Source organism: Anarhichas minor, unplaced genomic scaffold (assembly GCF_050575085.1).
Source record: "Anarhichas minor isolate MPS153535 unplaced genomic scaffold, ASM5057508v1 ptg000063l, whole genome shotgun sequence".
Lineage (NCBI taxonomy): Eukaryota > Metazoa > Chordata > Actinopteri > Perciformes > Anarhichadidae > Anarhichas > Anarhichas minor.
The window spans coordinates 1,111,141-1,255,319 of record NW_027466509.1 but is presented as its reverse complement, the minus strand read 5'-3'; the positions used below and the strand labels follow the sequence as shown (position 1 = coordinate 1,255,319).

The 144,179-nt window shown below is 43.1% G+C and overlaps 5 protein-coding genes across 5 annotated transcripts in view; 3 read left to right on the top strand and 2 right to left on the bottom strand.

Annotated features, from left to right (window-relative positions):
- Nucleotides 1-15,235, bottom strand: part of niban2b (niban apoptosis regulator 2b) — a 31,890-nt gene extending 16,655 nt beyond the window's left edge. The window contains exons 1-5 of the mRNA XM_076078154.1: nucleotides 15,089-15,235; nucleotides 2,360-2,490; nucleotides 1,779-1,904; nucleotides 1,582-1,687; nucleotides 1,090-1,257 (exon numbers count right to left, since the gene is read on the bottom strand). Coding sequence (XP_075934269.1) covers nucleotides 1,090-1,257; nucleotides 1,582-1,687; nucleotides 1,779-1,904; nucleotides 2,360-2,490; nucleotides 15,089-15,143 — 586 coding nt within the window. The 5' untranslated portion in view covers nucleotides 15,144-15,235. The remainder of the gene's footprint in view (nucleotides 1-1,089; nucleotides 1,258-1,581; nucleotides 1,688-1,778; nucleotides 1,905-2,359; nucleotides 2,491-15,088) is intronic.
- Nucleotides 15,236-17,967: 2,732 nt separating this feature from the next.
- LOC142933881 (syntaxin-binding protein 1-like) lies at nucleotides 17,968-45,087 on the top strand. Its single transcript, XM_076078160.1, has 19 exons — nucleotides 17,968-18,004; nucleotides 26,945-26,994; nucleotides 27,128-27,209; nucleotides 30,435-30,511; nucleotides 31,075-31,153; nucleotides 31,939-32,042; nucleotides 32,976-33,124; nucleotides 34,924-35,008; nucleotides 35,518-35,648; nucleotides 35,985-36,092; nucleotides 36,270-36,330; nucleotides 37,491-37,556; nucleotides 37,768-37,848; nucleotides 38,744-38,882; nucleotides 39,113-39,222; nucleotides 40,201-40,302; nucleotides 41,597-41,682; nucleotides 44,165-44,319; nucleotides 44,969-45,087. Exons 1-19 carry the CDS (start codon nucleotides 17,968-17,970, stop codon nucleotides 45,085-45,087), a joined length of 1,821 nt encoding a protein of 606 aa, XP_075934275.1.
- A 17,367-nt stretch (nucleotides 45,088-62,454) lies between these two features.
- Nucleotides 62,455-82,776, top strand: LOC142933849 (Golgi-associated plant pathogenesis-related protein 1-like). The gene is made up of 6 exons (XM_076078107.1): nucleotides 62,455-62,534; nucleotides 78,389-78,414; nucleotides 78,574-78,783; nucleotides 79,034-79,111; nucleotides 79,319-79,468; nucleotides 82,625-82,776. The coding sequence occupies exons 1-6, from the start codon at nucleotides 62,455-62,457 to the stop codon at nucleotides 82,774-82,776; spliced, it is 696 nt and encodes a 231-aa protein (XP_075934222.1).
- Nucleotides 82,777-91,397: 8,621 nt separating this feature from the next.
- On the top strand, nucleotides 91,398-93,956 carry tubb2b (tubulin, beta 2b). Its single transcript, XM_076078155.1, has 4 exons — nucleotides 91,398-91,549; nucleotides 92,341-92,449; nucleotides 92,545-92,655; nucleotides 92,767-93,956. The coding sequence occupies exons 1-4, from the start codon at nucleotides 91,493-91,495 to the stop codon at nucleotides 93,825-93,827; spliced, it is 1,338 nt and encodes a 445-aa protein (XP_075934270.1). The 5' UTR covers nucleotides 91,398-91,492; the 3' UTR covers nucleotides 93,828-93,956.
- Nucleotides 93,957-94,120: 164 nt separating this feature from the next.
- On the bottom strand, nucleotides 94,121-96,150 carry bcl2l16 (BCL2 like 16). The gene is made up of 2 exons (XM_076078156.1): nucleotides 95,588-96,150; nucleotides 94,121-94,639 (listed from the first exon to the last, which is right to left on the bottom strand). The coding sequence occupies exons 1-2, from the start codon at nucleotides 96,068-96,070 to the stop codon at nucleotides 94,511-94,513; spliced, it is 612 nt and encodes a 203-aa protein (XP_075934271.1). The 5' UTR covers nucleotides 96,071-96,150; the 3' UTR covers nucleotides 94,121-94,510.
- Nucleotides 96,151-144,179: the final 48,029 nt, after the last annotated feature.

Genomic DNA, 144,179 nt, shown 5'->3' with positions numbered 1-144,179 from the left:
ACACTCTGAATCAGATCAGTAATTTAGTCAATGCTGCAGTCCAACATACCAGTCAGACGGTGAGACGGTGGGCATTTGGCTGGCTGTTAGCGCTAGCTGCGCACCCAGCTGAAATATTCCAGCGTCTCTCTGTCAGACAGCAGCGGTGGAAGAGGCTTCCTGCTCTCGGACCAGCCAGCTGACTCTGGAAGCAGGTGGACTGCAAAGCCGTCGTCAAGGGGGGGGGGGGCATGTCATCACCAGCAGGAAGTCAGTAGTGGACTTCTACAGGAAGTCAGAGGCCGGAGGCTCCGGCAGAGGTGTCGCAACATTGTTCTCCAGCTCCTTCTCATTGCAGCGAAGCACCGCTCAGGCAACAACTCCATCACAGGAGGAAGCAGATCAGTGGCAAACAGGGAGGTAAAGAGCGTGTGCTTATAAACTGTGGAGTCCGCACGTGTTCGGGTTGGCACGTCCTGATTTGCTGGCTAAGTTTATGCAAATTTGTAGTGGCCAAATGCATGTTCGTATTGGATGAGAGTAAGACTCAGAGTCCAGTAGAGGGGGGAGCCTGTGAGATCTACAACTTAAAGGTTTTTCACTTCTTTCATTTCTATCCTGTCAAAAGAACCCAGAGCTCTCATCAACATCAAGCAACCGCTTTTGAGCTAAATACAGAACCCTGAAGGCACCGATCCAGGATGAGGGCATTCTGGCTTTCACTGCGTCTCCCTTTCTTCTGTGTAGAATGTAGAGAGAGCAAACTGCCAGATATGATTGAGCCACATATTATTCTAGCGGGCACTTGTGGGAAGGATTTGAGCCACTCCCTTTAGCTTGTAGTCCTGGGCAGCAACAGACTAAATCAAAGGACTCAAGTGAATATTTGTCCCATAAACCTGCCCAAGGACATCAAGGACAGGTTCTGTATTACCGTGCATTCTAAATGGGTCTTGGTGCCTAGTATATCATCCAACTGATTCGAAGCATTAGTTTAATTCACAAGATAAGAACATGATCTAAAGTGTTGAGAGAATGATGTTCATCAGTGCAGTTAGAAGCATGTGTTTCTGCATTAACTTGTGTTGATCCTTAGTTGACAGGACTCACCGTCGTTGGCGTGTCTGACACAGTCCTGGAGGACAGCGTGCCACTTCTGCTGCTCCTTCTCCGTCACCACACAGAAGTAGTAGTGATGGGCGTAAGGGTGCCAGAGAATCAGAGGGAACTGGGTGGCACACTTAAGGAAAGGTGAACTTCCCTCCTTAGCTTCCATTCCTGGAAAAATGTACAAACAAACTGAGCAACTAGTTTGAACTTTCTGCACCATGCAGCACATAGCTCCTTTAATGAATGCAGAGTCTTTGCATACATTTAAGACGTTAATGTTGTCTTCAGCGATCAAGCACCAATCACACCCACTGAACATTTATTAATACGTGGCTGGTTGGAGAGTGTATCCACCCTGATAAGAATGAAGTTATTGATAATAAAAAATAAATTCAAACAAAAACAATTTGAAACCAAAAGTAATATTTACTAAAAAAGTTCTTGAAAGAATTATCAGCATGAAATGCTGCAGCTTCAGCATCTTCTCCTCACCAGGTAGGATGTTGCTGAACAGATCCAGGTATTGCTCCATAGACGTCAGCACTTTGTAGCCGGCACAGCTGATGCTTCCTTTAGGATGGAGGCGCCTGTCATGGGACTAGTAGTTACGACAGGGAGCCACATCGACGCGTTAGACAGTGAATCAAACTAGCATCATCCAAAACCAGCCATGTGTTTGTGCCCCTCACCGCTTTGCTGTCGTAGTAGTTGATGTTGTAGGAATCTGGAATGAAGAGGAAGCGGTTCCTCCATTTCTTGTTCTCCAGATACTGAAAGAGTGAGCCAGAGAAGATGGATTTGTTCTCCAGAGGAATCTGTGAGAGACGACACACATCAAGTCAAAACTAATACGCTACAAAGGCAAGAATACAAATCCTGACCGTACGCTGCACAGACGGGAGAATGAAGAGATGTTTTTATTATTAGGGGAGCAGGGGAAGTCAGACTGTGTTTACAATAAATAAAACACCGCATCTCCAATGAACCCATTAGTGGCCGTTTCTTAAATCACCCGACATTGTTGTCCTTAAAACTTACTGTGGCATAATTTAGACTTAAAAAGTGGACTTGTATCAAAGTTTAGAGTTAATGTAAATATTTTCATTTTTGTCATGAACGTTTAATCTACTTTTTTTATTTCCTCCCAGCAGGACTGGGCTTCATCACTGTTGTGTTCAGCTGCGTCTTTAAAACTGGTCCAGAGGTTCTACTACGGAGTTGATGCAGTGGGTGGAATCTGTGTCGAGAGTCTCGGAGGAGGATACGTTACCTTGCGGTGCAGTAGCTGGGGTTGTGGGCCACCTCCTCCTTCTATGTCAAAGCGAACTTTATTGAAAAGAGCCACTGCATACTGCTGCTCATACAGACGTCCAAACCTGCCCATCACCTCCCTGGTCCGAGCTAAAACACACAAACAAACGCATACACCGTCAGGACGGAAGTGCCACTGAAGAGCTGCTCTGTTACGGTCGGAAGCATCTTTCATATTTACACAATGAACGTGAATTGACATTTTGTTTCAGACGGTCAACATTCTTCAACAAACAAATGCAGTGACTCAAGAAGCCACACACACACACACACACACACACAGTGACTCAAGAAGCCACACACACACACACACACACACACACACACACACACACACACAGTGACTCAAGAAGCCACACACACACACACACACACACACACAGTGACTCAAGAAGCCACACACACACAGTGACTCTTTTATCCCTTTTTGACGTTCTAAATAAAGAGATGAAGGCGATTCCAGATATAAATCCACTGATAACATGTGTGCTTAAGATGCATCACTGTGGGGTTGAAATGAATTTTAGCTAAGACGGTTCAAATCATACAAGCTAACCATCAAGACATACAAATGAATGTCAATGTAAAACATGACATGCATGATATACCCAGCTGATGGGAACAAATGTGCAAAAACATTAAGGAAACAACTAAGAAACTATTGAAAAGAATACACATGGAACAATGTGATTCCATATTTTAGGACATGCAAAATTTTAAGTAAGTACAAATAAAATGCAACTTTAAGATGCTGGAGAGACTGCAGTGAGCAGATGACAACCACAGTCATATATTTTGGTCACGTGAAGGGGCTTCTGGGAAAATTCTATCAGAACTATCACATATTTGGGGTATTTCTCTAAATACAAACCCACTACTTCAGAAACAAGAAGAATTATCCTCACTTATTACTATTCATGAAGGTAGAAATAATTACAAACATATTACAAAGAACTGGTTAGAAGATGAGGGAATTAAAGGATTTTGTAAATTATAATATATGGAATGCAAAACAAACTACTACATTCAAACAGATTCAGAAATCAATTCTATAGGAAAACAAGACATGCTCTGTAAGTATCATTTCTAAAAATGCAACAAAAAAAAGTTAGTGTTAATGTTGTCTAAACAGGAGAAGCTGCACATTATGTCTAACAGTCTAAAATTGGAAATGATTGACAAGTACACCAAATTATGAATCTGAGCACACACTTAATGCTAGCTTTTGGCATTTGAAAAATGCGTGCGTCTGTAGCACTCTATACGCTTCTGTGTTTCAAGATGCGTCAGTGTTGCATTTCAAATCAGTACCAAAACCGTATTCACGTTCGATACCAAGACCTACTCCTGAGTATGGTATCAATTGTGAACAGCAAATTCCATCCCAACAGCAATCTGTTGTACTGTGCCTCAAACATTAGTTCCCATTCAATTAACCCAACGTTTTGGTTGGGAGACGCTGGTCAACCTCCTCATACAAAGGTTTGTATTATATCTTACTTAAAGTTTTCGTCATTTCTTGTGCGTATTCCTGGACAAGCCAGCAACACGTTTCAATTTCCACTCATTGCATGCATACAATCTTTTTCTGTCTTCACAGGAAACCACTCCGTTAGGGTCGAGGGCAACAAAGCTACCCCATTAGGTTTAGGCTCCAACACCACTTAGCAGGTCTCCTGGCTGAAAGATCTGTTTGTTGTAATTCAAGGTGATGGCAATGAGATGAACCTACAGTATTACATTGTTAAAATACCCAAGGTCCATTGCTTCCATGTTTAGGAGCATTCAGGATATCATTAAGACACACATTTCAGAAAGCTGAAATTTAAAGTGGTATTTGGGCCAGCAACTCTATTCTCTGGGGTCACATTCCACAGAATGTTTTTTTTTTTTTTTTTCATCAAGTCAGATTTAGAGGTTAAAGCATAGAGAGCTGTATGAGCTGCTGCTACGAGTCTGGCTGACTCTGCTGTGCTGCAGCCAGCTACCAGACTAATTGTCCAGGGGGCCTCTACAGTGCTTAGGCCAGATATTACTACTGCGTTTGTCGTCCATCGATGTGGTAATCGTATTTAAGCAAACGTACCATACATGGCAGCTCATCTTATCACTGACCTCAGTTTCAGCATGTCTTGGTCATAGAGAAATGAGCAGAGACCAGACTGCTGTTTAATAGACCCACAAGAGAACCTCCCCCCTCTCCTTTCTCCACAGTGCCTTAACAACAACATTCCACTTAGATAGACCCATAGGCTGACTCATAAATCTAGACTGTTCACTTCAGAGCTGAAGCAAGAGTGGCGACTGTGTAAGGATCTAGAGCACCAAATGAATGCAAATTCAGCTGGATTCAAACGTGTTTACTGTGGGAATTAGAGGCAGGCATCATTTCACTTTTTCAGAGTGAACATTAGACAACAGGGAAACTTCAATGCGCTGCTCCAGGATGCTTTCTGGCTCACAAAGGTGGACCACCACATCAGTATGTGATCCTAACCGGCCCTGAGGACATGAAGTAGCCCACATACAATATACTGAAAGTAATTAAACAGAGGTCATATGAACATCCGAAAAGTAAGTTGCTCATATTTACATACTCGGGCCTCTTTCTACTAAATCACAGGAAACATAGTTGTGAAACACTGACTAATAGAAATGAACTTTGTGGATGTATCGTCAAAATGTTATGAAGTGTTGTGAGCTTAAAGCCACTCTAATAAATGCTATTATATTGACAACGGATGTAGTAGTACAAACTATGACAAGATTAATTGCCCAGAGTGTCAGGCTAAGTTTAAAAATGCACAATGAATTGGGAAAAAGACAGACAGAAACATCATTGTGTCCATGGGGAAATTTGACTCGGAACCTACATAGCTATACCCGTTAACACATATGTGCACACAACACAAGCAAACTACAATATGCGTACTACAAATATAAAACATGCACACCTCCTTGGTTTACGCTACGGAATAAAAATCCAACAGGAAGTTCAAAGGAGTTCTTAAACCGATTAAATTTCCACCGCTGAGCTTCATATCGTCTTCCTGATGGTAGCAGCTCATACTGAGTACAGAGCATATGGGATGGATGACAGAGGATGCTTTACCTGTTTAAGTACACACTGGCCAAAGAGAGACTGACGATGATCTTTTTGTTTGTGTGCACCAATCAACAAACTCCCTTCTCAATGATAGAGGTTTGTATCATCGTGCTTATAAAATAAACGGCTTTAGATCCGAGAGTTCCTGGACGTCCACTCATAGCATACAGTGTAAAAAGGACTGGTGAGCTCACACAGCCTTGTGGAGCTCCAGTACTGATAGCTTTTAGCGGAGACAGTCTATTGTTGGCCCCAACCTTCTGAGTTCTGAAAGAAATGAGTGATACCACTTGGTAGCTGTAGAGTTGACATCCATCCACAGGGAAGATAGGCCCAATCTCAATCTCCACACTCACAGAATTTGAGAGTGCGTGAGAGTTTAGTTCTGTCCCACTGTCAAATCGAGTGTTTGAGGACTCTCTCGCAGGCATTTTGAGCCCTTTATGAACATTTTCCGTAAGTTCACAATTCTGAAGACTTTGCCCGAGGGAATTACCCACAATTCATAGCAATATGACATTAAAACACTGAGTTACCAGTGGAAGCATGGAGACGCAAGAAGAAAAAAAAGTAAACAAAGAGGACGGCATATTACATTTACTCAGAAAAATTAGGGATTAAAAATGGAACATAAAAACACGTGAAATCAAAGGAATGGAAGCAGAGTCCAAAAAAACATGCTAGCAGGGCCACTTTTAGCACATCATACTACCTCAACAAATTGTTGAAAATAGCATGATTATATTTTTTAATATATTGAATTAGAGCAGCCTTCAATATTTGTCTCCAGCATATCTTAACCATGTCATATGCTGCTTCAGATTCAACGATATGACAATTTCATGCCATGATACTCCTTGCCGTAATAATTGCACAATAATCATTAAATATGCTTAAAACTCCTTAAAAGGCAGCAGAACATACGTAAACACTTAACGTTACAATCTGTAAGGAAACAAAGTGAAAAAATAAATGAATAAAACTGGTAAAATAAGGTAATGACAAATCATAAGGTCTCCCTGAATAAAAGGACAAATAAATAAACATTGTGCGAGTCTCTTACATCGTTTCTATTTTTTCAGGAAAATATTCACATTTATCCCGATGATAGAAATTCACCACCATCAACTTATTGTGAGCGCTTTTTGAGATAAGTGATAAAATGATCCCTATTGGTACAGCTATATTGCAATAATATTAAGAAGCCAACTGCTATGTTGACTTTTTTTTTTTGGAAGCGCTCCATATTTACCTTAAATTACAAGGCGCTGAGCCTCTATTCTGAGCTGAATGTTAGCTCTTGGGTAAAAGGCTGCACTTGTCACTGCCACCTTTTTACCCAGCTGTCCAATGATAATGGAAGAGGGGGCGATGAATACCACAAAGACTAACAGTGCCTCTTTCGGCTAGCACAGTCACTCGGCGTATTGAGGAAATAGCAGAGGACATTGAGACACAATTGTTGGCGAGGATTAAGAAGTCACCGTGGTACGCAGTCCAGGTTGATGAGTCTACTGATATTGAAAACAAGGCAATACTACTTGTTTATGTGCGATATCTTTATCAGGAGGATGTGCATGAGGATATGGTATGTGCACTATTGTTGCCAACCAACACCACAGCTGCAGAACAGTCTCTGAACGATTACATATCAGGAAAACTGAATTGGTCCTTTTGTGTCGGTGTATGCACGGACGGAGCTGCTGCCATGACTGGACGGCTTTCTGGTTTAACTGCTCGGATTAAGGAGGTTGCCCCTGAATGAGAGTCTATGCACTGTGTCACTCACAGGGAACTGCTGGCAAGCCGAAAAATGTCACCTGAACTGAACAGCGTATTGAATGATGTGGTTAAAGTTATTATCCATGTCAAAGCACATGCCCTCAACCCCCGTCTGAGCTGCTTTGTGAGGAGATGGAACAAAGCACAAACGCCTTCTCTAATACACAGAAATAAGATGGCTATCCAGAGGGAGATTGACCCAACAAAGTGGGAACTGCATCGATTGAAGCCACATGCAGTTTGAAAATCCAGCCGTGAACTGTGTCCAGTTCTGGAAGCTGTCCTCGGTAAAATGTAGTGAACACAACTGTAAGTTGGTGTTTTACTGATATGGAACCGTGTTGAAAATGAAGTTTAGCCGCTTGTCCATACAAAGAACATTTCTTCTAGCAGAGCAGAACACAGCGTCTTGTCGACATGACGGCCGCAAACCAAACTCTTCAGACTGAGCTCCAGCTCCCGTCTCTCGAGCTTCGTTTGAGGGCGTGCCAGACTAGCCGGTATTATACAAAAGTATTCCATTGTGACTCACAATGTTACGGAAGTAAAGAGAAAATTCAATGGAGCCGTTTCAGGCAGCTCAGGAGCAGTGTTTGTGAGCGGGAGAGTAACCCCCCGTGGGCGGGAACTTATAACTCTGCGGACCTTTTATACGTAAAAACATATATGAAACACACTAAAGGAAAAAGCATAATAGGGGCTCTTTAAGCTAGCAACATTACTTTGAGGTAGAAAGCTAGGTTTCATGAAGCAATCTCTCCTCCAAGTTGTACCTTTACTTTGGGTTTCATTGTGAAGTAACCTCTCCAGAAACATTCTGTGGGTGTTTGTTGAAGTTTACCCTTTGAGATAATTTCCTATTGAAACAAGCCCGTCTGTGCTGAGCAGGGTGCGTTTAGATGGCGAGCGTGCCACACCTCACCAGGCCACAGAGGGCAGGCTGGATGGCCAGCTAACACTTCTTCCAAAGCTTGAACATTTACCAGAGGCAGGGAAAACACATCGCTTTATGCATTTGTATGAAGCTTGGGGTCCCAGGTTAGATTTTTACAAAAAAAACCTCATCACATTGCTCAGAGCAGTAGTTCCCAACCCATTCTAACAGCGAGTTGACAATAGATAGGTGTGGCCCATTCATCAGCTGGTCATAAATCATCGTCTGAAAACAACGTCCTGAGTGATGAAGCGATCTATGAACATGATTACCTCAACTCTGATAAGGAATAATGTCCCTCTGATCACTGGCACGGTGGTTTATCGCCTTCTTAGTGCATCAAGAATGGACACAATGAATAAATGGGTGTGTGCGTTTGTGTGGATGGCATATTGCTAGATCCAGGCCCTTCCCATAAAGCCAGCAAGGCACTGGGCTCGTCCTGGCAGCAGAGACAGTTTGGCGCTGACTGTGCAGCTCAAGGCCTGGAGGAGGTTTCTATCCAGCCACACTTTTTCATGCATTCCTCAGATTCCACATCTGATACATGTGTGCGCCTCACTGTGAACACAAAAGACATTAACAAAAACCATGCTCAGCTTAAAAAAAAAAAAAAAAAATGGCTTTCTACCTCCAGTTCTTGAGAGGGGGTTAGCTGCATGTGTTCTAAAACTTTATTCAGAGTTTAAGGATAGAAGGTGAATGCAACACAGAAAGTCCAATGGATATGCGTGGTCTTTGAAGGGCAACAGGCCATCAGTTGTAGTGGGATGAAGTTATTATTTCCTTATGCGATATGAAAATGTTAAAATAAAGATTTTCTTCCAGAAAGTACATAGATCTGGGCAGATGACGATTAATTGGTTGATTAATCCCCTGGGCCCCAAGCCAAAATAGAGCCTTCACTTTGCATCAAGTATCCTGTTGTGTTTCCACTCCCATCAGGCAACCTTGTAATCTTTTGCCAAGAAGCCTTTTATTATACTAATAATTAAATTTCCACACAGTTCACATGAATGTCAGAGACCAGAGGGCCGGGTATCAAACCTTCAAGTATAGAAAAGTATCGAGTATGAAAATTGAACATCAAATTTTGTGCTACATTTTTAAACATTTATTTGTTCTTTGATGGGCTGGTTTCTGATTTTAAAATGTTTTTGCAATATTATACTAAAAAAACGCAACACCTCACGATTGAGATATTTGGCTTCTTTTGCTCAATGAAATGAGACAAAAAAAAAAGAAAACAAAAAAAAGTATATAGCCAAGACAATACATAAACAGAACAGTAATTAAAGCTGCAAGCAGCATTGATCGGGCCCTCGCACCTTTGTTCACGTCGAGGGTACTGGCACATCTGTGACCATCAGACACTGCGTGCACGAGTTACATGGCATTTCCTGCATGGACCAACGGCTTAACCAGGTCTTAAACCTTAAATGTTTTGAGTGTTGCTCCGAATATAAATGTAAGCCCGTAAAGATCGACAAAAAGCTGAATGTGAATGGTCTTTAGTATTTGTAACATAACAGACTGTCAAAGTAAATGCAGGTCTCAAAACAGACTGTTTGTGCAGGCAGCTCTGACAATCACTGCCGAGTGAATCAAAGCAGGAAGAATCGAGGAGAAACGGCAGAATGTATAGTTCCATGTGGAAAAAAGCATCCCTCCTCCTCTGTTGCTCTCCCTAAGGTATCTTCCTGTTTTCTCCCCATTAAAAAAGTTTGTTTTTTTCCTGTTCTGATGTGAGGGTCCTGGGACAGAGGCTGTTGTATATGTACAGATTGTTAAGCCCTCTGAGGGAAATTTGTGATTTTGAGCTGTACAAAATAAATTGAACTATAAAAACAGGCAAAAACAATTCACTGTACCATTAATGAAAACTCCACTTACAAGCGTGATTTGAAAACTATGGTCATTACATTTTTGATCTCCAAACATCTTACTTTGCACAATTAGATCTGAGAAGTCTATTTTTCTGGTGGTGTGCCCACAAACTCTTTTAATAAGTTCAGTGTTTGGGCCGCTGTATTTATAGAATCCTGCTTACGGCCACGGTTGCCAGTAGGTGGCGCTATGACTATGAGTTAATATTGACATGCAGAAGTCCTCAAGACATGACTCATCAAGCATGTCAAGTTTTGGACAGTTTTGACAAAGTACAGTTTAGTTACAACAGCTTGATGCATGATGGTGAATCATATAAAATGGCCGCCACACCACGTCAATGCTGTTTCATGAAACATTGAGCTTTTGATGAGTTCGCTGAGGTCTCTAGATTGAATTGCCCAAATTTGAAGTTGATCTGATGAATTCCCTAGGAGGAGTTCATTAAAGTACAGCGCCTGGAAATGGCAAAAAAAAAAATACACAAAAAAACATGCAGACTTCAGACTGGGTTTAGAGCATGAACCCAAATAACTTTTTTAAGTCTACATGTAATATATGTGCCTACCAAATTGTGTACATCTAGGCGAAACATACTGCGAGGGCTGTTTCATCTCAATTATGGAGGGGCGCGATTGAGCCGACTTGTGACTCTGAAGCGTTAAAATCAGATCAGATAACTACATTTAGGACTTTAAACATGTCTGCCAAATTTGGAGCAGTTTTAGCCCCTCAAAAACACCTTTTTTATGGTGAAAAATGCGTTGCAAGGTCAAAAACTTTGTGGGCTGGCATTACGAAATTTTATGTGGATCTGATTTACCTACTAAGAGAAACGAGCCAAAATATAGAGACCAGCTTCCCGTTACCAGTAGGTGGCGCTATGACTATGATTCATAATTGGCCTGTAGATGTCTTCAGGCCTGGAGTCTCATCAAACATGTGAAATTTAGAAAAGATCTGATGATGTGGAATCGAGTTACAGCGGTTTATTCGTTCACGGTGAAGGATTGAAATTTGCCGCCACCCGTAAACTAATTATTATAATCTTCACAATGAAGCATTATTATGTCTTAAGGCTTTTTTGACTACATTTGAGATGGATTCGATTAAACTGATAGGATGATGTAAAAGTACACAACCTATGACTTCCTGTTGCCACTAGGTGGCGCTATTACTGTGATTCTAAATTGTCACGTAAATGTCTTCAGGGTCAGGATGTTATGACATGACAAATTTGAAGCAGATTAGACAATGTACGGCTGAGTTACAACTTCCCGTTTCATGGCGAATTATGTTTTTTTTGCCTCCACGCCACGGATACATAGTTTGATAACTTTTTGATCTTTTCATAACTTTCACTGCCAAGGTCTCAAGATCATAATGGCCAAATTTGAAGTCAATCAGGTTAAATCGCTGGGAGGAGTTTGTTATTAAAGTACAGCTCCTTGAAATGGTCAAAAAATGTCATAAAACTCCAAATGGGCAACTTCCTGTTGGATTTAGGGCACACCTCCAAGTGGATTTTTGTACGTCCCATCATGTTACATATACCTACAAAATGGCATACAGCTAGCCGAAACCTAATGTGGGGGCACGTCAAAAGGGGGCGCTATGGAGCAAATTTCTCATACCGGAGCTCGACACCCATTGCAGACGGCCATTTTCACCACGACTGACGTGCCAAATTTCAAGAGTTGACCAGTAGCCCAAGCACCTCGTTTTTGCACTCAAATACATACAATAAGAATAATAATAATAATAATAATAAGATTAATAATAAAAGATAAAACAATAGGTCCTCCGCACCGACTTAGTCTGTGCTCGGGCCCCAACAGTGAATACAGGCCAGTTAACAACATGTAGTCAGTGGATAGGAGAGCATGCGTGCGTGCGTGCGTGAGAGAGCTATGTGAAAGGATAGGAAAGTAAGTAAGTAAGTAAGTAATAAATAAGCAAGTAATTTATTATAAAACATCAATAAACAAGTGCTGTATTTCAAATGATTGACGGGCTGAATCACGGTGATCCCAATACGACTGGAAAGGGATTTACAAAACTCAAAGCACCTGGCTCTGAACAGAAAACATGGCGGACCATTTACCAAAAGGAGCAAGTGTTGCCTTACGTGTTAAAATGTAATTAAATGTTGGTGCGCTATGTGGCATTTGTAACACAATACAGAGGCCAGCCAACATTTCTAGCTGACCAACTACTTAAAACGACCGTGTAATGATCTCTATTTAAGCTTTGGTTAGGCTAACAGGAGCTAACTTGGCTCAATTTACTTATATGGTAAGTAGCTAGGCGGCTAGCGATCTAGCTGGCTTTATAGATGTATACAATGGTCTGTGGTTAAAGTTTTGAAGGGGAGTTAATTGGAATCATGCCATACATTTTACTCGTGAACCAAACACCAAGTCGTTCATAGTGTTTGAATCTATGATTGTGCTGCACTGGAGCCAACGCCAGCTTGCTATCCAGCTAGCTAGCGCAATACATCATATGCCTGTGAACGCAGCGGACATGTGCAAAGACTGCTCCAATACTTTGGAAATGTGATGTTACATACAATTATTACTCCGTTCATTCAGAAGTGGACAGTTTGTGGTTTGAGTTTCTTTAGGCTACATTGTTGTCATTTGTATGTTTTTGCATTTATAAAAACTATTCTGCCTCGGAGGTTACTAAGAGGGTCACAAAGACAACCTAACCTCCCACCTTCTACCTGTAGAGTTCACTCTCCCTCACGGTCCCCACTGTTACAAACCATCACTAGCCAACCAGACCCTAACAGCAAGGCAACATACAAAGCATGGAATAATATAAGCATGTAAATGATATCTTTTAGCATGTTTACGATGCACATTCCATTCTAACTCCACGGCAGCCGAAGCTGCCCGTGATTCAGCAGCAAGAGACACGGCTGAGAACACAGCTGCTGGAGAAGAAGTTTGCTTCGGATTGATGATGTACAGGCTCATTTCTGTTGAACTTGATACAATAGCTTTGTTACAGGCCACATTGTGAAATGTTTTTGTTAGTAGACAACTACGTACTTCTTTGTTGGTGGTGTTGCTTTATTAAACAATGAAAACCTCGCTTGGACCCCTCATTGTTGTCTCTGCTGTGCAAGCCTCAAACAAAAACACACGTTGGATGTTTTGGTACAAATAATGTAGTTACAATATTTAATTGAAACTAGACTTTGGAAACGGGTTGCCTGTATTTGTTACTTGTATTTTAAGCAGTTTTCAGGAACAAATGTGGCCCAACCATTGTGCATTGATAACCATTTATCCAATTACACTAAAACTAGCTAAACCAGAACTAAAACACTTTCACATTTGACAGATTATAAATGAATTTAAGATGTAATGAACATCTTGAGTAATACTATTTGGGAGAAGTGAGGCCGAGGCTATTTGTCAATCTACATCAAATCCACCTCTGAGGTCCAAAGGATCCTGAATCTTGGCTTCAAACTGATCCAGATCTCTGCCCTATGTTTTTGAATGCCCTCATGGAGCACTTGATTGGAGTGAAGGTAGGGTTGGATCACCAAATCTGAATCCAGACCTTTAGGATCAGGATTCTTTGGATCTGCTTTAAAATACCCAATGTTCAGATCAGACCAGAGTTTAATCCAACCCGACCAATATAATCCTTTAGGGTGATTTTGAAATACCGGCCCCAGGGGATCACCAAAGTCTGTACAAAAGTCCATGGCAATCCATCCGGTATTTATCATTCAGTCTGCACATCATTCAGTCTCCGACATATCAGAGGCTAGACCACGGCCTTTCATACCCAGTGAGCTGAGGAGGAGCATTTCATGTTCTCTTCGACACAAATTGAACTTTACCTTACATGCTCTCGTCAACTCTGCTCAAAATCTGACTTTACTTACAAATGAAGACGTTGCAACAGGCCAAAAAAACAACAACAAGGAAACATGCTCATAAGAGCTGAAACAGATAAGGGCGCAGCCTCCATCTTCTCTGGGTTCTTAGTTTGAGGAGTGAAAGAGTGAAGATGGTGAGAGACTGCCAGTCACTGTGTCTGCTTTGCAAATACTTACATTTATATAAAGCGACAGTTCAACAACTCAAGATACACGATCAGAGGGTTGGGCAATGTCAGCAATGTTCCTGTATTTAAAGCGAGATCAAAGTCCAAATGGCCGTGACAATGAAGTGAGCCTGGGTCACAAAGGTGTGATGAGGTCACAGGCAGGGTGGGGCTGGTGGATGCAGCTCCACCTGACAACCATTGCCTTCTTTATATCGCCTCTCTCTCACAGACAAGTCACACACAAAGAAATCTAAATTAATCAATCTATTCAATTTTCAATAGAAAATGTATCCACATCTATTTTGGTAATGAATTACTGGTTTTAAGTCACTTTCTAAGAAGAAGTGGTTCCATGTCTTCAATGTTCCGCTTTTCTTAGGCAATAAAAAGGGAATTCCTGAGCTGTGGCTGACATACACTGTCGGTCAAGTAAGCTGTTGTTTTTCTGAAACTAATTTAAATGCAGTTAACGTTTAATAATATAAAGTTACACTACACGGATTTGTAAAAGTCAGATATGTTTTAGATGTGATGGGCGCACATCTGACCATCAGGAGGCCAAGAAATACACCAGAACAGAAAAGCTCCAGTAAAGAGCTAAAGAGAAGCTCGAGGACACACACCAGTTCAAAAGGAGCAGCAAACTTTCCAAAAGATGTCATAGAATAAACAAGGAGATATCTCTAATCCAAGTGAAGAGGTCCACGTCTCTTCACATGTATCCGAGAGTGTGACCGTTTAGAGACACACATCCTCGGTACCTCGCGTGCATAGCGCCCGCAGATCAAGCAGCAGAGGGACGCTAACATCTGGGAGAACGGCTCTCTGTCTCACACCAGGTCGGACCTTCAGATGGCCTTTGAACTGCGCACGTACCAATCAGAGCTCCACAAGACGCTGCTTACCTGAGATCATCTCCTGCTTGGCTTCATCCAGGTGACTGGAAATCACGTCCCCCATGGCGGACGAATCTCAAAATCCAAGATGAATTCCGCTGGTCTTCAACAAGTGCGTAAGACAAACGCAGGGTAAACCGCCCAGAGTCCCGTAGAGTCCTGAAGAAGAGACGCGCAAACAGTCCACAAGGAACGTAGAAGGAAGTTAAGAACGTTAGCCGAGCAGGAAAGTGACGGAGAGACACGCCCTCTTTTAAAGGAGGCTCGAGGAGGAAGACTCCCACCTTCCAGCGGCGGTGCGTTCACGTCACGTGGGGAAAATGAGGTCATGAGTCTAAATTACTTAAAAGTCACCTAGTAACAATTGAAACAACTGGATTCAGAATATGAAACACCTTGCTATGTATGAATTATGCAGTTGGCCCCACTTTGAGGTGATGCATGTCTCTAATGTAAAAAAAGTTATGACGAACAGTTAATTTCACAAGGACAATGCCATCGTAATGATTGGTTAAAGTACCCTCTTAATTTATTTCACTGTAGTAATGTCGTACTTTTACTTTGGAAAATGTCAGAATTTATCTAATTCTTGGTATTGTATCTATATGTATTTTTGTAATTATTAATTACATTTATTTCCAGCAACCAAAGATCAAAGATATTTTCCCCACAATTTTGTGATATTTCATTTTGTATTTATTAGGGACACAGGCCACATGCTTGGATTTAATCACATTTCCATGTATGTATTTTGTATGTCCCTCAATAACACCTTATTTTGAAAACTGGACGTCGTTACACGTGCGTCTTTCCGCTACCTTCACAAAGTCCATCGCTGTCAGCTCACCCGGGCCGTTTGAATACATTCACCGTCCAATGGTTTGACCGAAACATGTTAATTAAAGTCAGAAGTCTGTTATTCACGTTCCAACGGAGGTGATTTTCTTGTAGCATAAGCACACCAGTGCGCAATTACCTGCCTAATGGTTTTTACAGAAAACGTGTTTTATATGGATTTCCATGAGATTTAAGATACATTTGTATTGTTCTCTTGGACATGCAGTCAAATCAAGAACACGTGACCTATACCTGAACCTGGAGGTGATCTGTGTCTGTCTGTGATGGGAACTGGGACTGAGGACACTTGTACTGGAATGATCACAGTTTAAGGACACTGCAACATGGTGACACTCTCTATATTTACTTCTTGAGGTAACAGGTTTCCATGGATCATGGATCGTGGTCCTGCCTCCTGCCATTGTCCTGCTGACACCCACTCTTCTCTCTCTCCTTCTGTATGAATTCATGCTCATTACTGACTTTGCTTCTTCCTCGGAGTCTTTGTGCTTTCTCTCCTCACAGGTTTCATGGACCGTGGTTATATCTGGACTGTAGTCCTGCCTCCTGCCGTGACCCCAGAGGGTACCGGGACAGAGGATGCAGCATGTGTACAGATTTTAAAGTCCTCTGAGGCAAATTTGTGGTTTTGGGCTATACACAATATATTGAATTGATTTGAACAGACATTGTCTATTATCCACATGCACATTTTTGCTGATTTATTTGCCAAATCATTCAGTGATCTAGGTGACAGCAAGCAAGTAATGTAATTTACTTACTGGTGAACTTGACAGAGTATAAAATGTATATATTCTTTTGTGATCACACTTGAGAGATACAGACTGAATCTATTGTCTGGTGTATATGTGGCATTGCATCACAAATAAGCAGGTGCATGTTCACTTCTTTACCTACCTGAAGAAGACCATCTATGGTTGAGATGATTCCAGTCATATCCACATCAAATATGGAAGCTGGTACAAAACATGGCTCAGAGAAATTGTGTGCACACACATTTGCGATGGTGTTTTTCCTCCTAAAGAGTGAGAGCTCTTAGCTCTTGTCCTCCTCTGTGCTGATGTGCTGCTTACTTCTGCTCTGCTGCCCTCTCATGGAGGCCAAACCCAACAGTAACTAAAGTCTTAAGCGCTCTCCTACTCTCATATCTCTGTGGACACCAAGTCTTCTTCTGTAAATTCCAAAATAGCATCGTTTCATGTCTGTCATTTCATTGACATCACATTGACTGTTACTCCAGGATTGTATGGTCACATCGAATCAGCCTTTAAGTGATCATTTCCCTTTGAATAAAAAATGTTGTTGAACTTTTGATGTTAAAAGGTTTTATTATGGTTTCTTGTCAGCCGGTTCGGTAGCAAGCACTGATTGTATACCAGTACAACCAGTGTGAGCGGTGTTGGCATGGTGTTTACATACAGATGTGTGTATAGTGGTCACTCAGTCTCTGCTCCAGGGTCCTTGCGGTTTCACTGATGTAGTGTTCCCTCCAGGTCTCACATATGATGCATGACAATATACACCACTACAGTCTCCCTGCAGGCATGCTCCTTTACTCCTGATGTAGCAGCAGAGAGCTTGAGGTGTTGTTTGCAGTCAGTGCTGACTTCCTGTTGAATGAAGTCAAGACGAGCAGTCAGTTGATGACTGGAGAAAGCTCAAAGATGAGATGTACAAAGACCATCCTCGAGCAGAGACAAGGAGCTCCCTTTGATATGTGACCACATGTTTCATACTTAGGTCAAGTCAAACATACACAGTGGACCTTGAGTTGAGATTATTTAGGTCCACACAAACTGATCCCAAGGTCAAGAATACGTTTCCACATAAACTCCTCGTTGAAACACGCAGTGCTCTATTTAATAATGATTACTTATGTTACAAATGGCCCTGCACTACTTTCCTTCTAAAGGCTTTTATTTTGGATTAATTGGAACGGAAGTGTGTTACTTATTCTTACGTACTTCACTGTAATTCCTCCGCTGATCTGTTTTCTGTGCAGCGAGGTGGACATCACCAGAGGGCTCATCATGGCACCACTTGGACTAAAAGCTATTGTTGGAGAAAGTAAGTGTATTTTATGTATTAGAATACTTGTACTTCCGGTATACTAAGGTGTTAAAAAATAATCCCCGTTTGATTAATGAGCATTATTCCAAAATCATGTAAAGTATTGTTGAGGCATGGAGGGCTATCCCTTCACCAAACCTGAGGTATGAGCGCTGCTTGCGTTATGTAACCGTTCTGGTTATTGACTGTAACATGGGTCAGTGCAGATCTTGGTGACAGTGTTTTTTTATTATCATCATTTTGGGAACTTTGGTGCGTAAAACACGCACAGATCCATCCGAGCCATGCGGCTCGCCAAATGGTAGTTTCTCCAGATTGTAGTGTCAGTGATATGAATTATAAATATGAATATGTCCGGTGGTGTTGTCGTTAGACGAAGTTTCTATCCTTCATGGCCGTGTATAGTATGAGGGCACGGAGCCCTGCTGCTTTGGTGTAAATCCTGCCTCGCTAATCTGTGTCTGTGCGGATTAAGAATTTGACATAATTTTCAGAGGAGAGGTGCACGAGGACAGAATCAACTCCAAAAGCAACTCTAACAAGTAAACACGTGTGTTTCTACTGTCTGCAGCATCTCAACATCAGCATAGAGCAGTCCATTATCAAACATCATGCAGTCTTTATTATAATGTAGAGAGAGATTAAATGCGTCAGCTCACTTTGCTCTCACGCAGACCTCTCCGCACACTCAAACAAATCCAATAGAATTTAATGACGATTTTTCTTTCCAGGCAATAACAAATCACGAGAGTGAAAAGTGTCAGGAAATATTCATGGCTGCAGTTTTACATTTTAGTTTCATTGTTTGATTAGATAGTGCCTATTTCCAATAAGACACTCTTTTAGGTTGGTTAACTATTGGCCTCCTCATCACTGACATCTTCATCAGAGAAGGAACAAAGAAGACACAAACAAGGAAAGCAACAGTCAAAGAAAATCAAAGAAATAAGTTAATAATGGAGCATGCAGCACACCACCTGCTGCTCTGTGTGGCTAATGAGATTTTGCAGACGAGGAAACATCTTGGATACCTTTATTTTGTTCAGATTTAAATCAACTTTATTATCCCACATGGGGAGATTATTTTAGTCCAGTGCTCCAGACACGAGGACACCATGAAGTCCATAATAAACACAATTAAAAACATTAGAATAACATAAACAATAAGCCCACAACACACTCAAAAATAAAGCACATTTGATCATGTCTTTGTGGTAGGCTATTTGTCCTCCAGTGTGATTGGACGGCTTGATAAAAGTGACAATGACGAGGAAAGTTTTTCACCCAAAAGTGACAATTTTTTAGCTCATGGTGACTTGAAAAATGTGAAACGTGCTCAATGCAGAATAGAAGCTCAGCACCTTGTCATGTTGCTGGTATTTGCTGCATAGTGTAAAAATGCAGCGCACCCATTGCAAATAAAGAAATACACTGGACTCAAGAGAGAATGCTTTGGTGGACACAAGGCCAGGAGAACTGCACATACCTTCTGTTATTCTGTTATCAAAGGAGAAGACCAGGAGAACACTGCACACAAGATATGGTAACAGGCTAACTACCGATGACTACACGGCTCTGTATTAAACACGTTCTCATTCCCAACTTGTCAAATACCAACGCTTGGTCTGTGGCCCAAGTCTTCAAACTGTGACACGTGGTGGGGACATCAGATGGGTAGACTGTCAGGATTACTGCATTGTCTCCACCTGCAACTTCCCTGACATTCTGAATGAGGAACGCTGTGAGGGGCAAGAGTCGGCTCTCTCCATAGCGGGTTCTTTTTCTGGCTCTACCTCCTAAAAGACTAAAAGACAGACACGTCATGGTGAGGAGAGACAAACTGACAGCGACAACGTACATCAACCATCAGGGCTGCGTGTGCTCAGCCCGGCTGCTGGAAACAACCAGGAGCCTTCTGCTGTGGTCTCACAGCCACTTTCTCTCCATCAGAGCGGTGTACATCATTCTGGTGGCACCACAACACACAACCGCATCATGGTTGCCAAAGCTGGTGCAGCTGCTAGCAGGAAAGCTGGGGCAGCTTCCATGGTGCAGAGATGCACTGTCACAGCTGGACATCCCCTCCCTCCTCCTCCTGGAGACAGGCCAGGCCTCTCGTGTTAACCTTCAAACATTGGTGAATAACGATTTGGCCCTCTCTACAGTGGAAGGGAATGCTAAAGCCATTTCCTCCTGCCACACAGGCTGTAGAGAGAGATTGCTATTTGAGCATCCTTTGGTCATCAGAATGAGGCAGGGGAAGTGTCTCACCGACTCTGGCCTGTGTGCGCTCTGTCTCAGTATGCTGTATACACGGTACACAAAAGAAGGACACAGCAGCTGTTCATAAGAGAGGTTCACTCGCAAGGTGTGTCTCTGTCAGAACAGCGTTTAGCTCACTGGCTGTGTGAGCTCCTAATGACAGTGGCAGTCATCTGCACAGACGCATCCTGTTGCAAGTGAGGACTTTAGGGAGGCCCGCTGGCACCAGGGCGCAAAAAAAGCATCAAATCTTTATGACTGTGCATGTGCGCTGATGAACCCAATAGCAACAGTTTAAAGCGCTAGATAGATATCGATAGTTACTTTATTAATCCTGCAAGGAGAATGTTTTTCACTACAGCAGCTATTAGGCTAAAACAAAAATAACAGAGTAAAAAATATTAGGTATAAAATGCAAATATCAAATGCACAATATATAGGATAAAATAGAATAATATTAAATGAACGAACTAAACAATAGTGCAAGATTGAACAAAACAAACCAACAACAACAGTGTTATAGTCTTGTGATTGATGTGACCAGAGGTGATTTATTATAGAGTCTTATAACAGCAATGTTCTCCTGTATCTGGATCAGTCTGTCCCTGCAGTAGGTGGTGGAGAGGGTGGTCCGGGTTATCCAATATGGATAATAGTTTCTTCAGTGTCCTCCTCTCCACCACCTTCTCCAGACTGTCCAGTTTGCAGCCAATGATGGAGCCGGCCTTCTTAACCAGTTTGTTAAGTCTGTTGGTGTCTCCGGGCAGCGTTGAGTCCAGTTCAGTCTGTTGTTGATGGAGACACCCAGGAACTTGTACTCCTCCACCATGTCCACGTCCTCTCCCAGAACTCTCAGCGGTTGTGGAGCCGTCGTCTTCCTCCTGAAGTCGACCACCATCTCTCTGGTCTTGGCCACGTTCAGATGCAGGTGATTTCTACTGGCCCACTCCACAAAGTCATCCACTACTGCCCTGTAGTCCTCCTCCTGTCCGTCCCTTATACACCCGACCACTGCAGAGTCCTCAGACAACTTCTGCAGATGGCATGACCCCGAGTTGTACTGGAAGTCAGTGGTGTACAAGGTGAACAGGAAGGGAGACAGAACAGTTCCCTGTGGGGCTCCAGTACCACTGACCAGAGGTTAAGTTGTATGTAAGTAGCTGCACCAGGGCCAGCCCTGATCTCCCTGATCTCCCTGGGGCCCCAAGCTAACTTCTGCCAAGGAGCCCTCTCACCTGAACCATTAGCCATGGCAACCATTTGCTGTTGCCACACACCTGTGTGCTGCCACTACAATCCTCCTCCTTTAAAACAGCTGTCGGTCTAAGAATACGTAGATCTACGCAGGACAGAGCAGAACATTTATTAAATATAATATTTCCTACAGAGTATTAAGATTAGTGCATTTTAGCATAAACAATTAATAATAGATTGTCGAAAATATAAAACGTAGATAATAACAACTTTGTGTTCGCTGGATGAACTAAGTCTGAGCTTGTACAAAAAATATGTAAAGTATAAATAATAATATTATTTATAATTATTTAAAAGCTGCATTGGGCCCATTCAAACTGACTCCCCCAACTCTTATACATTACACTGTTTATAACAGGCTTTGGATGAACAGCTACTTGATGGTTATTCTTACTGAGAGATTTGCATGGATTCATATTAACCTCCAGTATATCTGATCAACATTTTACATGTTAAACTTCCCATCTCGCATCAGTCCAGAGTGGTAACTATACCTGGACTGAGAGATGAGATAATCGTTGTCTTGTTTTAAATGATGTGTTCCTTTAAGGAGGGTCACCTCTACCAGATACTTTCTGCACTGGTCAGTTATCTTCTCTGAGCTGCAGTTAATAAACACCGTTGGCCATTGCCATTCATCAAATGTATGAAATAGTATTTCACTTTGTCAGACAAAAAGTCACAGAAGAGCCTTGGAAGTGACTGAGGGGCAAGCAAGAAAGAGCAGACCAAGAGATGCTCTGACAGCGAGCACAGCGACTCACCGTCACTGTTCTCTGACTTCAAACCTGGAGAGGAGAGAACACAAGTTGACCTGATTGCTGTAACCGTGATTCACTCTCACGGTGTTTCTTTTCTTTTTTCACAAAACCCTGTTGTAAACATTGACACCTGCTTTGACACATGGGAAAGGCGGGGGCCTACACTACCTGCGTATCGGGTCGCCTGGTCTGTGTCGAGCTCTCTTGTGGGATATTTTAGGCTCTTGTGAGTGCCATCGGGTCGCCATCGGGCCCTAAGCAGCTGCTTAGTTTGCTTATGCTCTGTATGAATGTGATTATTGAAATAAAGTTTAACACCGTCTGCTGTTGGTGCTGTCAGGTTGAGTACAGTGTGTGCCTGTGTGGTACAATACCAGGTATTCCAGAGAACATATTGAAGATGCTGTGTGTTTGTTCAGACCCTGTTTGAAAAGATTGAATACAGTCTCTTCATACAGAGTGGACACAGTAGAGCTTGTTTCAGGGTCGGGGAGGTTACAGCCAGTCAGACAGTGTTTTAACTAAAGTTTCAATGAACAGTACAATCTCCTCTTCTATCATGTCACTGATCTGATCGTAGAGGAGCTGCTCTCCTACATAGTTACAGCTCGTGATCGTGATGAAACACAAAACTCTGAACCTGGATCAGACAGATCTATCTGCCACAGCAGCCTCTTGTTGTTCATCCTGCCTGTGAAGCTTGTTGTCGGGTGGCTTCCCATTCTCCCACTAACACCTCCACTTAATCCTGTTGACCAATTGGATAAACAGGAGCATTCACACGTATTGTCATCACCAGCTTCCCTCAGTCACGCGGGTCCTCCTGACTGGAGAAGGTGGCATTTGAAATATCTGATTCACCTTTATGGAAATATGTTTTTATAAATCGTATAAACTTGTTTTTTAAATCCGTGACATTAGAGATATATCTCATTTAAAAATATTGAGATCAGCCACGAAGCATCTTACTGCTATCATGTGGCCAAAATGTCATGATAACGTGCTCATGACACTTTAGGAGCAGCTCTTCTAGTGAGATGTCACCGTGGCTCTCGATTGATCCGCGACATATTGACTCATTTTTGTAGGATGTGTGCTGTGTACTCATCTGTGTGTGTGTGTGTGTGTGTGTGTGTGTGTGTGTGTGTGTGTGTGAGTCAGTGACGCTGCTTCCCTGTGACGTCACATCCGCTCACACAGAATCGGCTCAGAGGTAGCGGTGGGGAGCAGTGGAGGGGTAAGAGGATTGGGAGGATTGGCAGATTAGAGGCAGTGATTGCAGTGGGCTGGTCCCTCCTTCATGTTCAGTGGGACAGACGGGACAGATGCTTAAACCCCAGGGACATCAACACTAATGCTGGATTCTGTCTTCAGCTTGACTGACATACCTCCTTATGATATTCTGTCTCTAATAAATTCAACCCTATTATTGATGATATGTCAGTGCATATGTATGGTTTAGTTGCTCTGGTGTTGTTCCTCTGTCCCTCTGTTTCCCTGCTGTCTGATTACGCTGCAGCTGCGTAGGCGAACGCTGTCTGTGCTGGAAGAGGATTTGCACAATCAGGGTTGCACGAGATTGTGTGTGTTTGTCATTTTTTGCACGTGTGTTCAGTATGTTACAGTTGTTATGGTCAAGGCTGTCACAAAAGGAGCTCAGTAATTAGGTGTTTGTCGTGAACTCCTCCAGTTGGAGTGAGATGATAGTTTGCACGTACGAGCAAACAGATATTTCAGAAATTAGTTTTTTATGATGCAAATCCTCCTGCCACATTATGTAAAGAAAATGCTTAAATATTAAGCAAAACGGCCGTTTAATTATTACAGTTTTCTAGCACATACACAGTGCATAGTTTGGATGAAAGGGACTCACTGATTGTCTTTGCTTTGGGGATCTCTGGGTGAATCTGGCAGCGCTAGAGTCAACATTATAACAGACAACATCAGCACAAAGTGTCGCTTACTAATCTCTCTTTAGTGGAATTGATAAAGTTGTTTGGAATTTGAATCAGAATCACATTCAACAATCCCACAGTTGTACATTCTGTTACAAAAGCAGTCAGTACGTTTACATGAAGTGAGAACTCCTGTAATAATTCTGCTGACACAATTTATTTTGACAGTCAGGTAAAGGGGTTTGTAGATTTGCTTAAAGAGGTAGTTCATGTTTTGTATGAGCGATGTGCTCCAGTCGACTGCATTCAGCACAAACAGAGAGAAGCATCAGCACGGGAGCTAAGCTACGTAGCGCTGTGGGTTAGAGCAGCAACAAACAGTGTTCTACCAGCTACCAATAATCAATGAATATCAGTTCATATGTATGCTCGCTGTATTTACAATATCTTCTGAAGGGGAACTGAAGTGCATCTCCAAACTGGGGGCGTGCTGACCACCATGTAGTGTAGGTAATACACTGACTGTACATCATACAAGCCCACTTAAAAACACCCAACTATCCCTTTAATGTACTAGCAGCAGACGCTACGGCGTTACTCTATATGAATCTGTGTGGAATAGCTCATTCAGAAGCAGAGAAGCTCATTTAAAGTCAGGATTGAATAATGAATCGTGGTATCAAAAAGCAAGAGACTGCAGATAGAACACACATATCTCTGCTGCTGGTGGCCACAGGTATTCATGTGAACAATAACTTGCTAAATGTAAACGATGTGAACATGATGTGTTTACAGTACGGAGGTGCATGTATCACAGTGTTCTCTCCCCACTGTGCACCCTGAGCTTCGGTCGAGCCCTGAAGAGAAACTCAGACTCGCAGCAAAAAAGTATTAGAACTGAAACAAAAAGAATCAACAAGAAAACTACTAAACAATACAAATAGATTGATCAGATGGGAATGGGTGCAATTCAGTTCAGGACGTTGGGCGTGGTCACTTGGGCATGCAAAACCTTTTGTTTGGATCAAGTAAGGCAGAGTGATCCGAGGGTATTTCCCTCCCTAGTCTCCCTAGTCTGCCTAGTCTGCCTAGTCTGCCTAGTCTTCCTAGTCTCCCTAGTCTCCCTAGTCTGCCTAGTCTGCCTAGTCTCCCTAGTCTGCCTAGTCTCCCTAGTCTCCCTAGTCTGCCTAGTCTCCCTAGTCTCCCTAGTCTGCCGAGTCTCCCTAGTCTCCCTAGTCTGCCTAGTCTCCCTAGTCTGCCTAGTAACCTGCTGTAATGTTTTTGCTCTCTGGCTGGATGTTCACTGGATCCAGAGACTTCAGCTTTTGTCGCCTAATCCTAACATTTGTTTGAAATCTGTGCTGAGCAGGGGTGTTTCTAGGATTCAAAGAAGGGGGGGCTTAGCCCCAAGGGGAGGGGCATGTTTGTGCACGTAGTGTGCGGCAATTTTTTTTGGGGCCCATTTGGGGCCGTGGATATCCATTGTTTCAGACAGTTCATAGATTTGTTCAATCAGAAAGAGTGTGATTTTGCTCTGTAGTTTTGCTTGCATTCAGTATATGATAACACAAGAGACAGAATTTCAGGGTCATAGTGAAATTTGACAACACAAATATGAACTTTTCTCAAATAAAGAGAGTAATAATTTTCCTGCTTGTAAAGGAAAGACGGATAAACTAGCTTTCATATCCGCGTCACTCCCAAATCCTAATTCTTAAAGGGACCGCACACAATGGATGGAGAACGGACCTGACAGTGTCAACCTTTGAGTTGTTTACTTGTTTTATTATGAGCAGAAGGGAATAAGATTTTGATCAACATTTACATCTATCTTGTTGTCCGTGTAGTTTTTACATACCAGTGATATTTTATGCTCATTTGGACACTATCACTGAGATAAAGATGAACTAGTTCAGTGTCAAATATACCATTCAATGGAGGAAAACACATTTCAAGTACATCTTAATTATCGAATGATAAATATTGTATGATGGGCTGAAATGGAAGGCACCCAATGCATTCACTATAATCAAGTCAAACTAGGATTGCAATGTACAGAGAAAAACACTATAGGACTAGATCCAGGACAGCATTAGAGGCAGATAAAAACAATACACACAAATACATTCAAATTATTTCAAAATTAGAATCCAATGCACAGGAGATTTCAGACAATTTAAAGTACCACTGATCAACCATGTACCTAAAGGTGCAATACTCTCAATCCCATTCACATGCCTCTGCTATAAAGTGTGATTCATGGTCTATTCTGCCCACAAATGTCTCCAGATCACTTGTAATCATTTGCTTTGAGCTAAACTCCTTGGCTATAATCCTGGCTGTCGTTGACGAGAGACCTTACTTGGCAGAGTGAGAAAGCCAGCACAGCAGCCTCCCCAAGGTCCTAGTGCCCGGGAATATTTTGTTAAGAATGACATCACCAAAGTAAAAATAAAAATATATATATATATATATATTTTTTTTTTTTTAAAGCCAATAATGCCAAATTATTTGGGGGGGCTGAAGAACATTTTAGGGGGGCTTCGCCTAACGACGTCCCTGGTGCTGAGCGACCAGAAGAGAAGTGAAGCTGAGCGAAACAACATTTGTGTCCATGTACACACATTGTGTGACTATTTGCTTTTGATGGTGAATCCATCCTGGGTCTGATTACATTATACTGTTAAGAATGACTGTGTCATGTGAAACCCAGGTTACAGGTGTATGTCTAAATCAAACTGAAATAACTTTGTCCTTCTCTACAGAGATAATGAACAATGTCATCAAGAAAGCAAGAGAAAAAGGGAAATGGAAGGTAAGGGTCCTGTTATTCTGATCAAGTTTGGCATCACTCCCCTTTGATCTTGACATTGGATATGAATAAAACCACTTAAGATGTCAACATCACATCCTCATGAAGGCCCCTGCTGTGTGTAATTATGTTACAGGTGCTGGTGGTGGACAAGCTGAGCATGAGGATGATCTCGTCCTGCTGTAAGATGACAGATATCATGTCAGAGGGAATCACCAGTAAGTACCACACAGGTCACTGAAGTAGAATTGTGTTGCAGCTGTGACATCAGTTCAGTCAAATGTAGTGCAAGTAACGACCACAAGCATAGAGGATTCATCTCTAGACTGTTCAGTTGAAGTATTTATGGATATTCATGTTTTGTTGAAACAGTGGATCACATTAGATCACATGTATGTATCTATATAGTGTTATAACTGTTATGTTGTTCATTCTGTACACATGACATCTATCACACTTCATCCTGATGGAGGATCCTCCTCTGTTGCTCTCTGAGGTCTCTTCCTCTGTTCTCCCCGTTAATTAAAGGGTTTTTTGGGGAGTTCTTCCTGTTCTGATGTGAGGGTCAAAGGTCAGAGGATGTCGTATGTGTACAGATTGTAAAGCCCTCTGAGGCAAATGTGTGATTTTGGGCTAAACAACAATAAATTGAATTGAACCTCTGACCCATGCGTGTGCATGTTAATGAGATGAGGGAGAGAGGACGCAGATAGTGAGGTGGTGAATAGAAGCCAGAACAAGAAATGAAATGTTCATTCAGCCATTTCCCTTCACATCACACGTTTCTTATAGATCCACTTCATCCTAAACTTTGGAACCAGCAGTGTTATTAGTGCTAGTTTCAATGAGCCATAACTATTCCATAAGCACCTTTCAGTTCTCAAAGATATAGAGCAGCTCAAATATCAAATCAAATCCATCTCAACATCTCATCAGCGCTGTCTGCAGACCAGAGCACAGAGTAGAGCGCCTGACGACCAACACTGTGGAGCAGCTGATGAAATTATCATCAGAGCGTCAGTATCTTTCAATAATATCTTAATATATATGTAAATGAAAACTATCATTTTGCAATAAGTCAGTCTGATGACTGTAAACTCATACGTATTGCAGTGACACTTGTAATGATGGATGCCCTGGCTCTGTTTATGGGAGAACAAGGAGGCACGGTTGTTCAGGGACCAGCTCACCCACAAGCACCTCCATTTCTGTATCACAAACATTCCTTTTCTTCGCCTTCCTCTCGGAGCTTTCTGTGATTCACCATAAAGCGCCATTGATCCGCAGGCTCCTTTACGCATCGACGTTCTGAGGGAGCTATGCGTTGAGCATGTATGGTTGAATGTGTGCATGCAGAGAGCGATATATGAGGCCGATCAACTGCAAAAGCTGTGTTTCAACCAGCAGAGAGCAGTCTCTATGCATGTTCATAACACAATAAAGAATCAAACACGTTGCACTAAAATGTCAAGATGAGGACCTGAATCCATCAACACCACTAAATACTCATTTACAGGAGGGTTCCTCTGAACAGGGGTTTGTGGGTTTAGTTACTCTTGTAACATTCCATCTAATATTATATGGAAACCAAATTCAGCAAATTTACACAACAAGTCTGCAGCACACAGTTGGTACAGTTCCCCTGTAGGTGGCAATAACAGACGTTGCTGTTGAGCAGCTCCTGAGAGCAGCAGCTAACAGCTCTCACACACATGTTCTGTAGAGAATGCACATTCTAGTTCAGAGCTGTAACCTAACACACATCCAGTACCCGGTCACTAAAATCTAATCCACACCTTTCAGCCAATCAGAATTGATAGATCCCAGAGGCCATGGTGTGAATAGTCACTCCTAACAAAGCATAAAGCCCGTTTCACCAAATGTTGAAATGTTCCTTTAAAGCAGGATCATTATTTCAACCAGAAAGAAACATCTGGGTCAGAGCACTGGCACCAACTCTAACACTCAACAAAGATGGTATTAGGTTTGACTCAGAGAAGTCTTTTGCCTTTTTAACATCATACCAGACCTTAAGTCTCCATCTGTTCTATGGACCAGACTGGCATCAAGCACCAATCACCAAGGCTGCGACTCCTTCTGGGGGAAGGAGTGGTAGGCGACTGTGATGTAAGGAGAGAAATAGGAAAATGCTAAAGAGACCGTTTCACTGAGATTTGAGGCACATTAGATACGTGAGTATTTACTGACAGTGTGGTAAATCTATCAATCAATCAATCAATCAATCAATCAATCAATCAACATGTATTTACTGACAGTGTGGTAAACGGCTAAATCAATCAATCAACATGTATTTATAGCACATTTTAAAATACAACACAGGTTGCCCAAAGTGCTGCACATACAGTAGATAAGCAGTCATACAATCAAAGACTGGATTAATAACAGCAAGCGATCACAAATCACACAAAGTGCCAAGTTAAGTGATGCTTGTGACATCACAGTAATACAGTGTAGAAGCATCAAACTATTGTCTCACAGTAAATCTCAGCCAAACAGCTCTTAACTGCTTTGTTATTTACAGACAACTTAGCCCAATGGAATGTGGTGAGTCAATCAAATAGATGTAGATGTCCGGTTAATATCCGGCCATCGTGGTTGAGCTGTCTGGAGGTGAGCAGACTGAAGGGGCGTGACGGTACACCGACCAACCTTAAGTTAACGAGGTATCCCGACTGCTCAGGTTCAGTAATAATGATTAAGATTAGTCTACAACACAAACGTTGGTAACACTTCCTATGACTCCCATGTCTATGACACATTATAAACATACTTTACAATAGCATATATTAGCATATAGCACTCTATAGTTCTACAGGTAAAGTAGAATTGTTTCAGGTATCATCTATAGTTTGAGTCGATTTAGTGTTTAGAGTTTTTGGGGAAAAATGTGTTTATTAAGTTCATCAAAAAGTTGTGTCAGAGTGAAATACTCAGTTTCTGTTATGACACATTAAAAAAACACATTCACTTCAATCAGTTTGTGTTGATAGATTTAACCTCTTAAGATCCAGCTGCAGCTGCTGGGTTAGAGGTGACCTTTATTATAAAAGCATTATAATGTTTTACAGCGAGAGGAACTATATACATCACATCACATGATATTATATATGTGTATATATATATATATAATATATATATACACAACTAACATACTGCCCTGACTATTACTGGCACCAATTTAGACAAAAGGTCAAAACAATTTTTCAAATGACGCTCAACAAAGACATATTTCAAAGCTTGATGTTACATTTGACAGACAGCTCAGCAGCCTTTAAATGTTTCAGTGTTTTAAAATAAGTGTTGGAAGTCGAGGACGGTCCCCGTCCTCTGTGCAGGGTTCTGCAGCGCAGAGAGGGAAAGCTTAGTTCAAGTGTAATCAAGCTAAAAGCTGAGTTTGATTGTTGTTTTCCTGTTCTCTCCAGTTGTAGAAGACATAACCAAGCGCCGTGAGCCTCTGCCCAGCATGGAGGCCATCTACCTGATCACACCCTCAGATGAGGTCAGTGGTACAGCTGCTCTACAGGCAGTTAGGGTTCTATGGAGCAGCACACACGGTCTCTCATTGACTCTTCATCCCACAGTAGCAGTCATTTGAATACCTATAAATGCAGCTCCAGTGGGTGTTATTATTAGTTTGGTCATAAAAATTGCAATATCTGTATTGCTCTTTTTCAGGAGCACACTGATCAGATCACATCACCTTCAGTAACACAATCACACCTGAAGCTGTACACTCACAGTGTGATGTGCTGCCCACGAAGCAGCTGCACTGCAGCAGTTGGGCTTAAGGGCCTTGCTCAAGGGCAGCTCAGTGGTGGTAATAAGGGAGGAGCAAGCGTTGCTTTTCACTTTCCCACCAAGATGGTCCCGGGGAACCGACGCCCCTCTAGTCACCAGCTTGCTCCTCTGTCCTTCAGGCCACCACCGCCACGCTGTTCTTTTAATAGTCATCTTGTGGGTTTTGTTCAATATTTTGTTGAACAATGTTTTGAACAGAATGAAGAATTGTTCTTCCCTTTTACATCACTTCATGAGCTGAAACATTTTCCTTTGCTGTCTCAGTCTGTTGAGGCTCTGATTGATGACTTCAGAGACCCGCAGTGTCCGAGGTACCGCGGAGCTCACGTCTTCTTCACCGACAGTGAGTAAATCCATTCTGCCATCAATAATAACTGAAATAACTACGGTACACCTTTATCCCCGTACAATAAGTAAACTGCTAAATCATAATCTGATATTTTGCCATAAAAGTAAACATTGATCAGTTGCTCTTCCTGTTAGAACTTCCACGAATCTTAGAACAGCCACAGATGTCTGCTTCTCTTTGTTGACTGATGGACACAGCAGCAATGTGTGGCTGCAGGGTCACTGGATTAGACATCAGCCTACAAAACCTATGGATCCTATGAATTAGACCTAATCTGAAAGGGACCCAACAACAGTCAGACCTGATCTGAATTAACAATGTGGTGGACAAGAACAGACCTAATGCTGACCTGAGAGCAGCGTTCATCTCTACCAATCAACCAGCAGCCTTGAAGAGAACTTGTGTGCTCTGCTGTAGGATCCTCAAACATCTCTGGTGTTGCTGGATCTGACTGTTCCCGTAAAGCAACTCAATATGTTCTTTTAAACCTCACGTCACACTTTGTAGGCTTCTGTTTAAAAGTCTGTCTACCAGGTCAAGCTGGAATGACTGATGACATCATCAGGGCTGTGTTTTTGTCATTAACACCAGACATTATACAACAAGTTGTGTAGTACTCCCTGTGAGTATTACACTGACCTTTATGTTTAAACAACCTTATCTTATCTATCAACAAGAGGTCCATTCTATATTTTCTGATTTGATTGACGTAACGTTGACATTATTCTGTGCAGCTGCTTCCTCACTAAGCCACCGTGTTATTCTGTGATTCTCACCAGCGATCCCGGAAATGTTGTTTGGACTTTTGACCAAATCTCGCGCCTCCAAAGCCATGAAGGCCTTGACTGAGATCCACATCGCCTTTCTGCCCTATGAATCTCAGGTAAGACATCATGAAGACTGGGATCAGATCACGTTAGCTGCTCATCACTGTCGACCACAGGGTTGGGGTCGGCGTTAGTGTGTAGAGCCTGCAGAGAAACATGCCTCTCTCTTGAGTGGAGTTTGTTTTCATTGTAAGATGATAATGTAATATCTCATATTAACCAAATATGACTTTTTAGAGCTGATTAAGTAAGGTCATGTAAGGGAATGCATTATGTCTCTGGCACAGGATTCTGATGGCTTGGTGTGTGTATTCTTTGTTTTACTGCACATCAGTCTACGGAGAAACTGTGCTGAAGAGGATCAGACCAACAGTGTTCGAGTTGGATCAGCTTGAGCCTTAAATCCTCTGCTGTTGTCCTGCAGTTTTAATCCGGAGAGGGAGGGACGCATCATCCCAGCCCTGCCCGGCTCTCATCCCTTTATTGCATTTGCTGACAGAACCAATGTTTATTCTCTGCAACCAATGAGAGCACAGATAAGATGTAGGACAGAATAAAGCACAGGGATGTTATCTAGTGATGTCGTCAGTAACAGATGGGTGTATGCGTCTGTGTGTTTGAGTCAGTGTGTGTGTGGGAAAGAGTTTAATTAGTGTCATTGACACTACTCTTAGACAGAAGCTTCTGCTGGACTATCTGTTTGTATTTATTATTTTACCATTTTCAATCCCAAATATTGTATTTACTCAATAAGTATCACTCAAGCAAATCTTTTATAACATCATTTAGATCATCATAGATCACCAAAGCTCTTCATCAAAGCTGTGTATAATAAAGTATAATAATGCATACCTGTGTCAAATACAAGCTATTCTTGCTTTGGGTCACTTTGGGTTCAGGTCTCCCCGTTGATCAACAGCGTAGCACTAATCAATTTAAAGCTGAGATTGTCTCTCATGTTGTGTCTCTGTCGTGTCTTCTGTATCCAGGTCTTCTCCCTGGACAAAGATGATGCCTTCCAGGACTTCTACAGCCCCTTCAAGGCTGACGTGAAGAACAACATGCTGGAGCGTTGTGCTGAGCAGCTCGCCACCCTCTGTGCCACACTCGCAGAGTATCCTGGAGTCCGATACAGAGTGTGAGAGCAGCAAGCAATCCTTTTCAACACTCCTCTTTGTTCACTCCAATGCCCGAACATTGAGCATTGGTGTGATGAAGGCTACGTTTAAGTTTTGACCAGACTGCTAGCCGTGTTGACGCGTGTCTGGGGAATATTACACTCCAAAGCAAACATATTCATTTGCTGCATTAGCTGCATCATACATGACATGCAGCTTCCTCTGTTTGATTTTGGTTCCTCTGCCACATTGTGTCTGAAATGAGACGATAAATCCAACTGGATGTTCACACTGTGGCTGTTGTTCCAGTAGCTCAGTACTATACATTCTCAAGAGTGGCTTAATAACTCATCCTCCACTGCTCTTCATTTCTATTTGAACATGTTGTCTGGTTGATATAAACTCACAGCATCTTCCATGCTTACCTCATGATTAAGATAATCTGATGTGCATTTCTCTTTTACTATAGCACTAATGCCATCAGTATAGATCCAGAGTCATGTCATACTCACTCACCAGTTTCTACTCTCTGACAAATATACTATGTTCATTCACTAATTATTTCCATTCGCTTCCATAACTACAATAAAACTAAACACTCTGGGCAGCAGTTTGAAGCATAATCACTATAATCTCCTGATGGATCCTTAATTACAATAAGCTACTGGAAATAACTGTTGAATGAAAAGAGTTTGTCTGTTAGAGAAGACAAGCGGAGAGCAGCAGAGAGGTGAGCGTGAGTCACTCTGCTGCTGTGGAAATACTGAACTTACCATGTGAGCCACAAGAGTGCAGGTAACTCCACCCCACTTCAATAGTGTTGCCTTTCTGAGTGACAGCCGAATTTGTTTGTGCTTGGGTATCATACTACACATAGCACCTACACACATATTCAACTCACTCAGGTCGATGTCAGAGTACGTTTCCACTCTGACAGTCACTGGGTGATCTATATTTGATCAAATGACAGTAGCATCGTGAAATTGCCCTGTATGCTTGAAACTGTGGTAAGGACCCAGGAGCAGTACGACAGACACACTGGAGAGTACAGATGGATAATCCCACACGGTGGAACGACAAGCCGTTAAGGGAGAAGGCAGACAGAACTCAGAGGAAACAGCGGCAGGATCTCGTGGTCGGGGACAGAAGACTGAGTGAATTACCGGGGCAGAGGCAAGGCGGATAAGTCCAAAACAGGCAGGGTCGGTAACGGGGAATCAGTCAGAGCTGGGGGAGCCAGTGTAGAGAACGGAGAAGGGAAGTTGTGTGGGAGAACTTGGGGCGATTGAACACCAGGCGAGCTGCAGCTTTCTGGACAAGCTCCAGAGGTCTGATGGCCGACGCCGGGGCTCCAGCAAGTAGAGAGTTGCAGTAGTCCAGGCGGGAGATGACAAGAGCCTGGATTAGCACCTGCACCGTCTCATCAGTGAGGAAGTGAATCCTCCTGATGTTGTAGAGCAGGAATCTGCAGGAGCGTGTAACCGATGCAATGTTTGCTGAGAACGACAGTTGGTCGTCCAGGGTCACACCCAGATTCCTCGCAGTCCGAGTTGGCGTCACCACGGTATCGTCAATGGTGATGGACAGGTCTCGGTGCGGGCAACCCTTCCCCGGGAGGAACAGTAGCGAGATGTTTACCACTGGACATTTATACTCAACATCTACATAAGCACATGTTTAAATGAGTTTCTAAAGTTTAAATACAGTTTGCTCACCTTGTTGTTCTAGTCATACAGATTATTATGGAAATTATGATCAATCGACGTATCATCAGCATGTTCACGTTTGATGCTAAATTGATGAATGTCTATTGTTTCAGGGAATACAAAGACTGTGCAGTTCTGGCCCAAATGCTACAGGAGAAGCTAGACGGCTACAAGGCGGATGACCCCACCATGGGAGAGGTAGGAAGACAAGTTACTAATGAGAGGAACCGTTCGTATGCGAATATTTATCGACATTCATAGTATTATCTGATAAACATCACCCAAGCACAATCTGGCAAAACAAGCAGATTACATTGATCCATACCCAGAAATATTCAACTCTGGCTGTCGGGTAATAAAACTGTAAAATCATGCTGCAACTGACTTTTGTGGAGTTTGAGGTTTTGAGAGGATTATATGCTCCTTTATTGGTTTAGAGACTCTTTCAAAAGGACCAATAACTAGTCATTGGGTTAAAACTAAGGCAGCTTTCATTGTTCATAATAACTGGAATTTTGGAGATTGTATGTATTCATTCAGCAGCTGCAATGATGCATTTTCAAAAGATGGGAAGGCAAACGGTCTGTGGTTAGCAAACTGACCAGACTTCAGTTGATCAAAACCTGTGTAATTCATGCAATATTAAATGAGCTGCATGTACACAGTATGGGTAGTGTTTGTATTTGTTTCTGTTCTGTTGTATCCAGGGTCCAGACAAGTCTCGTACTCAGCTGCTCATCCTGGATCGTGGCTTTGATCCCGTGTCACCTGTCCTGCACGAGCTCACGCTGCAGGCCATGGCCTACGACCTGCTGGGCATCCAGAAGGACGTCTACAGGTAAAGACGTTACAGAGAAGGCCTGAGAGCTGCTGGGAGTCACTGAGCTCAGGTTGCTACTGTCATCATTGTGACTTTAACTTAGTTTGAGTTATATATTTCAGTGGTGTCAGTGGTCTCCGCCTCCAACATCTCATTCAATGAAAAATGCTCTATTAATAATTCAAACCATGTATTTGTAAATAAAAAAAGGCCAATATGGTAAAACAATGCCCTACAAAGGATAAGCAAAACAGAGATGGCTGCCCTGCACAACATCGATATGATAACATGTTTCAGTGTTGATCTGCACATCTTTGTATTTAAACCCTCTATGGCCCTTTCTCTTCCTGTCAGCTTTGAGACCAGCGGGATGGGAGAGACGAGAACGAAGGAAGTGGTGCTGGATGAGGATGATGACCTGTGGCTGACTCTGAGACACAAACACATCGCAGAGGTGTCAACGTGGGTCACTTTACTCACACATACACACTCATGGCATGGATAAACAACCACACAAACCTACAGCTCTGTCACAAAGCTGACAATGAGCATCCCCATATGTCTCCATGCATGTTCTATGCAACCGCGAGACAACAATTCTGGTTCCTGATTCTCCTTCTGTCTCTTCCGTCTGCACAGGGCTGTTACTCGTTCTCTGAAAGACTTCTCTGCCAGCAAAAAGATGAACACTGGAGAAAAGGTAGAGGACCCACTGTATCACTCTGGTTTACAGAGCATTCACTCGAGTCAATGCAAAGACGCCAATGGACGTGAATGGACGTACGTTATTCGCACCGCCCAATGCAACGCAGAAAAGCTAAATTAGCGTCATTGACATTTTTTTTTCAACTTGGGCGGTAAATTCTCATGACGCTGTGTCAGCGTTAAGATGCTCCTCCCGTCATCACTGACATCCTGCCGTTGTTGAATCAGGAAAAAATATTGTAGCCGTAGGTGTTCACCCAGAGCTCTACGATACCTCATATTAGTAGAGACCGGACAAACTATGTGTATAAACCAGATGGTACAAACAATGAAAACAACACTTAGATGACGTTATGTTGAGTGTTGATGGAGCTGCTACAATCTTAGCTTAGCTTAGCACCAATCGATCCGAGCTTAATTGAGAAAACAAGTATTTCAAAAGTTATTTGCTTGGAAGGAATGTGTTCAAATTTGACTAAAAACATTTACTACAACTAAAGGAATAACTGATTAGAAAAGTCAAGGTCACTTTGACCTCACAACCCATGTTTTTGGCCCTAATTTCAATGTTAATAATCACAAATCTCACACAAATGTCTAATAGGTTAAAATGATGAAGTGATGACATCTTGGACACTCATGGAAGTAAAGTGCAGCGTCATTGTTTGACTGTTAAACCCGTGAGGCAGTAACTGTAATCTGTGAATGTGTTGAGATCAAGGGCTCAAGAACTCAAGACATACACGACACACTTATTTCCTCTTCAGACATGCATCTACTGTGTCCTAACTAAATGAAGAACATGCGGCATGATGGATTTAATTCAACTGTCCCCGTCACTATAGTGCATCACTTTGGATATAACTATTTGTAGCTGTGTCTTTGCTACTCGCAGGTCCTCCTCAGCACAAACACAGCCTTAAACAGGTAACGTTCACACAAACCTATCTCATTGGTTGCCTCACACACTGAATCAACACCAACGCAAAATGTTGTGCACTCTCCCACGCTGCCCGGCTCCTCCGAGCGTGTGCAGTCCAGCGTACACCAAACGAAAATCACCGGCGGGCTTGTGTCCCGGTCTCTCTGTCCTCGTCTGTGTGAGTTCATCCCTCCCACCGTCACTAAAGTATATCACTCATCTGCGTCTTTCAGACCACCATGAAGGAACTGGCTCAGATGCTGAAGAAGATGCCTCAGTATCAGAAAGAGCTCAGCAAGGTAAGCTCTGACGTGTCACTGTGCATCTAAAGAGTCACAGCATGTCATGTTACTGTATTCAGTAGAGTTGGTTGAGTGTGTTCATCCAAAGCACCGAGAGCATTTCAAACGAAACTGGCCAACCAGTGCAGAGTTGGTGTATCACTCATTGAGTACAAAGGCCAAGTTAAAGAGAGTTACCGACAGCATCTCTCCTCTCTGACTTATTCAGTATTCAACCCACCTCCACCTGGCTGAAGACTGCATGAACCGCTACCAGGGCACCGTGGACAAGCTGTGTCGTGTAGAGCAGGTAAGTCACACAGAAGCCTTTGTTATGTGGTTAGAACTTAGACTGAGTTATAATGTGGAAAGTGAAAGAATCAAATCAATGTGACATTCCAGCATGATCAGCTAAAGGCAGCATTTATGTATGGCTGAAGTGGGGAATGTGCTAACCGAGCTTCAGTCAGCCGGTATGTTTCAGACTTGGAAGAGTTGTAAAAAGATGTGGAGGGAGAAACCCTGCGTGAGGTGAAAGGGAGCGGTGCATGCCAGGGTTCTAAACAACAGGAAGTTCATTATGGAAGCTAACTTTACAGAGCTAATAGTTTGATGCCATATTAATGCTCTGAATAACAAGAAGAGAATCATTAAGAAACTTTAACTCATCATAACTCAACTCGGAACACACAGACAGGTTCCAAAAGGGAACTGCTAATAGATAATAGTTATCATGTTTTTAAAGAAATGTAAACAGATACAGTCTGAAAAACAAGACAGACATCTTTAGTCTAAAGATTGGACACAGCTAGCCTTAGTCCGTCAAAAGAGTTCATAAATATAGCTGCTAGCACATCTTAACTAATCAACACACGGTATCTTGTTTGTTTGCACAAACCAAGATGTAAATGCATTAATCTGCAGTTTAAGGGTGCGTTACAGGCTGGAACTTTGTCTTAACAAACTATTTTATCCTCGGCCTGTATAGAATACTGAAGTAGTTAAAGTGGAGAGATGAATTCAGGGCTTTGTTGCTGGGATGTGACAGCTTCCTGCTCACCCCACTGGAGGTACTTGCAGCCACATACAGGCTCTTCTCTAACTTCTAAGCTCGATGTTTACACAGAATCTGTGTGTTGTTCAAATGGTACTGATGTGGAATTCATCTTGAGCTTTGCTCTCCTCTGCCCTCCGTTGTTCTTAAGGATCTTGCAATGGGCATAGATGCAGAGGGAGAGAAGATCAAGGATCCCATGAGACTCATTGTACCCATTCTGCTGGATGCCAACGTCAGTGTGTCTGACAAGATTCGCATTATCCTGCTCTACATCTTCCTTAAGAACGGTCAGACTTCCGCTGTCCTGCATTATTGTGACAAAAGCAGAAAAGCACGCTCAGAATCTTAAATATGTATGCATTCATATTGTTTCTTGTTTCTTTAGTTCTGATCTATTCTCTGTTTTGTGGTTGCATGCATCTTACCATGTTTGTCAGTGTGCATGCTCTCATGCATGTGTGTAGACACTGGAGACCTATATGCTGCATGTGTTTGTGTGTCTGTGTGTGTGCGTCAGGTGTGACTGAGGAGAATCTGTGTAAGCTCCTCCAGCATGCTAGCATCCCACCAGAGGACAGTGACATCATTTCCAACATGGCCCACATGGGCCTTCCCATTGTTTCTGAGGTGAGCTATCCTGCCCCGAGACCTTAATGTCTCGTCATGAAGCACACGAAGACGATGTCTTTCTAAACCTAACGGAGTAGTTTGTTGCCTATAGGTTGTTTCCTGTGAAAAGTGACTTTATAAATGTAATGAAAGGAAATTGAAATGTGTTGCTGGACATTTGTAGGAAAACACATGAGAAATGAGGAGTAACTCTGAGTAAGATATCATACCAACTGTTGTATGAGGAACATGGCACCCAGTGCACCAGTGTGGCTCATTGGTTGTGTTTTTAGTAGTTTTTGGACAACAATGGACCTCATGGCACAAAGGAAGAAGATCTATGATAAACACACAATACTTGTATGATGTAAAGATGAGATTTGACGAGCAGTTTCTGTCATTATATGCGATAGTTCGCCAATAATGTTACATGAAAATGTAACATTATGTGGGCCTAAGATGCTCAGTGGACCGCCCACACTTTGTGTCACTGTGGATCACTCGCTGTGGTGGGCCCATATGGGTTTCCTATGGGCCCACCTGAATGTAAGCTGCATGGAGAGAAAGCGAAGAGGACATGTTTGCTGGGAACAGTAAAGCCTTAGTGGATCCCTGTCAGCATGTTTGATGAGATGGTTACAAATGTGTAGGCATCACCGAAACTGATGACAGGTGACGATCTATCAGCAGCCCGGACTGAAACATGCACCGTGTAAAGAACTAGTTCTTAAAAAGACTTTCATTTACTACTTATTCACACTGTTTATAAATAACTACAACAATCAGAACCTGTTAGTGTGAACAGATATAAGGTGCATGCACAGAAATATACATGTGGCTGAAAACAAGGACAGCAAAGCTCAACGAGGTAAAGGTAAACATGTGACTACTATGCCCCGAATGTAGGAGGTTGATGAGTATCTACAGTTTATACAGCAATGCTTATGATGTGTGAATGGTGAAGGCCAATGAGTAATCAGCATTGTTGCATCACAGGTCACTGTCAAAAAAGCCAAGAAGCCAGATCGCAAGGAGCGCGTCAGTGAGCAGACCTACCAGCTGTCCAGGTGGACTCCGCTCATGAAGGACCTCATCGAGGTACGTGTCCTGCTGTCAGCTTACCAGACATCATGCACCGTGACTACAAACCTATAGCAGGGATTAGGTCTGATGTACACTTTCTTACCTTGTATGCCTCTTAAAGTACAAAGAGTTCTACTCTCACCTTCTTTATTTAGTTTATTTAAACTTCCACCTTCTGACCGTAATGAAGCTCAGAGAGAGTTCACTCAGGAAGACTTTCTTTATACGTCATCAGTCAACACGTCTCTCTCTCACTCCTCCCGCATCTTCTTACCTTCATAACTTTGTTCTGCTTTGCATGTTTCCTTCTGATTCTTCTTCATCAGCTGATTATTGGCGTTCACTGTTTTAGTTGAACCAACCAGATCTCGCCATAATCTCCATCAGTCCATCATGTCGCTGCTGTCAAACTTGAGATCTGTTCTCCTCTCTGTTGCTGTCAGCTGTCATCTTAGGAGAACTCGTTGCATCCTCCTCCACCTCACTCACCTGCACTCATCATTCATTCAGTGCCAGGTTGAGCTCAGCATTCTCTCTCTCTCTCATCATCACCACCGGTGTCTAGACTCCACACAGGGGTTTACAGTTATACTTACGGATTCATCATCCCCTTAAATATATATTACGATGGAGTCCAATCACTAAACACGATCCACGTTTCTCATCCTTTTGTGCACACGTCAATTAAAACATTTGTTCACTCAAAATGATGTCTCTGCTGATTGAATTACAGTTTAGCTTCCAGCTTTTAAAGCAATGTATAAATTCTTCCAGTTCTACATTTTAGCAATTTAGCCGGTTGAAAAGATGCTGAACAGGTCTTAGACGTGCAGACAGAATATCACCCAGTTTTTAACCATAAATCAACGTTGAGATCCTGGTTGGTGCTCACTGGGCATCTGGAGCGCGTATGTACTGTATATCATTTTTAGACCCAAGTAATAATCACAGCCGCAATTACATATAGTATTTTGACAAACTCTGTTACTGTAATATAAATGCGGTCCTAAGCTACGTCCTTGTCTTGTATAATAGATTACTAAAGATGTAAAGGCATCAGGAGAGAGCTCATTGCCAGCTGTAGGCTCTGGATTCTCCTCTGGATTCTTCATGTCCGTGTCTGTGAAAGAGCAGATCCTGTAGTGATGGTTAACATGTTGCCCAGAACAATGAGTTGAACAGGAGCCTCGTGAATATTTCATTAGACAGCGCCCCCTCTCATCTTAATCCCGTAGTATTTTGAGTGAGAACTAACATGGGTCAGTCTGTTTTTAGTGCAAACTATTATAACTTATATGTTTTCCCACAGGATGCCATTGAGGACAAGCTTGACGCTAAGCAATACCCGTACATCTCCCAGAGACAAGCATCTGCCAAAGCCAGCGCTCCATCAAGGTGTGTTGTGTTTTAATACTACGAGTACACTTCAGGTAACAAGTCTGTCTGCCCCTCATCCCTGTCAGCCTGTCTCACTGAAAAATTCTCCACAATCACCCCCTCCCTTAGCCCCTCCCCCTCAGACCTGGTCAACCTCTACAATAACACACTATCCTCCTGCCTTGATCAGCTTGCCCCTTTCAAAACCAGAACTGTCTCATTCACCCACACTGCTCCCTGGTTCACCCCTGAACTCCGCCTCATGAAATCCCGGAAACGCAGACTAGAGCGACTCTCCAAAAAAACCGGCCTCACAGTTCACACCCTGGCGTACAAAGAACACATACAGCAATACAAACTGGCTCTAAACTCTGCTCGCTCCACCTACTACTCTGGCATCATCCGCTCTGGTTCCACCAACCCAAAGGTCCTCTTCTCCACAATAAACAAACTCCTCAAACCTATGGACAATCTCTCCCACTCCTCCACAGCAGAGAAATGCAACTCCTTCCTGACGTTCTACAAAGCTAAAATTGACACCATCTACAACCAACTGGCCACTTCCAGCCCCGCTTTGTCCAACCCTGTATCTGCAAATCCTCCACTAACTGACCGGTCACTCTTCCGATTCTCTCTCATCTCCCCCTCGGATCTCAATAAATCACTCTCTGAAGCATGAAGACTCCGACCTGTGACCTCGACCCTATCCCTTCCACTTTAGTTATGGCCTGTCTCCCGGCCCTCCGCCCGCACCTCCTCTCTGTCATCAACTCCTCCCTGTCTACTGGCTCCGTCCCTCCCACCCTCAAACTCGCCTCAGTCACACCCATCCTCAAAAAACCTGGCCTTGACCCCGACATTCACAACAATTACAGACCCATCTCCAATCTCCCTTTTCTGTCTAAAATACTGGAACGCACTGTTGCCCATCAACTGACAACTCACCTGGACTCAAACCAACTGTATGAACCATTTCAATCCGGATTCAGATCTCATCACAGCACAGAAACTGCCCTCATCAAAGTCACCAACGACCTCCTCCTCTCCTCTGATGAACACTCCCTCAACATCCTGATACTGCTCGACCTCAGCGCAGCCTTCGACACCATCAACCACTCCATCCTCCTTTCCCATCTCGAGTCCTCCCTCCACATCACTGGCACAGCCCTCTCCTGGTTTAAATCATACCTCTCTGACCGTGAACAGTTCATCAGCATCAACAAATTCAAGTCTGACACAGCCCCAGTCTCTCAAGGTGTCCCCCAAGGTTCAGTACTCGGTCCCCTCCTCTTCATCCTCTACCTGCTCCCCCTTGGCGACATCATACGCCACCATGGTCTCCAGTTCCACTGCTACGCTGAAGACACCCAGCTCTACATCTCCACCAAGTCCATCACCCCAACCATCCACTCCACCATCACCAACTGCCTAACAGATATAAAAACCTGGATGCAAGCAAACTTCCTCAAACTCAACACAGACAAATCTGAAGTCCTCGTCATCGGCCCCAAATCATTAAACAAATCCCTCCACAACTTCTCCCTCTGCATCGATGGCACCACTGTTCCTGCCTCCACACATGTCCGTAACCTTGGGATCATTTTCGATCAAACTCTCTCCTATGAACGACGCATCAATCACATCAGAAAAACTGCCTTCTTCCATCTCAAAAACATCGCCCGTCTCCGCCCCTCCCTCTCCTCCGCAGCCGCTGAAACACTCATCCACGCCTTCATCACCTCTCGACTGGACTACTGCAACAGCATCCTGTACGGCTCACCCACCAAAATCATCAATAAACTACAATACATCCAGAACTCAGCTGCCCGTCTGCTCTCCCACTCCACCAGAGACCACATCACCCCAGTCCTTCAAAACCTCCACTGGCTCCCCATACAGCAAAGAATCCAGTTCAAGATCCTCCTCATCACTTACAAAGCCCTCCACAACCTTGCCCCTTCATACCTTTTAGACCTCCTGCACCGTCACATCCCAACCGCAACCTCAGATCCGCCGACGCCAACCTCCTTACCCCCCCTACTCTGTCCAAGCATCGGACCTGGGGGGACAGGGCCTCCCTCTGGAACTCCCTGCCCCAACATTCTCCGTCACTCGCCACCTTCAAAACTGCACTTAAAACTCACCTATTCAAATATGCTTTTCACCTCTAAAGTCAGTCATGTATGTTTTCTTTCTCTTCGTGTTTATTTATTTTTTTCTTACTGTTATGTTGTAGATTTTGTTTTTATTATAAATGCTTTTATTGTTTGTAAAGTGTCTTTGAGTGCCTTTTTAAAGCGCTATATAAATAAAATGTATTATTATTATTATTATTATTATTATATTACTTCAATAACTAAAGTATAGGTTAAGTAGATTTTAGCCAGTGTCATTGTAAATACGAGTTTTGCAATATTGACTCTGAGGGAACAAAATGACCTGCATTGTCACAATACTTTGCAGTAAATGCTTATCTCTGTCCTTGTTTTACATCTTCCAGTGCTCGCTATGGTAACTGGCACAAGAACAGGGGCCCCACAGAGATGAAGACGGGGCCCAGGATCATCGTCTTTATTATTGGAGGGATGACGTACAGCGAGATGCGCTGCGTCTATGAGGTCACCCAGGCCAATGGCAAGTGGGAGGCCCTGATTGGTGAGTTCAATGGACAGAAAGTCCCCCAACTTTACTGAAGAGCAGTACATTCAAACAGTCTTTTATAGTAAATGAACTTCAGTGAAATAGCACATAGAATACACAGTAGATGCAAAATGTTATTCCTATCAAGATGTCTTAAAACTAAATGTCAACATTACTGATGAAACTTTCTCTTATACTTGGATGGAATACAGTTTAAATGCATCATAAGGATGAGTTCTGAAGAGGGTTTCAGCTGGTGCAGTATTACCTCAATATGTCCCTGTGATGTAGTATTCATCACACTCTTCTTAGTGGGTTGAGGACAGCATATTGGATCCAGCCTCCGGGATGAAACGTGTTTGGATCTTGCTGATCTGATGTATCTCTTTGAAACTGTATAATGATCAGCAGAGCTTGATCTCTTTGAGAGCTGACATGTTGTTGTGACTCTGTGAGAATGGATGCAGTGTCACAGGAAGTAGAGAGAACAGCTGAATCTGCAGTTAAGATTTCATTTGGCCTTTAGTCAGCAAACCTCTCACACACTCATATTCAGCAGTATTTAGTTAAACTTATGTCAATTATTTTTTCTGTCATGACCAGTCTAATGTGTTTCGTACGTAATAATCAAGGATTCAGGATTCAGACCTTTTCTCCCCTTCAGGTTCCACCCACATTCTCACTCCCCCGATATACCTAAAGGAGCTTCAACACCCAGACTTCCTGGACCCCAACACCCCTCCAGAGGGCACAGAGGGCCCAGAGGAGCCACCTGCAGAATGAAAAGGTGTTTGAAAATGCAAATCCTGATGTGACTTGTGAATCCCCGTGTTCCCCCCCGTCCGTCCACCCACCAGCTCCTTACCTTTGCACCGCCTGCAGCAGCTGATCCCTTTCCTCATGTTCCTTATCTTTATCTTGAAGGAATAAGTCGGTAATGTTGAGAAAAACAACAACTTGTAACACATAAGGGTAACGGTAAATATTCTTAAATGCTTATTGTGATAGTTTTATATATGAGATTCTTAGAAGTGATACATAATATAACTTACTATACTAATGTTCTACCAACATGTTATAGCTAATAAGATTAGGTGATCAGCTCTAGTTATCCAACACTTCACGGCCAGACGTATGTGAACACCCAAACAGCTTATTGGACACACATCTGTGGCTTCATCACCTCCCATCATGATGCAGCTCCGTCACCTGGTTCATGATTACGCGGATTACATACGAATCAAATGTATTCATGAATGCGTTGTGAGGAGCTTTGATAGAGAATCTGCTTTAGCACCTAGTGATGACGAACTCCCTCAGGACCCTATGAGGAGGAGAGGAGGAGAGAGGAGAGAGGAGAGAGGAAGAGAAGAGGAGGGAGGGAGGGAGAGAGGGGAACAGGAGGAGTGGTTTAGGCTCGGGCTCGGTATTTAGTGACGTATGTTATGCTCAGAGCGTTTGGATGACACCTGTATAGTGTAACATAGTGCAGCGACAACACCAATTTAACTAGCGAGGACCTATTGAATTGGAGTCAAGTCAAAAAATGTTTAATTAGAATTGCCCAGAGCGTTTAACAACACAATGATGAAGAGCAAAGGGAACTGAACTAATCAGGTGAACCTTAAGATATAATCTGATTTGTTTTTATTTTTGTATGTGGAGGGGGCGGGGGGATGGCAGCAGTAGCTGTCAATCGTGCATGTACTATAATGAAGTGTCATGGAGAAACTGCTGCCATATTTGCAAAGAATAACAAAACTGGAAAAAATTGATGTGTTACCATCAAGAACTGTGTATCAGAAGTAGACGTAGTCGTCGCAACGTCACCCATTTGTCCTGTTACCACAGGATTTATTGTCCTGTTTGTGTCGGTCAAATCTGTGGCTGTGCATTCGGTTATGGATATGATTTAAGTAAGTTTTTGTCAATTTCTTCAATCAATTTAACATTTATGGTGACTTTGATGAAACACGTTGGGCAAGCTTAGCCAACTCATCTCTAAATGTTACAACATGAGTAATTAGTACCAACCTGCCCGCTGGTTGGTGGGTTAGGTCTCGGGGTGATTGATCTGTTTTGAAATTGTTTTGTTTTGTTGAAGGTGGGGCTTAAAATATGAACAAAGCACGCAATTCAACATCCGTTGATGCTCATAATGTAATGATGCTGTTCGTGAGACTTTAGTGGAACTAAGAACTGTGGTACATGAATTTGCTGCCTTGTATACTGAAGACAAATCTTTGGTATGGCTGCTATTTTTGCCATAGGCAGTATGGCTATGCAGAAATCCACACATATCCAAATATGTGTGCTTGAACATCCGCCATTAACGTCATTAACAAAACACTGTCAGTGAAACATGAGGCATCCCTTTAATCATTTATAGGTTATTATAATGGACTTACAATACTACCCTTATGTCATTATACTGAGAAGTGATCATACATCGTCTTGTTTCTTTTAGGATCAAGTGAAATCTTCACCCTTTCTCGCCTTCTAAACGCCCTCAAAGATTGAAGCCAGAGACCAGCAGACCAGTGAAAAGGTTCCAGAGCTCCTCAACCCTCAGCCGTAACATCTAGACTCTCCTCTCCTCCCCCTGGCATCACACATCAAATACATATATGCTTAACTCAAAAACCAAACTATGTTTTCAGTGTATTGATGTTGATAAAATGTTATTGGACGAGATTGGATTTGTGTTGAATGTTGTCTACTGTATATTATGGGACATTTATGTCTTTGGAAAAGTACTGTATGTGAATTAGTTTAGATGATTGGATGAGATTCTGGGATTGTGGGCTATAAATGCATACTGGACTGGGACAATTATTACACTGCTTCAGTTATAACAGAACTAGTGCTGTCAAGTTAACGCGTTAATTTCACGTTAACGCATTCATTAATTAACGCCGACAATTATTTTATCGCAAGTTGATGCATTTTTTTTTTTTTTTTAATTGAAAGACAAGAGACAATACATATACATAACAACAAGAGGATGACAAGAACAGTGGGATAAAAGCCAGCAAACATCCTATAGTCAGTAATTTTAGTGCACCTATATGCTGACATTCACGGTAAACGCATTTAAACGGCACAGATCGGGAGCGAGCGAAGGACTTTGAAAGTTAGCGGAAAGATTAACGTGAGACAACATCCGGTTTTCAGAATAAGATGCCAACAAAGTATGAATTATATTCACATTAAGTATAAAACATGCTACCTGCATCTCGTGAACCAAATGTTATTGCCCTTTTGTTCATATAGCAGTACTTTTAAAATAAAAGTGCGCAATACACTACTTTTGAATTCATTATTGAACTTTGCCATAACAATGAGATTAATCGCGATTAATCGCAAAAAATCCATGCGATTAATCGCGATTAAATATTTTAATCGTTGCCCAGCACTAAACAGAACAAAATGTTTTTTCATGGATTAGACATATTATGTCAGTATTATCTTTGTAACTTAACTTATACACAACCTTCTGTTATTGAGCATGTCAGATGTTTAGTCGTGCATTCCTTACAGTAGCAGTCATGCCATACTGTACAAATCATCAGATTATTCTGACCTTGTAAATGCCACTGTAAAGCAACTCTGGTAGTATATGTACATTACATTACATTACATTACAGTCATTTAGCAGACGCTTTTATCCAAAGCGACTTACAATTCAGATTCTATCACATTTCTACACCGTAGGCACAACTACGGGAGACATTTTGGGGTTAAGTGTCTTGCTCAAAGACACATCGACATGCGACTAGCAGAGCCGGAGCCGGGAATCGAACCACCGACCCTCTGATTGAAGGATGGCCCTGCTCTCCACTTAGCCACAGTCGTATATGTAGCTTCATATGTAGCTTCATATTCAGCATTTGAAATATTAATATACAGTCTAGTTGGATTGTCTTTCGTTTTTTGTCTCAGTACACATCTGTGTTTTTTTTCCTGTAGAGATCAATTTTCCTTTTGGTTCCCAGTGTTTGACTGTAATGTTGTCATTAGTTATTGTTGTGTAGTGATACTCTGTAACTAGTAATCAGCTCTTTATGAAGAGAAAAATCAGTATTATGATAAGTATGTGCTTGTATATCCATATCCAGGAACAATTCTGCTGCAGAATGTGTGATAGCTAATAAAATTGCTTCCATTAAACTGTTCATTTTGTGGTTTTTAAACTCTGCTTTCTCCCTTATAAGGACCTTTTAATCTTTACAACACACAACCCTTCTATCCTTAGACCGCACATGTATCAAAAGGAAAAATTGATAATTGTGGAGTATTCAGGTCAGTGCTTTTAATTTGCACACTAATCAAATGTGGATAACCACCAAGGCGTAGTATGTATATGCAACCAGGCCCTGATTTCACTGCAGCAATTATTTGTCCATTCCCTGCTGTTTATCGAGGTCCAAGTCGCAGTGGTGGCAACGTGGGGAAGGTCAGACATTCCTCTCATCAGCCATGTCCTCCAGCTCTCCCTGGGCAATGCCAAAGTGGTTCATGACCAGATGCATAGAATCTCTCCAGTGTGTTCTGGCTCTACTGTGTGGTTGGACATGCCTCCAGAGGGATGCATCCTAATCACATGCCAAAACCATCTCAAATGGCTTCTTTCATTGAGAAGGGGTTCAACACCAAAGTCTTTCCAGATATCTAGGCTCCACACATTGTCCCTTAGATTCTTGTACCAGATAGCTGTGTGTGAAAATGCAGCACGAAAGCGCAACATAAATTGAACTGATAAGGTCCTCAAGGTAGGTCCTGAATTTGTGGATAGCCCTGTGTCAAAATGTTATAACCCTTATCATTTCAATACATAAGCTTACGTAGTACATATTCTGTAATACATGTTTGTTTAGTTAGATTGTTCTAAGTATAGATCTAAATTAAAAGGAGATAGGGCCTTCGCAGTTAGGGCTCCTCGACTTTGGGATGAGATCAGGCCTGCAATCTCAGTTTCTTTATACAACTCACCTCTAAAAACACACTCCTAAAAACATGCTTTTCAGATTATTATTTGATTGTGTTTTATTCAGTGTGCCTTTGTGGCACAAAGGCTGTGCCAAAGCACACGGCAGGACGTCACTGATGACAGGGGGAGCATCTCAACGCTGATAGGCTATCGCGCCACAGCGTCACGCGATTTTTTCGCCTGAGTTGAAAAATTTCAACTGTAGCGTGAGCGTGTCCTGCCCAACGGAAAGAAGGGCAGGATCGCACCTAACACATAGAGTTAATGTCCCTATGTATGAGTTGGAAGTGTACCTTCGGCCTTTTATCTCACCCCATAGCTGAATGATTGTCTTCCTGAGAGTCTTGTACGGCTACGCACTAGGCGCTCTCAGTAGGATGTAACCCTAACACCCCGTATGAGTAGTTACGTAGAACGTCTGTACCTTACTATTGCCTATTTTAGTTTTCTCACCATTTTTGACGAACACTGCCAAGTCTTGACCCAGGGAACTTAAGCTCCTCTGGTAGAGTCTGTCGTCAAATATGTATCATACGTTTCCAGGACAGGGGAGGAGGGGTAACTTAATCTAAAAACCAGTTTTCAGTTTGAGTCCCAGTCACTTACAAATGGTAAGGCTGTGTTTTTATTAAAACAGTTACATAAAACAATTTCAACTCAAGGAAAGTCTATGTGGTGCAAAATATATCAGTATACCTGTAAGCTGTCTTCTGATAGCAGAAACGTCTCACAGGGTCTTCTATAACAGAAGGGCAATCAAGTCTCTAAACTGGGAAAAGCAGCTCTCCTTCAGAGGGTCTTCCAGTCACCCCTAAGGGTGAAGCCTCCAGTCACCCCTAAGGGTGAAGCCTCCAGTCACCCCTAAGGGTGAAGACTCCAGTCACCCCTAAGGGTGAAGACTTTAGTCACCCCTAAGGGTGAAGACTCCAGTCACCCCTAAGGGTGAAGACTTTAGTCACCCCTAAGGTTGAAGACTCCAGTCACACCTAAGGGTGAAGACTTTAGTCACCCCTAAGGTTGAAGACTCCAGTCACTCCTAAGGTTGAAGACTCCAGTCACCCCTAAGGGTGAAGACTTTAGTCACCCCTAAGGTTGAAGACTCCAGTCACCCCTAAGGGTGAAGACTCCAGTCACCCCTAAGGGTGAAGACTTTAGTCACCCCTAAGGTTGAAGACTCCAGTCACCCCTAAGGGTGAAGACTTTAGTCACCCCTAAGGGTGAAGACTCCAGTCACCCCTAAGGGTGAAGACTTTAGTCACCCCTAAGGGTGAAGACTCCAGTCACCCCTAAGGGTGAAGACTTTAGTCACCCCTAAGGTTGAAGACTCCAGTCACACCTAAGGGTGAAGACTTTAGTCACCCCTAAGGTTGAAGACTCCAGTCACTCCTAAGGTTGAAGACTCCAGTCACCCCTAAGGGTGAAGACTTTAGTCACCCCTAAGGTTGAAGACTCCAGTCACCCCTAAGGGTGAAGACTCCAGTCACCCCTAAGGGTGAAGACTTTAGTCACCCCTAAGGTTGAAGACTCCAGTCACCCCTAAGGGTGAAGACTTTAGTCACCCCTAAGGGTGAAGACTCCAGTCACCCCTAAGGGTGAAGACTTTAGTCACCCCTAAGGGTGAAGACTCCAGTCACACCTAAGGGTGAAGACTTTAGTCACCCCTAAGGGTGAAGACTCCAGTCACCCCTAAGGGTGAAGACTTTAGTCACCCCTAAGAGTGAAGACTCCAGTCACACCTAAGGGTGAAGACTTTAGTCACCCCTAAGGGTGAAGACTCCAGTCACCCCTAAGGGTGAAGACTCCGTTCTCTCAGTTGTGCACCTGCTTGATATGCTGGTCTGAGGCTTGTACCTCCCTCAGGTTCATGCGTCACTCACACATGAGTCTTCCTGTTTCTGGACCAACAACAGGGTGTTTAACTGGTTTGATCCTGTTTGAACAAGATGAATTATAAGGCTTGAGTGACTGTTTTACATAAAAAGTCTAAAAAGTTATAAAAAATGTAAACAAGTTATATGTTGTGATGGTTATTAAAACGTGTAAACAAGTTATATGTTGTAATGGTTATACTTTTATGCTTTCATATTTTTCTACAATTTCTTAACACAACTCATTCGCAAATTCGCGTCACTCCAGTCTCATCGAGTCTGTGCATAGACTTTGTATGTAATCTACTCGCGCAAATAATTGGCGCCACATTTGTTGTGAACGCACCTTAAAGGCTGAAGGCTAGAGAGTCTCCTCACCTTGATCTCTTCAGCTCTGTGCTGAAGGACTCTCAGCGAGGTGGGTTGTTGTCTGACAGTGAATGCTGGGACACCTGGCTGAGGACAGAGGCAGCCATCAGAGGACTGAACTTGTCTTCATGTTTACTGTTGTAAGTTTAAATCCTTGATACTGCTTTTCTTTGTGATTCTAAAGACCTAACTACACTGAATCCCACACGGACACAGTTATTAGTGAAGACGTTTCTCCAAATTCCTCCATCGACTCCTGGCTTTCTTACAGCCCTACAAAATGGTCACCTGTCCTGGATTCAAAAATGTGTATGAAGCAAAATGAGCTCATCAAAGGTAAAAGCACACAGATGTTTTAATATTATATGTTACACTAGCAGTAATGTTGTAGCTGGTCGAGGTGGAGCTCATTTTTAACTTGTTGGGTAGTTTAAACTCAAATGTGTTTGCTTGTCAAATTTGAAGTGAATTGTAACTATAGCTATCACAAAATAAAGCGGTGTAAAATGTACAATAACTAAAATATAGTTGAGTAGAAGTAGTATAAAATGGATGTACCTAAATACTTTCCACCACTGATTGCATTGAGGTGCATAGAAACGGATTCATTGTGGGCGGAGAGCGTCCGATGTTACAGCCGGATGTTCTCTGGGACCCGGGGTATGAAGGTTATTTTTGGGGCCCTCACAGCTTCTGGGTTCCTCTGCAGCTGCAGTGGTTGCACCTTCGATATTTAGATTCCTTGCTGACTTCATAGTATGTGTCTGTTGATGTTAAAGAAAATCTAAAGCTCCCGAACATGACCACTAAATTATAGAGTAGCCTCTATCTTGTAAAGGGTGTTTTTACTAGAGTCGGAGAATGCTTTTAAGTGTCTTAACGGAGAGCTGAGGCACTTTAACTGCCAAAAGCTGCAAACTGGTATTTGTTTTCTCCTCACATGTAGAGCATGTGATATTCAACAGGTCCAGCGACTTCTGTCTCCTGTTTTCATCAGCTTTGATCATTGAAATGGGATTCATCAGGTCAGCTGTATTCTATTCATGTCAAAGGAAAACCGTATTCACTGCATCTAAGACACAAACAGTCACAATGAAACGATCACCAACCGACAGAGTTGAGGCCAGTGCCTTGCTCCAGGGCAACAGCAGATGAAAAGGAGCAACAGAGCTCAATGATTTTGGATTGATGGAGACGGTCATAGTGAATCATATCTCAGTGAATCCTTTGACCCACTTCAGTTTGCATACAAGTTCAGGATACATTTTTGAAAAAGCAATGCAGCCCTTGTTTCTAATCCGGATATTGAATTTGTACGCTGTAAGCAATAACATTGTAGAGACATTTTTACGGAGTCTTGTTGAAAGTCTTTTCACTTTTAATATGTGTATGTTATGGACACATGGGGGCTAAAAAATAAAACAGACCCTCCAGAATGGCTGTGGCTCAGAGGTAGAGTGGTTCAACCTCTAATCAGAAGATTGGTAATCGAGGAAATGTCAATTTTGGTCTCATGAACGAAAGTCCAGTGTTTGTTGTTTAAGCACGACTGTCTGTGTGAACTATCTCCTTCTTCATACTACGTCAGTTACTCTGCCGGTGATGCTTCAGGTGAACGTCTCAGACGCCGAAGGGCACTAATCAAGCCGCGTTGAAGCGTCAGGAGTGAGAACAGGTTGGATCAACGTGCACTGCCCCTATAAATGAGCAAATAAATAAACTAACATGAATTCTTCGTATGATACCTTACAAAAATGTGACTACTCATTTTTCGTGTGTTTTTCGCATCAAAGTCCAGACAATCGAGTGGGGTAACGTGGGATTGAGTGACAGAATCGTTAGCCAGTCCCTCGCGGAGCGTAAAATTCCATTTGCCGAAATTCAAATCCCTACCCCCTGGTCCCCTATGTTAGAGTGACCCCCCTGGTCCCCTACGATAGAGTGACCCCCCTGGTCCCCTACCTTAGAGTGACCCCCCCTGGTCCCCTACCTTAGAGTGACCCCCCTGGTCCCCTACGATAGAGTGACCCCCCTGGTCCCCTACGTTAGAGTGACCCCCCTGGTCCCCTACGATAGAGTGACCCCCCTGGTCCCCTATGTTAGAGTGACCCCCCTGGTCCCCTACGATAGAGTGACCCCCCTGGTCCCCTACGTTAGAGTGACCCCCCTGGTCCCCTACCTTAGAGTGACCCCCCTGGTCCCCTACGATAGAGTGACCCCCCTGGTCCCCTACGATAGAGTGACCCCCCTGGTCCCCTACCTTAGAGTGACCCCCCTGGTCCCCTACGATAGAGTGACCCCCCTGGTCCCCTACGTTAGAGTGACCCCCCTGGTCCCCTACGATAGAGTGACCCCCCTGGTCCCCTACGTTAGAGTGACCCCCCTGGTCCCCTACCTTAGAGTGACCCCCCTGGTCCCCTACGATAGAGTGACCCCCCTGGTCCCCTACGTTAGAGTGACCCCCCTGGTCCCCTATGTTAGAGTGACCCCCCTGGTCCCCTACGTTAGAGTGACCCCCCTGGTCCCCTATGTTAGAGTGACCCCCCTGGTCCCCTATGTTAGAGTGACCCCCCTGGTCCCCTATGTTAGAGTGACCCCCCTTTCTTCAGGAAACAGTTCAGAGACACAACAGGATATACGTCGAACACAGTTGAATCAAAATAAGCGGGATTTATCCGTTCTCTTCACGGAATCAGCTCACGGTGAGGTGCAGTTATGATTTTTAGCGGTGAAGCGGTTTGTATCCACCTCTTCACAAAACATACTTTATCATACTGTTAAATTACGGTAGTCTGCTGTTATTGTTAATTGACGGCATTAACTGTTAATTTACATGCGAGGGATGAACATTTAATTGTATGTTACAGTCATTATGAAATAGATAGATAGATATGTACTTTATTCATCCCCAGGGGGAAATTTGTAAAAAAATACTGTAAGATACCGTTGAAAATCCACCGTAGATTCACAGCAATTCGTTACAGTGCGTCCAATCGACAAGTTTCCTGTCAGTCTGTATAATGTCCCGATTAAAAGTCAGTGTGACCAGGGAACCAGACCAGGAATTGAATGCAGCAATACATCACGGCTTCTTATGGTACTTTTCACTCAACTACAGGTGTGAAACCACACCAAGAAGCCCAAGCTAGGAGTGCTTGACAGCTCTTTTGTGGGGCAGCGTTTTTCTCAGCTCAGACATTTTGGTTGCGTCTGGTTGCTATATGATGAGAAATATCCGTGGAGGTAAAAATGTCAGCACAAGAAAAGTACTTGTTCTGGGTAAAGCACGTAGGGAGAGAGCCTGCCGGTCTATGTGGCTACCATCCTTTTGTTCCGATTCTGATCAACTTTATTTTCTCACACAATAAATTAATTTTGTCCATGAGGACACCATAAGGTCCACAGTAAAATCAATAAAAACAATAGCACACACGGTACACTACATGCTCACGAAATAAAATCATTGTATCATGTCTTTGTGGTAGGCTTCCTGTCCCGCCCCTCCTACACTGGGATTGGACGGCTGGGTAAAAGGTGACAGTGACGAGCACAGTGTTTTAACCAAAGTTGAACATTTTTCGACTCAAGATGACCAGAAAAAAACACAGAACGTGCAGCGCTCAGAGCAGAATAGAGCGCTTCATTGGGCTGCTGGCATTTGAAGCATCACGTAAACACACGGCGCTCCCATTGGCTATCATTTTCAAAATACGCTGACCTCTGGAAAATATGATTTGGTGGAAACAGCTCCTTGGTCTTGTGGTATCATCAAGTCTAAAGTCTGGAGCTGCTCCACAGAAAATGACTGGCAGAGTGATTTTGTGGACCCACAGAATGTTTGCTTTCTTATTTATCCTTTTGTAGTGTTGTCATTTGTGAAACAGAAAATGTACCATAAACCCAGAACAGTCCCCTGGTGCTCTCAGTGTCATCTCTCTTTCCCAGTTCATAGTCTATGGAGCAGTTCCACACTTTATACTTGAGTTTGAGCACTCTACTTTATGGATTTGGGAGAGGGTTGTTCATGTTTAGAAATATTTTTGGACTGTTGTAGACCATTTTAAAAATGAAATGAATTTTCTAAATTGCCGTAGTTCCTCTTTAATGTCGATCTCATCCTTTGAATACGAGTAAACTGCCTAAAGAAACTGTAGGTGATGTCAGTTCAGTTGGTGATGGTGATCATCAGTTTTAATTGTTGCAATAGCATTAATTACCATTAATTGCCAAATCTTCAAATAAGTGGTGACTACATCAACATGTTCTTTGATGGCAGCATCCTCCCTCCCAGGCCCTGTGATTCCTGCTCTCTATAGTTGCTACAACATTCATTTGAGGCCCTGGCTGGTAAAAATGAGTCATGATGAGTATAATTGCAGAGTGAACTTTAGCAATAAAAAACATTTATTAGCCACTCATATCACTGTTTTGTCATCATGTTATAATCATGTCTATATGTTTAATGTATTAAATGTACTGTGCCTCTTTGGTTGAAGTAAACCTGACGTCTATTCCGTCAAAAGTCTTGTGGGTTTGTAAGATACAAAGTGGCCTTATGCTGCAACATGCACAACATAACCCCTCAGTCTGGATGCCATGAGTCTTTGAAGTGGCTGTAACCTCAGGCTTCATCTCAGAGATCTGCAAAGGTTTGTAGGCCCCTCTAATCTATACAGCAAAGGTTAGCTAGCAAGGGGTTATTAACTCCAACTCAACAAACTGCTTTTCAGGTTTGTCTCTAAATACGCCTCCAACTCCTCAACAAGGTTAACGCTTCCTGACCCTGTTTCCTCGCTCAATGTGCACTATGGAATCAGATTGGGGTTGCTCATCGCATGATGAAAAACCAAACTTTTGCACACCTGTAGGTCAACAGGTGCGTAGGAGAATACCCATGGTCCACAATATAGAACAAAATACTCCCCTGTCTCACTCACTTGCATTCAGAGCTGTTTATTTCTTTAAGTAACCCGATGAAGGTATATTGGCCAAGACGTAGTTAACATACTGTATATCTCTGAATGCCAGTGAAGATGTGGGAACAGACACAGCTGAATTCTGGGACCTGTAGTATTTTACCACTGATAACAGCTGTGGCCAAATCCACAGAGGACTGAGACATACAAGGGTCCTGCCATTGTCAGCGAGAAATCCTGGTGGGCTGGTCCCCGCTTGAGCAGCCCAGTATACAAAAACAACAGCCCAGTGAACCCAGTAATATCAGTTCCAAGTGTTGGAAGGTGCAGGGACAGACAAGACATTAAAGACAATAGCTGAGTTATTTTAGTTATTTCATAAAGTCGATGTGCTCATCAATGTCACTTTTTGTGAACTAACCAATCACAAGCTGGATGGGGCGGGACATTCAAACAAGGTTGACAGCAAACTTTTGAAATGATGAACTCAGAGTTATGCACGAATGGTTATGATTATTGACTAGTTAGTACTTAGTGTTAACAAATAGGAGACTAACCACTTTTTCTGCACAAAGACTTAATAAAGGAACAAAACCGACCAAAATGTCAAATGAATTAAATAATAATTAATGAACTAATGTTGGTTGTGTATTTCTTTAACTGCTGTATTGTCCAATTGGACACAAAGTTGTACTGGTGGTATATATTATTATAATTCTGTGTAACGGTAGGAATATTCTAAAATCACACAATTAATAAACTATTGTTAAAAATGTTGTTCAGCAAACTTGTGTACATATTTGACGTGGGTTGTGTGGATGGCGGTCTGTCACTGGGGGGTTTGGGCGAGCCGGACATCAAAAGCTGCAACGTAGTCTGAGCTCAGCGGCCGATGTTGACACATTGTCCCCGTCCATGGTGTTTCCAGTCACACCTTGTCTAACAATACAGAAATATTATGATCATGGTCATGTTATTGCTGAGAAGCAAATACTTTTTTTTAACTTCGACGTTGACAATTAATGTTGTTGTGATCAAGCAGCCACTCTGTGACGTCTGAAGACCAGATCAAAGTGAAAACGGTGTTTTAGCCGCTATGCTGCAGCTTCTGGGTTGAACAACATGTTTCCTCTAAACGGTGTACGTCTACGTCTACGTGTCTCTCATTTGATGGTCAGTGTCAGAGGTGTTCCCGAAACAGCAGCAATGTGTATGTGCACCATATGAAAAAAGAATGCGCTTGTTTACACAACAGGGTGTAATGCACCACCATTTCCTTTTCAAAGACCTTTTCCTTTTGTGTTTGTAAGGACAAAGGCCTTTGTCCAAGCGGCCTTTGAGTGTACGTCGGAGAAATGTCCTTTTGAAGACATTATACAACATCTGAAGTCATCCTCCTGCTGCTTGGATATTCTACCAACACACTTTTTCAACAATATTTCAAATTGCATGACCACTGATCTTTTACAAATTCTAAACACATCCCTTCTCTCAGGTGTCTTCCCACAACCCCTAAAAACTGCAGTTATTAAACCGGTCCTAAAGAAGGCTAGTTTAGACTCCGCAACAATGAAAAATTATAGGCCAATATCAAACCTCCCATTTTTAAGTAAAATAATTGAAAAAGCGATTTTCCAACAACTGAACAAATTCTTGGTCGTAAATAACTGCTTTGATGTCTTCCAGTCAGGCTTTCGACAGCACCACAGTACTGAAACTGCTCTTGTTAAGGTTTTCAACAACATCCACTTAAACACAGACAATGGCAGAAGTTCAGTCTTAGTATTACTGGATCTCAGTGCTGCATTCGACACGGTCGACCATGCCATACTCCTAGAAAGACTAAAAATCTGGGTGGGACTTTCTGGCACAGCACTTAAGTGGTTTGAACCCTACTTGAAGGACCGAGAATACTTTGTGTCTGTAGCTAATTACACATCAGAGCTGACTAAAATGACATGTGGTGTTCCCCAAGGTTCAATACTGGGGTCTCTTCTGTTCAACATCTACATGCTTCCACTAGCTCAGATTATGGAAAATAACAAAGTGTGTTATCATAATTATGCAGACGACACACAAATCTACATAACTATGTCACCAGGGGACTATAATCCCATACAAGGGCTGGGTAACTGCATTGAACAAATCAACAACTGGATGGGCCAGAATTTTCTTCAACTAAACAAAGATAAAACAGAAGTAATTGTTTTTGGTACCAAGGACGAACGATTGAAAGTCAGCGCTCAGCTTCAATCACTGATGTTAAAAACCACAAACCAAGCCAGAAATCTAGGTGTAGTTATGGATTCAGACCTCAACCTGAACAGCCATATCAAGACAATTACAAAATCAGCCTACTATCACCTGAAGAATATATCAAGGATTAGAGGACTTATGTCTCAACAGGATTTGGAAAAACTTGTCCATGCATTTATCTTCAGCAGACTGGACTACTGTAACAGTGTGTTTACAGGTCTCTGTAAAAAGTCTGTCAGAAAGCTGCAGCTGATTCAAAACGCTGCAGCTCGAGTCCTCACCAAGACCAGGAGGGTGGATCACATCACTCCAGTTCTGAGGTCTTTGCACTGGCTTCCTGTCAAACAAAGACTTGACGTTAAAATCCTGCTGCTGGTTTATAAAGCACTGAATGGTTTAGGGCCAAAATACATCTCTGATCTGCTGCTACCTTATGAACCATCCCGACCCCTTAGGTCATCTGGGACCGGTCTACTTTCTGTTCCCAGAGTCAGAACTAAACATGGAGAAGCAGCGTTTAGTTTTTCTGCTCCACATATCTGGAACAAAGTCCCAGAAAGCTACAGGTCTGCTGAGACCCTCAGCTCCTTTAAATCAAGATTGAAGACTTTTCTGTTTGCTGCTGCCTTTAATTGAACCACATTCAATTAATATATTAATAAATTTCCTGCATTTCTGCATTTTACTACTGTATTGTATTTCTTACACTGTTTTTATTGTTTCAATGAATGTTCTTAATTGTTTTTAAATCTCCTTTTCTTTTGCCTTATGTTTTGATGCTTTTAATGGTTTTATGTGAAGCACTTTGTTGTTGAAGTGTGCTATACAAATAAACTTGCCTTGCCTTGCCAGAAAGTCGACATATTAAAAGTGAGAGGAGGGGGGGGGGGGGGGGTGATGGATGGGTCAAATGCATGATTTCCATCCAGGATCGGGTTTGTGTCCTATGTGAAAGCAAAAGTCAACATTACAAAGTATGTATATATTGATTTTGTTGTGATTGAGAGTGGAAGAGTAGAGAAGTGGTAGTGACACGTCAGACACAGGAGTATCCAGTCACTCCCACACAACCAATCAAGAACCATAATCAGAGTAAAACAGACCTGTTCAATTAGTAATGAATGTAATTACCCTACTGCCACAACAAGCATCACAACAAGCAATAAAATTATGTTGCCCTGTCTCGAAGAAATTCTGTTCATGCATGTTTGTCTGCCACTTATCCAAAGAAAACATATTTGCTGGTGGGATTATGTTGCTGTGCTATGTTTATGTTTCTTACAAGGGGAGGATATGCTATATTTTGGTATTGCACAGAAGATGCAGGAGAGGGATTGGGGTGGTTATGTTAAAACAATGAAAGCTCTTTGGTGAAAGTGGATATAATGAACATGTTTGCCGGTATGGCAACATTAGATTGGATCGACATGGAATGTTTTACAGACATTCATATTTCGCAGAGGATGAAACTTAATGACTTTGGTGATCCAAAAATCGGTCCAATTAAAGCTGCGAGCAGCATTGATCGGGCCCTCGCAACTTCACGCACGTCGAGGGTACTGGCAGGACTCTGGTTGATGCATTTCTGTGACCATCATACACTGCGTGCACGAGTTAAACGGTATTTCCTGCGTCGCCCAGCAGCGTAGCATCATGTTGCCAGGTCTTAAGCCTCAAATGTTTTGAGTGTACCTCCGATACAATCATAAATGTAAGCCTGTTAAGATCATTAAGAAAATGAATGTGTGTGAATGTGCTTCAGTGTTTGTAACATAACAGACTGTCAGTTTACTGGGATGGGGTTCTACTCCCTGCAGTGTCCTGCTGATTATATTTGGACTTACATGAAAGTTAACAAAACAGCAGTGCCATTTGCTGTTACTTGAACACTTTAATTTAACACTGTTTTCATTTTAAGTTATTCTGTAACTTTAGACTGTAGTGTGAAGCATTCATTGTAACGTTTAACCTGATACTCATGAAGAAGCTCTGGACAGATCATTTATACTAATGCCCACTGACATGGTTTGAAAATCCACTGTTATCTAACGTTTGCTCTCCAAGCATCTTAGTTTGCACATATTTAGATCAGAGAAGTCTTTTTCTCATGGTGTGCCCACAAACCTTTTCAATAAGTTCAGTGTTTGGGCCGCTGTAAATATAGAATCCTGCTTACGGCCATGGTGGCCAGTAGTTGGCGCTATGACTGAGTTAATATTGGCATGCAGAAGTCCTAAAGCCATGACAGTCAACAAGCATGTCAAGTTTGAGACAGTTTTGACAAAGTACAGTTGAGTTACAACAGCTTGATGGATGATGGCGAACCATGTAAAATGGCCATCACACCATATCCACGTCGTTCGATGAAACCTAAAGCTTTTCATAACTTTTAATCGCTAAGGTCTTTAGATTGTTCTGACCAAATTCTAAGCTGATCGGATTAATTCCCGAGGAGGAGTTCATAGTACATCACATGGAAATGGAAAAAAGACACGAGAAATTCATACAAAATTCAAAATGTCTGACTTCCGGTTGGGTTTAGAGCATAGACCCCTAAGACTTTTTTTTAAGTCTACATGGGATACATCTGCTTACCAAATTTTATACATCTAGGTGAAACGTACTGCGAGGGCTGCATCGTCGAAATATTGTAGGAGGCGCTATTGAGCCGACTTGACACTTTGAAGCAGTAAAATAACATCAGATAACTACATTCAGGATTTTGAACGTGTTTCACAATTTTGGTTATGTTTTGAGCATTTTTAGCCCCTCTGTTACGTCCCTTCTCTGTTGTCCAGGGGAAGGATTTAGGGACTAACACAAAACAACCCAAATGAAAAACAAATAGCTCGTGTACCATAAACAATATTTATTATGCTCACTGACAGTGAAAGATGAGCGAGTCTCAACACAAGATTTGGGAGAGGATGGGACAGGTGTGGTCGTGCCAAACAATTGAAACAAAGATAACAGAACTTGGCCTAACTAACTAACCTCTGAAATCAACAAACAAAATGGCTTCTCTAACTTATCTACATGTGCTTGACCAAAACCCAAATACAGATGAGGCACCGACCAATAAGCCTAGTGTATCTAGACACAGAAAATCCTACGTGTGTGCCAATGTACAGGGTACCCCAGACTCACCTACTGTCCGCAACCTCTCACCACCAATACTAACAAGTTCAGTTCTCAGACGTGACATAAACCCAGTATGAAGTGAAGTTCCCCTGAACGCCGAGGCTTCCTGCCTTTTATCTGCGGCTCTCCCTCCACCGATTGGCCAGCCTGCCGCTGGTGCCAATCACCAATCAGGACAACTGGCCCCCACAGGTGGAATCCAATCACCAGATTGATCTGTTAGGAGAACTGAGAGAGAGAGAAAAAAAAGGGAGGGGAGAAAACACAACACGTAACACCCCCACCCATATAAGCTCAAACATAATGTTTGATTCTACAGCGCACGTGACAACGCATCCGCAAGAACATTTTCAGACCCCCTTTTATGAACGATTTCCAGATTGTAATTTTGAATGATTAGAGACCAACGCATAAGACGCTGGTTGTGGTTATACATTCTGGAGATGAACACAAGTGGGTTATGATCGGTGAAAACTTTAATAGGTTTAACACTTGACCCAATGTAAACCTCAAAATGTTGTAGGGCGAACAACATTGCTAGAGCTTCCTTCTCTATGGTGGAATATCTAAGTTGATGTGTGTTGAACTTCCGGGAGAAGTAACTCACAGGATGATCGATGCCCTGGTCATCCTCTTGCAGAAGAACTGCCCCAGCTCCAACCGCACTGGCATCAACTTCCAGTTTGAAAGGCGAGGAGAAATCTGGGGCGGCCAGAACAGGAGTGCAACACATTATACTCTTAAGACTTTCAAAAGACTGATTGCACTCACTAGACCACACAAAGGGCTTTGCGGGACTGGTCAAATCAGTCGGTGGAGCTGCTACAGAGGAGAAGTTTTTGCAGAACCGTCTATAATATCCTGCCATCCCAAGGAAACGGCGCAGCTCTCTCCTGGTGGTTGGTGCAGGAAATGTCGCAATGGCTGCGATCTTGGCCTCCGCAGGATGAACCTGTCCTTGACCAACCTGCTGACCAAGATAGAGAACAGTTCCTTTTCCAAACTCACATTTGGCAAGATTGAGTGTAAGGGATGCGGTAGAAAGACGCTTGATAACCTCTCTCAATGTATCCATGTGACCAACCCAGTCATCAGAATAGACTACAATGTCGTCAAGATATGCTCGGCAGCGTGGAACGTCTCCCAGTACTGCATTTACTAGCCTTTGGAAAGTAGTAAGAGCATTACACATACCAAATGGCATGACGGTATACTGTAAAAAACGATCAGGTGTCACAAAAGCTGAAACTTCAGAAGCATGTGGGGTTAAAGGAACTTGCCAATACCCTTTCAACATGTCAAGTTTGCTCACATAGGTTGCAGGACCAATCTCATCAATGCAGTCATCAATTAGAGGTAATGGATGTGCATCATGAACAGTTACAGCATTTACTTTGCGAAAGTCAGTACAAAATCTTGGACTACCATCAGACTTGGTATCCAGGAGACAGGGAGAACTCCATGGACTGGAACTGGGTACTGCAAATCCATTCTGTATTAGATAGTCAACCTCCTTCTTCATGACTTCCCTCTTAATTGGATTTACCCGATAGGCATGCTGCTTGATCGGCATAGGGTTAGTTAAGACAACGTCGTGAGTTATGACAGAAGTTTGGGAGGGAATGTCATTGAACAGACACGGAAAGTCATTAATAAGTTCCATGACATCTGCTCTCTGGTCATCAGGGAGTTGAGACAAGTAGTGGGGCAAGTTGGACAATACCTCAGTATTACTTAGCCTTGCCCCCTGTGGGGTAGCATTACGCATCACCAACCCATCTTCATCACCATTATCAGGAGTGCTAACCTTTGAAATGGATGCCATAGGTGAGACTTCAGTCTTTAACTCATGGACTTTGGATGACCCTTGTTGACCTTCTCGGAGGTGGTACTGCTTCATCATATTCACGTGACACACTCTGGTGCGTCGCCTGCGGTCCGGAGTTTGGATTACGTAGTTTGTTTCACTTAGCTTCTTTTCTACAACATAAGGACCGGAAAACTTGGTAGACAGTGCAGAACCAGGTACAGGCAAAATAATTAATACTCTGTCACCTGGCTGAAACAAATGTGCGACTGCTCGCTGGTCATATCGCTTCTTCATCCTTGCCTTTTGGATGTTGTAAGGTTGGCGGAAACTGTTGCTTACGCTTCAGAGACAGGCAATCAGCAACGATGTGACCCTTCTTATGACAATAAAAGCATTCACGATCCCCTCGAGGTGGTGACGGTGGTCCCCTAGCCTTGTTAAAAGGAGGGTGGCCAAAACCAGGTCGCATGGGGTGTGGTACTGAAACTCTGTCTGGGCTATTGAGCCGATTTGCCACTCTGAACCAATAAAATCATATGTATATAACTACATTTCGAGCTTGTAATCTGCTTGCCAAGTTTGCTTATGTTTCGAGCATTTTTAGCCTCTCAAAATTACCTTCGTTGTTAACGGCGAAGACTGCATCGCCACGGCAACGGCGTTCGACGAAACATCAAAAGCTTCATGAACTGGCATTATGAACTTCTTATATTTGTGTGGAACTAATTTGATATTGATTTGATTTATCTACTAAGAGAAACAAGCCAAAGTATAAAGACCTTAACTTCCTGTTACCAGTAGGTGGCGCTATGACTATGATTCAAAATTGGACTGCAGATGTCTTCAGGCCTGGAGTCTAATCAAACATGTGAAATCTGGTAAAGATCTGATGATGTGGAGTCGAGTTACATCACTTTATTTCTTTATGGCAAAGGATTGAAATTCGCCAAGCCGCCACGTCGCCGCCCTTCGACAACTTCTTACAATCTTCACAATGAAGCATTATCAAGGTCTTAAGGCTTTTCTGACAACACAGAGGGATCTGATCAATCTGTGAGGAGCAGGATGTCAAAGTACAAAGCTTACAACTTCCAGTTGCCACTAGGTGGCGCTATTACTATGATTCTAAATTGTCTTATAGATGTGTTCCGGTTCAGGATATTATGACATATGAGACATTTTGAGCAGATTAGACAATGTACGGCCGAGTTACAACAACTTCCTGTTTCGCGGCGAATGGTGTTTTTGTGACGCCACGCCACGGATACATAGTTCGATAACTTTTTGATCTTTGAGTAACTTTTCACTGCCAGGGTCTCAAGAGCATACTGACCGAATCTGAAGTTGATCGGGTTAAATCTCTGGGAGGAGTTCGTTAAAGTATGACGCCTTGAAACGGTCCAAAAACGTCATACAGTTAAAAATGGCCGACTCCCTGTTTGGTTTAGAGAAAAATTCCAATAGGATTTTTTGTGCGTCCCATCATGATCCACATACTTACCAAATTTCATACAGCTAGGTGAAACCCGATGTTGGGGCTACTCAATAGGGGGCGCGCCAACACAGGAACAGCTTCTTTCCACTGGCCGTCACACTGATGAACAATTAATCAGACATACTGCACTACTTCTCCGCTGAATCGCCACCTTAACGTGGTGGAGGAGTTTGAGTGGCTCAGTGATCCTGGGAGCTATGTTGTCCGGGGCATTAGCCCCTGGTAGGATCTCCCTAGGCAAACAGGTCTCAGGGGAGAGCCCAGACTAAGAGCGGTTCACAATGACCCCAATGATAAGCAGCCCACGGTCTTCAGCCACCTCGCCCGGACCAGGGAAACCGGGGCACCCTCCTGGAGCCAGACCCAGGAGGGGAGCTCGTCGGTGAGCATCTGGTGGCCGGGCCTTCGCCCATGGGGCCCGGTCGGGCTCAGCCCGAAGAAACAACATGGAGCAGCCACCCTGTGGACCCACCACCCGCAGGGATAAGCATCGGGGTCGGGTGCAATGCAGACCGGGTGGCGGGTCAGGCCGGAGGCCTGGCCGAGCAGATCGCCGGCAGCATAGACTAGCTCTAGGGACGTGAAATGTCACCTCGCTAGCGGGGAAAGAGCCAGAGCTGGTGCAGGAGGTGGAGCGATACCAGCTAGAAATAGTTGGACTCACCTCCACACACAGCACTGGCTCTGGAACCAAGCTCCTGGAGAGGGGTTGGACTTTGTCCTTTTCCGGAGTTGCCGAGGGTGAGAGGCACCGGGCGCGAGTGGGGATACTCACGAGCCCCCGGCTGAGCGCCGCTGTGTTGGAGTTCTCCCCGGAGAACGAGAGGGTCGCCTCTCCAGCGCCTACGGGTTGCGGGGAGCAAGGCTCTGACTGTGGTTTGTGCTTATGCAGCAAACACCAGTTTGGAGTATCCGGCCTTCTTGGAGTCGGTGGGAGGGGTCCTGGAAAGTGCGCCGCCTGCCGACTCCATAGTTCTCCTGGGGGACTTCAACGCTAACGTGGGCAATGACGGAGAAACCTGGCGGGGGGGGGGGGGTGATTGGGAGGAAAGGCTTGCCCGATCTGAACCCGAGTGGTGTCTCGTTATTGGACTTCTGTGCTAGCCACGGTTTGGCCATAATGAACACCATGTTCGAACATAAGGTGGCTCATAAGTGTACCTGGTACCAGAACACCTTAGGCCGGAGATCTATGATCGACTTTGTAATCGTATCATCTGATTTGCGGCCGTATGTCTTGGACACTCGGGTGAAGAGAGGAGCAGAGCTGTCAACTGATCACCACCTGGTGGTGAGTTGGATCAGATGGCGGGGGAACCGGTTGGAAAGACCCGGCAAGCCCAAACGTGTAGTGAGGGTGAACTGGGAACGTCTGGCGGAGGACCCTGTCCGGGAGGTCTTTAACTCCCACCTCCGGAAGAATTTCGCTAGGAGCTGTGGCCGGAAGGTCATCGGTGCCTGTCGTGGCGGCAACCCGAGAACCCGGTGGTGGACACCGGAGGTGAGGGAAGCCGTCAAGTTGAAGAAGGAGACCTTCAAGGCCTGGTTGGCCCAGGGGTCTCCTGAAGCAGCTGAAAGGTACCGACAGGCCAGAAGGGCTGCAGCTGCGGTGGTCGCGGATGCTAAAACTCGGGCATGGGAGGAGTTTGGGGAGGCCATGGAGAAGGACTTTCGGTTGGCCTCAAGGAGGTTCTGGCAAACCATCTGACGGCTCAGGAAGGGAAAGCAGGGCTTACCCCAGGCTGTTCTCAGCAGGGGGGTTGAACTGCTGACCCGGACGGGGGACATCGTCGGCGGTGGAAAGAGCACTTTGAGGAACTCCTAAACCCGACCAACATGTCCTCTGCAGAGGAGGCAGCGCCTGAAGACCTAGGGGGGGGGGGGCCCACCCATATCCCTGGCAGAGGCCGCTAAGGTAGTTAAAAAGCTCCTTGGTGGCAAGGCGCCGGGGGTGGATGAGATCCGCCCTGAGATGCTGAAGGCGCTGGACATGGTTGGGCTGTCCTGGCTGACACGTCTCTTCAATGTCGCATGGGGGTCGGGATCAGTGCCCATGGACTGGCAGACCGGGGTGGTGGTTCCCATCTTCAAAAAGGGGGACCGGAGAGTGTGCTCGAATTACCGAGGTATCACACTACTCAGCCTCCCGGGGAAGGCTTATGCCAGGGTGCTGGAAAGGAGGCTCCGACTGTTTGTCGAACCTCAGATTCAAGAGGAGCAATGGGGATTCCGTCCCGGTCGTGGAAGAGTGGACCAGCTCTTTACCCTCGCAAGACTACATGTCTACATGTGCTTTGTGGACTTGGAGAAGGCTTTCGACCGGGTCCCTCGGGGGTTCTTGTGGGGGGTGATGCGGGAGTATGGGGTGCCGGACCCGTTATAACGGCCGATCCGGTCTCTGTACGACTGCAGTAGGAGCTGTGTCCGCATTCTCGGCAATAAGTCAGACACGTTCCCGGTGGGTGTTGGCCTCCACCAGGGCTGCCCTTTGTCACCGGTCCTGTTCGTGACTTTCATGGACAGGATATCTAGGCGCAGCCTGGGGGCGGAGAACGTCAAGTTCGGGGGTCTTGGGATCGCCTCTCTGCTGTTTGCAGATGATGTGGTCCTGTTAGCCTCCTCGGATCTTGACCTCCAACATTCACTGGGGCGGTTTGCAGCCGAGTGTGAAGCGGCGGGGATGAGAGTTAGCACCTCCAAATCTGAGGCCATGGTGCTCTGCCGGAAACCGGTGGATTGCTCCCTCCAGGTGGGAACAGAGTGCCTACCTCAAGCGAAGGAGTTCAAGTATCTCGGGGTCTTGTTCACGAGTGAGGGTAAGATGGAGCGGGAGATCGACAGGCGGATCGGTGCGGCTGCAGCAGTAAAGCAGGCGCTGCACCGGACTGTCTTGGTGAAGAGGGAGCTGAGCCGGAAGGCAAAGCTCTCAATTTACCGGTCGGTCTACGTTCCTACCCTCACCTATGGTCACGAACTCTGGGTCATGACCGAAAGGACAAGGTCGCGGCTACAAGCGGCCGAAATGAGTTTCATCCGTAGGGTGGCCGGGCTCAGCCTTAGAGATAGGGTAAGGAGCTCGGACATCAGGAGGGAACTTGGAGTCGAGCCACTACTCCTTCGCGTCGAAAGGAGTCAGCTGAGGTGGTTCGGGCATCTAATTAGGATCCCTCCTGGACGCCTCCCACTGGAGGTTTTCCAGGCACGTCCAACTGGGAAGAGACCCCGGGGAAGACCCAGAACACGCTGGAGGTATTATATCTCCCAGCTGGCCTGGGAACGCCTCGGGATCCCCCAGAATGAGCTGGAACATGTTGCCGGGGAGAGGGAAGTCTGGGTCAGCCTGCTTGGCCTGCTGCCACCGCGACCCGACCCCGGATAAGCGGAGGAAAATGGATGGATGGATGGACTGCACTACTACCTCTGTTTGCACTATTGTATTATATATATATATATATATACACTTTTTTGGGGGGGGATATATTCATACTTATATTGTATATAGCTGTTAAATTAAATGTCCTTGTTTTTCTTATATTTCTCTTGTTTATTGTATATATTTCATGTGTGTGTATGTACGATGAGAGTTATGTGTAACTGGAGTCAAATAAAGCTGATTCTGATTCTGATTCTGATTCTGGTTCTGGTTAACACAAGCAAAGATATTTTAACATTTGGTTCTATAGAACACTCCAGCACACTGTGTTCTTCACTTGCGTTCAGAGATATTTAGTGACAACGTTTCGGGGCATCGGCCTTCATCAGGTAGCAACATGATGTCATCACCAACACACTCATCTACCTTTAGCTTTGTGGTGAAGTCATGTCATGACTGTTGTTGTTACTTCTGCCCATTGTAGTCACGTTTCAAAAATCATGAAATGGTGTTCATTTGGGAAGATTATTTTGCTGAACAAGACGCATAAGTATTATGAATATTTGGTCACCACAGAGCTTATTTTCTGCAACAACCCAAAATCCAATGATTGTCGAGTGAACCAGTGAGATGCTAACTTCCTGTTAAAGAGGTTTTTTACAATTGTTTACACACGTTTTCTGAAAGCATACCTCATATTCTCAGAACTCTATACACAGTGAGCAATGATCCTTCATCATGCAAAATGTACTCAATAGATGTTTGTAATGCTAGTGTGGTATAGTTTCAGGCCTTACACAGTACAGCGAAGACCCCAAGTGTAGTTGTCTTAGATGAAAACCAGATGTGCAGGAGACCAGGGGCAGAAGGGTGGATGTGCAGAATGAGGGGGGCCACATACATTCTCTCATTGTTCCGCCCTTTATGTTGCATGACATGTACCCTATATAAAGATGAAGCGAGCGCCCTAAAGGCAGGACTTTCGGATTCGACTTGAGACCTCCGGACGATCTAGACGTCCGTAATGGCATGTGTTGCTTGTTTGTAATAAACTTGATTATACCAGCAAGAACAGTGTCCACGGAGCATCCTTCATCATCACTTCAACAGACCTGTCGCATGCAAGATACGACAAAGATGGCGTCACGAACGGAACGGCAGTGACCTGGCAGCTTTCCGACGACTTCACATACGGTGAGCTCTCTCGATTGAATGCTGGTCATTAATTGGGGCTGTTATGTGGAATTGTTGGGTGAAGTTGCTTGGACACACCGTAAATTAAGAACCTTCTTGTTATGGACATGTCCTGTTGATTTGATGTTTAAAGTGAGGCTCCGTGCCAAATTTAATGAAAAAAAAAAAAAAAAAAAAGGGGGGAAAAGGAAAAGGAAAAGGAATAGTTTAGAATAGCTTCATGGTAACGAATAAGGTGTGCTAAATAGTATCGTGCAAGATTAATGAAGAGGGGCCCTCAACTTCTTAACGGTAAGACACATGCATATTAGTCACCGCGTAACGATGGCTCTGACATAGTCCGGAATTAAGTTAGAAAAACAAAAAGGGGAGAAACCTGGATCCAGGTAATTTGAATAAATAAATGTAAAAGGTTAAAGGAAAGAGTGATAAGGAAATAAAGGAAATGATCATATGATTGAGCCGCAAATCAGATAGGTAGAGCCCTCAAGTGTAGGAGCATGTAGTACGGGCCGCATTAAAACCTGAAACAACATCTTATGGTCAGTTTAATAACTGGAGAGTGTAAATTCACAAATTCGATTGACTGTTACCACTCTGACATTGGTTGACGAACGGTGTCTGATGCAGCCTCTCATCGAATATTTACACCTCAGAGGTAGCATAAATTTTATAAGGAAAAGGAAATATAGCGGCAAAAGCATGCTGTGTGAATGAAGGCTAAGATAATGAGTGTGTGTGTTTACTTTGGGAGGAGAAGAGAGGGAAGAATGAGTGTGCTTAGAAGTGCTTAAGGTATGTGCGTAGAAGGCAAAGAGATTGTGTGTGCGTGTGTTTACTTTGGGATTGAAGAGAGGGGAGAATGGGTGTGCGTTGAGTGCTGAAAGTATGGGTGTGTAGAACTTAGCTGCTGATGTGTTCCAGATGTGGGCCATAAAAATGCATAGGATGAGAATGGATGCATTGAAAGAAAGAAAAACATATTATGATTGAATAAACGTACATAGGTGGTGATTTTAGAACGGGACATTTAATAATTTGGAAGGACAGATATGTGGCCCGATATATTTGATAAAACCATGAGCTTCGTTTAAGGAGACGTAGTGAATTGAATTGAATGATGTATTTCATAAAACAATGAGCTTCGTTTGAGAAGACTAATGAATTGAACGAGTCAGTAAATAAAACATGAGCTCTTCTTAAAAGGGACGTAAAATAACAAATGAGCTGTTAAATGCACAATGAACTTCGTTTAAGAAGGGTAGAATTTGACACCCCCCCTCCCCCCTCCCTCGTCTCAAAACTCCCTCCAGATGGAGGTCGAAAGGTGATGAGAAAACACTCTTGGGAGATACAGTGAATTTCGTTGCCATTTGAACTGTTTAGGTTCAGTGGGAGTTCACTAAATGCTACAATGTTTAGATAAAGGGGTCGACTCAGAAATAATATTTATGTATGCTGTTAACGGGACCGAAGGATTTCATAAGAGACTAAATCATTGCCTGTTTCTTGTCTGTTATGCCATTTATGGTGAATGAGAATTGACAAGGGGAGGCAAGGCAGTGGACCGGCACATCACGGAGTGTGGCTGGCTGACGTCAAAGGGGAGGCTTACGTTTCAATCTACTAAAGGCCGGTACAAATTTATCTACAGACTCTTTATGCATTTTCCATAGTGATATGTGTTCTCAGTCGTAGGTAATATTGAGGGTACACATATAAACCTGCTTTCATTTATAAGCCTAAGAGGATACTGACCTGATCCTATACACATGAAAGAATACATGCTCTATGCAGATAGGAGAAATAAATAAATAAATAAATAAATAGAAAACTTGGCAACTGATTGACCAGTTAATGCATTTAATTAATTAATGGCATATGATTGTTTGGTCTAACCTCTGCTGACAATTGCAGATGTCCATTTTTGTTATTGTGCGTGGTTAGTTCTGATCTGTGCTGTGGTGTACATCAATATGGTGACTGTCTGATGATTGAGCTGAATATTGATTGATTGATTGGATAATTGATTGACTGATTGATTGATTGATTGATTGGATAATTGATTGATTTGTTGATTGATTGACAGATTGGTTTGTTAATTTGTTAATTGATAAATGTGTTAATTGAATAATTGGATAATTGGATAATTGATTAATTGGATAATCGGTTAATTGGTTAATTGGTTGAGTGATACTTGGTTAATTGATTAATTGGATAATTGGTTAATTGAAGGGGGGAAGTAATCTAAATAGCCTTGAGTAGTTTTAATTGTAGCAATTAATTCTTAAAGTACAAATAACGGAAAATAAGAGGAAGTCATCATAATGGGGAAAAAGAATACTAAAAATCCAAAGGTAATCACTCCTGTTGAAGTGGTACAGAAGAATAATCCTCTAATTAGAGGCATTGCAAACATTGCAAAAATATCGGAAAAATGGCATAAACGCTGGCCTGAAATTGACCAACCATGGCCAGTGGAGGGGACTCTTAACCCAGATGTAATTAAAATAATGCTGGTACTTGTATCCACATACAAGGCAGAGCAAAAGAAGGGAAAAAAGGGGAGAAAACGCAAGGAGAAGAGGCAAGTGGAGCTTGGCATTCTCCAGTTGTTTGAAAATGAGGGACAGAAACTGATCAAAGCTGCAAACGATAAGAGGGAAAAAGATGCAGAAGAAATAAAACAAAATACAGAACAAACAGAAAAACTGATGAAAGCCACCAATTCATTGTTCTCACATATGAACCCAGTGAAGGGACCGCCACCTTATGAGGTAGGGACAAAGTCCAAGAAAATCTATCCTCAGATCCCAGTGATCAGTCAGGAGGGTGACTACCGTATCAGAAACGAGGAGGACATAATAATAGAAACAGGACGAGCGGAGACAACTATAACGATGCATCCAAGATCCAAGAGTAAGAAGAAAACAAAGTTTGAAGAAGGGAAGCAAGGGCGGAGCTATGGATACGAGAGTGACCAAAGCGACCAGGACAGGAGCAGGGGAGGATATGACCCTGAAGTCAGGCGGATGCTGGCCAGAGCGGAAAGGAAAGGAAATGTTAGCTCTGATGACAGTGAGGATGAAGAGAGCCATGAAGAGGAAGCCCGGAAGACTTTAAGAAAGGTCGAAATAAGCATAGACCGATGCCGCCGTGAACGACAAAAAACTGATAGGCCAGAAGAACGAAGAGAACTAGAGTACCAGCTGGAGGAATTGTGGCTTCGGAAGGAAGAGGTAGAGAATGCAAACTTCAACCAATCTGCCAAGAAAGATAGAGTGCACTCTAGAAAACAGTCGAATCCCAGCAGGATGACTCCCGTGGTCATCCGAGGACAGAATTTGGAGTATAAGCCTTGGCAGAGTGCAGATATGTCAAACATACTTGAAAAGTTACCTACTCTTCAAGATGGAGCACATCCTTGGATTTCGAAGTTGGAAGAGATCCTGGTGGGAGAGCAACCAGCCATGGGAGATATCAAGAGACTCTTGGCCAACCTCGTTGGAATTCACGCGATGGGAGAGATTCTACAGAAAGCTGGACTTAATCGATATGTGGGAACTGCTGTGAATGATTCAGAGCTGTTTGCTGCAAATAGAGGTCAAGTGTGCAGGGCGCTGAAAGACACATTTCCGACAAATGTACATCCTGACAATATTCTTATTGAACCACTGGGACAAGAAGAAAACCCGAGGGCCTATGTGTCGAGAGTTCATCAAGTGTGGAGAAATGTCACAGGAAATGACCCGGATTTGAATCAAATGGAGCGGTCAATTTTGCGAGCCAGAATACAGAAGGGGTTGCCCCTGCCAGTGAGAAGCAAGTTGGCAGAGGTGGTTGGTCTTGGAAGCATGACAAAGGGTGTCTATACGGATCATATAGCCCACCAAGTGGAGCTGTATAGGAAAAAGGAACATGATCAGAAAGACCAGGACCAAGAGACCCTCAGGAAACTTAATCAAATACAACTGACGGATAACAGGAAGATGGAGAAGAAGCAGGCTCTGGTTATGCAGAATCAGGCTCCACTAGATCAACGAGTACCACAGCCTCAGCCGAACCAGGTTCAGCTCCAATCGTTCCAGCCACCGCCGGTGAGTCCATTTGTCTCTTACCCACCGCCAGCTTTTGATCAAGCGCAACCCTGGAGAGGAAGAGATCAAATAAACTTCGGAAGAGGAGGAAGGTTGAATCCAAACTTTCAACAGCAATCAAACGAATGTTATACTTGTGGACAACACGGCCATTTTGCTCGCGAGTGCAACAGGTCAAGAAATTTCTACTAAAGAAGTACTAAAGAAGTACTAAAGGGGTTCAGAAACAGGTTACTACAGTAACCACTCCAAGGGTGATTAGTACACAGTGGAAACTTGTTACGTTAGCTCCAGAAACAACTAAGAATATTCATACAACTACTCAGACTACTACTCTAGCTAGGACTACAAAGGGGATGAATGCTACAACAGTGACGACATCTGTGGCACCTAAGACATTTGTAAACATAACGCGGACATCTAATATGACATCTAGAACAGTTAAGGTTATGATTAATGCAACCCAGAAGCTAATATCAAAAATAGAGCCTAGCGTGAACAACAGTAATGACATGGTTGAAGGTAGAGACCAAAGGATGGAAGAGAATCATGGAGAGTCATCCATGACAGCTCAGAGGACTATTTCAAACGTAGATAATAACTTCGGTGACTCTGATCAGGCACCAGAGTACATGATGGATCAATACCATACAGTACAAAAGAGAGACACTAAATGGAAGGCATTTGGGTTTGATCCTTCGGTGTTACAAATTGCAGACCCTTGGGCAGGTAGGAACTTATGGTTCCAGCAAATAACCCACTCTGTAAGATCGGTTGTGAAAACGGATGGTCCATGTCTGGTGAAAGTCCTATCGCCGAATTCATGGCCTTCAATTTTAGAGACGATACCAGAACCACTTACCACTATGTGTCAAAGTTATGCATTATCATGGCTGTTGTATCACCAGCAGTCAGCAGGAGATACACTGATGTCTTGGTCAGTGCATCTGTTTAGACCTAGATTTACTTGTTCTTGGTTGACGGAATTATCATATGTAAATTTACTTGATCAGCATGAAGATATCAGAACAGCGGTCCCTGATATAATGGAGGTGACATCAGTGGGAGCTAACAGCTGTTTTTGTTCAAATACAACTCATAATGGGCCGGGAACGTTTATGGGGTTATCAGATTGTGATAAATATATGATGGACTTGGGTACAATGGAACATGGGAATAGGAATGATTCGTATGAAGCATCTTTTCAGCTACCAAAAAACAAAAAGAAGACAATTTTAAGGGTATATAACCAGATATTGCCGGGGAATGTGACTATAGGGAATTTTAAGGATATTTGGTGGGTCTGTGGTGATAAGGCATACATATTTCTACCATATGGGTGGACAGGATGCTGTTATATGGCACTGTTGAAACTTCCATATGAGGTTCTTACTATCCAGAAGGGAGTAGGGCCAGACAGGGGCCAATCTGATGTCGCTTCACATAGTAGAATGAAACGTGCGTTGGCACAGTTTCACAATTTGGAATCTTACCATTGGAGAATAAGTATAGGAGAAAAGTGGGGTATAGGATTATTTCCATGGTATGGGGTGACATTCTTGGCAGATCACATCGACAACATTACATACACCTTGCAGGGCTTTGCGAACGAAACCATAAGAGGTTTCGAATTTTTGTCAAACACTCAGAGAAGCCACAGACTGACGTTGCTAAAGCATGACATGGCTCTTGACTATATTTTGGCCAAACAAGGGGGCCTTTGTATGACTTTGAACTTAACAGGGGAGGCTTGCTATACGTTGATTCCTGATAGTTCTGATAATATGACTAGTGTCATAGAGGCATTAAAGATCATAAGAGATGCGTTTGGTCCGTCAGAAGACGCAGGATGGTCTGCAAATGCTTGGTTGCAGGATAAATTGGGGCCACTAGGAGCAGTGTTAGTTCAGATTGTGGTAGCTAGTTCTGTCGTTGTGTGTGATGTTTTGTTTTTGTACGCTGTTGTTGACCTTTGCAAAGGCAATGATAATTAGATGGGTTGGAGTTGTGCTACCCGGCGATCAAACTCTGATGCCATTATTACAAGAAGCTGACACGGACATGGATGAGGATGACGCAATAAAGATCGAAGTGGTGGAGGAATATCCATTTTGAATATCTCATGATTATAATCCTATTATTTACCTATGTTATTGCTTGCGTAGTTTGTAGTGTTGATTTTGTTTTGCTCTTTCGAGACGTTATTTAGTCTCGAAGGGGGGGTATGGAAACAAATGAACAATATGATTAATGGACATTATGAGTTATAATCTCACATTTTACTTATAGAAGTGTTATTATTCGGTGTTTGATGTTTTAATGTGTATCTGTTCTGTATGCAAAAGATACTGGCCTTCTTTTCTTTCATTCTAGAACATATTGGGGGAAGACCACTGGGAGGGTGGTGGATTGTCAGGGACTCCGATGGGCTGAATGGATTCAGACACTTCAAACATGAAAACATGAAAATCTGAAGGACTCTGAACGTGGACTGGCGATACAACATCCAGATTCAAGACATCTTCGATACTACACCTGAGTCACGGCTGCTGAGAAAACTGCAGCGTTATACAGTCTCATGTCTTCACTGAAATGTTACATTAGTATTATTAAAAATGAATTTTCGTCTTTGTATATTAAATGTTTGGGAAATGATGGTTTCTAAATATAATGGGACCTCGGATGTTTTCTTTTTCTCGATGTTTAGGGACAGTGGGGTAGGCAGGAAAAGGTCCATAGAAAGGTGCGATGGGTCGACCAGCCTGACTTTGGACATTGTTTTGTTTTGATTTGCTGAGTGTTCCATATGTATTTGCTAAAGTCATTTCCTTACACAAATTGCTAAATTTCTCATTTCAGTGTTTTGGAGTATTACTTATGGTTGCCTTGGCAGAGGGACCGTGAGAGAATTTTCCTGTTTACATTGTTTAATGGATTTCAAGAAAAATTAGCTGCCTAACAGGTTTTTCACTCTCACTTTTTTATATACTCCGTATCGTTGCTTTAATGTTAAAAAAGGGTTGTTAATTTTGTCATGATCATACACTTGTATGTCTCTTCTGTTGTTTTTTCGAGACTTTGTGTAAGTCTCGAAGGGGGGAATATGTGGTATATTTTCAGGCCTTACACAGTACAGCGAAGACCCCAAGTGTAGTTGTCTTAGATGAAAACCAGATGTGCAGGAGACCAGGGGCAGAAGGGTGGATGTGCAGAATGAGGGGGGCCACATACATTCTCTCATTGTTCCGCCCTTTATGTTGCATGACATGTATCCTATATAAAGATGAAGCGAGCGCCCTAAAGGCAGGACTTTCGGATTCGACTTGAGACCTCCGGACGATCTAGACGTCCGTAATGGCATGTGTTGCTTGTTTGTAATAAACTTGATTATACCAGCAAGAACAGTGTCCACGGAGCATCCTTCCTCATCACTTCAACAGACCTGTCGCATGCAAGACACGACACTAGTATCAACAATTATAAGGAGCTCATATAAACGCTTAACAAGTTTCAATAAGTGGCGGTTGGTAAACTGTATAGTTCTTTTCTAGTCTCCCGACCACTCAAACTACATTCACACTCATCAGGATACCATGCAAGGTGCCACCTGCCCGTCCGACCTATCTAACATTCATACCCATTCAAACACAGAGCCGGGGATCGAACCTCCAGTTCTCTGATTAAAGGACGACCAGCTCTAACACTGAGCCACAGTCGCAAATGCTTCTAACTGTTTTATGATCTAAGAATAAACGTTATGTTGTTTGCGTTTGTTGGATTTGTGGTAAACATAACCATGGGGTCTATAGGAGTAAAGTGTTTAATAGTGAACTAATGAGATCCACATGCGTTTGAAGTCCTCCGTTTGTCTGTGTTTGATTCAGGCCTCGACCTGTTAACTGTAGACAACAGGAAGCAACCCGTGCTTTACGGACAGTTTACCACAACCTGTTTGACAGCAGCTCATCTGCACTCTGTTTATTTCTTTGGAAAAACAAATGCTCTTTTATTGCCTCAGTAATTGCTTGTTGTTAAAAGACAGCTACCGGATGGTAACCCAGACTGAGCAATGCATCTGGTTATTATCTGGATTAAGACGAAAACTTCTTCTTATTATCACATCGTATATCTGGAAAACCATTGATTGGGGAGAGAACACAGACAGAAACTCTCTGTATCTTATCAAGTACCTCGAAACTTATCTGCATGTAAAGAATGTGGAATATCCTGCAAAACAACACGGGCATCTGAAGTCATTCTCAACAAGGATGAATGGCACAGTGAGATACTCACGGGCTGGGAGTCTGTCTCCTCCTACATATAGAAGAGGAGGGAGAGGACCGGCTCATATAAATACAGACAGCAAAAGAACTGTGCAGGACATCCTCCACACCCTGAACCAGGTGAGTGCCAGAGATCACTGCTTCTGCCGGTTATTTACTGTTGATAGGTAATACCTGCTTTATAAAATGTTTGTAACTAAATTTGTAATCATTTAAAAGATTGTATTGATTATTTAGTGTATTGAGTGTATTTTTGTGAATCATTTATAACTGTGTTCTTATGTCATTTCAGCATTCATAACCCCGACACAATGGCAGGTTAGTGCATGGTTTGTTCACACACAAGACATGATCATTGAGAGCTGCGTCTCTTATCACAAGGCAGGATTCATCCTGTCTGCACCCACGATGTTGAGAGATGCCAGCCTCATAAGCACTTAAAGCTCATCAATTAATAATGTCTTTTTTTATTTACAGATAAAAGCTTTCAGAGGGAGTTCCTAGAAACCCACAACGCCTACAGGGCAAAGCACAGCGCGCCACCGATGAGCCTCAGCAGCGAGCTGACTGCTGCAGCTCAGAAATGGGCCGAACACCTGCTGGCGATCGGCGCCCTGCAGCACAGTGTCAGTAAGGACGGAGAGAACATCTTCAACATGAGCAGCTCAGCACCCATTCATCTGACAGGTGGATATAGACCCAACCCCTTTCTTTGCCATCCTTTTATCATGTCATTTATTCAATGTAAAGGTGCAAATTATTGCTGATTGGTATATTTGTTCCCCTGCTAAGGTGAGACTGTAACTTTTAAAAAAGAACCGTTCTCCACTTTTAAATACAAGATGAATTATAATGAGGAACTCAAACTTCAACCACCAATTCAAATGTTCATATTATGTTCATTCTGTACATATTTTTTCTCTTTCTCACATTTTAGGGAAAGAAGCTGTAGATTCGTGGTATAATGAGATGAAGGATTACAGTTGGAGTAACCCTGGATTCAGTAGTGTTACTGGTAAATTCATAAACTGAAATTCATATCTGAAATGTCAATAACAAAGTTCATGTTACATCTGCATCCCTAAAATATGCATCATATACAAATCAAGCCATAGGAATAGAAAGAAATGAAGTTACTACTTAGTTATGTTCTATGAATTATGCATTTAATACAACATTGACAGACAGCATCTATAGCACCACACTGTGATTCCTCCTGCAGGTCATTTTACTCAGGTGGTGTGGAAAGACAGCACTGAGCTGGGCGTTGGTATGGCCACCGATGGCAAGAGGGTCTTTGTCGTCGGGCAGTACCGGCCAGCTGGCAACATGAACATGGCGGGATACTTTGACACAAACGTCCTCCCACTAGGTAACATATTACCACTATTTTGTATATAATATTGTATGCATAGGTTAAGCCCATTACCTCACACGGCTGCACAAGTCAACTTTACAAGCTGGCAGCTCCATCTGGTTAGGACTACATCACACTAAAGACCACTGGTGTAAAGTACATTAACTCAAGCACTGTTCTTCTGAGGTAATTGTATCTGACTTAAGAACAAAACATGAGGAGCTTTATAAAGCTAAAGCCACAACAAAGTCAGTTATGCTACTAAATGTGAGTACAGCATGTGCTTCCGTCTCAATCACCAGTAACAGATGCTTCTTGTCATGCAGCCGGCTTTCGCTGCGCCTACTCTTTGTTTATGGTGCAGGTTTTAAGAATATTCACATTTTCCTGCAGCAATGGCTGGTTAAGCTTTAGCTTTGTCAGTTGAACACTTGCATGCCTCATCACCAGTATTTGTTGTCATTTCCAGCATAAAGGCTGTGCCATCTTACAGCTGGCAGAGAGGTGGGTGGAGCAGGAAACAGGTCCAGTGAGGGAGGTGGAGTGAGCCCAAGGACGTCCTGCACACTCCTGTAGATGACCATGACACACTGTAGCTAAATGGGGTGATGTTCACGGTAAAACCACGCCACCTGGCGGCTGTACAATAGATATACATTCAGCCAGCAAGACCGCGTTAACTGTGTGTGTGTACGAGCCTCGGAATAAACTACACTGCAGACAACATTACAGAGGTGGTCCTGATGCACAAGCTCACAGCCTGCTCTGTGTTGTGAGCCAGAGGAGATGCTCACTGGAGGCTTCCTGTGAGGTTAACGGAGCTCAATGAGCAGGGATGAGCTGGACTACTGAGTGGGCCATGGCAATCTGATAAATGTGCCTCTCAAGCCAGAGGGGCGAGTCACTGCTCAGACAAGCAGACAGAATGTGAACATAAGTCAGCCACATCATCTGCTCTGTGCTTGGATTCAAAGGTCGCCTGTCAGACGGCTCAGTACATTGATGACCACACAGCACCTCGACAAGACCAAGTTGTCTAGAAATGAGCCGTTCTCGGTTTATCTCATTTATTCAGTAACTGTACAGAACATGGAGCTAATATATAACATGTGTACTCTCTCTAAGTCTCTAACCTGTCACACAACACAGCTGTACTCAGTGGCGGCTGGTGGAACATGTTCTAGGGCTGTGCCACATCCTATCAATGTCAGCATCAGAATGATTTAATGCAAAAACAATTATTAAGCTCTCAAACATGCATTACTACTTTGCAGTTAAATATTTAACATTCATTCCAACAGGAAAAAAAGCAGTAAATAACACTTTGACAAACACGTCAGGAGATCTTATTAATAATAATAATATATATATATCATATAATAATATTCTGTATAATACAAAACACACACATATATATGTGTGTGTGTGAAACTGAAAAAATATAAAATCTGAAAGTGAAAAATATAAGACCTCAAATATCAAAATATATATGAAAGTGAACAATTTAAATAAATATTTTATTCAAAACAAGTCCAGAACTGAATCAAAATTATATTCAACCCCAGAAAACTTTCATTCACTTATTTTTGTTTTGCTGTATTTCTCAATGTTCGAGACCACAACTTCAACTTTCAGATTCAATTTTTATTTTCAAATGATCAAAACTATTGGCCTGGATCTGGCTCCATAAACCTGCATCATGTGTGGCTCTCGCTGTACAGTGAACAAATCATTGCACGTTTAGATCCAATATGCTTCCATAACTCCACAGATACCATGAAAGATTCAAGTTTTGTCACTAAAAAAGTGACTAGTTGGGTAAACAAACATAGGCCTCTGCTGTCCACGTGAAAGTAATTCCAAGTGTTGCCACTAGGGGGCAGCATAACACAACAGAACATGCTTCTTTGCTTTTGGTTGTTTTTCTTTTGTGGATCTGAGGTTGCGGGTGGGAGCGTGTCGATGCAGGAGGTCTAAAGGTAAGGAGGGGTTCAGGGTTATGAAGGGCTTTGTATGTGATGAGAAGAATCCTGAACTGGATTCTTTGCTGTGTGGGGATCCAGTGGAGGTTCTGAAGGACTGGGGTGATGTGGTCTCTGGTGGAGTGGCAGAGCAGACTGCAGCTGAGTTCTGGATGTATTGTAGTTTGTTGATGATTTTGGTGGATGAGCCGTACAGGATGCTGTTGCAGTAGTCCAGTCGAGAGGTGATGAAGGCGTGGAGGAGAGGGAGGGCGGAGATGGGCGATGTTCTTCAGATGAAAGAAGGCGGTTCTTGTGATGTGATTGACGTGGCGTTCAAAGGAGAGGGTTTGATCAAAAGTGATAACCCTGATGGTTAGGCCCTAATTGATTCTTTCTCTAAGGTTTATGCACACTGCAATGATTTGTTGAGCACTAAAGAGTCACGATATACAGGCGGTTCCTCTGCACCAGCTCAGGATTTTGAACGTATAGTAGGCCTATGCACTCCTTGGCAGAATGAATGTGTCGGTAAAACGTATCAATATAGTTCATTTAATCTGCACACATTAAACAATTACATTGGTCGGCATACATTTAAGTCTAACATCAATACCAAAGATATAAGTACCACAATGCTGATACTTTGCTGTCATTCCTTCTGTTGAGACAAATAGCAACCTCTACCTCACACCAGATGTAAATTATAAATGGACTTGTACTTGTGTAGCGCCTTTCTAGTCTTCCAAACACTACATGTCATTCATGCATTCATACCCTGATGGCCTACTTGAGCAGTTTGGGGTTAAGTGGTTTGCCCAACGACTTGAGGAGCCGGGGATCGATCCGCCGATCCTCTGACTGACGACCCACTTAAATACATATCGGAACATCAAATAATACATTTAATTTTCAATGCAAGAAAATTCATCCGTTACATTTGAGTTAATTAGTTTTGCCGATATTTGGTCATAAACCAGCATATTAAGTGTTCTTTAATCAATTCACATTTTCACCAGGTGATGGCGCTACACAGAAAGTCAAGGGATCACCAAATTCATCAACTAGTTGATGAGATATTTCAGTGCAGACTGTTGGACAGACCAACCAACCGACAAACATTGCCATCTCTAGAGCCATCGCACCAGCATGCTAAGAACAATCAAAAGACGACGACCTCCACATCTACAGACGACCTCCACATCTACAGACGACCTCCACATCTACAGACGACCTCCACACCTACAGACGACCTCCACATCTACAGACGACCTCCACATCTACAGACGACCTCCACACCTACAGACGACCTTCACATCTACAGACGACCTCCACATCTGCAGACACAAACAGTCAGCCTGAGCCTCAGGGCATTTAACTGAGCTACACTCACAGAGACGCTGACTCAGTGTCACAGCTCTGCCCCTTCTCTCCTGTCTCTTTATTTATCACTCACCTATCAGCTCATTCAGTGCACCTGTCAGCCTCCCTCCTCATCAGCACAACTCCCCTCCCCTGCCTCTATCAGCCACTATTTAAACCCCTGCCTCTCAGTCACTCCTTGCCAGCTCATGGCCATGTCTACCCGCCCGTTTGGCTCGTCCTGTTCCCGGTTTCTCCGTCTGCCTGTCCTGCCTCGTCCTGCTGGATCCCCCCCCCCTCATCTCTTGTCTCGTCCGTGGGTTCCCTGTTGTGTTCCTGTAAGTTTCCTGTTCTGATCTCATCCTTCATTAAATACCTGCTTCACTCTACTTCTGGTCTTGTCTGTATTTGAGTCCTCCACCACACCCCGTGACACAAAGTGTGAATACATTTCCTCTCTCTGAATCTTCTGTCTAATTAAAACCACATTTCCCATAAACCCTGTTACTTCCTAATCCCGCCCCCTTTAGCTGGTATTTTATAATGATGGAAGCCACCGCCTGCCAGGAACTCTGCAATGCAGTCCCAGGCCCGTTAGAGGCAGCCGGTGTTTCTGCTGTGAACATTTTGGGTAATGAACATGATATGATAATGTCATCATACTATGCAGCACATGTTGGTTCCACTCAACATATTATGTTAGTACCTGTAAAAGGTCCAGAGATATAGACTTAACCGTATATACAGTAGAAGGCCAGCTGGGCCTGCAGCATTGTGACCCTGCTGTATATCTATAACATGATATCCTGGAGGGTGGACTTCCCCTGGACCACGCTGACCGTTATGCCCACTGCGGGGCTGTGGCTGCATAGCCTGCTGGTGACTGTCTGGCTGAGTTAGCATCAAATGGACTTCCTGGCTCAACTCTCTGGAGAGCAGCCAAACAGACACAGCTCTCTTAAAGACACAGAACGCATGGGAAACGATAGCAGCAATCCATGCAGGGATGTATTTCTCCTTCTGTATTATTCAAAATCGGGGCACATATGCATTATATTAACAATCCAAATATGTATCTATCTGACATGGTCTTATAGAAATATGGCATAATGCTCTTGCTCCAGCAGTCCAATGCAGTTAGTTTGACGCAGGTTTGTCATATTCATCTACAGCTCCTGTTGTCAGTGGGAGGCTCTCATGTGTCGTTCATATATTCCACCCTACAAAGATGTACGACTACAGAAAACAGTGAGAGAAATAAATCCCCCAACCACCCAGCTGAGTGAAGAATGGGTTAAAAGTGTTCTGTAACAGCTGGACTGTTGCCACGCCTTAATCTTATTTTAGTCTGATCATTTCACCCACGGCCTGCATGATATCAATGCAGATACCCGCTGTGCCTTCAGTAGTAGTTCAGTAACATGACATTTATTATTTCTGTTTTCTCTTCCATGTTAATAAGTAATTAGATGATTAGAATTAGTAATTAGTGATTAGTAATTAGATGATTGAATTCATATTGACAGCCAGGAATCAGCTGGTTGTCTGTGTGTGTCTGTTAGTTTATTTATTTGCAGAACTCAAATCAATATGATAAATAATCTACATTATAATGTATTAAAAATGCATTTTAAGTTTACATTTTTACGTTGGCTTGTATGGTTTATTTTTATTTTTTTTATCTTTATTAAAAAAGTAAGTACAAAGATAGACGTCACATATCGTCAAGAGAAACAAAAGACAAACTAAAATAAACATTATGGAGATGAAGAATAATAACCTGCTTTTTAAAATGATGTATTAGACAGATCACCAAATAATTGGTTTGAATGATGTTTTAGAGACAGAATAAAAATCTATTGAGAAAACGACTTCGCAAATTTAGATTTGTGATTGAAATTTACCAAAAACCATCATGAGATTTGTAATTAAATTAAATGAATTGATAATGCTTTTGAAATAAACAATAACACCTTTAAGACTCATTTTAGCAAGTGGACCAGTTCTCCTTAAAATGTACATTTCCATATTCGTCCATATCTGAATAGAACGTGAACAACTATAAAACAAACACGTCAGCGTTTCCGGTTCACTAATGCAAAGTGAACATGCAGTGAAACTTGACACCAATATATTAGAGAGTTTTCATATGAACCTTTTTGGTCTTAGAAACAGAGCATTTGAAGGGACCCAGACACGCCTTCAGCTATTCAATGTCACATATTTGTGAGTTCCAATATGATTTTCCTCTCGGTGAGATTTTATTACAAGAAAAACTTTCTCTTATTCTCCTATTTATGATTATCACAGGTTCTACTCTAAGTGCATTGTGAGTAAATGTAAGGATGGTACATCCAGTTATTACATGTTACATTCCAGATATTCAGTCTTAACTGAATTTTGCTTTGTAACACAGTATTGGTTACAATGGAGCGATCGGGTATTTCATGTCTAAATGCTCCTTTAAAAAAATCCAATTGCAGCTTCTGCTTCAGTTCAAAAAGCCTTTTCGGCTGCTTCCTCAGCTGAGCCATTGTATCTGTAGCATCTGTTACTAAGCCCGCTCAGGCTGTAACCTGCAGTCAAACAATCCCAGTTCTCCCTGACACTCTTTGATCCAGTCGAATGTGTCTCTGGCCTGAAAGTGTTGTGGTTTGCAGCAGAATGTGAGGCTGGCTGAATGCTGGTGCAGTGAGCAGTCAGTAACCTGATCTGAGAGTGAATCAGTGGTTCTCTCAGCAGACATGCTGTACATGAGCCCAGCTGTTCCTGTCTAACACCTGTCCCCCCCGATAACCCATTCCCCACAATATCTATAGAACAGGACCAGTCGCACACTGAAGCACCATTCACCCAGCTGGTGCAGTGTTGTCCTCAAAAGGCATTGAAGTGTTTGGGTGTGATTTTCTGCATAGTTTGGAACATTTTGGAAACCACCAGAAGTGACAGAAGAGGGTGGAGCTAAGTAAAACCAAACGCTGAATAAGACCGTTTAAGGCGACCAAAATGTTACAATTAACTACCATGAAGTGAAAACACACTGTGAAGGGTTACAATTGTACGATGAAAGACCACGCTCTGGTAGCGCCCTGTCAATCACAGGGTAGCCCCGCCCTAAAGCATCCCCTGCTTTATGGTCTGTTTGACTCTAAATAGGAGCAAAATGTACCAAATGAACATCATGCTGTATTGAAGAAGACTCGATCTCTGAACCCATCTGCTCTCTGTGTGATGACAGATAAGCCTCTGAGACAAGGGGCTTTGGGGGTTCCAGTATAGCCAACAGAACAGGACCAAGACTTCATTTTCTGTGCGCTGCTCGTGGTTTACAGTCCAATGAGCAACTAGACACTAGACTGGAGTTGAGGGGCACGACCGGATTGTCGTAGTAGCCAGTTTACAAGCTAATTTTCAAACCAATAAAAAGCGAAATCATCATCAGAAGATAGCCGGTGGGTTCCCAGATTGTATTAGCTCCAACGTGATTGGTCATTGCTATTCTGACTACAAACCAGAATGCCAGAATCAGAATCAGAATCTAGTTAAAGCATTATAACCTCTGATGTGATGTCTATCCCAGCATCTGTCTCCATTTGTAACATTGATCTAGCTGCTGGAGGCTGAGTGCTGACTGCCGCAGTGTTCTAAGAGATGCTGAGTCATGGGACTCAGCTCTGATTCAACAGGGCTTCACAGAGACACACTGCATGCTAGCGTACTGTAAGCACACTGTAGGAAGTGCTTCATCAGGAGGTACTGTACTCATACAAAGCAGCAAACAGCAAAATCTTCTTCCAGTGCACTGAAAGGTTTCTCATGCATTAAGCTCCAGCTGAGCTGTCACCACAATCCACTCAATGCATTGGATGGACCCAGAGAAAGAGATGAATGAATAATAGATGAGTAAAAGCTCAAAGGCAGCAGACTGAAGGGAAACCCAACTGACTGAGATCAAAGGGAGGATCCACTTTGTCCCAAGGCTGTCTGTAACACATTGTCTGCAGTATTAGTACTCAAATATGCTAACATGTTACACAGCGTAGTCAAGTCATCTATGCACAGCTGCAACTAGGACTTCATGAGTACTGCGGTAATTCCCCAGCAGAAAACTCACCCAAAAATGTGTTAAATGTGCTAAATTCTGTTAAATCACAAAATGTTCCATTTTATTTATACATTTAGCATTTAGCTTACTTTTTTATCTCAAGAAAAAGACTGCTAACTTCATTCCATCTATAGCTCAGTGCCTAAAACAGTCCAATGTATTCTCAACAAGGCTCAGAGTCATGCAGTCATACAGCCACACGAGCAGCTCTGTGAGGCTCTGCGCTGTGAGCTACATGCTAACGGCATGCTAATATCAAGGCCCCAGGAAGTGCACCGGGCTCTGAAGCAGAAGAATTTGACATGGTGGCCAAACGGTATAATTACAACTTCCTGGTCCATCACATGATGTCATGAAACCCCAAAAAACGTTTTCCCATAGACTTCCATTGGGAAAGGTAAGTCTGCAAATAAGCATTATTTTTAGGTGAATCGCCGTAGGAACACTTATACGGCCTTTGCTTCAATCATTAGGCCCTAAAAGTTGTAAAATGCACTTAATAACCAAATCCCGAGATGGCTACTTGGCTAATATGCCCACAGTGACAATGCTTTTGTTTAGCAGGCATAGTGTTTAGCATGTTCACCATCTTAGCTGTTTAACATACAAACATTTGCTTAAATTTGCAGTAGGCCTATACACAAAAAGCACAGCTTATGCTGATGATATTTCGTTCGTTTTGCAGGTATTCGGTCATAAAACAAACTAGACAAATTACATTTTTGACTTGATGATGATACTCAGAGGACGACACTTCTTAGAGCATCCTCAAAGCAACCTTGTAGTAAAAATGATCAGAATCAGGTTCAAAAGTCCAAAATGTGTATTATGTGTTTAATTTTAGAACGTATTGTTTAGGTATCCACCAAGACTGTCCGAGACACACTACACCCTAAAAACTCTCTATTTCACTATTAAAATAATTGATACACCAATTGATTAATCGATTGCCCTGACGGTGGCTAGTGGTATTAAGTTATCCTGGCTTTCGCCTCCCTAAGCAGGCTGAGACGGTCTCGCATGTAGATTTTGGGGGGTGCGTTTATTACCTAGGTCAGAGGTTATTGAACAAGCCGTTCTTCCAGTGCTTCACTCGCACTGGGAGGGGGTATCGGTTATGCAGCTAGGCTGTACACCTTTTCAGTATACTCCTACTCGTGTTATTATAAAGACCCCACATTTCTAGAAATATGAGCCCACAGCACTTTATAAAAACTGAATGGGGCAGATCTTAAAAATGTTTAAATTTAGTGTTTCCTCTATCCAAAAGAGGTTTGGGTTACATTTCCCACCAAGAAAAGGAAATCCAATAGTACAGCATACAATGATATTTTAGACAGTAGCATGTTTCCAACTATGAGGCAGCAGTTTGGGGACCCGGTCCATAAAGAAATGGATCTCCCAGTTCGGTGTGGAAGAAACTAACTGGCCCACACAGAACTGACCTCAACCCCATCAAACACCTTTTGGATGAACTGGAATGCTGAGTAGAAGCAACATATTAATACTGTTGTGGATAAAATTCCTGAGTCTCTTCATGCTGAAATACATAAAACCAAAAACCAGGTTGTCTTTGAAGTATTTATTCTCTGCGGAGAGAAGGTTCAATCATCACAACAGAATGTGTTCAGTCTCAGTGAGGAAGAACCAAGAAAAAAGACAACAAGCTTTCTTTATACAGAATGAGCAAAGGTGGGGGCCCATGGCCAATGTTACAGACATTTCAGTCTCAGACTTTTGGTCTCAGACTGATAGGAACAACATTCAAAAACAAACGGTCAGCAACCACAACCAGCGGCCCAAAGGCCTTGGTGCTGGAACATCCTCATACAACAGTTAGTTATCTTTGTGAACAGAGAGGGAGAACTCTTCTTCTGCACAACAGAGACACGGTGAAGTTCAACAAAGTTTAGAGTAAAATTACTTATGCATGAATACAATATAATGAGAAGAAATATATATTAAGTAAGTAGAAATATATACTATGTAAAAAATTACCATTACAATACGCAATACTCTCCTTTGTGTGTAATATTTGGGTGTCCACATATGTTCATGTGGAGTGAGTCATAAGAAGAAAACTGGACAGATCAATTCAAATATATGCCAAGACGGTCTTTTGACATTGTTTAGATACGAGCAGATCTCAGACTTCCAAGAAAAGAAGAAAAACAAGAATTTTGTACCTAACAAATATAAACAGGAACAGTTTTAACCAATGTGCTAATAGTGTGCTAACATTAGCTAACAACGTTGATAATGCTGGTAGATGTTCCCCTTCAATCAAGCTGCTGTAGCCTTTGTTTAAGGCCTCCATGGCTGCATTACGAGGAAACTGTTCTATCGAACGTATATGCAAAACATTCACTGAACATGTATTTCTGTTTCTTTTAAGCTGCGCTGATTTAAGGAATTACTTGGTGGATGGTTGCACTGTGTAAACTCCAGTGGCAGAGCAGCACCCTTTGAGCCTGTGGGGAATGTAGTTTGGGGCTGTGAGCGTCCTGACCCACTACATCACAGTACTATCAGGGTTCTAACTTGTAACCCTACTGTTGCACAATAGTTTTGTCAAATCACCCAAAGGCACGAGGATGATTACAGTGCAAGGTACCAGAGCTCAGCACCTCGAAGTCAGTCTGCCCAAATGTCTGCATGTTGCCAAAAGCAAGCACTTGACAACAATATGGCCGTGTCAAGAGAAGGGCACAGCGCTATACAGCACAGAGTAGCTGGTAGCTGCTTGTATCCTGACTCATCTGTGACACAGCACCGTCATGGAGTAAACAGACGAGGCCTCTGTGTGTCAGATTACAATGCACACACAGAAGAGACTATGAGCGCGACCTACATACTGTATGATATGATAAGCATAGCAGTGTTTCTGTAAAAACATCTCCGCCCACGCTGTGTGAAAACTAATTCATAATAACACTATTTGTATTTAATGAGACCCACTCAATGAATTACTATTCATACGCCTCCAGAAAGTCTTAAATATTCTGCACAGTCTGCACTAAACTGTACAATAAATTGTACAATAATTCAACTGTGTAATTCTCTGCCATTAAAACTGCATCTACACTGTTCCTTTTTGTTATGTAACAGTCATCATTTCTATTGTTTTCTATTGTCTTATGCTTCTATGTAAGAACAATGATGTAACAATTTCCCCTGTGGATCAATAAAGTATTTCTGATTCTTAAGAACTAATCTACATAGAAATGTATGGTATGCATATTGTGCTAGGCTGCTTATATAAAGCCTGTACTAAGGCACAGAGGTCCATGCCATTCAGATGAACTCTTAATAAACCCATCAGCCCTCATCCAATAACTCTGCTTTACAGCAGACAATACAGTACAAACAGACCGTCATCTGTGTTTGAGCAAGCTTCTGTAGAGTGTTGTGTTTAAACCTTACATTCAAGCAGAATGCTAATAGTTGCATACCTTATATTAAGAATCAACCAGGGATCTGCAAGATGCTGTGTCGGAGCTGCAGCCTATAAAGGGGAGTCTGACAGCGAGGCGTTGAGACGGGAGGAGAGCTCTTCTGGTCTATGGAGGTGTGGTGTAGTGCACATCCAGAGTAAAATGATTCTTCTTTCTTTAATCAGTTCATCAAATCTGTCTGCTGCATTGGCACATCATTATCACACAAGATCAATACCACCATATCTATCAGGGCACTGCAGGGCTCCTTTTGTGTGCCTGCCTTGGAAATCGTCTTAAAGTCGTCGGCCTACTATTCACTGTGTTCAATGTTCCTCAGTGTGTCTATGATTGTCTCGACTTTGACATATCTCCACAGAAATGTGTAACCGTTTCTGTAAAAATGTTACTGCCTGGGTGATTCAATCATGCACAATCAAGGCCAAGAAGGCAGCTCTTCATTCCAAACAAACTGTACATCACCTCATCACCACAAATCCAGGCAGAGAAAGGTGAACTAACACGTGAAATGAGCTGCTGTCGTGCTTAGCTAGAATGAAAAACTGTCGACTCCTTGGCCTTAAGAGGCACATGACAACATCATGGTTGTAGCCACGCCAGTCACGTCCAGCTGTGTTGCGACAGTTTCCGTTAGCGAAACTTCTGCTATACTGGACCATTGTGTTCACTTAGTCAGCCACGTGGACTGCGGCTATCTAGCAGTCAGATCACAGTAATGCTACTGTTTTAGAATTGATCAAATCTAAATAAGTTCCGTTTATTGGCAGAAGTAAATGTTTCACTCTCTTCCTCAGACGCCACCGTTAGGCTGTGAATCGCAGAATAAAAGCTGTCGCCAGTGCGGCATTTCTCTTCCGCCATCATGAGGGAAGCAGGCAGGCCAACGTCTACAGATTAGACGTCAGTCACACGTTCCAGATGAATGTGATTGACAGGCAGATTAGACCAATTGTGGACAAGTATTTGACTATTTGATTGGTTTAAATTTGTGTCTGTGAATGACGCTCGCGCAAACCAGCCAATACACATTCGAGTTGAGACGTAAAGGGCGGGTCTTGCGCTACTATAAAGTGGGAAGTCGAGCCGTTTAGCACAGCACATAAAGAAAGACAAAGTCGTCCATTGAAAGAGTCGAACTCTACCTCCGGAAAGCAAAATGAGGGAAATTGTACATCTTCAAGCCGGCCAGTGCGGAAACCAGATTGGTGCAAAGGTTAGTAAAACCGTATTTACCGTTTGAGTTCAAAATTGAGTAGTTTTATGTAAGACCTCCTTGTTCTAGGAGCCCTTTCTTTGTGTTTATCGCGTCCCAGAAACCACACCCTGGGAATAGCGATGTGTCCTACTCGTGAAAATTGCCGTTGAAAGCTAATTTTAAACCAATATCTGGTTGGTCGTCTTTAGGGCCGTAATCTGTCGAAGTATATACGAATAAAAACACTTGAAACTCATTTTGGCATTTCTAAATAATTTACCGTTATGCCGTCTTTGGTAGCAAACGCGTAAATACTTAAACTATCTAGCTAAATTCAGATAATACTAACGTGATTTACGTAGACAAATTAACGTTAGCTTAAAATCAGTTTGTCGCTCGGCAAACTTGCTGCATTGCGAAAAAAGGAAGTGAGTTTTTCCGCTGATAAGAGAACAGCATTGAACCGTAATGTTTTATTACGATAACGGTATGAAAGGTATAATTCTGTAGACGGACCGTCGGGTCCCACCCTTTGTTCAGGGATGATTTAGTAACGGTTGCCGGCTCTTTGAGGCCTTCTTAGCGATGCCGGTTGAACGGCGCCCGGCTTTTCCCTGAAGTAGGCGGTCTTGGCGGTTAGTGACGTAGTAGACATTTTCAAATTCATAACTATTGAGTCGCAGCCAATAGGGGGCCAGGCCGCGCGCGCTGAAGCCGGCACGGCGGGAAATGCAGCTTTAACTTAAACTGGCTGTAGGTCGCTCAGTGATGTGTTAACGGCTTACAAATGTTTGCATTCTTTGTTACAGTTTTGGGAGGTGATCAGTGACGAGCACGGCATTGACCCAACTGGAACATACCACGGCGACAGTGACCTGCAGCTGGACAGAATCAACGTCTACTACAATGAAGCATCGGGTATGTTTTAAAGCTGCCCTCATTTTGAATAGCATTATATAGACGTGTGTATATTTATTTATTTTCTCACCTCTGACTGCTTTTTTTTGTTTAAGGTGGTAAATATGTGCCCCGTGCTGTGCTGGTTGATCTGGAGCCAGGAACCATGGACTCTGTGAGGTCTGGACCGTTCGGCCAGATCTTTAGACCAGACAACTTTGTCTTCGGTACTTTTTTTAATTTTTATTTGTGTCTTAAAAGTTCAGCTGCTAATTAGGATGCACCCTGAGTGTTTGATGCTTAACCTTTTTTTTTTTTTTTTTTTATTCCTCTTACAGGCCAGAGTGGTGCTGGGAACAACTGGGCCAAGGGTCACTACACGGAGGGTGCAGAGCTGGTGGACTCTGTCCTGGATGTGGTGAGGAAGGAGGCAGAGAGCTGCGACTGCCTTCAGGGCTTCCAGCTCACTCACTCCTTGGGTGGCGGTACAGGATCTGGTATGGGCACCCTGCTCATCAGCAAGATCCGCGAAGAGTACCCCGACCGCATCATGAACACCTTCAGTGTGGTGCCTTCCCCCAAAGTATCAGACACAGTTGTTGAGCCCTACAACGCAACATTATCAGTCCACCAGCTTGTGGAAAACACAGACGAGACCTATTGCATTGACAATGAGGCCCTGTATGACATCTGTTTCCGTACCCTCAAACTTACAACCCCCTCATATGGAGACCTCAACCACCTGGTCTCTGCCACTATGAGCGGCGTCACCACTTGCCTCCGGTTCCCTGGGCAGCTCAACGCTGACCTGCGAAAGCTCGCTGTCAACATGGTGCCATTCCCCCGCCTGCACTTCTTCATGCCAGGCTTTGCTCCCCTCACAAGCCGAGGTAGCCAGCAGTACAGGTCTCTCACTGTGCCAGAGCTCACCCAGCAGATGTTCGACGCCAAGAACATGATGGCTGCCTGCGATCCACGTCACGGCCGCTACCTGACAGTGGCTGCCATCTTCCGTGGCCGAATGTCTATGAAGGAGGTTGATGAGCAGATGCTGAATGTGCAGAACAAGAACAGCAGCTACTTTGTTGAATGGATCCCCAACAACGTCAAGACCGCAGTCTGCGACATTCCTCCCCGTGGCCTCAAGATGGCCGCCACCTTCATCGGCAACAGCACAGCCATCCAGGAGCTGTTCAAGCGCATCTCTGAGCAGTTCACAGCCATGTTCAGGCGCAAAGCTTTCCTCCACTGGTACACCGGCGAGGGCATGGATGAGATGGAGTTCACCGAGGCAGAGAGCAACATGAACGACCTGGTGTCTGAATACCAGCAGTACCAGGACGCCACTGCTGAGGAGGAGGGAGAGTTTGATGAGGAGGGTGAGGAGGAGCTGGCCTAAATGTAGCGCTCGTCCAAAGCTCTGCTGTCGGTACATTACGTTTCACTGCAATGATCTGAAGAGTTCTTTCCAGTTTTCAGTGTTCTGTCTGCTGTCGATGTTAATAAAAGTTCTTCTGCTTATTTGAAATCTGCCTTGCTGGTTAATGACTTAGTATATGATGATGATGGTAGTTGAGGTTTTGTCTTAGCAGATGTACCACATAGTGAAGCTATTTTTAATTTTTCATACAACAGATGTAGGTGTGAATTACTGAAATGAATCATTTGACCCATATACATCAGCTTGGCATATCAATGAGAAACTGTTGTATTCTAAATGTTTGTGCTGTGAAAGGTCTGGAAATGGATATGATTAGTGGATCTGAAGTGTATTATTTCACATGCAGTACATTCCAGTCTGCTCTGTAATCTGAACTGACTTGATGTGTACCTGCAGTCCTGAACAGATCAAAGTTCATCTGCTTCAGCGTGTCCCTTAAAATGCTCCGTTGACCAGCGGCCACCACAGGTTTATACATGAACACATTAAGTATGCTGTCGATGTGAATTATACAGATTTTAATCTGTCATTCACTGATACATTTCTACAGAATTAAGATGCATTGTAAAATACCTCTGCAGACATTTTCATTTGTCAGAAAGCTCTGTGTTCTGATTGTGGCCTCTAGGTGGCAGTGTTGGCTAAACCATTCTTTTCCACAGGCAGTAGGTGAGGATGCTTATGGCCAAAGCCAGCAGTGTCCAACTGCACACCTTCTTCACCTGGCCTTCCAGGCCCTGCTTCTCTCCAAAGCGTGACACAAAACCACTCTGTCAAACAAAAGAGATGATTAGAGGATGCATTTCAGCACAATGGTGTTCAGAGGATACACCAGTAGATTCTGGGGAGAGTTCTCATATCCTTTAGGGAAGACAAAAGAAACTAGATTTTGAAGTTATAATTGTGCATGTGAAATTAAATTTGTTAGTATTCTTTGAAAATATTGCTCACTTTTGATACAACTTGTGTTGCACAAAAGCCCAAAGTTCACTGAGTTAGATTATGGTCTTTTGAATAACTGAAGGGAACATATCTCAAGTCTAATTCTACTTTTATTGTTCTGCTGATGCACATTCTTAAATATGCATCAGCATGCATTGTCCCTGATGGATGCTCTGGGGGGTCAAAAGAAATCCAGCTCTGGCAACGTTACAAACTACTAATGTCCAAATGTGGGGGGATCTGACCAGAACAAACCTGCTATAACCGCTGATCCTGAGAGGGCTGTGATTGAACAAATATGGAAAGAGGAATTGTTTGTGCAATCCTGAATTTCACAAACTGGATTTGTCAAAATGAACAGAGCGGAAATGGTGTTTGAGGAAGTGAATTTACTAGTCAGGAGAAGAACACTTGTATCGTGTCCTTTGACTCTTCAGTGAGAGTTCCCTCTGCTCGACAACTGGGCCATGGGGAGCACAAAGAAGTGGGCTTTCACCAGGCTCTGATGAAAGATGCTACCAAGTTGCACTATGGGAAGTGTAGGAGACAAAACGGACATAATCTGTCTCTCACATGCCTCTGATATGTTTGGCAGTGCAATCTAAACCTAAACCTCTGCCCCCTTAAGATAACTGGGTTTCGCTGTTTGACGTGATGGAGCAGGGTTGCAGGGGTTTCGGTTACTTACCTAAAAATCTCTAAAGTAAAATAATGGTTGCACATGGTTAAGTGCTGTCGCTATATGAAGTCAAGAGAATCAGCGTGTTGTATCTCACCCATCCTCCCTTGTCTCGTATCTCAGGGCAGATGACGCTCTCCACATAGGCCCCCACGCGGTCCTTCAGCTGTGGCAGGACCACCACCATGTCCCTCTCATGGCAATGCAGAGCCATCTGGCCAGCCAGCACATACACCGATAACACCGCGCTCCAGGCCAGGTCCCTGCGCCGCCCCCCAGGGACAGGGGCGAAGAAGTGCTCGTCCAGGATGCTCAGGAGCGTGGGGCAGGCCGTGTTCTCCGTCACATCCTGGAAGACACGCGGCCAGCGCCTGAAGAAGATGGGGAAGCGGGTGAGGAGCTCGTCTCCGGCGTGGCGCAGGGCTGCGGTGCAGGCTGTAGGGGCGGGACCCATGGAGCCATCTGCCCCCCCCGAGGTTACATAGTCTATGTAGTCATGGGCCATCAGAAAAGCCTCTCTCACCAGCAGGTCAGGACTGTTCAGGCCCAGTCTGGCCCCCGGCTCCTCCGACTGACACATGGTCGCTTCAATAGCCACTGAGATGGCTTGTCAGTAGGACGCAGACGACAGCACCATTGCCGAGCAGCATAACCCTTCAGCCTTTCACGCTGCTGTGGGGATGCTGTAGATGTGAAATAAATAAAACAAATCACAGTATAGAGAAGAGGGGAATAAACATGGATACTGCAATGAGGACATCAATTATTCATAACTCACCTCGTCCTCAACATACACCGGAGGAAAGAAGGTGAAAGAGTGTCGAGGTCCAGAGAAGTGTGTCTGTACGCGTTGCAGTCAGAGTGGTCACCCGGTCCCCGGGCTAAATATAGAGCCTCGTTGGAAACTGACACTCATCTCCAGCCTCGTATGCACAATCATGGCCGCCCTGATACACAGCCCCATTCCAGCACCAGAGGAAGGGCTGAAGAGCACAGAGGAGAAGCAGGTCAGCGCTCACACACTCCACGGCAGTGTGTGATGTTGATCTGTTACAGCGTTCTGTGAGCTGTTCACATCATGTACATGAAGAATGCACAGGATCATGACTGTGATCTTTCTGTTTCCTTTAATTCATTGTGTTTGTCTTCTCAGCATTCAGCTGATGCAGCACTTCTAATCTGATCTTGCAATTGTGAGCTGGAAACAAAAATGATCATTTTGCTGACACAGCACCCGATGAGCTTATTCTCTGGAATAATTTCACTGGGAGTCTTTAAACATCTTGGGATATAAATGAGGTTTTAACAGCTCAGCCCACCCGTAGTAAGAACATTCTCTCTTCCCGTTAGGCAGACATGTTTTGGTTGTATTGGTCCTCATAGAGATGACTGTTTCAGTTTTTGTTGGAACTTCTTTCTAACAAAGAAATAATCTCGATGATTTTTTTAAACGTAAGCGCTGTAGTCACTGTGAACATTGTGTGCAACTCTCTTCTCCTCCGTAGCTCCACCTCTAGTTCTACTAGTGCAAACGATCATACAGACAATTTACAGCAATATGAATCATAGAATAATAAGACAATATTTAAAAAAAGAAACATTAGGGGACCAAGTCAACAGAGAGCCAGCCAGAGAGAGGGCAACAATCACTGGTAACCAGTGAAGGCATCACACACACGCATGCTTACATGCGTGTGTGTGATGGTTCTCTACTGTCATGACTTATATTGCGCTCCAGACAACTCGGAACTGGAACATTTCCGAGCTACTAGGAAACGGAAAGCAACTCAAACTCAGAGTTGCGAACTGGAGGAAAGTCCATCTGCCCCGTCACACAGCAATGGACGCTCCAAGTGAATGGTAGTCTCTGCCTTTTCCTACTTACGCTGGACTGCCCTTCAATCCTGTTATAGGACATTTTCAAATAAAATATAACTTTTCAATGCTGTGTGTGCTACGAACAAAATGCCCTTCGCCTCCGTTGTATTGATGTGGAGGCAGGAATCCAGAGACAGATGTTCAAAGAATGAACAAAACAAAGTTAAACTATCTGGATGACGATGAAGTGAAGACAAAGAGATGTTCTGTTTCTTATTTGGGTGAACGCATCCTTTAAAAGTGCAGCCAGACGTGTCTTTCACCACAAGGGAGCAGTAATGTATTACTGAGACACACTGCCTCTGTGTGTGTGTGTGTGTGTGTGTCTGATAGCTCTCCCTTGGATTTGAACTCATAACCACTTGTTTACAATGAACCACATGCTCATCAGTGATCGTACCTCTCTGTAGACTCAGACATATATGTAGATAAACATGAGGAAGCATTGAGTAGATATATTCATGTGTGGATGCTGACTGTGAGAACTGTGACTAACACTCAGGCACACATGAGCAGATCTTCACGGTCCTTTAAGTGTTTGCTCTCCTTCTATGAAATGGCTTTATGCGTCACATAGGGATCAATCAGCTGCTCTGCGTATGCATTTATGTACGTTGTTAATATATTGATTTATAGCGGCACGAAGACATGATCAAGTGGGACCATCAGCAGCTCTGTGTTCTCTGGCCATCTGGTGCAGCATACATTGTGAATGTGCATGGGAGGGAAGATAAGGCTAACCATCCGGAAAGATCCCTCCCCACCCATCCCTGCAGGCACACACACACACACACATTCACCTTTCCATGTACTATCAGTGTGTGTGTGTGTAAAATGGCTACCTACTTGTGTGTCATTGCTGAGCCAGGGAGCAGGGGAAGTGACATGTTGATCGAGGCTCCTATCGGGCCTCTCACATGTTCATGTGGCAACATCTGCAAGCGGGGGGGACTTCCTGTCTCCTGCAGAGCGGGTCTTGATGTGTAGACGGTTGCATCGCAGAGCAAGGTGCACGAATAATAGGAAACATGATGTAATGCATGGTGGCCACTACACTCCATGGAGCATTTTCATCATTTAACTTTGAATAATGTGACTTTAAAACTAGCTTAAAATTAAGAAAGTTTCAATATTTAAATCTCTCGTTGAACTTCCGTTTAGTTTTTAACTAAACTGAAATCTGAAATGTGTCCCAGTAATTAACTTTAACCTTTAAACTTACCATTGAGGAGGTTGAACTTTTAAAATGGTTGACTTTTTGAGATGGATTGAGTAAAAGTGTAAAGTTCCTTGAAGAAAGTTAAAGGACGAACTCATGAAAGCAAACAGAGTTTTATGATGCTGCTGGATTTCTCTCCATATATCTGTTCAGAACAGGAACATCGGACCGACAGGCCGTGCTGTGAAAGAGGTTGTTTCCTTTCTGTTCTTTGTCCGTCTTGCTTCATTTGGACGACACGCTTTTCTAAAAGGAGGACCTTGATGTTAACGTGCTCCAATGGTCAGAACTAACATGGTGATGTTTAGCAGGTGCAATCTTTACGATGTTCATCATGTTCTTAGTTTAGCATGTTAGCATGAGGAGAAATATTTTGTCGTAACCAAAGGATTGGACAAATTGAAATTTTGACCGAATGATTATTTGGGAGACATACATGTGTGTCCCTAAATTAATGACAATCCAGTCAATGGTCGTTGAGGCATTTGAATAAAACCCCCAAATGTCCACCTCGTGGAGGCACTAGAGGACAATTCAGGGTATCTACAAATCCAGCAGGATGAATCATCTGGGAACCATGAATGTCTGCACAAAGACAACTGTTGAGCCCATGTTGAGCCCATGTTGAGCCCATGTTGAGCCCCATGGCAGCTTCATTATTCCTGATCGCTGATTAATCACTGAAAGGCTCAGTTTCAAGCTTCTCACTGTGAATATTGAGAATATTGACTCATTTTATTTTTCTCTTATAACTAAACTAAAGAAGAAGCTTTGTGTTTTGGACAAAACAAGCTGTTTGAATGCTTCAACTGACATTGTATTAAATGATTCATGGATTAATAAAGTAAGATTAGTCAACAATGAATACAGCTGTATTTCTATTCTGGAACAATGATAGCTCTTCCAAACAACAACTTTACAATTATTTAATTTGGGGTTGATTTATATATTTCAGGTCAGAGGATGTTTCTGACAACAAAGAAGAGTTGATAAGGGCCGGACAGGACGCTGTGGTTCACCCCCCCCCCCTTCCTTCTAATGAACACAATGGTTCCTTTTCTCTCATTTGCATGCCTGCTGAGGTGTTTTAGTCAGACACCACACACACACACACACACACACACACACACACACACACACACACACACACACACACACACACACACACACACACACACACACACACACACACACACAAGTATCTGCAATAATTGAATGTAAAGCATTACAAACCTCTCTGCTAATAGAAAAACACAATGCGAATGGAAGAGCCATAGAGAGCTTTCAACTGGATCAGTGAGACGAGGTGTGCATCGCCACAGAGCAAACTCAACTACAGTACAGCACGGTCTTATTCTGCTGGATGGAACAATGCAGTGTGTGAGTGTGTGTGTGTGTTATCTATCTCTCGCTCTGAGGAAGTGGCTTATCAACATCTACACAAAAGTTGAAATGCACTTTGAAGTTCCTCCCCTTTGCACAAAAAAGAAGGCTCCAATAAAAGCTGCAAGGTGACAGAGAAAGGTTGAACAAAGCAGACGGATGAAACCCGACCTCCTACTGCTCCTCCCCACCAACGTGCAGTCAAACAATCGCGATCTCCACGCCTCTTGTTCAGGGCTCCCATCAGCCTCGCAGCGGGGGGGGTGGTCAGAAAGAGGTGGAAATTGCTCTGAATTTGTGGGTAATTGAAAACAGCTACATCCCCCTGTGTGTCCATCTCTACCTGCTCTAAAAACCTCCACACCCCTTCTTGTCCGGCGCCCACCTTCTATACCAACACACTTCTAATGGCACCCCTTCCCCCCCTGTCCTCCAGCTCCCACTGGACTGAATTGATGCAAAGATTGCGCGCTCATTTGCTGTCTGGAGGAGAGGTGACCCATTTGTATGGTTTGCTCGCTGTCTCCTGCCCCACCTTCTCCCAATTGCAGGTATTGATGCCCTGCCATTGTTTCCGCCTGCCCAGGGGGTGGAGTGGTTTGTGGTAAAATTGGGGGACCCCTCAGGTGTTTGATGGCTTTTATTGATTCACACCAGACTCTCCAGCTCCCATTTAGCCTCTGCTACGGCATACAGGCTTTAGAGAGCGCCTCTGCAGAGACACCTATTGTTGAGAGGTATCATTCTGCTCTACCGAAGCATACGCACACATTCTCTGCTCATGAAAGGCTGATCAATGCAGACGGAAGGAAATGTTGTGTTCTTTCTGTGTCTCATATTAAAGCTGCTCTACTCAAATGTCTCTCATTAATTGCAGCGTCTGTTATAATACGAAATAAACAGCCTCCATCTTTCTTTATAACACAACAATGTTCACAACCATCCAGCAATTACAGGAACATTTTAAAGACACCAAAACCTTCAGCCTCGACTTCCTTCATTTTGATTGTGTGCAAAGTAATGTTAACAATATCATTTAAAAGCTTTCAATATCTTGAGTTCTTCTCATAATCCTTTCATATTTCATATCTTGTCATATTGTTACAGTTCAGCCCAGGCTATGCTACAACTAACCCGACCTCTGAGATGAGGTGAACTTACATTTCACACCTTGTGTTTGAGAACAAACTCAGTTACATACGTGCAGTCTTTTCAAAATAAAGTTCCGTTTACTCAGTTAGGTTTAGACAACAAAACTACTTTGTTAGGTTCTGTCTTAAAATAGTTATAGAAGTGCTGTTACTGAAGTACTCCAGTTAAGTGAGGAATAAATCAACATTGACTTCTGGAGGCAGGAACAGCGGCCTCCTGGCTGAAAGGTTGCTGGTTGTTTGTGTTGTTGTTAAAAGAGTTTTAAGATATGACAGAAATGTCAAAACTGTTACAACCATCCACAGTCTCCCTACTGAGTAACTTGTAAATGAATATAATTATGGATAAATGCATGACAGATAGATCCTTGGTTTCTGTTATATAGTTATATATAGTTACTGAACAGTTTAAAATGGTATTTTATTGTCCTCGACTTGTGAGGATGGAGCCACACTCCCAATGTCAAGCTCCCCGGGTGAAGGGAAACCACAGAACTTATGCCCAAAGCTTTTGGCAATGACAGCAGATGTGGGTCTGATGTGGGTTTGAGGGGATGACCTGGTCAAGAACAGGCTTTCAGGATCTCAAGCAACTTTCTGAGAAGATTAGCAGGACTAACAGGAAAGCAGCAGGACATCACTCAGCAGAGCAAACCGCAGCTTCCCAAACTGACAGCTCATTCAAACAGGGAATGTAGTTTAACAGCAGATTGAGGATAACAGGTATGTGCGGATTATCACCTGTTTGATATCACCTGTGTGAAATAGCGTTATGTCAAATTGTATAGTTTTCTGGTTCTGCATCTGCCCAAAGTAGTTGCCCCACACTGATTGTAATTCTGCCAGGAAGTCAACTCAGAAATGAAACATCAGAGCGAAAGAAAACGACTAAATTGTTAGTTTGAGACGTACCAAAAAAAGACGTCACTGATGATTTCAGGTTACCTAAAGATTTGATGACGACTAAAAATGAAAGGTGCAATAAGTAATGTTTTACTTGTTTTTTGCTCAAATTGATGAGGAAGGTGCACACGTTTTGCCGCTCACTTCTTTTTTCATCACATAGCAGAGATTTCAAGCTTTCCTAAAAGCCTTTACATGTTACAACACTGAGCCAAATCCAAAGACGGGTGTGGTCCAAGCAAGGGGGTTGAAGTAAGGGGTAGGAAGTAAGGGGGTAGGAAGTAAGGGGTAGGAAGTAAGGGGGTAGGAAGTAAGGGGTAGGAAGTAAGGGGGTAGGAAGTGGGGAATTTGGCATCGCGCATGGTGTGATCTCATCGCAAGAGGGTCTCTAGTTTTGTTCTTACTTTATTCAGAAGTGTTTAGAGGGAGATGCTGGCTGGCTTCCAGAGCTTTTTGACATCAGTGCAGAATTTGCTTGTTGAAGTTTCTGAAATGCTTCAGTACTGGTGAGGAGAAAGAATCCTGTTTGGATTACGTAGTAATTAGCATTGAATGGTAACAATTTTTAGAGCACCTTTGCATTTAGAAATGTATGTTTTATGTTATGAAACAATTAGCTTACCACACAGTTAAACATATTTACTGTACTACTGTTTAGCATTTAAATATCTTTGGACAAAATATTTCAACTGCGAGCATGGCTGGCTGCCGTTGCTAACAATGTGGGTGTGTTGGGCTTAACACCCCCACCCCACCGTCTCAGACTGACATGCTGGACCGTAGCCAAAATTAATAATCTGATTCAGGGAGTTGCAACAGCCGTGGGCCATTGTAGGTTCTCGCCATGTGTGGCTGGGACTCCCATGAAAGGACCGGCATGATCTCCCAGGAGCCCCCATCGCAAAGGAAAGGCTCTTTGGATTTAATTTGTCACTCAGCGCTTTAAACGTCTGGATGAGGAGAAATCACAGTTAAGCCGCCATTTGCCGCTCGCTCACGCTCAGAGGGAAGAGACAAAGCACAACAACGCGACGGTGAGAAGAAAGGAGCGCCGGCAGGGTAGGACACCCATGCCTCCGGCCACATCCACTTCTCGAACCACCTCTGCAGAGGAGCATCGCCCACCTTAAGGTCGAGGAGAACTGGTGCAACTGAGAGAGCTCTGTGTCAACAGAAGGTTCCTGCTTGAAACTGTTCGACATCGCAGTAATGACTGGGTATCTATGGGAGGGAGCGTCCCGATGAATCAGCAGAGATCCAGGAACTGTTACAGAATAAGGTTGTGTATATTGTCCCCACTCCTGACAGACAGAAAGGGTTTGACAATTATCCAATTTATTTTACTGTGCTTACTTGTCAACAGGCAGGCAGAGTTCAGTCCACTGCCCTGTTGAGGACGGTGGAGAGTCAAGGTTGTGGTCCTCAAAGCACCTGTTGTGTCTGAAGGCTCTCCACATTCCGGAATTGTAAACAGGCGTACCAACATCATGTGGAGGCGGACCCCAACAAGACAAGTGGAGGCTTCACCCTGAGGTGGTAAAGCAGATTGGGACCAGGTTTGAGAAAGCAGAGGGGGATTTGTTTGCCGACCGACATGTGCAGTTGCACATGTGCAATGGCCAAGAAGGCTTTACACAAATACCCTCTCCTGCTGCAGCAAGTGAGGAGCAGTTGTTGGTCATACTGGAAGCTCCAGGTTGCCTCTTGACGTCATGGTAGTCGGAAATAAGAGGAGGTTCTGTCTCAAGAGGCGGTCATGCTGCCCACTGTGGGCCATCCTCTCCAGGCCTAGGAGAGGGACAGGCTGAGGAAGGCTTGGCTGTCTGTACAGGTTCTCCAGACCATCCAGGAGCCAAAGAGCAGGATCCACCATTGCCTGTTACTGGGCAAAGTGATCAGGGTTCCAACACTGGTGCGAGGAAAGGAGGCTAAATCACTTGTCCTCTGTAGTTAGGTCTATACTTCCTGGTATACACTGAGCTCCTGTCTCCTCTTTTCCCTTTCCTTCTGTATGAATCCATGTCCCATTGATGCACATTACTGACTTTGCTTCTTCCCTGGAGTCTTTGTGCTTTCTCGCCTCACAAGTTCCATGGATCGAGGTTATATCTGGACCATGGTCCCGCCTCCTGCCATGGCCCTGCTGACACCCACATCATTTTTATTATTAGTCGCATTACTATTCCTATTACCGATACCATTAACACACATTACTGACTTTGCTTCTTCCCCGGAGTCTTTGTGCTTTCTTCTTTTTTGTCTGTGTTAACCATAGTTCTGTAAGCACAGCCCTCTACCAGCTCTTACGCCGCTCGCTGTAGGATGGCTGACGGCAGTGTGTGCTGCTTTGTATACGGTGGGGTCTGCATATATTTGGATAGGCATGTCTTGATTGGCCGGCTACGGCGGGCCGTGTGTTTTATACCTGGGCCTTCAGTGCTGTCCTACTACAATTGAGCCACCTCCTAATAACCTCATTATGACGCCTCAGCTACGGGTTATTAGGGGTGTAACAATACACGTATTCGTATTAAACCGTTCGGTACGAAACTCACGGTTCGGTACGCATTAAGAATCAAACAATACGTTTGAATAATACTAGTGCATTTGGAAAATGCAGACGCTTAAATTGTGTGAAATATAATGTTCTCTCGGTGGAGCCACTGCGCTCAACCTGGCAACCGACCCAACGTAACAGGCAACATGCTGTCTGACACGCCCACCACAGAAGAACATCGTACTCTGGTGAGGCTTGTGTGTTGTGGGAGGCGTGCTATGCTAAACTAGCTTAGCAGGAAAACCAACAGCAGCACACACGCTACACTCTCCCCGCAGCGTTTAGCTGCTCACTACTGATTCAAACAGGCTACAGCAGTCACCTCACAATCCACCTCCTCCAGACCATCACTCCTGCTTTGTTAAAGAAAACAAAAGCCCAAACAGAGAACCACATGTCCGACCCTAACCATGACGGGATGCTTCGTCATTAACGGTCAATGCATATAGTCAAAATCAATGTAATTAACACAATGACAAGAACAAACTCACGAGAACCAGTCACATATATTTATATGACAACGAAGCAACAAATCAATCCAGCAACACTGCAGCGCTAAAACACGTATTCATCCGCACACTGAAGAGCACCATTCAGATATTATTCACATCAGAGGGAACAATATTAACCTGATCATAAAAACAACACCATAGATAAATGAACACAGTAGTAACTCTGCTGCAGATGTAAAAACAAAAGCAGTTCACTTACCAGAGCTGCTGTTCACTTAAAGACAAAGTCCATCCTCCTTTCTTTGATTACAAAGAGTTTAATACAACGGTTGTACAGAACATCGGTGCGGTTCAGTTCCAGCCAGAGGTCCTCCTGTGAACGTGTTCGTTGAGTTGTAGATCCACTCGGGTCTCAGCAAAAGTTTTCAAAAGCACCGTAGCTTGTAAGTGTCCTGTCGTGCTATGGTGTCTGAGCCAACTCAGGTTAGCAAATCCAGCGTAGCTCCAAACACCAAGATGATCAGTCGCCAATGAAACGTATTCCCAACCATAAATTGTGCAACACTTCTCCAACGCTGTCAGCCAGGAATACCGTTCGTAGTTGCTGGACTGAAAGTTGCGCTCAAATCCTTTTCCTGGCTGGGTCAGGGCTGATGTCCAGCTTTTCTTGAAATCTCCTTCTCGAGAAATCCGTTTCTCCTCCTTCAGCCATTGAGTGTTCAAAAAAACAAAGCTAGGTAAAAAAAAAAAAACGACACCAAGCAAAACGCTAAAAATGTCATATCTTCTTATATATCTTTCAACTTGAACTCTTACTACTACTGAGTTCTGCTAGCTGCTTCAGTTTCACAACAATCACGCTAGCCCACTGACCAATCACACCGCATGTTAATGCTGACGTACTTGTAGGCTACCTCAGCAGCTCTGACACGTCAAAGAATACGCCCAACATGTCAAACTAAAGATCTGATTGGTTGAAGACTATGACAATCAACAATATCATCTCCATTCACTTAAACTGCACATGGATTCACTTGTGAGTCTGCAGGCCTCGGGCCTCTGTTCTTACCTAGAGACACAGAGGTGAGATCTGATTGGATAAAAGCTCTCCTTAAAACAAGCTGCACTGGAAGCAGAGCAACTGAGGAAGACAGTAGCTGTGCAATGAGAACATAAGATAATGGGGAAAATAATGATTAATACATGTAGTGTATTTATGAAAAATTATTAAATTGTAAAATAGCTATAACTTTGTGATTGTGTTTAGGCCAGCAGAGAAGGCCTTGCAGGCCCTGACGGCCCACCACTGCTATATGGTAACCTTTGATTTGACTGACGGGATGAAGATTTTGGGAATAAGTCTGCAGTGTATTAGTTGCGCTGAGATGCGTTATCTATTTTGCAAGGGCGTCGTCGATGCATTCTGTGCCTAGCACCGCCAAAGACGATTGTGATCGGTTTAAAGTAGATCAACACTGAGACTTTAACAGTACATTTGTAATATGGTCTTGCATTTATAGAGCAGTTTTCTTTTTGACTTCCGACCACTCAAAGCTCTTTACACTACGTCATCATTACATCATCATACATTATTGGCAGAGGCTGCCATACCAGGTGCCACCTGCTCATCGGATTCTGATGGAATCATTCACATTCGCTCACACAATGATGACACAGTCTTAGGGATCAATGTGAGGTTCAGTTCTTGCCAAAGGCCAAGTAAGAAACGTGGTAGTTTGGTGCCATTATGAAGAGGATTTACTGGAATGATGCAGAAACACTGCTTATTAATGTTTTAATCTCCATCAACTTGGTAGCGCTCCCAAAGGTCAGTGCAGCTGACAATAACAGGCCCATCAACTGTGTGAAACATCTCATTTTGTGTGACACATAAAAACAACTTTTTAAGCGCTTTCAGCCACATCTGTCAGTATTCATCAAGGTGCTATTATTGACCTGAGATGGTCAGAGAGAGAGAGCTAGTACGTGGAGCTTTGAGTTGAGGTTATATTGCCAAACTAACTGCTGAGGTCTAGATTGAACCTCTATGCTCAAATCTCATTTTGGGGTATATTTAAATCATTTCTTTTAAAGCCTGATAGAGGGAACGTTTCAGCATCATACAATCTTACCTTTACAATTCAGCGTGCTCGTCCTCACTACTTTGAATTCTGACTTGCTGCACTTTCCATTACATGAAGTCAGACTCTTTCTGCCATCTCTGAAACAGAAATGAGCATGAGCAGCAATAGCCAAGACACAAAAGTGTGCTACTTACCGAAACTCAAACTTCAAAAGTCCGAGGTAAAAGACGTTGGAGTACCAGACATCTCTGGGGTACGCAGAGCAAAACTGCAGTAATGAGCGCTTAGCACCAAACATGGAGGCAAAGGAAAAAAGGAAAATGACAGAACTTTCAGGTTACCACTTTAACAGCCTATTGAGATGCAGAACAATCAGCAGCAGAAATAGAGCTATGTTGTGTTCATTGTTGTGAAGGAGAGGCGAGGTGAGAATTGACTCTATAGTGCAGGGAGCAGGCTCTCCATGCCGATAACCACCTCTCATTAGCACCCCTTTGACACCAGTGTTCACCCACTGAAATATATATCACTTTCAAAAGCATGACGCCTGCTCTCCAAATATTTAATTTTCAACTTGAGGTGTACCTCTTGTTTATGTAACAAAGGCCTCCTCTCAATTAGAGCACCTGGGTGGGAGGAAGCGAGGGTGCATATCTGTACACCCGTACCCCCTTCAGGCTCGCCCTCCCATCTCGCTCCTCTCTCCCTCTCAAACACACTCACTTATAAAGAGTCACACACGCTCTCTCTCTCTCTCTCTCTGTCTCTCTGTCTCTCTCTCTGTCTCTCTCTCTCCGTCTCTCCGTCTCTGTCTCTCTGTCTCTCCCTCTCTCTCTCCCTCCCTCTCTCTCTCTCATCTCTCCGTCTCTCTCTCTCTCCGTCTCTCCCTCTCTCTCTCTCTGTCTCTCTGTCTCTCTCTCTCCCTCTCTCTCTCCCTCCCTCTCTCTCTCTCATCTCTCCGTCTCTCTCTCTCTCCGTCTCTCCCTCTCTCTCTCTCCGTCTCTCTGTCTCTCTCTCTCCCTCTCTCTCTCCCTCCCTCTCTCTCTCTCATCTCTCCATCTCTCTCTCTCTCTGCATAGCTGTTTTGGAGATAATGAGATTAAAAATCTATTTTTGTCAGTCAGTAACCTGCAATTGATGCATTAGTGGAAACATTCCACAACACTTCAGCTATTACTAAAATGAATGGGAATACAATGTCTTACCCTATTGTCTCACTTCAGCGCCCGTCACACTCACAGAGTTGTTAGCGGCGGCTCATCTCACTCACCTGGCCTTCTTTGTTTTTAGATTATTCCAGCATGAGTCTCAAACTCAGGACTCGGAGGGTCACGGTGTGTCACTCGTGGTTGGGTTACATAAATTAGAGGTATTGTAACTCTACAATTCTGCAACATTGACAAGTATGTATTTATAGATAAAGAAGGGAAACAAAACACTACTGTGGTGTGCACTCATTCCATGCATCCACATTGGTAGATTGCTACTTAACCTCGTCTCTTTGTGTTCAAACACAACATTAGTTGGACTGGAACACTAAAATAATATGTATTTAAATAATACAATAACTGGCAGCAAAACAGTACATTGCAGTTAAACATTTGACATTACAGTAAACACAACTATTTCATAATCCGACCAGATGAAGTCATCAGAAATCAGTATTGATATATCATACAAAGCATTTCCTCTTTGGGCAGATGATTAAACCTGCCTGTTTCTATGACTGTGACTGTGCACACAGGTTATATTGTGCTTCACATACATGTATGGCTCTGAACAATTAGTGCTGAGCATCATGAATATTACACTGTCATCCGGTCAGGAAAGGGAAAACACAGGAAAGGGTCATTTTAGGTAAAGTCTCCTGAACGCCTCATACACTAACACAATAAAGACTTCACCTCACTAGTCCAGGGATGTTCATGCAAATTGTCCCAGTTAAAGATCTCTCTAGTGAGCTGTTCATCATACACTTATATTGACTATTGGTAACAGTGACCACACTTTTTGGCTGTTTGTATTGGTGCAGCTCTCCAGAAGTCCCGTCCTCACAGTATAGTGGTAGGGTTCACACACACTCCAACTTTGAACACAGTTAAGTTGGTTTCTGGATATTCACGTACCAGTGGTTAGCTAGCTATCTGAAAAGACACAAATGTAAGCCCCTGTGTCAGGCAAACATGGAGTGGACCAGTGGAGACTGATAACCAGGTATTCAAGGTTAAGGGGCCCTGAGAGCTTCAGACTAACTGAAGTACAACTGGCTCCATCGCCAACTTAAATTGGGCCCTGCTTTGATATCTGACATTGAGATCTTGTCTTAAAGTGATTCATTTTGCCCAAATCTAGTTTCAGAACCTCCATTATTTCAGTATTGTGGATTGCTTTTAGCATTATCATGAATGAATTTGTTTTCAATCATTTTGATCTCTCAGCAAACCTTGGCTTGGATAGTAAACCCACATAAAACACCTGTACAGACTGCAGAGACTGGTAGGAACAGGGGATTAAAAACAGACCATATTTCAATGTGGCCATGCTCAACAGACTGATATCAATAGAACTGATAACGTAATGAGGGCAGATACACAACTATACTGTCGACCTTTAGCATTGGCCACCCAGTCAGTTAACTTCACCAACATTAGACTTCAAAGTTGCTTCAAATCCAGTCATGAGCATCACAGAGCCAGCAGGTTCACCTATTTGATGATCCAGCTGCAGCCGCTTCACATTATGACAGGTTGTGATAGTTTGTTCTGCTTTGAGGTGATGTATTGTATTAGTATGAGCACTGAGCAGCAAGCTGTGCAAACAGAGCAGGCAGGATGTGCAGGGATTGATCTGAGGCTAAAGGTGGGGAAGTGGTGCCAACAGGTCTGGACCCCACAGAGTGGAACCAGTCAAATTTGCCAGTATTTGAGTTTAAACTAAACAAAGGTTAATGGAGTTTATGACTTTGGAAATGTAACTTTATTGTTCTTATGTCAGATGGTAAAGGGAGAAAGTATTGCAGTAACTGCTGCATTCTGCCTGTAGCAGCTGTAGCTGTTTATAAACCATAATGCTGCATTGACATGGACAACACCTACTGGTTGACACAAGGAAAACAAAGGAACCGTCCAAAGAAGTGGCAGGACGGCAAAGCAAAACACGCATGACAATAAGCTTTGGTGATAGTAAGAAATATATAACCGAAAATTATTTTGTGTCATCTATTTTATGTAATTATTCGAGTAATGCTCGTAGCTATAAAATGCAGTTTTCTCTTAATACTCTATTGCTATTTTTTCCGGTTAAACATTTTAACTTTGGACAGCAAACCATTGTCAATATTCACAGTCCCTTCCCAGTGTTCTAATTTCATTTGACATTTGGTAGTTTGTTGGCCAGTAAATACCATGATCATGTATCATTTATGTGCAAACCAACAACTAAGTTAGTCTACTTTAGCATGTGTAACATCTCTGAAATGCATCGCATATATTGTAGCTCGCTAGAGCCTAGAGTTATCTAGTTTATCATCTCAAATGTATGGCAGAAAATATTGCAGCAGGTGGAAGAACATTTTGCATTCAGCAAAGACTATAACAATACGAAAAACTACCACTGGTAAAAATGCGTGTTAACCGTTCTTGGGGATGGTTATTAGCATATATTAAAGATAATTATTGATCATTATAAATCAATAAAATGTATATTAATACAACGATCAATAAATATGGATAATAATGACGACTGTCAAAAGTAATCAAGTTTGTCTGTCGAGTGTGCGCCGTAAAGGGTGCGTGTGTTTGTATGTTCTCTCTTGTGCGTTCAGCGGATGCAGCAGCTTTTGTTGAACTGCTGAAGACGTGGGTCAAAGATCACAGGATCCTGTAGTAACTGTAAATGTTGAGTCCATGAGCGGGTTTAAGGCTCAAGCATCCTGGGAAACTGAGAGACCCAACAGCGTGTTAGCCGCGCTAAAGTTTTAAGCTTAAAATAAACCTGAGCCAGCCCGAACTATAAACCTGAGCCAGCCCTAACTATAAACCTGAGCCAGTCCTAACTATAAACCTGAGCCAGCCCTAACTATAAACCTGAACCAGCCCTAACTATAAACCTGAGCCAGCCCTAACTATAAACCTGAGCCAGCCCTAACTATAAACCTGAGCCAGCCCTAGCTATAAACCTGAGCCAGTCCTAACTATAAACCTGAGCCAGCCCTAACTATAAACCTGAGCCAGTCCTAACTATAAACCTGAGCCAGCCCTAACTATAAACCTGAGCCAGCCCTAACTATAAACCTGAACCAGCCCTAACTATAAACCTGAGCCAGCCCTAACTATAAACCTGAGCCAGCCCTAACTATAAACCTGAGCCAGCCCTAGCTATAAACCTGAGCCAGCCCTAACTATAAACCTGAACCGGCCCTAACTATAAACCTGAGCCAGCCCTAACTATAAACCTGAGCCAGCCCTAACTATAAACCTGAGCCAGTCCTAACTATAAACCTGAGCCAGCCCTAACTATAAACCTGAGCCAGCCCTAACTATAAACCTGAGCCAGCCCTAACTATAAACCTGAGCCAGCCCTAACTATAAACCTGAGCCAGCCCTAACTATAAACCTGAACCAGCCCTAACTATAAACCTGAGCCAGCCCTAACTATAAACCTGAACCAGTCCTAACTATAAACCTGAACCAGCCCTAACTATAAACCTGAACCAGTCCTAACTATAAACCTGAACCAGCCCTAACTATAAACCTGAGCCAGCCCTAACTATAAACCTGAGCCAGTCCTAACTATAAACCTGAACCAGCCCTAACTATAAACCTGAGCCAGCCCTAACTATAAACCTGAGCCAGCCCTAGCTATAAACCTGAGCCAGCCCTAACTATAAACCTGAACCAGCCCTAACTATAAACCTGAGCCAGCCCTAACTATAAACCTGAGCCAGCCCTAACTATAAACCTGAGCCAGTCCTAACTATAAACCTGAGCCAGCCCTAACTATAAACCTGAGCCAGCCCTAGCTATAAACCTGAGCCAGTCCTAACTATAAACCTGAGCCAGCCCTAACTATAAACCTGAGCCAGTCCTAACTATAAACCTGAGCCAGCCCTAACTATAAACCTGAGCCAGCCCTAACTATAAACCTGAACCAGCCCTAACTATAAACCTGAGCCAGCCCTAACTATAAACCTGAGCCAGCCCTAACTATAAACCTGAGCCAGCCCTAACTATGAACCTGAACCAGTCCTAACTATAAACCTGATCCAGCCCTAACTATAAACCTGAACCAGTCCTAACTATAAACCTGAGCCGGCCCTAACTATAAACCTGAGCCGGCCCAAACTATAAACCTGAGCCAGCCCTAACTATAAACCTGAGCCAGTCCTAACTATAAACCTGAGCCGGCCCTAACTATAAACCTGAGCCAGTCCTAACTATAAACCTGAGCCAGCCCTAACTATAAACCTGAGCCAGTCCTAACTATAAACCTGAGCCAGCCCTAACTATAAACCTGAGCCGGCCCTAACTATAAACCTGAACCAGTCCTAACTATAAACCTGAGCCAGTCCTAACTATAAACCTGAGCCGGCCCTAACTATAAACCTGAGCCAGCCCTAACTATAAACCTGAGCCGGCCCTAACTATAAACCTGAACCAGTCCTAACTATAAACCTGAGCCGGCCCTAACTATAAACCTGAGCCGGCCCTAACTATAAACCTGAGCCGGCCCTAACTATAAACCTGAGCCGGCCCTAACTATAAACCTGAGCCAGCCCTAACTATAAACCTGAGCCAGTCCTAACTATAAACCTGAGCCGGCCCTAACTATAAACCTGAGCCAGTCCTAACTATAAACCTGAGCCAGCCCTAACTATAAACCTGAGCCAGTCCTAACTATAAACCTGAGCCAGCCCTAACTATAAACCTGAGCCAGCCCTAACTATAAACCTGAGCCAGCCCTAACTATAAACCTGAGCCGGCCCTAACTATAAACCTGAACCAGTCCTAACTATAAACCTGAGCCAGTCCTAACTATAAACCTGAGCCGGCCCTAACTATAAACCTGAACCAGTCCTAACTATAAACCTGAGCCAGCCCTAACTATAAACCTGAGCCGGCCCTAACTATAAACCTGAACCAGTCCTAACTATAAACCTGAGCCAGTCCTAACTATAAACCTGAGCCAGCCCTAACTATAAACCTGAGCCAGCCCTAACTATAAACCTGAGCCAGCCCTAACTATAAACCTGAACCAGCCCTAACTATTAACCTGAGCCAGCCCTAGCTATAAACCTGAGCCAGTCCTAACTATAAACCTGAGCCAGCCCTAACTATAAACCTGAACCAGCCCTAACTATAAACCTGAGCCAGCCCTAACTATAAACCTGAGCCAGCCCTAACTATAAACCTGAGCCAGCCCTAGCTATAAACCTGAGCCAGTCCTAACTATAAACCTGAGCCAGCCCTAACTATAAACCTGAGCCAGCCCTAACTATAAACCTGAGCCAGCCCTAGCTATAAACCTGAGCCAGCCCTAACTATAAACCTGAACCAGCCCTAACTATAAACCTGAGCCAGCCCTAACTATAAACCTGAGCCAGCCCTAACTATAAACCTGAGCCAGTCCTAACTATAAACCTGAGCCAACCCTAACTATAAACCTGAGCCAGCCCTAACTATAAACCTGAGCCAGCCCTAACTATAAACCTGAGCCAGCCCTAACTATAAACCTGAGCCAGCCCTAACTATAAACCTGAACCAGCCCTAACTATAAACCTGAGCCAGCCCTAACTATAAACCTGAACCAGTCCTAACTATAAACCTGAACCAGCCCTAACTATAAACCTGAACCAGTCCTAACTATAAACCTGAACCAGCCCTAACTATAAACCTGAGCCAGCCCTAACTATAAACCTGAGCCAGTCCTAACTATAAACCTGAACCAGCCCTAACTATGAACCTGAGCCAGCCCTAACTATAAACCTGAGCCAGCCCTAGCTATAAACCTGAGCCAGCCCTAACTATAAACCTGAACCAGCCCTAACTATAAACCTGAGCCAGCCCTAACTATAAACCTGAGCCAGCCCTAACTATAAACCTGAGCCAGTCCTAACTATAAACCTGAGCCAGCCCTAACTATAAACCTGAGCCAGCCCTAGCTATAAACCTGAGCCAGTCCTAACTATAAACCTGAGCCAGCCCTAACTATAAACCTGAGCCAGTCCTAACTATAAACCTGAGCCAGCCCTAACTATAAACCTGAGCCAGCCCTAACTATAAACCTGAACCAGCCCTAACTATAAACCTGAGCCAGCCCTAACTATAAACCTGAGCCAGCCCTAACTATAAACCTGAGCCAGCCCTAACTATGAACCTGAACCAGTCCTAACTATAAACCTGATCCAGCCCTAACTATAAACCTGAACCAGTCCTAACTATAAACCTGAGCCGGCCCTAACTATAAACCTGAGCCGGCCCAAACTATAAACCTGAGCCAGCCCTAACTATAAACCTGAGCCAGTCCTAACTATAAACCTGAGCCGGCCCTAACTATAAACCTGAGCCAGTCCTAACTATAAACCTGAGCCAGCCCTAACTATAAACCTGAGCCAGTCCTAACTATAAACCTGAGCCAGCCCTAACTATAAACCTGAGCCGGCCCTAACTATAAACCTGAACCAGTCCTAACTATAAACCTGAGCCAGTCCTAACTATAAACCTGAGCCGGCCCTAACTATAAACCTGAGCCAGCCCTAACTATAAACCTGAGCCGGCCCTAACTATAAACCTGAACCAGTCCTAACTATAAACCTGAGCCGGCCCTAACTATAAACCTGAGCCGGCCCTAACTATAAACCTGAGCCGGCCCTAACTATAAACCTGAGCCGGCCCTAACTATAAACCTGAGCCAGCCCTAACTATAAACCTGAGCCAGTCCTAACTATAAACCTGAGCCGGCCCTAACTATAAACCTGAGCCAGTCCTAACTATAAACCTGAGCCAGCCCTAACTATAAACCTGAGCCAGTCCTAACTATAAACCTGAGCCAGCCCTAACTATAAACCTGAGCCAGCCCTAACTATAAACCTGAGCCAGCCCTAACTATAAACCTGAGCCGGCCCTAACTATAAACCTGAACCAGTCCTAACTATAAACCTGAGCCAGTCCTAACTATAAACCTGAGCCGGCCCTAACTATAAATCTGAACCAGTCCTAACTATAAACCTGAGCCAGCCCTAACTATAAACCTGAGCCGGCCCTAACTATAAACCTGAACCAGTCCTAACTATAAACCTGAGCCAGTCCTAACTATAAACCTGAGCCAGCCCTAACTATAAACCTGAGCCGGCCCTAACTATAAACCTGAGCCGGCCCTAACTATAAACCTGAGCCGGCCCTAACTATAAACCTGAGCCGGCCCTAACTATAAACCTGAACCTGTCCTAACTATAAACCTGAGCCAGTCCTAACTATAAACCTGAGCCAGTCCTAACTATAAGCGTTATCAAAGAGGAAAGTCTTAAGCCTACTCTTAGATGTGGTGAGGGTGTCTGCCCCCCGGACTGAAACTGGAAGCTGGTTCCACAGAAGAGGATCTTGATAACTGAAGGCTCTGGTTCCTGTTCTACTTTTTAAGACTCTAGGAACCACAAGTCACCGTGCATTCTGGGAGCACAGCTCTCTAGTGGGGTAATATGGTTCTATAAGCTCCTTAAGATATGATGGTGTCTGACCAATCAGGGCTTTGTAGGTGAGGAGAAGGATCTTAAATGATGTTCTAGATGTTACAGGGAGCCAGTGCAGAGAAGCTAATACAGCAGTAATATGATCTCTTTACTTGGTTCTTGTTAGTACACGAGCTGCAGCATTCTGGATCAGCTGAAGAGATTTGAGAGATTTATTAGAGCAGCCTGATAATAAGGAATCGCAGTAATCTAGTCTAGAGGTAACAGATGCATGAACTCTGAATCGCTTTAAAACAGGATGTGCCTGATTTTTGAAATGTTAATGAATGAATTTCTTCAGTCATGTTGCGTGCTATCACAACTCCATTCTTGCTTTTGGCGAGTCATTTCAGGCCACGTAGTCGGTGCCGACTGCACAGTAAACGGCCAAAGCGAGTTACATAGAATAATGAGAGATGCTCAGAACGAGTGAAGAAGAGCAAATGATGTAATATCAAAAGTGGGACGAGGAGGGGGTCAAACAAATACAGGACTTTCAGCCAGGAGACCGATGTTCATGTCCTGTGTGAAACCAAAAATGTTGACGTTCATCACACGAAATGTCCTTAAAAGTGGTGTGTTATTTATACACCTTCCTATGAGATCACGTTCGTTGTTTCAGTTTTACAGGCTGCAACTTCACTGCATTTATTTACTGATTCCACCAGCAGCAGGCAGCTGGTTTTAGTGACAAAGCTCTGATAAACAGCATGCAGGCAGACACAGTTAGCAGCTGGTGAACATAGTGGAGCTTTTAGCAGCTAAAGAACCAGATATTTAGAGTTCAGTAGTTAGTTATGAGAGTAACTTTTGAACTTCACCATAATCGACAGGTGGACAGAAACACGACTCCAAATTTATGTCAATGTGCTCTAAGTCTACTGAATGTGTAATCAGGCAACTGTATTGTTAAGGTGATAATATGCCAATGTTGTGTTTACAGCTTGATGTGCTGCTCTAATTGCCCCCCAAAAAAATCCATTAATGCACGTGATGCCGGTTTAAATGTAATTTTTCAGACTCCACCCACAATGTTCAGCTACAAGACAAGTTTCAACACCCGGCTGAGTCTTCCATACTGATCAACAACCCCCGTTATCCTCTTCCCATCAAGTTTCACCTCAGTATTTCATCTCCCTAAGCTCAGGCATGAATGTTACATACAACTTTTCAAATGAGAGTTTATCTAAAATGCAGCCATTATGGGAAGGCTTAGGAATAAGCCATACCTACAGTTTTATAGGTGTTGGTGTAGAGGGGTGTAGTTTAGGTTTGAAGTCATGAGTTCAGCTTAGGTGGTCTCGGGTGTCAGTGGGGCCGTGGGCTGAGCAGGCAGCTAGGGGAGCTTAGCTGGGAGGGAACTGCTCTCCTGCTGCCTCACCGAACAGCAAATCAAACCAGATGGGCTCATTTATGGCCAATTAGCAGTGTGCTGTGAATGGAGCGCCACTGACTCACCTAGTGTTGTTATTATTACAGCTTTTATCTGAGCTCAAGAAAAACCTAGCGGCTACTAAGTTGGGGTTTTGATGCATGTTTGACCCCAGATGCGTGAGGAAATTGGAGACTTGGTCTTAAGAATTGGAAGAGAGGCAGAGCGTGATAAATAGCTCCAGGAATGTTGACGATTATCTGCGCTTTGCTGTAGGACTGAATCTTTAGAAAGGGATTTAAAACTACACACACTTGTAACAAATGTGAGCAGGAAAACACAGGAGAAGAGGAAGCAGGGCTGCTTCGACTTGCTCTGGACTCTTCTCATGCGACGCCCCCACTGCAGAGACAAGAGTGTCCTGTTACTGAAAGGGGGGGTCAAGTCCTATGCAGGAATGTTGCTCTGCCTCCCCCCCTTTCATCCCCCCGCTCACTCTCCTCTAATCGTTGCCTCCATCACTTATTTGGCCTTAGCTTGACTCCCTCTGTGATGGTCCACTTCACTTAGCTCATAAACAATGCCCCAGCCCCTTCCACACCTTCATATTTCTGCCTGCCTTCCAGCTCCAGCCTCTCACTGCCTTCCTACCTCCGAGTCATATCAGACCTTTTAACAGTAATTAGTTGAGGGACTGCAGCGCAGCGAGATATTTCCCTAAATTATCACCATCTCTGGGAGAAGGAGACGGGTAAGGTAAAGCCGTGCTGTAGGAGCCTGCTGAGATAATGACCGGCTCATCATACACATCCAAACAAAGACAAAGCTTTTTGCTGTCTTTATTGTGTGCAACCTGCGTCACAAGTGAACAACGTGAAAAGGAACACAAAGGAATGAACCCAGCTGCTGCACACATCTATTGTCTGTGTATATACTGAGGGGGAACGCTGTTCAGATCAATGCAATTACAAGAATCGGCTGGTTCTTTGAGAAGGTTGTGGCTGCACCCGAACACTGGACTTTACCTCTGAGCAGGGGTGTTCCCACTCTGAGGAGGAGGTCGTGTTCAGCGCAATGGGAGGTCCCGAGGGATATCAGCCACCAATGACAGCTCAGCGTTGTTTGAAAGCCTCTCAATGAAAACTCAGACATCTAATTGTCCCTGCAATGCTTATCAACGCTACCAATCCCAACTAGAGCGGAAAGACAGAGCAATTTTCCCATTACAGCGGGAGCATAAAATGGAGGAGAGACGAGGAGACGAGGGAGCGGGGTGTCTCCAGAGAGCAGTGCAGATGGCTTCATCTCCAAGTTCAAAAACACAGACAGGAGGGATGGGGGCGAGGGACGCTGTGCATGCACTCTCACAGGCACTTGTAATGTCCTTGTGCACAGAGTACCTTCACACACACGCAGGGACGCGATCCATGCACTCTGACAACATGCAATCAATTAGCTTTTAACCTATGTCGTGCAGCCAGTTTCTTTCAAGGCCACAGTGGCACACAGTGAGGATTCATTTCAATGAGCACTGAGATCATAGCTGTTTTAAGCTCGCTGACCCCCTGCCACAGTGGTTAGATAAGCCCACTTCAACCTCGCCAGTCCCGTGCTTTGATCTCCCACAACCAGAGCAGAGGCTCCGCAGACCTGCACGTGATTTGGATTTCCTCTCCCAATATGGAGAGTTACATTCAACTTGAAGGAAGAGCCAGAGTTCCTCTTCAGACTGCTGTCGTTGGAGCGCAAGAATGCAGCGCCACTGTGCTCAGATGGTTATGATAACGTCACACGGGCCAGGATTCACCCTGAGCTCTAACAGTGAAGAGATCTATCTGTGTACCTGCTTTCTTGAAGGAATGTCTATTCAGACACATGCAACTGTGTATACAGTTCACCATAGGAGCCCATGTTCAAAACAGTGATACAGTGAGTGTGTGTGTGTGTGTGTGTGTGCGTGCGTGCGTGCGTGCGTGCGTGTGCGTGCGTGTGTGTGTGTGTGTGTGTGTGTGATTGGAGGAGAGGTTGCCTTTACTAAACTCTCTGTTCATTATCAACGCAGACATCTGTAAGTGTCTACCGTCTGGCTCCACTAGGCTTATCAGTTCCTCATTGGCTTACACAATTAAAGAAAACACACACGAACGTGTGCAGCCATGCATTCACTCAAAGCCATGCCTGTGTGTGTGCATACACACATATGCAAAGAGGCATTTAGCAGCCCACCTGAATCCAAAATAGATCAGCTTAACCTCCTCGAGGCAGCAGAGTGGTTGCACAGACCATCACAGGCCAAACAGACAGCAACAACTATCTGCTTGTTTTTTTAGTTCCATCAGAGCGTTGACCTTCCATCACAGAAGGCAGATGTTGTAAACATTCTAGGCTCAGCCCAAACCAAACCACAGCTATATGCAATATCTTTTGAAGTCATGAAAGTATGCCTCCATCATTTTTTTGTATCTAAGTGTTCTCCACATGTCTTCATTGTTCTGAAACCATCAACACAACAAATGTTGACGGTGACTAATTTTCACCCCTGAGACAAAGAAGGAGGAAAAAATAATGTGATGCAATCGTATCTATCTATTTGTTGCTATTTTTAAGTTACATAACATGGGAAGGGTAGGAATTTGGAATGAATGGTATTACCAGTCTTGAAACCTATTTTTGTTTAACAGTGCTGGAGTAGAGTTTACACAATGAATGTTTAGCTGACAAATGTGCTGCATTTGAATCCAAACCACAGTCATCTGCTTTAATTGTAAATCGAGGATCCCTGAACTGAACAGTGGTGGGCCGTCAGGGCCAGCTAGGCCTTCTCTGCTGGCCTAAACACAATCACAAACTTATAGCTATTTTATAATCATTTTTCATAAATACACTACATGTATTATAATTATTTTTCCCATTATCTTATGTTCTCATTGCACAGCTCCTGTCTTCCTCAGTTGCTCTGCTTCCAGTGCAGCTTGTTTTAAGTAGAGCTTTTATCCAATCAGATTCAGCCTCTATGTCTCTCTGTAAGGAGAGAGGCCTGAGGTCCTCTGTAGACTTTGCAGGTTAAGTGAATGGGGACGATATTGTTGATTGTCATAGTGTTCAACCAATCAGATCTTTAGTTTGACATGTTGGGCGTATTCTTTGACGTGCCAGTGGTACCCAGGTAGCCTCTAAGTACGTCTGCATTAACGTGCTCCGTGATTGGTCAGTGGGCCAGCGTGACTTTCGTCAAACACAAAGCTAGCTAGCAGGTCTTAGTGTTCAGTAAGAGTTCAGGTTGAAACACATGTAAGAGAAGTTATGACATGTTTAGCGTTGTGCTTGGTGTAGATTCTGTTATTTGTTTTACCTGCTGTGTTTTTAACACTCGATGGCTGAAGGAGGAGAAATAGATTTAGGAGTTACTGACTTTAACAAAGAAAGGAGGATGGACTTTGTCTTTAAGTGAACAGCAGCTTTGGTAAGTGAACTGCTTTAGTTTTTACATCTGCAGTAACGTTACTACTGCGTTCATTTGTCTATGGTGTCGTTTTTATGAATAATATGAATAATATGAATAATATGAATAGTATGAATAGTATGAATGGCTCGTGCTCTAGCGCTGCAGTGTTGCTGGATTGATTTATTGCTTTGTTGTCATATAAACATGTGTGACTGGTTCTTGTGAGTTTGTTCTTGTCGTTGTGTTAGTTACATTGGTTCTGACTTGTCCGTTAATGACGAAGCATCCCGTCATCGCGGGGTTATCTCTGACATTTGATTCTCTGTTTGAATCAGTAGTGAACAGCTAACTGCTGTTGTTTCCCTGCTAAGCTAGTTTAGCTTAGCCGCCCTGAACACACATGGGGCCTCAGCTGTTTTTTGTTATTGTTCCAGGTTCAGAGGTCACACAGCCCGTTGTCTCCTACGTGAGCGCAGTCCACCCAAAACATTATATTTCCCACAATTTAAGCTTCTGCATTTTCCAAATGCACTAGTATTATTCAAACGTATTGTTCGGTTGGTAAGCCTCGTACCGAACGGTTTAATACGAATACGTGTATTCTTACACCCCTAGAAACAAATAACCATAGCTGTGGCGCCATAATGAGGTCACAGTAGGACAGCACAGAAGGCCCAGGTATAAAATGCACGGCCCATCACTGTCTAGCTGCACCATGACGAACCTTCACTGCGAAAAGAAAGATCAACAGCAGTTACTGTCAGAGACACAGTGACTTGACAAACCTCAAGCTGTCAGGCCAGTTTTCTGTGTTAAAGATGTGTTTCTTCAGACATCCAAGAGTTCAATAGACGCGAAGGAGGCCTTGTCTTCTAGGCTTTTCTCTGTCTGTCCATCTGTAGCACCACACATCCATGGCCCCCTATCGTAGTAGCTGTGCAGGTGTGTGGGTGCTGATAAGAAGTAGAGGTGCCCCATGGTTCATCACGGTGAGGTTGTGTTGGGCGAACTCTGCCCTCGGCCCTGTGCTGGCATTTCCAAATGGGGGAGAATCTACCGAGGAGGGCAGGAGCGATGCTGCTTATCAAGCCAGCTGACTGAGGACCAGGTTCCCCGCAGAGCCACGGGGACATGAACCCCCAGACTGCAACACAGCATCTCACCTAACGTCTGGCAGCAGGGCCCTGCTTGGCTGAGGAAAACCACAATCTGCCATTGTCAGGGTGAGCCTGAGCCCTCCCTTTCTGAATCAGGGCGGACACCTCTCACCCTGTTCTGCAATGATATCTCTGACTAAAATGCCAAACCTCTACACACACACATACAGACACATACATGCACACACACTGGCATTTCAGCCTCACCTCTTCGCACTTGGCTCTTCAGAGTTTAGGTGGTTGAGTGTTAAGTCATCCCTCCATCAAATGTGTAATCGAAGGAATGGGGCCGTCATCAAAGGGACGTTTTTTAAGCTGTATTTATTTTATAAAGGCTCAACAGTGTCTACTGATTCCTCGCATCATGCTTCTATTTTTAGCCCATAACAAGGAAGTAATTTCCAAGGCTGAATCAGGAATATGTAATCAAGGTTCATTCTATGCAGAGGAAGGTTGTTTTATTCAAAATGACTCATCTGTGAGCACATTAGCTTGGATAATAGTATTAACTGGTCTAATAAAGCAGGTGCTTAGCCTCTGAAACAAATTCATTGTTCTGATACGGGTTCTGTATGTTTTAAAGTTTGCAATGCTTGCATCTCATTCATTATGTTTCCTGTGCTGATGCTTCAGCTTGCTTAGCTCAGGGGGTGCTGAGTCTAAACCCAACGTGGCAGTCTGAACCCCACCTGCTCCCCCAGTTCAGAGGCCTCAATTAGGGAACAAGGCTTGGGATGTTGTGAGTTAACTTTAATGGGCAGTGAGGGGATTGTGGCTTTAAAGCCCGGCCCTCTGGTAGAAAGCAGTCAGGGTTGGAAAACTCACGAGGCGGGGATTCTAGACAAAACAACCGACTGGTTTAGAAAACAGATGTGTTTAAAGAAGGTTCATGTTCGTAACAGTGTGGTAACTGCATTCTGCCGTGTATTAGTACTGATCTCCATGTTCTGGACACAAGCTGATCTATGAGGTACCTGTCTGCCATGAACCTCGTTCTGAAGTTGGGGCGGTTGGATAACCTCTGAATGCATTAGCATTTGGAGATGCAAGACTTTCACTGGAGAGAGAATAGCTAAATAAAATAAATGTAGTATTGACTTAGAAGTCAAATCTACAGTTCAGGACCAGTGTTACCTTCAAAGAAATAATTCAGCATTTGAGAAGTGTGATTATTTTTCTTTCTCACTAAGAGTGAAAGAAACGATCACTCTCACAGCTGGAGTCAGGACATGGTTAGTTCATCGTAAAGATTGGAAGCAGAAGCTCACAAATCAACATCCATCTCATTAGATTCAAGTATTCCAGGATCATGTTCTGTCATTATGCAAGGTTCACAACGAAATGCAGCTGTAGTAGTTGTAACAGTTGAGCTTTACTGTAGTGCATTGTGCATTGGAATGTATTTCTGTGACCAACAACAGTTCATCTATCCACCCAGTACGTCTGTGCAGCTTCTTTGACTTCAGCCACGGTTGCCAGACATGGTTGGAGACGATTGGTTTTGGATTTGGTCTTCTGACAATCTCACTGAAACAACTAAACACAGATTAAACATGTCTAATGTATGTCCAATAATCATCAGATTATAATAATATGTACTGCTAAGCTTTTTCATCTAACATAGATTACATTTGTTGGCTATAGTAAATATTCAAAGCATGGACTTTTCCAGAATGCAGGGATTGCATGATGACCCTTGATGAAGAGAGGCTGCTCTTACGTAAAGTGGAAACAAGAACTGCCGTTATGTGCATCAGCATTTTCTGTGTGTGTTTCTATCCCATCTGCTTCTGTTGTCAATGATGAAGTTCAGCCTCTCACACCAGTAGAAGCTCAACCCAGATCCACAGATGGGGCATCTCTCTGACTTCCTCCAAGATAAAAATAGTCTGACATAAGGGGAATGATATATGATCTCAGTCATTCATCTAAATTGGACAAATGAGGCTCTCACACGTCTGAGCTGTGAAAGACCCCCCCCCCCCCCAATAGGACTGAATGAATGGGCCAATGTATGGGAGTTGGTGTGTGAGGTGAACATGCACACACACATATTTAATGTGGATTTTCATTTGTGAGAATCTTTCTTTGTGAATACCTACCAGTGTGTGTGTGTGTGTGTGTGTGTGTGTGTGTGTGTGTGTGTGTGTGTGCGTAAATACAAATGCACATTATCATTGCTTCCATGACCTTCCGTAGCATTAACAGGAGTATCTGTATCTTCAGGATGTGTGTGTTATGCACAGCTCTTTGTGTGTGAGAGCGAGGGAGTGAGAGGCAGCATTGTTGCATCTGCTCCTCATTAAAGGGCGCTAATGAACGCACGTGTGTTCCACCTGGTTTGTGGAGTGGGGGGGGGGTTGATGAGGGCCTGGCCTTTCCCAGCTCTGCTATCGTAAAAACTGTCTCAAGACAAACAGGCGAGCTCGATCCCCAGACGCTCATCTGACAACAGTTTGGCAGTTCCTCCTCTAATGATGAAGGTGATGCTCGGCGGCGGCCCTGCTAGGCAGGACTGTGACTCTACCTGGAAAAAAACAAGACTCCCCTTACACAGGAGGACCTGAAGAGAGCCAGGGAGAGGTCTACGGGAACTACACTTACCGCTTCTATCTGGCTCCTACTGGCATACGAGCTTCTCACACTCACACTGATGCTTCTGGGCAGACTGTGCCGCGTTAGCCTGTTAGAATCAGTAGATATCTAACCTTTGCCACACATTATTGGATGAACAAGCTTATTTCGTGTGATTTCATGCAAATTATATAAGAAATTATCTTTTCTCAGTTGTGGTCTCTAGACATGTGGATAGTTTTGTTTTTACTCGTCCAGGTTTTGAGGTTCTGTCCTCCAAACATCTGCCTCCAACAACAGAGCTGAATGGAACTCAGTTTGAGTAAGTGAACAACTGTGGCCACGGTTAAAAGCAACTCAGTGAATATGGATAGCAAATAGCAAACAAACAGCAAAGTCCTGTGACAAAGTCCGACTTTGTCGACACATCTATACCCACCTCAACAACCGTCCTGCTAAGATTTCATAAAGAATCATAAATAACACAGCTGCTGGAAGTCATTGACAGGAAACTTTAAAATATTTAGTTTTAGGCATTTTAGGAATAACTAATGACCTGTTTGTTCTGTTTGCTACCCAGCGTTCTGTGACAGGTGGGACACTCTGCTCGGCTCATCTGGTGGTCAATGGATGCGTCTCAGACTTTAATCTCACGGCACGTCTACAATGTGTTGTTTGGCTCTGCAAAGTCCAGAACACAGTCAGTCTGATCAATCACACCACTTCCTGTCTCTTTCCTCCTCAAAGACAATCCGCTCATTAGAATGTTTAACACGTCCTGCATTTCATTCCTTCTCTTTTCTTTGACTGTCCCCGACTCTAAGAAGGTTATGCTTCTCATTGGGATGAATGTGCGTCTTCCTGAAGAGACAAACAGCAGGAATGTGTTCTGTAGGTTCAGCTTTCCACCACATCAGAGTGGAAAATAAAACACTGTTTGACACAAAGTTACAATATGAGAGTAAAAGCAATAAACCAAAAATGAAAAAGTGATACAACTGCATGATAACATGAGCAGTTTATAAATCACAGAGAACAGCAATAAAATGAAGACATAATAGAATGACAAACAGAAAGAGGACGGCAATCAATCACAGCACAGTAGAGGCAACTTTCTACACGTTTGTGAAAGGAGCGATGTGCAGGAAGTGACTGAGGAAGTTTGGCAGCTTCTTCACAGAGCCGGCGCCCTGCTGAGGAGGCCGCTCTGTTAACCTCTCCTTTCCATCATAAACTAAGTCGTTTCTAATTAAGCTACGATGGTCTGCTTTATTTCAATATTCATTTGCTCTGTTTTAAGAAAAGTCTCAAAACAGCTGACGTTGAAATAAAAACACACAATAAACTCAACTCTTTCCATTGCTGTAAAATAACTCTGGAGGATGAAGCTAATGTGCATTATCTTGCCTGCACAGATGCTGAGCTGACGGGGTTTCACTGTAAACTGGTGTTTCATCACATCAAACAGCCGTCTAGTCTCTGTACGGACACCTGACACATGGCACTATAGGTGCAGCTGAGTATGTTTAAAGTGATGATTCTTGAGAGTGCTGCTATGTGGTCATTACTGTCACATCACACCAGGACCCTGATTGATCAGCAAGGCCTTCAAGGCTCCAGGAAGTGGTTTTAACTTTTAGAGACGGGACTGAGTGTAATTCTTGCAGCCCTTTAAAGGACCAGTGTAGTGTACGTTTTAGTTCCTTCTACACTTGCTGCTTCCCATTTTTGAACACATATCGTTTTAGATTTTCTTGTTTGCATTTCCTACAGTTTCAGGTTTTCATTCACTTAGTGCATTTGTTTGTGATTAGACTTGAAGTGAACATCACGACTGCATAATGTTTTGTCCATTATTGGGATGTGATAATGCAGTTTAATCACAGATTGATTTGAAAGGTCTTCACCTCATTATTATACAATCATAAAGTCATATTGACAATTATAAATGCAGATCTGATCTGGTTCACTATTTATACAGTTCAAGTTATTTGTTAACATATGCACAACCATCACAGAGAAGCAGTCACTGGCAATGAAAGTCTGAGACCTCAGGCTCAAACACGTAGAAGTATATAAAGGTGCAACATAATAAATGAGATTTGCTCTGCTGGTTTTAAAGTGATCATTTTATCCATCAAGGCAGTTGATGTGCAACTGTGCTTGATGCTATTGTCTTATCTAATTACATATTTCTTGGACTTAAACATAAACATTCAACATTGTATTTGTAGATCAGGACTCAGGTGTTTAGAACAGCAACATCAGCTTCAGGAGATGACCACTACGACCAGTACCAGCTGCTGATAGAACATACTCACCCACACATGTGTGGAGTCTGATCTAACGGCTCATTACAGGGTCTGTCCACAGACTACCAGTGAAGCACTGATCCTTTTATAATAACTCCATCTCATGGACGACACTGACTGATTGTAATGAAAAACCAGTATCAGCCTTATTATCATCAAACCGATGCATCATTCTAACCAGAGCTGGGACAGTGGAGGTGAATGAGACGATGCATTTGTTGACTCTGTCACATTTATCTGTGTGTGTGTCTCTCTATCTCTGTACACACCATTCCTCAACCGTGTCCGACGGTGACAGCCGTCGGTAATGACAGTCGAACGCTCGCTCGCTCCTCATTTACTCCGAGCTGGTGGTGTAACTGTTCCTTCACAACTCTTAAGTGCTTGTTAATTTAATATGCAAATAAGTCTCCTGACAATCTGAATGCATTTTAATGAAAAGGCTGCTGCCTCCACGGGCTGGGCTCCTGCAGGTCGACTCTGGCTGTGAGTGGTGGGGAGTGGTGGTGGGGGGGGGGGGGGCAGAAGAAGGCCAAGGGCAGGTTGAGCAGACAGCACAGGGGATGTGTGGCTGAAGGTACGCAGTAAGACACTGAGGTATATGCAGTGTTAGGGGCAGGGAATGGAAGCCCAGATGGCACCGATTGAACATGCATGGCGGCTGGTTGCAGCCTGAACATGTGTAACACATGGAGGTGATGCCGCCGCCACCGCGGCTCTGGCTTCCTCTGATCTGTGTCAGCCAGTGTTCCCAGCAGATAGAGCTTCAGAATTAAATGTGGGGTTATGAAAGGGAGCAAACACAAGCATCAACCTGCACAAACACGATAGAGTGAACCACACACACACACACACACACACATCCCTCTGTTAATGACAGCCCTTTGCTCAACCTTTGCCTGCATATGGGTGGCGCAGCGTGCTGAAAGTAAGGTGAGCGTGTTATTGGGAAGGTGGGGGGTGGATTGCAGGCGGTGTTAAGTCAAGCAGGAACCCTCAATGTTGCTAATTTATTTACAGATTTAATTAGATGGATAGAGCCCTCACGGATACAAGAAAGAGAGGGGAGATGTTGCCAGCGTTACAGCACTTTAATTATGGTAGCAGGCTCCTGATCCCTGCGCTCCACTGTCTGGGGAGCCAGTTAATTAAAATCCTCATTATTTTACTTTTAATTAGTTCCCCCCTCTTTTGTTTCCTTTCACCATATGGCCGTGTTCCGTGGTCAAATTAACGTAATTGAGCTAATTAAGCCGATCACTTTAATTATTCAAAGCGTTGCGATTGGCCAGGAGAACTTTTCTCCCTCTCCCCTCCCTGACATTCCTGCATGAGGTTCAGAGCTGTGAAGTCGCTCTCGTTGTCATTATGCTCTCCTCCCATGCTGAAGGCACTGAGTTATGTCTGCAACATGCCTCGCTTCCAAATGTTCCAGTGTCTCATGTTTCACTCCCGTGCCATGCAGGGAGTGCAGTGCAGCACTGGAGACCTCGTGGATTCAAAGAGGATTCAGAACCCGTCAGAACATTTAACACACTATGGTTAAGACAGACTAGGTGCATGCTAGCAGTAGTAGTAGCTACATGTGGTGCTCAGGGAGCGCAGCTACCGTAAATAGCTTTGGCAGGCCGAGCAGCTTTCAGAAGGATTGTCAGCAAAGCTAAATGCCACCGACTTCTTTCAACACTATCACTGCTTTTACATCTGTGAATTGTGAAGAACAACCAGATGGCGGTTTTATAGCAGACATCCTGTCTCTCAGCATCCACCTGCAGTGCACACCGCCTCTCTGCATCCTTCACTGTCAGCTCATCGGCACACTTATTCACTATTCTACAACCATTCATATCAATCATCTATTTAAACTAGTTGTGATATTCATTATGTGATGATGGAGGTAACAACGTTTATTACACTACTACATTGAGGGTTGCCAGGTTTCCATTGGCAACGATTTTGAGAAATTTGCCACCAGTTTTTGGCCGATGGAAACCGCTTCTTAACATTTAGCAAAACGTGCTGCCCAGAATAAATACATTCTGAATATTTGTTTCATTAATGACATTTTAAAGGGATCGCTTAAAGCAAACACTCATCCTCTCATTGGTCATACATATCTGCTATTCATGTCATGTATTCATGTGTTGTACTGTGTTGTGTTGTACTGTGTTGTACTGTGTTGTGTTGTGTTGTACTGTGTTGTGTTGTACTGTGTTGTGTTGTGTTGTACTGTGTTGTGTTGTACTGTGTTGTGTTGTACTGTGTTGTGTTGTGTTGTACTGTGTTGTGTGTTGTGTTGTACTGTGTTGTGTTGTGTTGTGTTGTACTGTGTTGTGTTGTGTTGTACTGTGTTGTGTTGTACTGTGTTGTGTTGTGTTGTGTTGTGTTGTACTGTGTTGTGTTGTACTGTGTTGTGTTTTGTTGTGTTGTGTTGTACTGTGTTGTGTTGTACTGTGTTGTACTGTGTTGTGTTGTACTGTGTTGTGTTGTGTTGTGTTGTGTTGTACTGTGTTGTGTTGTACTGTGTTGTGTTGTACTGTGTTGTGTTGTGTTGTGTTGTGTTGTACTGTGTTGTGTTGTACTGTGTTGTGTTGTGTTGTGTTGTACTGTGTTGTGTTGTACTGTGTTGTGTTGTGTTGTACTGTGTTGTGTTGTACTGTGTTGTGTTGTGTTGTGTTGTACTGTGTTGTGTTGTACTGTGTTGTGTTGTACTGTGTTGTGTTGTACTGTGTTGTGTTGTGTTGTGTTGTACTGTGTTGTGTTGTACTGTGTTGTGTTGTACTGTGTTGTGTTGTACTGTGTTGTGTTGTGTTGTGTTGTACTGTGTTGTGTTGTACTGTGTTGTGTTGTGTTGTACTGTGTTGTGTTGTACTGTGTTGTGTTGTACTGTGTTGTGTTGTGTTGTGTTGTACTGTGTTGTGTTGTACTGTGTTGTGTTGTGTTGTGTTGTGTTGTACTGTGTTGTGTTGTGTTGTGTTGTGTTGTGTTGTACTGTGTTGTGTTGTGTTGTGTTGTACTGTGTTGTGTTGTGTTGTACTGTGTTGTGTTGTACTGTGCTGTACTGTGTTGTGTTGTACTGTGTTGTGTTGTGTTGTACTGTGCTGTACTGTGTTGTGTTGTACTGTGTTGTGTTGTACTGTGTTGTGTTGTGTTGTACTGTGTTGTGTTGTGTTGTGTTGTACTGTAATGTGTTGTGTTGTGTTGTACTGTGTTGTGTTGTGTTGTACTGTGCTGTGCTGTATTGTGTTGTGTTGTGTTGTACAGTGTTGTGTTGTACTGTGTTGTGTTGTACTGTGCTGTATTGTGTTGTGTTGTGTTGTACTGTGTTGTGTTGTGTTGTGTTGTACTGTGTTGTGTTGTACTGTGTTGTGTTGTGTTGTGTTGTGTTGTACAGTGTTGTGTTGTACAGTGTTGTGTTGTGTTGTACTGTGTTGTGTTGTACTGTGCTGTACTGTGTTGTGTTGTATTGTGTTGTGTTGTAGTGTGTTGTGTTGTGTTGTACTGTGTTGTGTTGTGTTGTACTGTGTTGTACTGTGTTGTGTTGTGTTGTGTTGTACTGTGTTGTGTTGTACTGTGTTGTGTTGTGTTGTGTTGTGTTGTACTGTGTTGTGTTGTGTTGTACTATGTTGTGTTGTGTTGTACTGTGTTGTGTTGTACTGTGTTGTGTTGTGTTGTACTGTGTTGTGTTGTGTTGTACTGTGTTGTGTTGTGTTGTACTGTGTTGTGTTGTACTGTGTTGTGTTGTGTTGTGTTGTACTGTGTTGTGTTGTACTGTGTGGTGTTGTGTTGTGTTGTACTGTGTTGTGTTGTGTTGTACTGTGCTGTGCTGTATTGTGTTGTGTTGTGTTGTACAGTGTTGTGTTGTACTGTGTTGTGTTGTACTGTGCTGTATTGTGTTGTGTTGTGTTGTACTGTGTTGTACAGTGTTGTGTTGTACAGTGTTGTGTTGTACAGTGTTGTGTTGTACTGTGTTGTGTTGTACTGTGTTGTGTTGTACTGTGCTGTACTGTGTTGTGTTGTGTTGTGTTGTACTGTGTTGTGTTGTGTTGTACTGTGTTGTGTTGTGTTGTACTGTGTTGTGTTGTACTGTGTTGTGTTGTTCTGTGTTGTGTTGTGTTGTGTTGTACTGTGTTGTGTTGTACTGTGTTGTGTTGTGTTGTACTGTGTTGTGTTGTACTGTGTTGTGTTGTACTGTGTTGTGTTGTGTTGTGTTGTACTGTGTTGTGTTGTGTTGTGTTGTACTATGTTGTGTTGTGTTGTACTGTGTTGTGTTGTACCGTGTTGTGTTGTACTGTGTTGTGTTGTGTTGTACTGTGTTGTGTTGTGTTGTGTTGTACTGTGTTGTGTTGTACTGTGTTGTGTTGTACTGTGCTGTACTGTGTTGTGTTGTACTGTGTTGTGTTGTACTGTGCTGTACTGTGTTGTGTTGTACTGTGTTGTGTTGTACTGTGTTGTGTTGTGTTGTACTGTGTTGTGTTGTGTTGTGTTGTGTTGTACTGTATTGTGTTGTGTTGTGTTGTACTGTGTTGTGTTGTACTGTGCTGTATTGTGTTGTGTTGTACTGTGTTGTGTTGTGTTGTACTGTGTTGTGTTGTGTTGTACTGTGTTGTGTTGTACTGTGCTGTATTGTGTTGTGTTGTGTTGTACTGTATTGTGTTGTGTTGTGTTGTACTGTGTTGTGTTGTACTGTGTTGTGTTGTGTTGTACTGTGTTGTGTGTTGTGTTGTACTGTGTTGTGTTGTGTTGTGTTGTACTGTGTTGTGTTGTACTGTGTTGTGTTGTGTTGTACTGTGTTGTACTGTGTTGTGTTGTGTTGTACTGTGTTGTGTTGTACTGTGTTGTACTGTGTTGTGTTGTGTTGTACTGTGTTGTGTTGTACTGTGTTGTGTTGTACTGTGTTGTGTTGTGTTGTACTGTGTTGTGTTGTACTGTGTTGTGTTGTACTGTGTTGTGTTGTGTTGTACTGTGTTGTGTTGTACTGTGTTGTGTTGTGTTGTACTGTGTTGTGTGTTGTGTTTTACTGTGTTGTGTTGTGTTGTGTTGTACTGTGTTGTGTTGTACTGTGTTGTGTTGTGTTGTACTGTGTTGTACTGTGTTGTGTTGTGTTGTGTTGTGTTGTACTGTGTTGTGTTGTACTGTGTTGTACTGTGTTGTGTTGTGTTGTACTGTGTTGTGTTGTGTTGTACTGTGTTGTGTTGTACTGTGTTGTGTTGTACTGTGTTGTGTTGTGTTGTGTTGTACTGTGTTGTGTTGTACTGTGTTGTGTTGTGTTGTACTGTGTTGTGTTGTGTTGTACTATGTTGTGTTGTGTTGTACTGTGTTGTGTTGTACTGTGTTGTGTTGTGTTGTACTGTGTTGTGTTGTGTTGTGTTGTACTGTGTTGTGTTGTGTTGTACTGTGTTGTGTTGTACTGTGTTGTGTTGTACTGTGCTGTACTGTGTTGTGTTGTACTGTGTTGTGTTGTACTGTGCTGTACTGTGTTGTGTTGTACTGTGTTGTGTTGTACTGTGTTGTGTTGTACTGTATTGTGTTGTGTTGTGTTGTACTGTGTTGTGTTGTACTGTGTTGTGTTGTGTTGTACTGTGTTGTGTTGTACTGTGTTGTGTTGTACTGTGTTGTGTTGTGTTGTACTGTGTTGTGTTGTGTTGTGTTGTACTATGTTGTGTTGTGTTGTACTGTGTTGTGTTGTACCGTGTTGTGTTGTACTGTGTTGTGTTGTGTTGTGTTGTACTGTGTTGTGTTGTACTGTGTTGTGTTGTACTGTGCTGTACTGTGTTGTGTTGTACTGTGTTGTGTTGTACTGTGCTGTACTGTGTTGTGTTGTACTGTGTTGTGTTGTACTGTGTTGTGTTGTGTTGTACTGTGTTGTGTTGTGTTGTGTTGTACTGGATTGTGTTGTGTTGTGTTGTACTGTGTTGTGTTGTACTGTGCTGTATTGTGTTGTGTTGTACTGTGTTGTGTTGTGTTGTACTGTGTTGTGTTGTGTTGTACTGTGTTGTGTTGTACTGTGCTGTATTGTATTGTGTTGTGTTGTGTTGTGTTGTACTGTATTGTGTTGTGTTGTGTTGTACTGTGTTGTGTTGTGTTGTACTGTGTTGTGTTGTACTGTGTTGTGTTGTGTTGTACTGTGTTGTGTGTTGTGTTGTACTGTGTTGTGTTGTGTTGTGTTGTACTGTGTTGTGTTGTACTGTGTTGTGTTGTGTTGTACTGTGTTGTACTGTGTTGTGTTGTGTTGTACTGTGTTGTGTTGTACTGTGTTGTACTGTGTTGTGTTGTGTTGTACTGTGTTGTGTTGTACTGTGTTGTGTTGTACTGTGTTGTGTTGTGTTGTACTATGTTGTGTTGTACTGTGTTGTGTTGTACTGTGTTGTGTTGTTTTGTACTGTGTTGTGTTGTACTGTGTTGTGTTGTGTTTTACTGTGTTGTGTTGTGTTGTGTTGTACTGTGTTGTGTTGTACTGTGTTGTGTTGTGTTGTACTGTGTTGTACTGTGTTGTGTTGTGTTGTGTTGTGTTGTACTGTGTTGTGTTGTACTGTGTTGTACTGTGTTGTGTTGTGTTGTACTGTGTTGTGTTGTGTTGTGTTGTACTGTGTTGTGTTGTGTTGTACTGTGTTGTGTTGTGTTGTACTGTGTTGTGTTGTACTGTGTTGTGTTGTACTGTGTTGTGTTGTGTTGTGTTGTACTGTGTTGTGTTGTACTGTGTTGTGTTGTGTTGTGTTGTGTTGTACTGTGTTGTGTTGTGTTGTACTATGTTGTGTTGTGTTGTACTGTGTTGTGTTGTACTGTGTTGTGTTGTGTTGTACTGTGTTGTGTTGTGTTGTACTGTGTTGTGTTGTGTTGTACTGTGTTGTGTTGTACTGTGTTGTGTTGTACTGTGCTGTACTGTGTTGTGTTGTACTGTGTTGTGTTGTACTGTGCTGTACTGTGTTGTGTTGTACTGTGTTGTGTTGTACTGTGTTGTGTTGTGTTGTACTGTGTTGTGTTGTGTTGTGTTGTGTTGTACTGTATTGTATTGTGTTGTGTTGTACTGTGTTGTGTTGTACTGTGCTGTGTTGTGTTGTGTTGTACTGTGTTGTGTTGTGTTGTACTGTGTTGTGTTGTGTTGTACTGTGTTGTGTTGTACTGTGCTGTATTGTGTTGTGTTATGTTGTGTTGTACTGTATTGTGTTGTGTTGTGTTGTACTGTGTTGTGTTGTACTGTGTTGTGTTGTACTGTGTTGTGTTGTGTTGTGTTGTACTGTGTTGTGTTGTACTGTGTTGTGTTGTATTGTGTTGTGTTGTACTGTATTGTGTTGTGTTGTACTGTGTTGTGTTGTACTGTGCTGTATTGTGTTGTGTTGTGTTGTACTGTGTTGTGTTGTACTGTGCTGTATTGTGTTGTGTTGTACTGTGTTGTGTTGTACTGTGTTGTGTTGTGTTGTGTTGTACTGTGTTGTGTTGTACTGTGTGGTGTTGTGTTGTGTTGTGTTGTACTGTGTTGTGTTGTACTGTGTTGTGTTGTGTTGTGTTGTACTGTGCTGTGTTGTGTTGTGTTGTACAGTGTTGTGTTGTACTGTGTTGTGTTGTACTGTGTTGTGTTGTACTGTGCTGTATTGTGTTGTGTTGTGTTGTACTGTGTTGTACAGTGTTGTGTTGTACAGTGTTGTGTTGTGTTGTACTGTGTTGTGTTGTATTGTGTTGTGTTGTACTGTGCTGTGCTGTATTCTGTTGTGTTGTGTTGTACAGTGTTGTGTTGTACTGTGTTGTGTTGTACTGTGTTGTGTTGTACTGTGCTGTATTGTGTTGTGTTGTGTTGTGTTGTACTGTGTTGTGTTGTACTGTGCTGTATTGTGTTGTGTTGTGTTGTACTGTGCTGTGCTGTATTGTGTTGTGTTGTGTTGTGTTGTACTGTGCTGTGCTGTATTGTGTTGTGTTGTGTTGTACAGTGTTGTGTTGTACTGTGTTGTGTTGTACTGTGTTGTGTTGTACTGTGTTGTGTTGTGTTGTGTTGTACTGTGTTGTGTTGTACTGTGTTGTGTTGTGTTGTGTTGTACTGTGTTGTGTTGTGTTGTACTATGTTGTGTTGTGTTGTACTGTGTTGTGTTGTACTGTGTTGTGTTGTGTTGTACTGTGTTGTGTTGTGTTGTGTTGTACTGTGTTGTGTTGTGTTGTACTGTGTTGTGTTGTACTGTGCTGTACTGTGTTGTGTTGTACTGTGTTGTGTTGTACTGTGTTGTGTTGTGTTGTACTGTGTTGTGTTGTGTTGTGTTGTGTTGTACTGTATTGTGTTATGTTGTGTTGTACTGTGTTGTGTTGTACTGTGCTGTGTTGTGTTGTGTTGTACTGTGTTGTGTTGTGTTGTACTGTGTTGTGTTGTACTGTGTTGTGTTGTACTGTGTTGTGTTGTGTTGTACTGTGTTGTGTTGTGTTGTGTTGTACTGTGTTGTGTTGTACTGTGCTGTGTTGTGTTGTGTTGTACTGTGTTGTGTTGTGTTGTACTGTGTTGTGTTGTGTTGTACTGTGTTGTGTTGTGTTGTGTTGTACTGTATTGTGTTGTGTTGTGTTGTACTGTGTTGTGTTGTACTGTGCTGTATTGTGTTGTGTTGTACTGTGTTGTGTTGTGTTGTACTGTGTTGTGTTGTGTTGTACTGTGTTGTGTTGTACTGTGCTGTATTGTGTTGTGTTATGTTGTGTTGTACTGTATTGTGTTGTGTTGTACTGTGTTGTGTTGTACTGTGTTGTGTTGTACTGTGTTGTGTTGTACTGTGTTGTGTTGTGTTGTGTTGTCCTGTGTTGTGTTGTACTGTGTTGTGTTGTACTGTGTTGTGTTGTATTGTGTTGTGTTGTACTGTATTGTGTTGTGTTGTACTGTGTTGTGTTGTACTGTGCTGTATTGTGTTGTGTTGTGTTGTACTGTGTTGTGTTGTACTGTGCTGTATTGTGTTGTACTGTGTTGTGTTGTACTGTGTTGTGTTGTGTTGTGTTGTACTGTGTTGTGTTGTACTGTGTGGTGTTGTGTTGTGTTGTGTTGTACTGTGTTGTGTTGTACTGTGTTGTGTTGTGTTGTACTGTGTTGTGTTGTACTGTGTTGTACTGTGTTGTGTTGTGTTGTGTTGTACTATGTTGTGTTGTGTTGTACTGTGTTGTGTTGTACCGTGTTGTGTTGTACTGTGTTGTGTTGTGTTGTACTGTGTTGTGTTGTGTTGTGTTGTACTGTGTTGTGTTGTGTTGTACTGTGTTGTGTTGTACTGTGTTGTGTTGTACTGTGCTGTACTGTGTTGTGTTGTACTGTGTTGTGTTGTACTGTGCTGTACTGTGTTGTGTTGTACTGTGTTGTGTTGTACTGTGTTGTGTTGTGTTGTACTGTGCTGTGTTGTGTTGTGTTGTACTGTATTGTGTTGTGTTGTGTTGTACTGTGTTGTGTTGTACTGTGCTGTATTGTGTTGTGTTGTACTGTGTTGTGTTGTGTTGTACTGTGTTGTGTTGTGTTGTACTGTGTTGTGTTGTACTGTGTTGTACTGTATTGTGTTGTGTTGTGTTGTACTGTGTTGTGTTGTGTTGTACTGTGTTGTGTTGTACTGTGTTGTGTTGTGTTGTACTGTGTTGTGTGTTGTGTTGTACTGTGTTGTGTTGTGTTGTGTTGTACTGTGTTGTGTTGTGTTGTACTGTGTTGTGTTGTGTTGTACTGTGTTGTACTGTGTTGTGTTGTGTTGTACTGTGTTGTGTTGTACTGTGTTGTGTTGTGTTGTGTTGTACTGTGTTGTGTTGTACTGTGTTGTACTGTGTTGTGTTGTACTGTGCTGTATTGTGTTGTGTTGTGTTGTGTTGTACTGTGTTGTGTTGTACTGTGCTGTGCTGTATTGTGTTGTGTTGTGTTGTACAGTGTTGTGTTGTACTGTGTTGTACTGTGTTGTGTTGTACTGTGCTGTATTGTGTTGTGTTGTGTTGTGTTGTACTGTGTTGTGTTGTACTGTGCTGTGCTGTATTGTGTTGTGTTGTGTTGTGTTGTACTGTGCTGTGCTGTATTGTGTTGTGTTGTGTTGTACAGTGTTGTGTTGTACTGTGTTGTGTTGTACTGTGTTGTGTTGTGTTGTGTTGTACTGTGTTGTGTTGTACTGTGTTGTGTTGTGTTATGTTGTGTTGTACTGTGTTGTGTTGTGTTGTACTATGTTGTGTTGTGTTGTACTGTGTTGTGTTGTACTGTGTTGTGTTGTGTTGTGTTGTACTGTGTTGTGTTGTGTTGTACTGTGTTGTGTTGTACTGTGTTGTGTTGTACTGTGCTGTACTGTGTTGTGTTGTACTGTGTTGTGTTGTACTGTGCTGTACTGTGTTGTGTTGTACTGTGTTGTGTTGTACTGTGTTGTGTTGTGTTGTACTGTGTTGTGTTGTGTTGTGTTGTACTGTATTGTGTTGTGTTGTGTTGTACTGTGTTGTGTTGTACTGTGCTGTATTGTGTTGTGTTGTACTGTGTTGTGTTGTGTTGTACTGTGTTGTGTTGTGTTGTACTGTGTTGTGTTGTACTGTGCTGTATTGTGTTGTGTTATGTTGTGTTGTACTGTATTGTGTTGTGTTGTACTGTATTGTGTTGTGTTGTGTTGTACTGTGTTGTGTTGTACTGTGTTGTGTTGTACTGTGTTGTGTTGTGTTGTGTTGTACTGTGTTGTGTTGTACTGTGTTGTGTTGTACTGTGTTGTGTTGTGTTGTGTTGTACTGTATTGTGTTGTGTTGTACTGTGTTGTGTTGTACTGTGCTGTATTGTGTTGTGTTGTACTGTGTTGTGTTGTACTGTGCTGTATTGTGTTGTGTTATGTTGTGTTGTACTGTATTGTGTTGTGTTGTACTGTATTGTGTTGTGTTGTGTTGTACTGTGTTGTGTTGTACTGTGCTGTATTGTGTTGTGTTGTACTGTGTTGTGTTGTGTTGTGTTGTGTTGTGTTGTACTGTGTTGTGTTGTACTGTGCTGTGCTGTATTGTGTTGTGTTGTGTTGTACAGTGTTGTGTTGTACTGTGTTGTACTGTGTTGTGTTGTACTGTGCTGTATTGTGTTGTGTTGTGTTGTGTTGTACTGTGTTGTGTTGTACTGTGCTGTGCTGTATTGTGTTGTGTTGTGTTGTGTTGTACTGTGCTGTGCTGTATTGTGTTGTGTTGTGTTGTACAGTGTTGTGTTGTACTGTGTTGTGTTGTACTGTGTTGTGTTGTGTTGTGTTGTACTGTGTTGTGTTGTACTGTGTTGTGTTGTGTTATGTTGTGTTGTACTGTGTTGTGTTGTGTTGTACTATGTTGTGTTGTGTTGTACTGTGTTGTGTTGTACTGTGTTGTGTTGTGTTGTGTTGTACTGTGTTGTGTTGTGTTGTACTGTGTTGTGTTGTACTGTGTTGTGTTGTACTGTGCTGTACTGTGTTGTGTTGTACTGTGTTGTGTTGTACTGTGCTGTACTGTGTTGTGTTGTACTGTGTTGTGTTGTACTGTGTTGTGTTGTGTTGTACTGTGTTGTGTTGTGTTGTGTTGTACTGTATTGTGTTGTGTTGTGTTGTACTGTGTTGTGTTGTACTGTGCTGTATTGTGTTGTGTTGTACTGTGTTGTGTTGTGTTGTACTGTGTTGTGTTGTGTTGTACTGTGTTGTGTTGTACTGTGCTGTATTGTGTTGTGTTATGTTGTGTTGTACTGTATTGTGTTGTGTTGTACTGTATTGTGTTGTGTTGTGTTGTACTGTGTTGTGTTGTACTGTGTTGTGTTGTACTGTGTTGTGTTGTGTTGTGTTGTACTGTGTTGTGTTGTACTGTGTTGTGTTGTACTGTGTTGTGTTGTGTTGTGTTGTACTGTATTGTGTTGTGTTGTACTGTGTTGTGTTGTACTGTGCTGTATTGTGTTGTGTTGTACTGTGTTGTGTTGTACTGTGCTGTATTGTGTTGTGTTATGTTGTGTTGTACTGTATTGTGTTGTGTTGTACTGTATTGTGTTGTGTTGTGTTGTACTGTGTTGTGTTGTACTGTGCTGTATTGTGTTGTGTTGTACTGTGTTGTGTTGTGTTGTGTTGTGTTGTACTGTGTTGTGTTGTACTGTGCTGTATTGTGTTGTGTTGTACTGTGTTGTGTTGTACTGTGTTGTGTTGTGTTGTGTTGTACTGTGTTGTGTTGTACAGTGTTGTGTTGTACTGTGTTGTGTTGTACTGTGTTGTGTTGTACTGTGCTGTATTGTGTTGTGTTGTGTTGTACTGTGTTGTACAGTGTTGTGTTGTACAGTGTTGTGTTGTGTTGTACTGTGTTGTGTTGTACTGTGTTGTGTTGTACTGTGCTGTGCTGTATTGTGTTGTGTTGTGTTGTACAGTGTTGTGTTGTACTGTGTTGTACAGTGTTGTGTTGTACTGTGTTGTACTGTGTTGTGTTGTACTGTGCTGTATTGTGTTGTGTTGTGTTGTGTTGTACTGTGTTGTGTTGTACTGTGCTGTGCTGTATTGTGTTGTGTTGTGTTGTGTTGTACTGTGCTGTGCTGTATTGTGTTGTGTTGTGTTGTACAGTGTTGTGTTGTACTGTGTTGTGTTGTACTGTGTTGTGTTGTGTTGTGTTGTACTGTGTTGTGTTGTACTGTGTTGTGTTGTGTTGTGTTGTGTTGTACTGTGTTGTGTTGTGTTGTACTATGTTGTGTTGTGTTGTACTGTGTTGTGTTGTGTTGTACTGTGTTGTGTTGTGTTGTACTGTGTTGTGTTGTACTGTGCTGTATTGTGTTGTGTTATGTTGTGTTGTACTGTATTGTGTTGTGTTGTACTGTATTGTGTTGTGTTGTGTTGTACTGTGTTGTGTTGTACTGTGTTGTGTTGTACTGTGTTGTGTTGTGTTGTGTTGTACTGTGTTGTGTTGTACTGTGTTGTGTTGTACTGTGTTGTGTTGTGTTGTGTTGTACTGTATTGTGTTGTGTTGTACTGTGTTGTGTTGTACTGTGCTGTATTGTGTTGTGTTGTACTGTGTTGTGTTGTACTGTGCTGTATTGTGTTGTGTTATGTTGTGTTGTACTGTATTGTGTTGTGTTGTACTGTATTGTGTTGTGTTGTGTTGTACTGTGTTGTGTTGTACTGTGCTGTATTGTGTTGTGTTGTACTGTGTTGTGTTGTGTTGTGTTGTGTTGTGTTGTGTTGTACTGTGTTGTGTTGTACTGTGCTGTGCTGTATTGTGTTGTGTTGTGTTGTACAGTGTTGTGTTGTACTGTGTTGTACTGTGTTGTGTTGTACTGTGCTGTATTGTGTTGTGTTGTGTTGTGTTGTACTGTGTTGTGTTGTACTGTGCTGTGCTGTATTGTGTTGTGTTGTGTTGTGTTGTACTGTGCTGTGCTGTATTGTGTTGTGTTGTGTTGTACAGTGTTGTGTTGTACTGTGTTGTGTTGTACTGTGTTGTGTTGTGTTGTGTTGTACTGTGTTGTGTTGTACTGTGTTGTGTTGTGTTGTGTTGTACTGTGTTGTGTTGTGTTGTACTGTGTTGTGTTGTACTGTGTTGTGTTGTACTGTGCTGTACTGTGTTGTGTTGTACTGTGTTGTGTTGTACTGTGCTGTACTGTGTTGTGTTGTACTGTGTTGTGTTGTACTGTGTTGTGTTGTGTTGTACTGTGTTGTGTTGTGTTGTGTTGTACTGTATTGTGTTGTGTTGTGTTGTACTGTGTTGTGTTGTACTGTGCTGTATTGTGTTGTGTTGTACTGTGTTGTGTTGTGTTGTACTGTGTTGTGTTGTGTTGTACTGTGTTGTGTTGTACTGTGCTGTATTGTGTTGTGTTATGTTGTGTTGTACTGTATTGTGTTGTGTTGTACTGTATTGTGTTGTGTTGTGTTGTACTGTGTTGTGTTGTACTGTGTTGTGTTGTACTGTGTTGTGTTGTGTTGTGTTGTACTGTGTTGTGTTGTACTGTGTTGTGTTGTACTGTGTTGTGTTGTGTTGTGTTGTACTGTATTGTGTTGTGTTGTACTGTGTTGTGTTGTACTGTGCTGTATTGTGTTGTGTTGTACTGTGTTGTGTTGTACTGTGCTGTATTGTGTTGTGTTATGTTGTGTTGTACTGTATTGTGTTGTGTTGTACTGTATTGTGTTGTGTTGTGTTGTACTGTGTTGTGTTGTACTGTGCTGTATTGTGTTGTGTTGTACTGTGTTGTGTTGTGTTGTGTTGTGTTGTACTGTGTTGTGTTGTACTGTGCTGTATTGTGTTGTGTTGTACTGTGTTGTGTTGTACTGTGTTGTGTTGTGTTGTGTTGTACTGTGTTGTGTTGTACAGTGTTGTGTTGTACTGTGTTGTGTTGTACTGTGTTGTGTTGTACTGTGCTGTATTGTGTTGTGTTGTGTTGTACTGTGTTGTACAGTGTTGTGTTGTACAGTGTTGTGTTGTGTTGTACTGTGTTGTGTTGTACTGTGTTGTGTTGTACTGTGCTGTGCTGTATTGTGTTGTGTTGTGTTGTACAGTGTTGTGTTGTACTGTGTTGTACAGTGTTGTGTTGTACTGTGTTGTACTGTGTTGTGTTGTACTGTGCTGTATTGTGTTGTGTTGTGTTGTGTTGTACTGTGTTGTGTTGTACTGTGCTGTGCTGTATTGTGTTGTGTTGTGTTGTGTTGTACTGTGCTGTGCTGTATTGTGTTGTGTTGTGTTGTACAGTGTTGTGTTGTACTGTGTTGTGTTGTACTGTGTTGTGTTGTGTTGTGTTGTACTGTGTTGTGTTGTACTGTGTTGTGTTGTGTTGTGTTGTGTTGTACTGTGTTGTGTTGTGTTGTACTATGTTGTGTTGTGTTGTACTGTGTTGTGTTGTACTGTGTTGTGTTGTGTTGTGTTGTACTGTGTTGTGTTGTGTTGTACTGTGTTGTGTTGTACTGTGTTGTGTTGTACTGTGCTGTACTGTGTTGTGTTGTACTGTGTTGTGTTGTACTGTGCTGTACTGTGTTGTGTTGTACTGTGTTGTGTTGTACTGTGTTGTGTTGTGTTGTACTGTGTTGTGTTGTGTTGTGTTGTACTGTATTGTGTTGTGTTGTGTTGTACTGTGTTGTGTTGTACTGTGCTGTATTGTGTTGTGTTGTACTGTGTTGTGTTGTGTTGTACTGTGTTGTGTTGTGTTGTACTGTGTTGTGTTGTACTGTGCTGTATTGTGTTGTGTTATGTTGTGTTGTACTGTATTGTGTTGTGTTGTACTGTATTGTGTTGTGTTGTGTTGTACTGTGTTGTGTTGTACTGTGTTGTGTTGTACTGTGTTGTGTTGTGTTGTGTTGTACTGTGTTGTGTTGTACTGTGTTGTGTTGTACTGTGTTGTGTTGTGTTGTGTTGTACTGTATTGTGTTGTGTTGTACTGTGTTGTGTTGTACTGTGCTGTATTGTGTTGTGTTGTACTGTGTTGTGTTGTACTGTGCTGTATTGTGTTGTGTTATGTTGTGTTGTACTGTATTGTGTTGTGTTGTACTGTATTGTGTTGTGTTGTGTTGTACTGTGTTGTGTTGTACTGTGCTGTATTGTGTTGTGTTGTACTGTGTTGTGTTGTGTTGTGTTGTGTTGTACTGTGTTGTGTTGTACTGTGCTGTATTGTGTTGTGTTGTACTGTGTTGTGTTGTACTGTGTTGTGTTGTGTTGTGTTGTACTGTGTTGTGTTGTACAGTGTTGTGTTGTACTGTGTTGTGTTGTACTGTGTTGTGTTGTACTGTGCTGTATTGTGTTGTGTTGTGTTGTACTGTGTTGTACAGTGTTGTGTTGTACAGTGTTGTGTTGTGTTGTACTGTGTTGTGTTGTACTGTGTTGTGTTGTACTGTGCTGTGCTGTATTGTGTTGTGTTGTGTTGTACAGTGTTGTGTTGTACTGTGTTGTACTGTGTTGTGTTGTACTGTGCTGTATTGTGTTGTGTTGTGTTGTGTTGTACTGTGTTGTGTTGTACTGTGCTGTGCTGTGTTGTGTTGTGTTGTACTGTGCTGTGCTGTATTGTGTTGTGTTGTGTTGTACAGTGTTGTGTTGTACTGTGTTGTGTTGCACTGTGTTGTGTTGTGTTGTGTTGTACTGTGTTGTGTTGTACTGTGTTGTGTTGTGTTGTGTTGTACTGTGTTGTGTTGTGTTGTACTATGTTGTGTTGTGTTGTACTGTGTTGTGTTGTACTGTGTTGTGTTGTGTTGTGTTGTACTGTGTTGTGTTGTGTTGTACTGTGTTGTGTTGTACTGTGTTGTGTTGTACTGTGCTGTACTGTGTTGTGTTGTACTGTGTTGTGTTGTACTGTGCTGTACTGTGTTGTGTTGTACTGTGTTGTGTTGTACTGTGTTGTGTTGTGTTGTACTGTGTTGTGTTGTGTTGTGTTGTACTGTATTGTGTTGTGTTGTGTTGTACTGTGTTGTGTTGTACTGTGCTGTATTGTGTTGTGTTGTACTGTGTTGTGTTGTGTTGTACTGTGTTGTGTTGTGTTGTACTGTGTTGTGTTGTACTGTGCTGTATTGTGTTGTGTTATGTTGTGTTGTACTGTATTGTGTTGTGTTGTACTGTATTGTGTTGTGTTGTGTTGTACTGTGTTGTGTTGTACTGTGTTGTGTTGTACTGTGTTGTGTTGTGTTGTGTTGTACTGTGTTGTGTTGTACTGTGTTGTGTTGTACTGTGTTGTGTTGTGTTGTGTTGTACTGTATTGTGTTGTGTTGTACTGTGTTGTGTTGTACTGTGCTGTATTGTGTTGTGTTGTACTGTGTTGTGTTGTACTGTGCTGTATTGTGTTGTGTTGTACTGTGTTGTGTTGTACTGTGTTGTGTTGTGTTGTGTTGTACTGTGTTGTACTGTGTGGTGTTGTGTTGTGTTGTGTTGTACTGTGTTGTGTTGTACTGTGTTGTGTTGTGTTGTGTTGTACTGTGCTGTGCTGTATTGTGTTGTGTTGTGTTGTACAGTGTTGTGTTGTACTGTGTTGTGTTGTACTGTGTTGTGTTGTACTGTGCTGTATTGTGTTGTGTTGTGTTGTACTGTGTTGTACAGTGTTTTGTTGTACAGTGTTGTGTTGTGTTGTACTGTGTTGTGTTGTACTGTGTTGTGTTGTACTGTGCTGTGCTGTATTGTGTTGTGTTGTGTTGTACAGTGTTGTGTTGTACTGTGTTGTGTTGTATTGTGCTGTATTGTGTTGTGTTGTGTTGTGTTGTACTGTGTTGAGTTGTACTGTGTTGTGTTGTACTGTGCTGTATTGTGTTGTGTTGTGTTGTGTTGTACTGTGCTGTGCTGTATTGTGTTGTGTTGTGTTGTGTTGTACTGTGCTGTGCTGTATTGTGTTGTGTTGTGTTGTACAGTGTTGTGTTGTACTGTGTTGTACTGTGCTGTATTGTGTTGTGTTGTACTGTGTTGTACTGTGTTGTGTTGTACAGTGTTGTGTTGTACTGTGTTGTGTTGTACTGTGCTGTACAGTGTTGTACTTTAGTGATTGCTTTGGCATTGTACTGATGGTATTCGGGCACTGAATTGTAATAACCTGCCCAGAGACTACAGATGACAATTAGCTCTCCAGCTAACTCCGGCACATTTACATTGAG

Bases quoted from the DNA above. Each gene is read 5' to 3' on its own strand.
- bcl2l16 (XM_076078156.1), bottom strand. From the start codon at position 96,070: ATGTGTCAGTCGGAGGAGCCGGGGGCCAGACTGGGCCTGAACAGTCCT. The intron at 94,640-95,587 runs GTGAGATACAAC...TTTGTTTGACAG, and splicing joins TACGAGACAAGGGAGGATGG to AGTGGTTTTGTGTCACGCTT.
- LOC142933881 (XM_076078160.1), top strand. From the start codon at position 17,968: ATGGCACCACTTGGACTAAAAGCTATTGTTGGAGAAA. The intron at 30,512-31,074 runs GTCAGTGGTACA...TTGCTGTCTCAG, and splicing joins TGATCACACCCTCAGATGAG to TCTGTTGAGGCTCTGATTGA. The intron at 41,683-44,164 runs GTGTGTTGTGTT...TACATCTTCCAG, and splicing joins AAAGCCAGCGCTCCATCAAG to TGCTCGCTATGGTAACTGGC.
- LOC142933849 (XM_076078107.1), top strand. From the start codon at position 62,455: ATGATCGATGCCCTGGTCATCCTCTTGCAGAAGAACTGCCCCAGCTCC. The intron at 62,535-78,388 runs GCGAGGAGAAAT...ATGTCATTTCAG, and splicing joins ATCAACTTCCAGTTTGAAAG to CATTCATAACCCCGACACAA. The intron at 79,112-79,318 runs GTAAATTCATAA...TTCCTCCTGCAG, and splicing joins TGGATTCAGTAGTGTTACTG to GTCATTTTACTCAGGTGGTG.
- tubb2b (XM_076078155.1), top strand. From the start codon at position 91,493: ATGAGGGAAATTGTACATCTTCAAGCCGGCCAGTGCGGAAACCAGATT. The intron at 91,550-92,340 runs GTTAGTAAAACC...TCTTTGTTACAG, and splicing joins GAAACCAGATTGGTGCAAAG to TTTTGGGAGGTGATCAGTGA. The intron at 92,656-92,766 runs GTACTTTTTTTA...TTCCTCTTACAG, and splicing joins ACCAGACAACTTTGTCTTCG to GCCAGAGTGGTGCTGGGAAC.